Genomic DNA, 129,263 nt, shown 5'->3' on the forward strand with positions numbered 1-129,263 from the left:
ACAGCTGAAATAGCACTGTTCTGGATTAAGCAAAGTAATTCAATAAAAATGATTTAGTAATGCAGTATTGTGCTAAAATGGGAGACACCAATAGCCTGCAGTGACAATTGTTAATGCAGTTAAATCAACGCCACATTTATTATTTGAGCAGCATGGTGCTTTCTGGAACCAATACATAGTTCATGTATATATGTACATGCTTTCAAACTGTTAAGTGGGTAAAACCTGGGGCAAATAAAGGGAACTCACCCATTGTGCAACACTCAACTAGAACCCCAGCTGCCAACTTTCTAGCTGACAAGCTCAGTGTCCAACTGCAATCCACATATATTGTAGTTCAAATGTTGTTTCATTGGTTTTAACTCAATGTCAAACAAACTTCATTAATGTGACTTGCAAACTATGGTTATGACTACCACCATGGCTGAACAGTTTTCATTGATAGTTTTTAAGAAGTGCTGACACTGATTTTTTGTAACATTTGTTGAATCAGATAACAATGGTGCAATCTATCCACATTTATTTATATGCCAATTATGATTATCATGATCGCATCCAAGCACATTGGACTACAAGCATATTCCACAATTTTCAGAGTACAACTACCATCTCATCCGTCTACTTAAGGTTGATGTTTTTCAGATCTTCCTGAAAGGTTTGGCACCAGATTTTCTTTAGCTTTCCTCTTTTTCTCCAACCATCTGGTGGTATCCAATTGATTGCAGTCTTTGCTGGACATTGTTCACTCATGTGGAGCACATGTCCAGCAAAGCGTGTTCTGCTTTCTGTCACTATCTCAAGAGTGTCTTCAGGAATTGCTTCTTTGTAGAATTTCCTCATTTGTGACTTGGGCCTGATATGAGATAAGAAGAACTTTCTGAGACAACATTGTTGGAAGACATTGCTCTTATGAATTCTTCTGCTTCTGTTCCCACATCTGTGTCCATGATGCTACCAGGTAAATTGTTCCACAAATTTTAAGGACTGCAATTTGTCCAGACATTTGTTCGCTTCCTCATCACGGAAAAAAATGCAGTGAGATTTTGAGGGGGACCAGTCATGATACACTGTATGAATTTATTTGGGCTATGCTTGGAAATTGTGCTAAAGTCTGGATTAAGTATGGTATATTGAACTAATCCCAGCTGACTTGAGTTTTTGCAATGCACTGCAAAGCTGTACATCAATATTACTGGGGGTAGCCTGCTAGATGGAAAATTGTGGGAGTTGGAAGTCTCCACACTTTCAAGTTGTCAAGGCTGAGAAACTCTATTATAAATTATAGATTACTGCATGAACCATAATTGTTGGCTTCACACTGTACCCTAATTTCAAACTATTATAGGTTAGCAGTATTATCTGAAGCCTATATTTTTTATAATATTTCTTCCTAAGAATTGGATTTAGGATTGCAGCCTTAACCCATTGTTTACTTGACTATCTGGCCACCCCAAAAAAAAAAAAAAAAGACAAATCCCTTCACTGTTGGCTGTGATGATGAAAGTCGTCTCTCATCTGCTACCCTGCATCCCCTACCCCCAAAGAGGGAAGAGAAAGCGAGACACAACGTCGGGCAAAGAGAATGCAGCGAAGACTTCACTTTTCCTGCCGCGCACGCCCTGAACCGCCGCGCATGCTCTCTTGGAGGAGACGCGCGTGTCGGCTGGCTCTAGCCTTACAACTCCGCGCTGAGAGCGATGCGTCTTCTTGGGGGAGGGAGGCGGGGCGCTCAGATACAGAGAAGGCCGGGAGAGGGAGGGGGCGGTACGAACGGCGCCGCCCCTCCCTCCCTCCCTCCCCGCCAGAGGCTTGGAAGGCGGGGCCTGCGAGGGGAGGAGAGAGAACGCAGGCCCTTCCAGCGAGCGGCGGGAGCGTCCGGGCTAGGATGCTCTTGGTATCGCCCTGCGGGGGCAGCAGCTGCAGCAGTAGCAGAAGCCGTGCCAGGGACTAACCCGCCGCTTCGCTCCTGCCGCAGCCGCGCTAGCGCCCGACGTGCTGCCCGAGAACCAGCCATCCAGCAGGGCTGCCTGGTTTTACTGGCCCCTCCTTTCCCGCCGTCTCTTCCTTTCCCTCCCCTGCCCGTTGGCGGCTCCGGGGCACTGACCCTCGCCGTCCTCTTTCTCCTCTTCCTCCTGGGTTGCTCCTCGGCGGCTCCCATGGCGGCCCCGGGTAATATCGTGTCCGTTATGGCGAGTAAGACCAAGACCAAGAAGAAGCACTTCGTGGCCCAGAAAGTCAAGCTCTTCCGGGCCAGCGATCCGCTGCTCAGCGTCCTCATGTGGGGAGTGAACCATTCGGTAAGAGACGCCGCTGCCGCGCAGACGACTCCGGGGGGCGGGAAAGGCTCGCCTGGTTGCAGTTTCCCCTCCAGCCCAGCGCCCTCCTGGCGCAATGGGCTGCAGGCAGTCCATCAGCCCCTGCTAGGTGGCGGCTAAGCACGATGGGAACTATAGTACCGCGCCTGTGGAGATCGGCAGGTAGGGAGAAGGATTCCCTTCGATTTTGCAGGTGTGTTGTCGCCTGCCTCAGTTTCCCTTCTGGCATAAGAAAGGTGTGATAGGGGTTGATGTAGCTCTCATCTTCTAATCAATTGCTGCTGCCCTGTGACTGCAACTCCCTCCACCCCCCCAATCTTGCAGGGCCATCTTGCTCTTTCACACCTCGGATTTAGATTAAGCTGCAGGAATTCAGAAGTAGCGGTGCTCTATAACTGGATCGGTGTAGTTGGTTGAAAGAGGATACAAAATTTCATTCCGGGAAAGAGATGCTCTCCTGCAGGAAGGATAGATAACCTCTTGGATCCACTAATGCAGTGCCATGTTTCCTTTGGGATGTCAACAGCTGTGGGTGTGCAGCTTCCCATTGTTTTTCTGTTCTTATGTGTGGCTGCATCTTTGCAAAGCCTTCAGTGCCTATGATACTGTCAGTATTTTTGTAAGGTAAGTAATTCTGCTTCAAGCAAGGGCTAAATATCAGCTGCTAGAATATTTCCTTTAGTGTTTGCCTATAAGCACCCAAAGATGACTCTTCATAATGCTAGATAGACATTAGCTTGGTTGGACAAATAACTATTTTTATGCAATTTCCTGGTGTCATCTTCACCCAGAGAACACTGGGGTACAAACCAGAGCACATGTCACTGTATGCATATTTGCTGTGATAGCTGATAGACAGCAACATAATTGAATCTCTATTTGTTTAATGGTTTTAGTACCCTCCACATGTATTTTCCATAGTATTGTTTAAAAGGCCGTCAATAAAACAGTGCAGAGGAATTGGGAAACTTTTTTCATTCTAATCCCCAGTGCATTCAGTGGATCATGTAGTTGAAAGCAGAGCAGTAAGCAATGTCTGGGATAAAATATGGTAGGGTAGCTATGGTAGAGAAGGTGATGGCAATGTGCTGCCTTGGACTACTGCAGTGTCCTGTTTCTCAGCTGGGAATAACAGTTCATTTAACTATGCAGTATTATGCTAGTCAGACCAGGGTGGAAAAAAATGTAAAATGTAGTTTGACAGAAGAAAAATACTGTTGAAGATAGCATGATTTTGATAATGATGAAACACTTGTGATCTAAGATGTTAGAAACGAGACAATGCCTATGGGATAGAAAGTGTCTCATTGTAATTGTATGAGAATTATATTCACCTGGTTAGGGGAAGTAATACTGCAGCTGTGTGTGTGTGCGTGCGTGCGTGCGTGCATGTGCACATAGACCAAATATGCAGGGTTTTGTTCAGAGTGGTAGCGAAGATTGGTTCTAAAGATTATGGCGGGCTAGTTCTTATGAACTTTTGAAATTTGCTTCCTTTTTTATTCAGCACAAGAATTAACGTTTCATTAAAGGAAAAAAAAGCTGCTTAAAGCAATAGTTAATAGAGCACAAATCATGTGCTTTCCCCCCTTAGTAGTATTGTCTGACTTTAATATAATGAGAATTTGCTTTATTGCGTAATGCGTATGTCCACATATATTAGCTGCCACATGTTTCAGCAGAAGCTATATTTGGCATTTGCATGATGATTCTAAAATCTGGTTAATTCACAGTCTTCTTTTTCCTGGAAAGCTGGTTCCAGTGTCCTGCTGTAAATATGAGTACAGATAAATTCATTGAATGCTTTTATAGAAAATGCTTGGGCATGATTAACTTTCATACAAAAGTGCTGTTTGGAACATAAAACTTCCTTGAGGAAAATGGCAACTTTCACAACAAATATAGTTATGACTTCACAAACTCTAGACCACTGTTTCTCAACCTTGGTCTTTTCAAGAGATGTGGACCTCAACTCCCAGAATTCCTCATCCAACATGGCTGGCTGGAGAATTCTGGAACTTAAGTCCACACTTCATAAAAAGGCCAAGGTTAAGAAACACTGCTGTAGGCTAAACTGGTAGCCAACTAGTGGTTTTGCAACCAATCTGACAATGCTATACATAAAATACAATGGATGATCTTCCTTGAGCAGAGATGCATGTATATGTGCACATATTTGCTCATACCACACATGAATATGGAAGTTTGAGGAAGTTCGCTAATTCAGTCTCTGATTCTAAAGTAGACATTTTCTTATTTTCTTCTTGAAATACAAATAGAGGATTTAGAGAAATAAAAAGTAGGATAACATTAACCTTTCATTGCATAAGCAGAATTCTATTTTCCGTCAAAGTTACATGAATATTAATTTGCACTGTGCTTTGCTGAAATTTCTAACAGGACTTTTTTTTAATGAAAAGGGAAATCTGCATGAAAACTTTCCATTAAAGCTATATTTGTTATATTTTCAAGAGAAGAGAGCAGATCTGGAGGGTGGCTTCTGATAATTGTTTGTATAAACAGATGTCTGTAATAGTAATGTCATAAGTTGGTTATAATGTGGTAACAATATTCTACAAGAACAAAAAGTTGTTATAGTAGATTATCATGCTATAGGATATGGGTGAATTAAAATTTTATTGAGAGGTTTCCAGAAAGTTAATATAGTAGTGAGAAACCTGGTACATCTGGGAAAAATATATTTTATACAGCATCTTCAGTTTTGAATTTAAATAAGTGAAAAGAAACTCAACTCATAATTCAGAAAACAGTTTTAGAACATATTTAGCATATATTGAATTCTAAAAATATAACTATAAAGGTAAACCTTTTTGAAAGATACATTTTATTGGTTTCACTATCAATAATTACCTTTAATGAGAAAAAGAGGTGTGAGAGTTAAATTTTCATTTTACCTTCAGTTAAATTCAGCTGTTCAAAGTAGTTTATTCATTTGGCAAGTAATTATTTTCTCAACAATTCTACATTTTCAGACAACAGCTCCTGTACATATTGCCACCAACTAGAATTGATAGCAGCCAAAGCCTAAACATCTTGCGTATTTGATTACAGAGTTGCACAAAGTTTATGACAGTGTTATTCTCTTTTTTGTTCAGTGTATTACCCTTTTTTATATTGCTGCTTTGTACAGTCCTGAATTCTGTTTTTTGCTCTGCCACCAATAGTTCATTGGTGTAGAGATTTTTGGTATTGTAGATACCAATACCTAATGTGGTATTGTAGATTTTTCAACCCTATTCTTCACTTCATATTTTCTCATGCTGGAAAGCCCGTCATAATCACCAATTATTTTGTGTTATCCTAAATGTTTCATTTCTGTCAAATTATTTGCATCTCACTTCAAATAAACAAATGAAAAAGCGAATTTGAAGTATTTGGGATTTCCCCTCCATAGCAGTATGAGAACTGACCATCTATTCTTACTGTCTACTTACCTTTTAGATGACTTGTCCTTTTAGTATGGAATTACTAAATGTATCCGTGTATTTTTGATGAGAGATTTTTGACAGAGCTCTTAGGTATTTGTTGGCAAAAAGTGAATTTGCTGACAACTCTAAACATGACTTCTACAAAATCAAACCAACAATTGTTTGGTATTGCATACATTAACTTCTGGATAATTAGGTATATACACCTCCCTTCCCATGTTTTTTGTGTGAGGATTCACATCAAACAAGGACACATAATGTATTAAGGACAGTATTTAAATGTCAGTTATAGGCATATCATTCTATGCAATTTGAATTTGGTGTCTGAATTCTCCTAAAGTATTGAATACAGGGAAAATACTTTATTATGTCAGTGATTGAAAACTGAATATTGACTGTGGGTGTCGGCTAAAAAAAAAAGGCAAGTGAATTATTTACTTAAAAAATAACAGTACATTTTCTGCTGATTTCCTGCATCTTCAATATCTACTCATGACAATTTGAGATAAAGTAACATAATACAGTCCAGTATAAAATTAGTTACAAAATCTACAACAGCTGCTGGGCTAACATAAGTAAACACACAGTATCCTAAAGTAATTAATACTGACTCATTCAATGGCTATTTAAATGTTTTTGAGTTTTTAAAATACAGATTAGCTTTTGTGTGTACATATTTTACTAGATTGCTCTACTTGTCTAGGAAATTACTATCACATTTGGGCCAGGGGAAAAAAAAAATCCAATGAAGCATCATGTGACAGTTCTTAACTGCCATCTAGTGGCCATCTGGACTTTTGCATTCCAGATCCAATTGTTCAATAATAAATAAAAATACCTCCTCGAGCTAAATTCTAAAAGTTTATATGTGGGTTCATAAAAAAAAAAAATCAAAATCAATGGTAAAGATTCTTCTGAATATATCAGTAGTAGATCTTCAAAGGAAACCCAAAAGACAAGTCAATATTCTGCCACAAAATTTAAGAATATTTTTGTAGTTCTGTGGTCAGTTTTTAATAAAATAAGAATTCTTGACTTTAGAGACAAACTATTTCAGGATAAGCAGTCTGATTTTGTAATTGATAATATAGCTTGGATTAATAGCTTATACTAAATATTTCCGATAATTAATGCAATTACATGACATCAGATATATGGGCATCTGAATAGGTCATCTGAATATTCTAAATCATTTTTATAAATAATTTTATTGAAATTTTTAGTTATGGCGGTATATAATCCAGAATCACAAGAGGGAGGGGATGATTCCCAGGGAGCAAGACACAACATAGCTTGGAACCTTTGATAGGCAGGAAAAGGGCAAAGGTATTCCTCCCCTTAAGTAGTTTGCAGAGTATATGAAATAGTTTATACAGATAAATTATTTAGTCTGGGAAGATTTCTGCCTGTAGGCTGATATGAATAAAGAAACTAGTCTGAAGTAACTACTCATATACTTCTTGGTTTCTTTGGCCTGATATTAACAAACATAATAAAGATAAATTAGTTTATAAAAACAGAAGTTCAGAAGGTACAGAAAAAAGAAAAAGTAGAACAAGGAATAAAGATGATAAAATGGTTTTCAGCTTCATCACAATGACAATAAGCTAATATACCATTGGAAACTACCAGATGAGCCGGAAGGAGTGAGATCTAGCTTAGAGTCCTTGCACAGCCGCAAAGTACATAAGCTTGACTTCCCCCAAGATTCATGAAGCCATTATTTGATCATTCCCAGGGGAAGGCAAGCAGTCTAGGAAAATTCTTGTAACATAGAAGTCAATAAATTTTTACCTCAATTATTTACAAGCAACTCTGGTTGCTTGTGCCTGACATACACTTTCACTCTCATTTACTGTTACAAATGAAACATCCTTTTCTAGATTTGTTCATTGTATTCCTATTAGTATTAGTAATTTCAATTTTTGTCTTTCATGGTTTAAGAACTCTAATGTCCATATCAGATAAAAAAATTCTTAAAGTTGTTTTTATCTTCTAAACATTTATTCATTGAAATTTGTATCCCTTTTGAGATATTAATTATCTCAATTATTGTATCCCTTTTGAGATAATTAATTAATTATCAATATTTAAATCTATATTTCAAAAACTCTTCAAGATAACAAAAAGTTATAGCCATTTAGTCATTTATAGCCAAAAGTTTTAGCCATTTCTACCTGGTACTTTAGTTCCCTCTAGTGTCATTTTCCATTTTCGTCAAGCTTCAGCTTCTAAGTGAGTTGACTTCCATTTCAGTCATTTCCCATGAATATATTATTTAATTATATATTTTTTCCAAATCTTACAGCTCCATTTCTTATACCAAAATTTGTGTGTGTGTGTGTGCCTTCTCTCAATTATATAATTTTAAATTCTTAAATCTCTTTAAAATTTGTTAAATCCAAAGATTTAAGGTAAAACTCACCAGATGTACAATTAAACTCACTGTTTTGAAGGTCTCTAATAGCAATAAAATGGTTAAATTGAAGATTTCTGAATGTGATTGGAAAGTGATTTCGGCTGGTTTAATGCCTTTTAAAGACTCAACTATTACTGAAAACAAAGGTGTCTCTCTTGGCTCTTGGTGCTCAAACCCATGGAAGACTGCTGCCATTCACAGCATTTGTGGGCAATCTTCTGTTCTTTGCTTTTTCAGAAACCTTTGAAGGACCAGTCAAAGGACCACACTTTCATTATTTATAGTGGTTCTTGTCTATGCTTGTTCGTTGAGATGTCTTCCCTCAGTCGTGACTCATATCTGAATGGAATGTTTCTAAATCTTGATTCTATTGTACAAACCAGACCCATTCTTCTTAGTAAGATACTTCAAGAACTGTCAACCATTCTGTAATGTTATAACAATTAACCTTATTCCTGAAGCATAAATGTATTGATTTTTTGAGTATGAATTGTCCTACAAAAAAAAGAAAAGGACATCTAGAATGGATGGCAGCAAAATCATACAACACCTTCCTCTGTGTTGTATAGGATACAACACAGTGTTGTATCTTCTGTGTTGTATCTTCAAGTACTTCAGAAGAGTAACTTTTCTCCCTTTGTGTCTAATGCCAAGCTTATTTGAGAAAAACATCTATTTCATCCTAATAGTTTATAGGAATAGTTGTAATTCAGAATTCTCTGATACAATGCCTTTCAGATGTGAAAGCAGATGTAACTTTTACAACACCCATCAAAATAGATTATTAAGGTGATCATTCTTACAGATTAAATTGAAATATACTGAATTCTAATTACTTAATCATTGTTGCAAATGTTGCTTAAGTTTCATGTTGATGCATTTCCTTTGGAAACCCAAGGGTGCTTTTTCAAGAAGCAACTGGACTTTCTGGTTTTTCTTTGAGGACATTTCACTTTTCATCCAAGAAGCTTCTTCAGCTCTGACTGAAGCTGAAGCTTCAGTCTGAAGTTTCTTGGATGAGAAGTGAAATATCTTCAAAGAAAAACAAAAAAGTCCCAGTTGTCTCTTGAGAAAGCATCTTTGGGACAACCGTGACCTGGATGACTGAGACTCTCCATAGATATTTTCCTTTGGAAACCAATATAAGTAAATCACATACAATAATAGTGACAACAAATTTGTTTAGTGACTGTTCAAAGTTACAACAGCACTAAAAAAAGTAACGTATGATTGTTTTTCACACTTATGACCTTTGTGACATCCTGATGATCACATGATCAAAATTCAGATGCTTGGCAACTGACTCATATTTATGACATTTGCAGTGTTCTGAGGTCATGTAACCACCTTTTGCAGCCTTCTGACAAGCAAAATCAATGAGGAAGCCAGTTTCATTTAACAACCATGTTACTAACTTAACAACTGCAGTGGTTCACTTAACAAGTGTGGCAAGAAAGGTCATAAAATGGAGCAAAAGTCACTTAACAAATGTCTCTCAGCAAAAAAATTTGGCGTTCAATTGTGATTGTAAGTTGAGAACTATCTGTACTACAACTTAAAGTAGGGCAGAACTGAGCTACAAAACTGCAATTTTCAAATATTAAATCATTAAATATTAAAGAGAATTATGAAGGAAATATAAAAACTTTCTTTCTAGAATTGTGCATCTCCTGTATGTATAAAAAATTGCATTGCAGGAAAAATTAAGGTCTGGAAACTTAATAGACATGATGTATCACAGTGATATCCCAAAGCTTAAATTGTTCAAGATAATCATAGTCAGATTTATTTATTTGTTTGTTTGTTTGTTTGTTTGTTTGTTTGTTTGTTTTTTTAAGGATAAACAATAGCAGACTGGCCAAAAAGTAGAACTGAAAAATCCAGATAGGAACACCAGAAAAATAGTGACAATGAATTATGTCCTTCATCTATGCAGCAGTGTTGACTGACTCTACTTACCAAAGAAAATATATGGGCATTATGTTGCAAGTCAGACAATTGAAGAAGAAAAAAAGGCATTGAAAGAATATCTGAAGGATAATGAAGAAGATGCACTAAAGCTAGTATACTAGAAAAGCTTATTGAGTATTGGAGAGACCAAACTTGCCTTGCAAAAAAACCCAAATGAACAACAAAAAAGAGGCATGCAAGACAAAGCTGTACGTGGCCAATACATTTAAAAAATAGTGGGAGAAATAGATAATAACAAGATCTGGCAATGCCTAAGAGCAGGAAAGTTGAAAAAGAGACAGCTAATTCTGGCTGCATAAGAACAACCCTTAAGAACAAACACATACAAAGCCAGATTTGAGAAAACAGCAACAGACAGCAACTATTGCTTCTGCAAAGAAGCTGAAGGAACAGTGAACCACCTGGTTATCTGCTGGAAGAAGATTGCACAGACTGACTGTAAACCACAGCATGACAATGTAGCAACAATGGTGCATTGGAAGATCTGCAAGAAATATCATTTGCGTGCAATCAAGAACTGGTGGGACCATAAAATCGAAAAAGTAATAGAAAATTAAGAAGCTAAAGTGCTCTGGGACAGACAGGCACCTGCCACATAACACCACATAACACACAACATAACAAGGAGCCATGGTGGCACAGTAGTTAGAATGCAGTATTGCAGGCTAACTCACTGCTCACTACCAGGAATTTGATTCTGACCGGCTCAAGGTTGATTCAGCCTTTCATCCTTCGGAGGTTGATAAAATGAGGACCCAGATTGTTGGGAACAATATGCTGATTCTGTAAACTTAGAGCGGGCTGCAAAGCATTGTAAAGCAGTACATAAGTGCTATTGCTGCTACTGCTATTGCCAACACCCCAGACTTATCCATTGTTGCTAAGAAAAGCAAAAAAAAAAAAAAAAGTCTGGGTAGTGGACATGGTATCTGGAGACAGCAGAACAGAAGAGAAAGAACTAGAGAAGATAACAAGATACAAAGACCTGCAAACAGAAATAGGACAACTGTGGCAAAAGAAAGCAGTTAGTACCAATAGTCATAGATGCCTTGGGCGCATCCGGCAAACATTTGAACACCATCAGCATTGACAAATTCACTACCAGTCAATTGCAAAAGGCAGCTTTACTTGGAACAGCTTACACCCTGTGACGATCCCTATAACACCGTCAAATCCTCATCTTCCTATCCCAGGTCCTTGGGAAGGACTCAACAAGTGGATAAAAATGCAAAATCCAGTCTGAACATCTGGCTGACTGTGCAACAAACCATTTATCATTAAAAGATGGAAGGGAAGATCCTTTTTAAGGGTTTTTTGTCTCTTTTGAATGGTATATAAATTTAGTTTATCTTTATGAGTCTTATTGATGGCTGATTTGTCTGAATGCCAAGCCTCTAGGAATTCCTTAGCTTTTTTCTTTTCTTTTTAAATCTAGCTTGATATAGGAGGTTCACAGTTTCCCAGTTGAAACAATGGCTGAATCTTTGCTTGTGTGATGGGATTCATGTTTTTAATTGCTAGTTGATGTTCATGGCTGCACTATGCAAATCTTTTCCCTGTTTATCCTACTTAGTGTTTACTACAGTTCTTAGACTGCATGTTGTAGATGCCTCCTGTTTTTTCTTCTTAGGCTATCTGGGTCTTGTGATTTACTTAAGATGTTTTGAGGGCTTTGGTTGGTTTGTGTGCTATGATGATGCTGTGTGATTGCAATAGTCTATTGGTTATTTCTAAAATGTTTTTGATGTATGATGGTGTTATCTTTTTCATACATTGATTTTACTAAAGTGGATTGAATGGTCAGGCCCTTTTTGATAATGTTCCGTAGATATCCATTTTGTTCAAAGATGTTATATAAGTGGTCTTTTTCCTTTTTGGGGTTTTCTGGGTTGTTGCAGTGTATCTGAATAATGTTGTTTGAGGTTGGGTTGTTACTTTGGTTATGGAGCTCTTGGTTAATGTGCATTGTTTTTCTATAGATGTTTCTTATTTGCCATCATTTCCTCTGCTGATGAGGATACCTAAGAAGGATGTGTGGTTGTTTTCTTCTTCCTTTGTGAACTTTATCCCTCTGAAAATGTTGATTGTATCATGTGTCTTCTGTAGTTGTTCTACCAACCAGAGAGTATGGATCCACTATGCAGACCACACTTTTGTCATAATAAAAAATGAACAACTATAAAAGGACTATCTGTAATAGCTCATCTCCTGTGGTACTACCTAGGCAGATTAAATCATTACTGCATCTATTTTTTACTAGATGTGGGGACTTGATCTAATTCAAGAATATATAATTCTTGCCAGGAAATATTTCCACATAAACCACTACAGACATTTCTATGTTCTGCTCCATTATAATTGCCATCAGAAGTCAATCGGCTTAAACTTGTTCCAGCTGGATTAGCAGACCACTCTTTGGGGGACTAAAATAGTCATTATCTAATATCAGCCACTTTACTTATCACTTTTTTATTAGTTACTGTCTGGATTTATCATATAGTATATCTTATTTGATTCCCCATAGTTTAAATTTATTCTGCTGGTTATGTATGCATTCATCTCTTTTTTAATAAATTTGGTTTAATTTATTCTATTTTATTTTATTTACAGCCAGAAACCAAATTTATTTAAAAAGAGATGAATGCATACATGACCAACAAAATAAATTGTTTTTTTTTTTTAGGTGCCTTCAATCAGTGTAGATTCCTGGCAACTGCCTGGACAGGTCCCTGCAGTTTTCTTGGGAAAATTTCAGAAATGATTTGGCCTTACTACTACTTCCTAAGGCTGAGGGAGAAAGACTGGTCCAACATCACCTAGCTGGCTTTGTGCCTAAGACTGGACTACAATTTATAGTCTCCCAGTTTCTAACCTGGTGCCTTAATTAGCTTTCTTTTAAGAATCACACTATACTACTAAATAACATTGTGTTGGATTTTGTAGATTACAAAATATGTAGATAGTTTTAATAGAAATGTGCAGTTCCTGGGAACATGCTATTTAGACTGCCTTCATTTAACATATTATACCTAAATATGAGACTACGTTAATGGTTTAGTTAATCATGTTTTTAAGTAAGGTATAGTTTCCTGCGTTCATATAGAATGCTAAGCTATAAATGGAAGTTTGCAAGCTATAATTATTAGGTTGATGCAACATGCTAAACTAAGCATATAATATTTTATTCTTGTGTGCTATGCAGGTTAGGTCTTCATATTGGTTTCTTGGTCTTGGATAGCAATAGTAATAGCACTTAGACTTACATATCACTTTACAGTGCTTTACAGCCCTCTCTAAGCGGTTTACAGGGCCAGTATATTGCCCCCAACAATCTGGGTCCTCATTTTACCCACCTCAGAAGGATGGAAAGCTGAGTCAACCTTGAGCCTGGTGACATCTGAACTGCCAAATTGCAGGCAATCAGCAGAAGTAGCCTGCAGTACTGCACTCTAACCACTGCGCCACCACGGATGCATCCTATCTGCCCGATTTTCCAATACGAAAATCAATAGGGAAAAGCTGGATTATTACTTTGAAGGTAAATTTATTTAAATATAGAATTTCAACTTTCAAAAGTTATAGCTTTGAATCTTTTTCAAAGACTCAATAGTATTTGGATCTGTTCCATTAACTCCGAGTAGTTAGCTATAACAGCTGTTTGGTAAAAGCTTGTCTTGTCAGGGTACAGAGTAACCTAATACCCAAACACATCATGTTAAAGTTGAGCAAACATTGTTTCTTTTGCATAAATACATTGTACTTTCTCCATTATGATTGTTCCTTATGATTTGGCATGGAAGTCAAGCAACTGTTAACTCAGGAAATTCCTCTAGTTCCTTATCTTTTAAAGTTCTGTGTGTATCCTCAACTTCATATACTTTGTACTTTTATGTTTCTGGAAAGATACTGAAGCTGGTTTTTAACTGAAATGAATTTTGATGTAGTTTTTGTTTTCTTTTCTTTTTTTTTAAATGAGTGGATTGAGAGCTGCTCTCTCAGTTTCATTTCCAATAGGAATGATACTGAACATTCAATTTGCACTTTGGGATAACTTGAGAAGCTATAAAATAGTAAATGGGGTCTTTATTTGTCATCCACTGCCCATTCTTGAGCTTTTAGTGGCAGTTAAATTGTTTAGGCACAAGCTGTTTGTCAGGGGCAAGAGAATTCCAGTCCACCTCAAAACTTGATGGAAAAAATAAGCATTGAAGCGAAATATAGGAATTTGCCATTTTTAGTTAGGCACCCTAAAGAGTTTCCAACAATTAGATAAACAGCATTTGTGTCTTCATGCTTGCATGCTACTATGACAGCTCTCGGTGGAACACTTAATCTGTTCTCTGGGGTAATAATAAACATCAAAGCAAGAAATGTTTACTAGATGTTCCTGAAATGTTAAATATTTTGGTTTAAACACTTTTAGTGCCAAGGCCTTCATATTTTAATTTGGGTTGATATTTAATGAAGTGGGGAGTATGAAATATTAGATGCAGAGAAGTTTCTGAATAATATCTTCTCATGGGAAATTTTCGAGGATAGGGTAATGAACACAGTTTTGTTATAAACTGAATTTATTTTTAAGGATAAGAAACATCATTTAGTGATCTTTTATACTGACCTTCATCTGTTCTGAAACTGATTTATCACTAATAGATACGGAAAAATTCTCCCATTGTACAACTTCCCACATAGTTCTTTATATGCAGTGGCATTTCCAGTTCAAGGCAAACTGATTTGTGTCTGAAAGCAGCTTCTAATTAAGGAAGGCTATCCACTTTTTAAAAGCATGGAGTCATGGGCTTTCCTTATAATCATCACTTCCATTTTGTGACCCCCCTGCATGCCCCACCCCATGTGCATGTGCAGCAGAGACCTGACGACCAGCTGGCCGGCGGGAGGTGTGCATACCAGGGGTGAGTTCTACTTACGTTTACTGCTGGTTCACAATGGGGCTGCGCGCGCATGTGCAGAAGCTTATGCGCAGAAGCTTCCTGATGACATTGGGGTCAGTGGACGGAGCCTCCTGCCGGTTTTACTACCAGTTCTATAGAACCGGTCCGAACCGGGGGCAACCCAAAATTGGTGCACACATGTGCGGGGGAACTGAACTGGGGCGACGGCTCATGTGCCCACAGGGAGGGTGCTGCGTGCCACCTGTGGCATGCATGACATAGGTTCACCATCACAAGAATAGGCTATAAAATGCTTTTCAAGATTAAATATTGCAGTCTCAACAGATGGGGAACTGTCTTAGAATGTTTAATTCTCTTGTTCTACTGACATTGATTCATTTGGAAGATAAAAATATTTAGTTGCAATAAAAAAGGAATTTTCAGATGTCTGGGTTCTTTAGTGGAATGAGTTGAAAATGTTATGACTGATTATGGCAAAAGTAGTGTACAAATCTTGTAGCTCATAAAAGAAGGAAATGAGATGTAAAATTGCTCTGTTTATTTAATTTTGCATTCTAGTTTTATGATAATTAAAGAAACTTGCCTTTCTAAAGGGGGTTTTAACTACTTCATAAAAACTGAGAGGAAATAGAAAAAGTTCTTTTCTCACTTAGAAAAAGATGTTTTTTAATATGTACCAGAATATCTAAGAAGCTGAGCATTAGGAATGAATAGAATAGAAATAGAACAGAACAGAACAAAACAGAATAACAGAGTTGGAAGGGACCTTGGAGGTCTTCTAGTCCAACCCCCTGCTTTGGCAGGAAACCCTACACCACTTCAGACAAATGTTTATCCAGTTTCTTCTTAAAAACTTCCACTGTTGGAACATTCACAACTTCTGGAGGCAAGTTGTTCCACTGATTAATTGCTCTAATTGTCAGGAAATTTATCCTTAGTTCTAAGTTGCTTCTCTCCTTTATTAGTTTCCATCCATTGCTTCTTGTCCTGCCCCCAGGTGCTTTGGAGAATAGCTTGACTCCTTCTTGTTTGTGGCAGTCCCTGAGATATTGGAACATTGCTATCATGTCACCCCTAGTTCTTCTTTTAATTAAACTAGACATACGCAATTCCAGACACCGTTCTTCATATAAAAAATGTTGATCAGATTAACAGTAGTTTCAATATTATACCAGGACCCAACTTTTAAAATCTGGAAGAGTATGTCTTACCAAAAAAAAAAAACAAAAAAAAAAAACCCCGCAATGACTAGTTCAAATGACTGCACAGATTAAATGTTGTAGATGAAGAAACTCTGTGATGTAGTTAATCAGTTATCCAGACATAACATTTTGTAGTTATCATTTTTCTTAAGGATCATTTTGGATTCTTCCTTTTTTCCCATTCGTAATGTTTAGACTAAGATTTGGACTAGAAGATCTCCAAGGTCCCTTCCAACTCTGTTATTCTGTTAAGATTGGAATAATCTTACTTCTTTTTAAAATGATGTGTTGGTTCCTATATTAGTTTTTCATTTGGTAATTGAAACCACATAAACATTATTTTTTGTATAATAGTATGAAAAGATCTATTTGACATCTGAGATTTTTTCTATTTTTCTTGCCATATATAAAAATAATAATGATTATTTTTAATAAGCAGAAGGAAATATAGGATGAGTACTCATATGCAGCAAATTTTGGGTTGTTATAGAGTAGTGTTTTTCAAACTTGGTGACTCTTAAGATGTGTGGACTGAGGAAATCTGAAAGTTAAAGTCCAGGCATCTTAAAATTGTTGAGTTTGAAAAATACTTCTCTAGAGCTATGACAATTATTGCAAAATAATTCCTAGAACAAATTTTGAAATTCACAGGAATTTCTATTAATACTATTCTGTTTTATATCATTTGGCAGCATTGTAGATTTTTTCCTCATATCAGATTCAATTGTATTCTTGTCTTCCCCTCTCTCCCTTTTTAACTATTCTAATGTTAACCTTTTTAAAAGTTTAGCTGCAAAAGCGAGAACCAGTTTGGTATAGTGGTTAATGTACCAGATTAGAAATTGGAAGAGTATGAGTCCTAGTCCTGCCATAGCCACAAAGCCAATAAGGTGACATTGAGCTCTCAGTCCTAGGAAGAAAAAAATGGCAAACTGCATCTGAAAAACCTTGCCAAGTAAATTGCAGTGACTAGCCCAGGCAGTCATCAACATTGACTCAAAGGCACACATATACACACATACACACATCACAAACAATTCCAACTGATTAGTCAACATTGCTTCATATCAAAAAGATTCAGAGCGAAGTTTTCTTAACTGGTTCTAATTACCATAACACAGTAATGGTGAATCCATGACACCACGTGACATTTTGGGTAACACATTAGTGTTCACCAATACCTGATAACTATTGAAAGTAGGCCCTGATCTTACATGATTTTCAAAAGCTGTGGAGGCTGTGTGATAATGGGATGTGCTCTTGCACGGCCTCTAGAAGTTGCAAAGAGGGCTACGTTCTCATGCAGTTTTTGGAGGCTTTAGAGATCTCAGAAAAAGCATTCTCCAAAGCTACTTCAAGAACAAAAGCCTTATGTGACCCAGAGAAGCCTTAGGTAGGCTTTAAGAGCCTGTCAACACAAACAGAACACTGCCTGAAGGTAAGCAGTGTGTGATAGATCTTGGGGACTACCGGGCCAAGACCCATGCAGTGGCAGTGGTGAAATTGAAGTTGAGACCCAGGCCTCTACTTCTGGCTCAGCCTTGGAGCTGCCGCCAAGTGTTGCTGTTCTGAGTAGCCTAGATAAGGAGAGATGGAAAATTGTTTCTCTTGGTGGGAGGTGACAGGCCAGTAGAGTCAAGTTAGGCATTTTCTGAAAACAGTCCCCACAGTACTATTATAATACATGATGGGATTGAGGAGAACAGTTAATCAGTGATGATGTAGACAGGAAGAGAATCTGTATGTATATAAGCAGGAGTGGTAGCATCTCTTCTCTCAGGCAGGAAAAAAAATCTCAATTATATGTTGCAAGATTGATTCCCTACATCTTGGTTTTTGCCTGATGGACAAACTTTCCCAAAAGAAATTGTACAATGAAGTGTGCCAGTATGAATAGTGCTGGGTTATTTTGCCATACTAGCAATGTGTCCATTTTATGATAGCAGGGAAGTCAAACAATGAGATTGGAGTATTTCCGGAAATACATTTTACCGAGAAAGGCATAGCAAAATGATAATGACATATTGAAGCTGCCTCAGTGTGGTAGGTTCACTAAGGCAGAAAACAATAGGAATTAGATGTGTCTAGTACAGTGATGGCTAACCTTTTTGCCATCACGTGCCAGGAGAGGGGGGCGGGGGAGAGTCACGTGCGCATGTGCCCACGCGCATGCACACGCAACCTCCCCCCCCGCTCCTGGCACATGATGGCCTGGTAGGCCCGTTTTTCTTTCTTACCTGGTTCCAGATCCTCTCTATGCATCTGGGAAGGGCGAAAACAGCCTTTCCCACTCCCTTGGAGGCCCTACGGATGCTGAAAGGGCCCATATCCCAACTCTCGGTGGGACAGGAAGTGACATTTTTTGCTGTCCCCAGCCTCCAGAACCTCTCTAGGAGTCTCTAGGAGCCTCTCTAGGAGTCTCTGGAAGCTGGGGACAGGAAAAAACGTCACTTCCTGTCCCACCGGGAGTTGGGAAATGGGCCCTTTCAGCCTCCGTAAGGCCTCCAAGGGAGTGGGAAAGGCTGTTTTCGCCCTTCCCAGATGCATAGAGAGGATCTGGAGCCAGGTAAGAAAGAAAAACGGGCCTTCTTCACCCCCACCCCCCAGGCCCTCCAGAAGCAGGAAACAGCCTGTTTTCCTACTTCTGGTGGGCCCAGAAGGCCCAAAAATCAGCTGGCCGGCGCGCACATGCACCCCAGAGCTGAGCTGGCGTGCCCACTAATATGGCTCCGCATGCCACCTGTGGCACGCGTGCCACAGGTTCGTCATCACGGGTCTAGATGCTTTTTTAATGCTGTTAATTGACTTGGTGTAGATTTTTAGTTAATGGTTAATGTTAATTACCCTTAAACAGAGTTGGCCCTGTTTAGTACTTAAATAGTGAAAACCAGGAAAAATCAGACGTATATAATTGGTAAGCAGAAAAGGTAAAACTTCTGTACTACTACCATGAAAATTATCATAGCTGTAATCATGGAGTCAGCAGTAATTTGAGATTAAATTGAAGAAGACATTAAAATTTACAGGTTCATTTTGATATGAATACAGCTATCCAAAAATATCAATTCTCACTTTATGCTTTGTTGAAGTGGATTTTCAAAGTTTTATCAAGTAAGGTTACCATTATGTATAAAGAAAGGAAAGGATATTTCTTTGCCTTTGAGGATCCCAGAAGTTACCTGAATGACAGGTGAAGCCCCTATTGACAAGATTTTAATGGAGAATTTTCAGGCTTGATATTTTTATGTTAAATAGGACAATATCACCACTTTTAAACAATGTCAAATCTTTCCAAATAGGGAATTCAGGTATGGATTGATTGTAGATATGTGGAGATTCCAAATCTCATAATTCACAGCAAGCATGTGGTTATAAGCAAGGATGCCATCTTTTACATTGGATCAAGGTTGACTCAGCCTTCCATCCTTCTGAAGTCAGTAAAATGAGGACCCAGATTGTTGGGGGCAATATGCTGATTCTGTAAACCACTTGGAGAGGGCTGTAAAGCACTACGAAGCTATTGCTATTGCTATCTTCAGGTCTGCCCCATTCAGGACTGTGGGAAACTGGGAGGGGGGATTGTATAGAGTAGGGGAGATATCTAGTCATAATAACATTCCTTTCTCTGAGAGTCAAGGACATCCTGTCATGCACCTGGAGTGGTATGACTGGGAGGCATGGACTTACTTTTTCAAAATACAGAAGACATCATGGGGAAAGGATTTAAGGAGATTATGGAAAAAATGGAAAATACCATACGAGGGAATGATAAGTAAAGACCAAGATGCCCAGGAAAAGGAGGAGTCAAAGAAGGAATGAAGAAGAAGGAAGACAAAGAGGAGGCAACAATGAAAATAATAATGATTGATGAATTAAACCGGGGGAAAATATATTAAGAGAGTGGGGAAGATATGTTTGAAAGAAAGACAGGGGCCTGAGTAGAAATGTTAGAAATTAGGCAGTGGAAGTGGGTAGAGGTGGGAGGAATATGTAGATTAAACATCCAAGAAGCAGGTAAAGATTTAAGACAGGAATTTGGGAGGCAAGTAAAAAAAAAAACATAGCAATTAAAGTATTGAAGTGGGCAAGGGACTATGAATAGATTATTTTTTTTCTTTTTATATTGTTGTTTTGATTCACTCTTTTTTTCCCTATCTTTTAAAGCATAGCAATTAAGGTATTGAAGCAGGCAAGAGATTATAGATGGATGGTTTTTCCTTTCTGTTGTTGTTCTGAGTTGCTTTTCCTTTTCTCTCTCTCTTCTCCCTTTTCTTCTTTTCTTTTTTTAAGTAGGTGACATAATTAGAAGTTAGAAAGGAAGAAAAAGTCTCTTAACAAAGGGTGATATGATTAAAAGCTAGAATAAGTGATAGAAATAAGAAAAGGGGGAATATTAGTTTTACATTTTTATATCATAAAATGAAAGTAATAACGAGAAAATGTGGAATAAATGAACAATGATAGACTATAACTTTATATAAGTATGTATTATTAGAAGTATATAAGCGGATTGAATGTTAGGATTATGATTAACTTGATTAGTTTTATTTGTATTGGAATGTATGACCCAGGTGCCACACTGTTCACGCATTGATTTGACATTTTTATTTAAAAATAAAATTTTTAAAAAAGAAAACTTAAAGAGACTCTTTGCCGAGGAGCCGATCCTCCAACACCCGGAACCAGAGAGACAGTTCATCTGTCAGTTCAAGGAGGCGCTAGCAATGTAGCATGATGGTGGCCGTGGTCCTACAGAAGGACCCACAAGGATAGCTCCTGCCCTGCACCTATGTGTCCAAGAAGTTCACCGACACCGAGAGGAGTTGGGCTATTTGGGAGAAGGAAGCCTACGCAGGACCCTCCTCTCCTGGAGACATTTTCATGAAGGGGGTAAAGTGCCTTTCAAGGTCTGGACTGATCACAAAAACCTTGAAGCCCTAAAAAACCCCAGAAAACTATTTCGCAAACAAATCCATTGTGCACAATACTTTAGACGATTTAAGTTTGAACTGAAGTACATTCCAGCGGGGAAAAATATGCGAGCCAACGCCTTATAGAGAAAACCACAATTCGATAGCCGCAGGGAAGAAGTCATACATGCCATCATCCCCCCTCACAACAAGCTGCACAAGTCACCACCAGGGGACAAGCCAGACGACCACCTGATCCCGGACAGGACAAACTGAAAGCAGTTTGCAATTGACCTATGGCTCACAGATAATAAAGATATCTTGACCATGAGGGATGGGCTGGCTTGGAAAGGATCTAAACTATATGTCCCCGCCAGCTTGAGGCTGGAAGTACTACAGTGCAGCCACGACTCACAACTGGCTGGCCATTTTGGGTTCTTGAAACTCTGCACCTGGCCAGGAGACACTTTTGGTGGCCAAAGATGAAAGCTGATGTTGAAGATTATGTTAAAAGCTGTGCCACCTGTGCAGCTATGAAGATGAGACCAGGGAAACCTCCTGGGCTCCTCCAGCAAGTAGCTAGCCCCAGCCGACCTTGGGAGGAAATCGCAATGGACTTTATAGTCGAACTCTCAGAGAGTGGGGGGGAAATACGGTGATTTGGACAGTGATCGACTTATTTTCCAATCAAGCCCACTTAACTGCTTTCTCGGGATTGCCCTCAGCCAAGAAGCTGGCAAAGATGTTTATTAAACAGATTTACTGGCTGCCCGTCTTCCATCCGAGTATGAATGGAGCTGTGGAACAAGCAAACGCAATGGTGAAGCAATATATAATATATATAAGATGTTATGTAACAAGAGAACTGGGCGGACCTTTTGCCATTTGCAGAAGTGGCTTACAACAATGCCATGCATAGCAGCACTGGCTTAACTTCCTTCCAGGTGACCAGCGGCATGGACTTTGTCCCCATGCCCAAACTGCCCAGAGAACCACTTTCTTCCATGTCTCTGACCGAGTGTATGGATGTTCTGACCTAGACTTCCGTAGTCAGTAAAACACACGAGTAGTCCCAAAAACCTCTTTAATTTCAATGGCTGTGAATTCTGTTCATTCACAGATGAGTCCCAAATAGTTGTAAAGAGTCCTTCTGGATAAAGCTGATAATCACCCACCTTTATCTCCCTTGACAGGCTGCCAAAGACCTAATTGGAAAAGCCACACGGAGTCCAGAATCAAACAGAGCTTCAGACTTTAAACTGAACAGAATTAACAATGTTGCCTTTGTTGCCCACATGCCTTTATCCTCCTTTAAGTTTTATGGGAGGGGCCAATCATCTCCAAGCCCTACTCCCAAATCGTCGCTTTTGTTTTAACTGTTCTTGCCTTCTGGCAGCCCTGCACATGCGTGCACTGGGAACAGGCTCCCCCTGTTCCTCTGCCTCGCTGAGGTCTGACTCTGGAAGCTCCAGAGGCAGCACGTACCTTCCAGATAGCCCTTTCTCTGCCTCCAGCACTTCCAAGCCTTCCCCAGACTCCGAACTGGCCCATGTTCCTTCCCAACCTCCTCATGTCCGACTCTGCTGCCAGCTCTGCAGGCCCCTGGCGGACCACAACAATGGAATCTCTGAAGAAGGGATGGGAAAACACCAAAAAAGCACTGGCAGAAGTCGCTGAGGTGTATAAAAAACAAGCTGACAAACACCGATCTCTTCAACCCCTCTTCAGTGTGGGAGATCAAGTTTATCTATCAACCAAATACATAAAAGTGAAGTTACCCAGTAAAAAGCTGGAACCTAAGTTTTTAAGTCCTTTCCCAATAATGAAAGTAATTAAGCCAGTGACAGTTCAGTTTAGCCTCCTTCACATTCTAGGGCAGTGGTTCTCAACCTGTGGGTCGGGACCCCTTTGGGAGTCGAACGACCCTTTCACAGGGGTCGCCTAAGACCATCAGAAAACACATATTTTCAATGGTTTTAGGAATAATTTTATTGTTGGGGGTCACCACAACATGAGGAACTGTATTAAAGGGCTGCGGCATTAGGAAGGTTGAGAGCCACTGTTCTAGGGAATGTGCACCCTGTCTTTCATTGTAGTCTGCTAAAGCCAGCGATCGGGTCAAGATTGAGACCGCAGACCCGACCAGCTCCCAAACCTATAGTGGTGCAAGGGGAAACCCATTATAAAGTTAAAAGAATTTTAACTTTATATTTTAACTCTAGATTGTATAGAGGTCAATTGCAATATTTAGTTCATTGGAAAGGGTACCCTTTGTCTGAAGCAGCCTAGGTTAAAAGCTGGGATGTTAAAGCAGACAGACTAGTGAAGCAATTCCATGATAAATACCCCGATAAGCCAAAGGGTCCCCTGGGGGGAGGGAGGAGAGAGGTGGTTAGGGAATATTGGTTTAACCCCTATGTTCCTCTCGTTGCAGGACACGATCATCAATTGAGGGGGGACAGCCTGTCTTTTACATTGGATCTTCAGGCCTGCCACATTTAGTGTTGTGGGAAATTAGGAGGGGAGATTGTATGGAGTAGGGGAGAAATCTAGCCTTAACAACATTCCTTTCTCTGAGAATCAAGGACATCCTGCCCTGCACCTGGAGTGGTGTGACTGGGAGGCATCTCCAGTTGGGATGGTGCATTGGTTGGGCCATGTGATGGACGTGGGTGCTGGGACAAGGATTTAGACTTTCCTTTGGGTGGGGAAAACCTGGAAGCTTTCAGATTTGGGTTTTCCCAAATGTGCCAATATGACATCTCTAATAAAATGGAACTTTGAGGAACTTCTAGCCTTGGAGTCTTCTTTCGTTGGGGGTGTTACTTACTAACCCTCTGCCAGTGAAAATGGAGTTTGGGAGGACCCCCTCCCGAGCTCCGTTTTCGCTGGCAGAGGCACTGCAGACCAATCCTTTGCTGTTTCCAAGGCAGCACCAGGGGCCAGATCTAAGCACCCCGTAAGCTGGATCCGACCCCTAGGCCTTGACACCCCTGGCCTAGATGAAGGTGCGTCATGAAACAAACATACACCTGTTTGTATATGTATTACAATGGCAGACACATGTAAAAAAAGAATGGGGTTTGCATCATGATATCACAATGTGTATTTCATCATTTTATGGAATTTTGGCCCTTGGATATGAATCTTAAATTATTTTTAAATATGAATCTTAATTTATGTTTCAAATATAAAAAAATAGATATTCTATCTCTCTAATGCTGAAGTTATTATGTCTAATATGGAAATACGTTACGACATCTGAATATATATTCCAGAAGATAAGCCCACATGTCATAGCAGATTGTCTCCACCAAAAACTATTATAATTCTAAAAAGATACCATTTAATAATTTTGGGATTAAGCAAAGGAATCTTTAAAGAGTTTTTAAAGTAAAGAATAGAACAATAACAAGAGTTGGAAGGGGCCTTGAAGGTCTTCTAGTCCAACCCTCCTTAGGTGGGAAACGCTACATCACTTCAGACAAATGGTTATCCAATCTCTTCTTAAAAACTTCCAGTGTTGGAGCATTTACAACTTCTGGAGGCAAGTTGTTCCACTGATTAATTGTTCTATCACGAAATTTCTCCTTAGTTCTAAATTGCTTCTCTCCTTTATTAGTTTCCATCCATTGTTTCTTGTCCTGCCCGCAGGTGCTTTGGAGAATAGCTTGACTCCCTCTTTTTTGTGGCAGCTCCTGAGATATTGGAACACTGCTATCATGTCTCCCCTAGTTCTTCTTTTCATTAAACTAGACATACCCAGTTCCTGCAACCGTTCTTCGTGTGTTTTAGCCCCCAGTCCCCTAATCATCTTTGTTGCTCTTCTCTGCACCCTTTGTAGAGTTTCCACATCTTTTTTACATCGTGGCGACTAAAACTGAATGTAGTATTCCAAGTGTGGCCTTACCAAGGCATTATAAAGTGGTATTAACACTTCACGTGATCTTGATTCTATCCCTCTGTTTATGCAGCCCAGAATTGTGTTGGCTTTTTTGGCAGCTGCTGCACCCTACTGGCTCATATCTAAATGGTTGTCCACTAGGACTCCAAGATCCCTCTCATAGTTACTACTATTGAGCAAGCTACCACATATATGGTACCTGTGCATTTTGTTTTTCTTCCCTAGATGTAGAACCTTGCTTTTTTCACTGCTGAATTTCATTTTGTTAGATAGTGCCCAATGTTCAAGTCTGTCAAGATCCTTCTGTATCTTGAGCCTATCTTCTGGAGTGTTGGCTATTCCACCATCTGCATCTGCAAATTTGATGAGTTCCCCATCTGTCCCCTCTTCCAAATCATTGATGAAGATGTTGAAGAGTACTGGGCCTAAAACAGAGCCTTGGGGTACTCCACTGCATACTTCCCTCCATGTAGATGCAGTTCCATAGAGGACTACACATTGAGTGCGGTTGATCAGCCAGTTACAAATCTATCTAGTGGTGATGCTGTCTAACCCATATTTTTCTTCTTTATCTAGTAGTAGGTTATGGTCTACATTGTCAAATGCCTTACTGAAGTCCAAGTAAGCTTTCCTCTGGTCCACTAATTTTGTCACTTTGTCAAAGAATGCAATAAGCTTAGTCTGGCATGATCTGTTTTTGAGAAACCCATGTTGGCTTTTGGTTATTACTTTGTTTGCTTCTAGGTGTTCGCTGATTCATTGCTTGATTATCTTTTTCAAAGTCTTCCCTGGTATTGAGGTCAGGCTGACAGGTCTGTAGTTTCCTGGATCTATTTTTTTTTTCCTTTAATATTCCCCCATTATTATTGTGACATGCTTTCTACATATCTTAGTTAGCTGACTAGCAAAAGGTTCATCTATCACAAGACTTGTAATCATTCAGATACATCCAAGATATTACAGACTTTAGACAGCTTTAAATTGCTTCATATGGTGTGAGTCATTGGCAGCTATCTAAGGTTTTAGCAAAAGCCTTTCAGATGCTACCTGATGGTTTAATTTCACAGGAACTAACTGCATGATGTGAGCTCTAGATGTTGTGTTTTTTTAACTTGAACAATGGTTGTTCTTTATACTTTTATAAAACAACTTTCCACTAGAAAAAGCATGGATTTATTGTATAAGCCTTTTCCTTGCAAAAATGTGAGGGTCTTCTTTCTGATGAAATCATTCATTTTAATTTGTGTCACTGTTATTACACGTCAAGTATTGTTTTCATGCTATTTGATTCTGTGAGTAGCAGATGATGCTAAACCATTTTTTCCTTTTGGCGCAGAAAGCCTCAATAGTAGCTGATTCCTTGAAGCCAGTCACCAAAATCTGGAAACAATTGATTCTTTTTCTATTTTCTGTTTGATATTCTTAAATTAAAGAGGCATTGCTTTTGAACATTGCCTGAGAACAAAGACAAGTCAAGAGATTGCCTTGCTGTGCCTGTCTCCATTGTTTTAAATTCTATGTTGTCTCCCTGTAGTAAGTACTGCTATCTGTAATTTAATAATTGCTGAAAAAAAGCATTGTGTATGTGGAGGGAATTTTATTATTAGAAGAAAATACTAAACGGTATATAAAACAGCCATAGATGAACACAACAAATTCAAATTTAATTCAGACATGAAAAAATATGCTAATAAATATAATATTAATACTTCATACTTTCCTTGTGGTTTAAACTTCTGCAGTATTTTTTGGAAAATCTGATTTCTAACCTGTGATAAATCTATTTTACAGTTTATAGTTCTAGCACATCAACTATAGAATAATTTTCACATATTCTCTGTAATTGGTTTGTTTTAAGCTGAAGGATTTCATGAATTGTGTGTTCTGTAAAATATGACTAGTATTCATGATGGTTAGAAAGTCAACATCTGGAGGTCTTCATGTTTCCCAACTGAGGCAGGAAGAAATTAATTTCTTCTCATATTTCAATTCTTTTTTTTTAATTTCCTTTTTGTCTTCTTTGTAGATCAATGAACTGAGCCATGTTCAAATCCCTATTATGCTGATGCCAGATGACTTCAAAGCATATTCAAAGATAAAAGTGGACAACCACCTTTTCAATAAGTAAGTTAGGCCAACTTCTGTTTTGTTTTATATTTTTCAATTGAAATAACTACATTTTTACTTAATTTTGATTCTCTGAGCTAGGTTTTTAAAAATATGTTAAGAACATCAGCAGTTCTATTGTGGAGTTGGTTTTTCATTATATTTTTTTCTACTTGGATCCCAAAAGAAATTGAAAGGTGGAAGAGGATGAATTCCAAAGGGATGAAGGAAGCAATGTGCCTGCCCTCCTTTGTAGGCCTGATGTCCTAGAACCGTGATGGCGAACCTATGGCACATGTGCCACAAGTGGCATGCAACGCCCTCTCTGTGCATCACTGGTGCGTCGCCCCAGTTCAGCTCCACCGCGCATGTGTGCATGCCTCCCACTGGCCAGTTGGTCGTTGGGTCTCTGCCGTGTATGCGCAGGGGTGCAGTACATGTGGGGGCCTGTGCGCGCATGGACGGGGATGTGGCACATGTGGGGCCCATGCATGCATGCAGGAGGGTGGGGCACATGCATGGGGGATGCGCACATATTGCATTTTGGGGATTTGCACACACACACTCTCGGTCCAGAAAAGGTTAGCCATCACTGTCCTAGAAAGTTATCACTTCTCCAAAAGGTTGCTTCCAAGCTAAATTTCCACAGAATTTCAGTTCAGGTCTAAGAGAGTCTCCATTAGTATGCAACAACTAATAGTGCTTCTGAGTATAGTTCTACAGTTTGGACTTGATGTTTACATGAGTTTAAAAGGGTGCTATTAATTCATTTTAAAATATTCTAAGAGGTAGAGGTAAACTGCTGTTAATGTTTGATAATTCTGTAGTTTGGAAAGTTCTGGCTAATGTAAAAATTGATTGTTATACCTATTGAAAATTTGCTAAGTCAAATTACTTATCTATTACTTAACAAAAAAGCTATTGAGGATTTGTTAAATCAAATACAGGTTACTTCTGGAAGTATTTAGGAAATAGAAACACTGGGATGATGTATTCCATATGCACACAACTATTAGAATCGGAACTGCACAAGTGGAATATTCTATTGAGAACAATTCAATGTTGTATATATTAATATTGGATTAGTGTTACTGTAATAAAGGCTGAAAGACTGATTAGAGCTGAATTCTGCAAGTCATATCAGAGACTTATGTCTATGGAATGGAAGAAAATATTATTCTGAAGTTAGATGCAGATTCTGCCATTTATGGAGAATTGCTTGACTAGCAGAGCAGAAATGCATAATAGGACTATGCACACTTCAAGAATAATTCCAAATAAATGTTTTGGAACATACTACAGTGTGAGCACTGAACCTCTTTGAAACAGATACTCATGTAAACTTTAAAAAAGAGATGTTTGCTTTAATAACTTGATTGCGAATCATTCTGAGTATTCTGTAATCCAGTTCTTTGTGCTCTTAAAGTTTTGAAATTTTGTGCTAATTTATGCCACTGAATATCTAGAATTCATTTTGTCTGACTATATTGACTCTTGAAAAGAAGAGATCTCCACCTGCATAGCGATTTATTCCAATTCTTCCATTAATGTCTCCATATCATCTGACACTCCTTTGTACAGATCTCTGAGAATAATTTATTTTTGCCTGACTGAAAATTGTCATCAAATTGAGCAAAATGTGACATTTGGAATTGTAGTGCAAAGGTCTTTGGGATACAACAATTTTGCAAGCTTCTAAGTTATAATAATTACAATTGTATTTGGGTGTATCCTTGATCTGAAAGATATGAAAGAATATGGCTATATGTTAATCACTATTCATCTGTGATGCCGAACCTATGGCACGCGTGCTGGAAGTGGCATGCAGAGCCATCTCTCCGGGCACGTGCCTGTTGCTCTTCCGGGTTCTGGTGCGCTGGCCAGCTGGTCTTCATGCGTGCAGGAGCACCAGAAAGCAGAAGAGCAGCCGCCAGTGCGGATGCGTGCCCCGGGAAGATGATCTTCTTGTTTCTGGTGTGCATGCGCACACAAAAGACAAGCTGGCCAGTGTGCATGCACGCTCCGGAAACCGGAAGATCATCTTCCCGGCACACGCATGTACTCGGTGCCAAAAAGGTTCACCAACACTGCTATAGGTAATCTTCAATTTACAACCATAATTGGGACTGAGGGACACAGAGTTATCAGCCCAGTAACATGTTTTCTTATAGCCCCTTCCCGTTTAACTGTATTATTAGTTTTTAGCAATTTTTATAGGGACTTTCTCTTTAATTCAAGTTATACTGTTCATATGAGATGAATGTGAAGGCAAAGGCGCAGATAAAGGACTTATTGTGGACTTGAATGATATGGGAAAAAGAAATGATATGAGAGCCCAGCTCCCTCCCTTTACAGAAATCAGCCAAACAACCACAGATAAAAGAACATTTTGCAAGAAAAGGATCTTTTAAGTAAACAAATGTTCCTTTTATTTCAAACAAATCTGATATCTTAGAATGGGATCTTCAAACAGAAATAGAAAAACAACAGCTGTTAGACAACAGCATTCCTTATCTGTTAGGGAAGAACTAAATGGGAATCTGGACTCCCTCATGGACTCTTATTGTGACTAGTCTCAGGGGAAATAAAACGAGTTTAAAAATAAAAACCAAAATAAGGCTCCCTGAGAAAATTTGGTAGAGTTCATGGCAAACCCAATACCTATTCACAACTCAAATTGTGATCATAATATTCGAGCATCTCTGAGCTATAAAACATGGAGAGGAAATACTGAAATATAATGTCGAGGCTTATATTCAAAAGCATAAAACTGGACTTTTCATGCCTATTAAGGCTGATACAATTGGTCCATCTAATGTTGTTATCCAAGGCATGTGTGCCGTTAAAGAACAACTAATTAAATGTAAAATAATCTGAGAAAATGTTATAGTACCCAAATGTTTACTGTAATATCACTGTAAAACTTGACAAAATGGAAGAGGATGGGCTTCACACAAGTTGAAGCTCCCCAGCTGCAACAGAAGAATATTTCTAGTTCAAACTGTTTATAGCGGACATGATAAATCATTCTCAGCGTTTTTTTTAATAGCTAAAATAGCAGACCTGGAATTCTAGGGAGAGCAATAGTAATTTCTCTAGGCCAACTTCTTCATAGTCAAAACAGCCAGATAGATCTGTGTGCTGTTAAATAACTCCCAAGTGTCTTAAACCTTAAGTGGATTCTTCAACGTTTCAAACAATCTACCACACCACCCCATTATTTAAGATGAAAGCACATTCAAATATTATCCATGGAGTCCTTTGTAACGAAAAGATTAATCTCTATTCAATTCTATGTCAACTATATCAAACAATCATCTCAAGTCAGTTCCCTGATGCCTCCAAGGCAGCCACTGCACCACCCTCAAATTTGATAAAGCAAGACCATAGGAGTCAGATTTACTAAATAAACACTCTCCAGATATAACTAAAGCTGGGCTTATCAATAATTTTAGCTCCTTAACCTTTGGTAGGCCTTGTTTCTCTAATTATAGCTACTGTCTCCCCTGAGTGGAGAATGGAATGGCTGGATATTATCTCCCAATCCATAGCTCCACAGATCCTTATGAACCAGTAGGGATTCTTGGGCTTACCCAGGGGCTCCATTTTAGCTGAGGAGTTCTCAAACACACCAAGACATGCAATTGGGTCAATTAGTAACAAGCAAGAGGCTAGAGGCAGACCTCTTGCTGATTCAATTGTACAGAGCAGAATATAGCAAGAACTACCAAGCCTTCATGCAGTATTGCTGAAGACCCTACAACATAAAATCTATTGGACTGTACTAATTTCATTTTCTCAGAGCAAAATTCCCTGGAATAGTTACAGAATTTGCATGAGACAAGCCAATGTTTAGAGGAAGCCTGGTTGTTTCCCACTGGTTATTCAGTTCAACACAACAATCTCAGGTCATTGGCCTGCCAAAATAAAAATCAAGCCATTTGACTGTTCTTGAGTGATGATGCAATTTCCTTGTTAACTTGGAATATTCCTGGCTGGTTTGCACCATCAAAAGACCAACCCTTCTTTGATTATCTATCACAATTTTACATTTTTCTTTAAGAATCTTGGGCTATATTAGAGGTGGAACTGGATAGCTACCGGGTCAACTCTATTTTGCCACCTCTAGTAATGCAGGAGGGAGACCCAGGGGTGTATTATGACTTTAGTCAGCACAGCTTTGCAATTTAAGTGTGTCTTACTTGAAACCATGGTACTGGTCTCTGCTTTCTCCCAATAAAGTTGAAATTTTGTTTTTTAACATTTGCATTCTTCCTTTTATAACACATTCAGACCAATGCCACCTGGTATACATAGAGAATTTTATTCTCACTTGTTTAGATAAATGGCTAGCAGTATCAATAATAATTAATGGAGTTTTAAACTCAAGGATGAGGAGAATATCTTAGAGCAGCGTTGGTGAACCACTCAGCACCGAGTGGCAAAACGGGAGCATGCGCGTGTGCCAGAAACCAGAATAGCAGCCACCCAGTGCATATGCGTGTGCCGGGAAGATGATGATCTGGTTTCTGGGCACCTGGTCTTGCGGTTTCTGGCATGCATGTGTGAGCAAAGACCAGCTGGCCAGTGCACATGCGCACATCAGAAACCGGAAGAACAGCCGCCCAGTGCACATGCGTGCACCGGGAAGATGATCTTCTGGTTTCCGGTGCAGGCATGCATATTGGCCAGCTGGTCTTCACGTGTGCATGCACACCAGAAATCGGAAGTCCAGGAAGGAAACCGTAAGAGCATCTTCCCGGGACATGCATCTGCACCGGGCGGCTGCTTTTCAGGTTTCTGGTGTTCCCTTGTGTGTGAAGACCAGCTGGCCGGTGTGTCGGAACCCAGAAGAGCAATGGGCAATGGCTCACATGCCCGTAGAGATGGCTCTGTGTGCCACTTCCTGCACACATGCCACAGGTTCACCGTCACAGCCTTAAAGCAACAATCCCAAACATTTCCGGTTTGGTTGTGCAGGGGGAGAGAGGCCCAGTAGTGGCCTGTGGCCTGGGGGTTGGGGACTCTGCCTTACAGGAACCTTTGTACAAAAGAGAATATAAGGATTCAAAATTTAATTAGGCCAGTTTAGGGGTCAGACAGACGGCCATTGCTTGGAGCTGTATATTCTTAAAGGCTCTGTAGAAGGGGATCACTTGACAGAATACCAGGTTTTGGGGGGAGCAGAAAGGATTAGTTGATTATTGAATTATGTCCAGGGGTCGGCTTCAAAAATTTTAGCAAGGGGTTCTCTGCCCGGTTCCTGGGTGGGCATGGCCATGGTGGGCATGGTCTAGTCGGCCGCCTGCACTGCGATGGGGGGACGTTTTGCCCTTCCCAGGTTCTGGAGGTTTTCGTTAAGCCTCCGGAAGGGCGAAAATGTCCTCCCCAGGTTCCGGAGGCCCTCTGGAGGCCAAAAACATGCCCATTTCTGGCTTTCCCAAACTTCCGGTAGGCCCGTTTTTTTACCTCCCCGAGCCTCCAGGCATGCCCCGCACTTACCTGCATCCAAAACAAGCCAGTGGGGACTCCTGGGAGGGGAAGGGCAGGATGGGCGGAGCCAGCCAGGAGTGGGATTTGGGGGTTCTCCGAACTGCACATGATCTTAGGTAGAGGGCAGGGGTGAAATGCAAAATTTGTTAGTATTAGTTCTGTGGGCGTGGCTTGGAGGTGGTAGTGGGCAATGTGACTGGGTGGGTGTGGCCAATTTTTTTTTTTTAACTTTTCAAAGCATTTTTTCTAATGCTTTGAAAAGCCTCTCTGCCGATCAGGGAACTCAGCTGGGATTGTCAGAGACTTTTCAAAGCATTTTTTTTTACCACTTCTTCGGCCAAGAGGTTGCAGAAAAAAATGCTTTGAAAAGCCTCTGATGATCCCAGCTGAGCTGCACGATCATCAGAGGCTTTTTTTTTTTTTTTTTACTTTTAAAAGCTTTTTTTCATCGGAAGAGATTGTAGAAAAATTGCTTTTAAAAGTAAAAAAAAAAAAGCCTCTGATGATTGTGTGGCTCAGCTCAGATCGTGGGCATGGTGGGGGGGCAGGGATTTTTGCTACTGGTTCTCCGAACCACTCGCCTCCATCGCTACCGAATCCGGCGATCCGATCCGAACTGGGAGCATTTTACCCCTGCTAGAGGGTCTCCCAAACACTCAGCAGCTCACCCCTGATTGTGTCATGTGATCTTCTAAAAGAATGGTATGAAATATTGTTAACTTTAAATTAGTTTTCAACAAACGAATCAAGCCATGCTCTGGAGACTGGTGTATGAAAAATAAACATTGATTTGATTAGAGGTACACACAGATGAATAGGGCTTTCATCATTAAATAATGCAGTTGTCAACTGAGTCCTGCCTAATTTGCCAACTTTTTTGCTACAATCATTAAGCAAATGAGTTTCTCCCATTGAATTTGTTGGAAGCCAGCTGGAAAAGTTGGAATTGGTAACCATGTGTCCCTGAGATACTGCAACCATCCTATATACATGCCAATTGGCAGCATCAGGATTCTGATTATGTGACCCAGGAATGCTGTGACAGTCACAAGTGCGAGAACTGATTGTAAATAATTCTTTCAGCACCATCATATCTTCAAATGGCCAATAAACAAATAGCTGCAAGTTAAGGACTACCTCTATGTACAATTCCTTACTGAGTATCAAATCTCTTTTTCAGAGAAAACATGCCAAGCCATTTCAAATTCAAAGAATATTGTCCAATGGTTTTTCGTAATTTGCGAGAGAGGTTTGGAATTGATGATCAGGACTTTCAGGTAAGCTGGTTATCATGTTAAATAAGTCTTGATATTTGGGAGATGTCTGATTAGGTACTCTGCTGGGAAAAAGGTAGGTGGAATGAAAGGTAAATCTCTGCAAATTTCCAGGTGTAAACTCAGCTGGTAATTGTGAGACATATAAGATTATTTAATGGGTGTTTGTTTTCTAAATTTCCTTTCTGTATTTCACTAAGCCCTTATGGTTCTAATGAGAAGTGCATATAACAAGTCATAGGTAAGTAGTGCATATAACAAATCATGGGTAAGAAGCCAGCTCTGTTGTGCAATGTGTTGGCCTCAAGCATTTGAAGGCATTGTGTCCCTCTCAATTGTGGAAGTGGTATGGTTAAAACGTAGAATTTCGAAGTAAATTTCAGAGTATTCTCAAATACGTTAGAAGTGAACTTTTGGTATGAAACTAAAATGTGATGATTTATACTTTCCCTCCCTCCCTCCCTCCCTTTTTGCATTTTAGTTGCAGAGAAGACTCTTTCTCCTTTTGTTCTGCAATTCTTAAATTACCAGTGGGATTGCCCCTTCCTCTAGTTTCATTGTTAGCTAATATCATCTGATAATTACTATGATTTTGTCATATTGTGTTTATAATTGTCTTTACAAATAAATTGGGATTTGTGACCGTATAAAAAAATATGTAGTAATGGTATCTTTTTGGAGATGTTATCTAAAGATAAATGAAAATAACCCACCTAGTTTTGCATTTCCTTTTGCAGTCCTTTTGCTTAAACTTGATTCTTAAGTATCTTCTAAATCTGATTGAGTGTCTCTGTTTGCACATACTTCAGACTTTTAAAAAAGGTTGCACTCCCTTGTACATTTAATCTATGCAACAAACATTGGTTCCTTACCTCTGGACTTTTCTTTCATCCTCAAATCTCATGGTTGGAAAAACTTTCTGGAGGAGGTAGAATAGTGAGATTTCATTTGATATACACAGTGTCGTTTGTTGTAGACAAAGGAGATTTCATTTGTAATCTGAGAGAGAAGGTAATTCATGTGAACAGAATTTACAATGTTACTTTTATATTAAATCTTTTTTTAAAATGCTTTTAAAATAATAACAGAAAAAGAAAACAGAAAACATGAAGTATTTATGCTAGGCATACATCATCAAAGAAAAATGCATATCAAATACTTCTAAAATGTGACAAAAATGCAGCAGAAAAAAAGAAACTTAAGTATGAAATATTGTTATAATTGTAAACAATTTCATTTCTATGTAGCAAATGCAATTATTATGCGAAAATATATATATTTCTAATACATTTATGTAACTATCATGCTTTTTTAACCTTATTTTGTATAAATGAGTCACATAATTCGTTATGATAATCCATACAAAGTCTATGTCTATAGGTAACCTGTAAGTAGGTGGCCAGTATAATGAGATCTTCGATCCATTGAATGAACAGGGTCATGCATTTATCTTTCCAGTGTTGCAGTATCAGTCTTTATGCCATAGTAAGGGCATTGGGAATTCATTTACATTGTCCAATTGTTAAATTCCATGTACCATGGAATTAGAGAGAATATTATCCTCTGAAAATTTTATCTTTTGTCACATAGTCACATTTGTATACAGACAGTCCTTCACTTATCACCATTAATATAACTATGGTTCAATTACAATGGCACTGAAAAAAGTGACTTAAAAACTGTCTTTGAAATTATGACCATCTCATCACCCGTCTGATCACATGATTGTGATTTGGGGGCTTGACAATTAACTTATGTTTACAACCACTTGCAGTGCCATCCAGTTACATAATTGCAATTTGCAATCTCCCATCCAGCTTCCAACAAGCAAAATTAGTGGCGGCAGCCAGATTCATTTAACAATCATATGATTTGCTTAACCACTATGATAAAAATGGTTGATGATTTCTTTAACAACCACATTGCTCAACCACCAAAATTCCACTCTCAATTGTGGTCATACGTTATGGACTATCTATAGCCTGTTTTCTCCCAAAGTGTAGTACAGTAAGTATATAGGGCATTGTAAAAGCATATGTTTTAAAGAAGCATTGCTTGTTTGTTTATATGCTGCCCATCTCATTTTTTTTTAGTGACTCTGGGCAGCTTATAATAGTATAAAAGCATAAATACAAAAATGGTAAAAATTAACAATTAAAGATTAAAAGCAAGAGCATGGACAGAGGTGGACTTTTATCTGTCACTCAGTTAGTGACAGATAAATATCAATAATTATCTCTATGAAATCGCCAATAACATACTATCTTAGGTAACTCTTTTCTATACAAACATAGTGAATTGAATTTATGATGTTTTCTTTATATCTTTACTGCTGTTCAGTTTGACCCAATATTAGTCTTTCTGATCACCAGCTGCTCCTGCCCTTTTCAAACAGAGACATCAGAACTTTTTGCTTTTGAGCTAGGTGGGTTTCCCACTCAGGTTTTCTCTATACCTATTTTTTATGATTACTCTGATTTTAAATACTTGAGTAACTGTGGCTTGGGAATACCAAACCTAATTTAATTGTCAGCTATGCTTTTAGCATAGAACAGTGCAGGGCAAATATGAGCAAAATGGCAGATTTCCCAGGTTGCTTAATAATCCATGTCAATGTACGGTAATTAAAACAACTGCTTTCCCCAGATGTCTTTGGAATATCAATACATAATTCTTGATAAGTTGTTCCAGACATTATGGATTCCTAAATTGCAGTTCAATGATAATCTGTGGCCATTGCCCTCAACCGGAAATTCATTTTGTTGAAATACTTGAAACTTTATAGTGACAAAATGCAGAATAGTGCTGCTACTGATATTTTTAACTTATGCTTCCTTTTTAATAGTTTAAATTCTGCAAATTGTCACTTTTAATTTCTATAGAAGGATATCTATTGTAAGTAAGTCATGCCTAGTTTTATTCTGTTCATTTGTAATCACAAATACTTGAAATAGCATTCTTGAGTTTTCTATCCATATATTTTCTGAAGTGTTGCAAACTGTTAATTATTCAAATGTTTACATGAACTGAAAAGGCTACGTGATTTTGATTTGAGCTGATTAATGTATTTTCAGACTACTGTGGGACCTAATCAATAGCTGTCAGAGCACTGTCATAAAACTAGGACAGTCATTAGCACAAGACTTTGACCTTTCTCAAGCAAAAGCCTTCCTGGATGTAATCAGTGTGCTTACAAATAATGTATTATTTGGAAACAAGTTGCTTTGCCTGGTAATCTGCATGTTAGTCACAGTATTTAGAGTCATTCTTCAGCCTTTTTTCATAGTATTGATAATTCTACCTTCTGGTATTTTTATTATATTTTTTTAATCTCTCAAAGTCAAGAATGCAATTCCGTTTCAAGTCCTGAACAACAAATTTGTTCATGGGAGGAAAGGGTTAAAAAGGCCACATTCTCAGCATATTTTGCAAGTCAAGTGTGCTAAACTGCTTCTCGGCATCTTATTACATCTTTGTGAAAGCAGACAATTGACTGACGTCTTTTAGCATTTTTAAATCTTCCAAAAAACAACAACAACCCAGGATCAATTCCAGTTTTATTATATTATCACTTTCCTAGCCATGCACCCCTGAATCTGGCTTCCTGCAGTTTTTCAGGAGTGCAGTGCCACTTAGTTTCTTCAACTGCCATTCCTTAGGGATGATGACAGTGATGGGAATTATCAGGAAAGAAGCAAATTGAAAAGGTTAGTATGATATAGGTAGTCCTCATTCATTTAGTGACCATTCAAAGTTACAACGGCACTGAAAAAGTGACTTACAACTGGTTTTCACACTTAAAATTGACTCAGCCTTCCGTCCTTCCGAGGTTGGTAAAATGAGGACCCAGACTGTTGTGGGCAACATGCTGACTCTATAAACTGCTTAGAGAGGGCTGTAAAGCACTATGAAACAGTATATAAATCTAAATGCTATTGCTATTGCTATTATGACTATTGCAGCATTCCCATCGTCATATGCTCAAAATTTGGGCACTTGGTAACTGGTTACCGGTACTTGGTACCGGTACCAGTTGTACTCAATTCTACCCTACCCTACCCTACCCTACCCTACCCTACCCTACCCTACTCTACTCTACTCTGTTATTGTGCAGTTGTAGTGATACATCTCAGAATTCCTTGGTTGGTCAACAGCAGTGCTGTCTGGAATCTCCTAGAGTTGTAGTGGTACTTCAGCTTGGAATTGGAGAAACCTAGATTTTTTTAAAAAATATTCCACATTCTTTCAGGCTTAGTGCCTTCATTTTATCTTTGTAGAGGATTAATCAATTTACAACTCCAGGAGATCCTGTTTGCTTTTTGGATACGCCTCTCAAAGACCATAGAAATGATTTACATGACAAAAATTACGCACATGTCCCTTAAAATATCAGATTCATATTTTGGGTTTGGAAATGTGTAGTGAAGCTCTAGTAAGGCAAGTAAGTAGTACGGAGCATTGTAAAACTAGACCTCTAGCTAGTTTTTATATATACATATACATATACATATACATATACATATACATATACATATACATACACATACACATACACATACACACACACACACACACACACACACACACACACACACACACACACATTCTGCACTGCCTATGGAACTGCTATGCCATGGCAGTTTCATTTCAAATTACCCTCTTCCCCCTTCAGATATTATTTGGCTTAATAATTTCAGTTTAAAATTTTATTCATTCCTACTTTTATATGTTTGATCTCTGTTTTAAAAAAAAAAAACTTTAGTTTTGTTGAAAGCCCTTTTAATATCAACTGTTAGCATACAAGCCAGCATATAGGTTACATACTTGCATAAAAATATTTTCATTTTCTGAAAATTAAGAATTATAATTTAATGATATTAATATAATACCAGCGAGAAGTAGAAAATATTGGAGATTAGAAGAAGCTAATTAAATTGACCTTTAAATCCTTCCTGCTCTCTTGGAGTTTAATGCTAATCCCTAAACACCTATGGTGCACATAGATTTCAAAGGAGAAAAGTTGCCATTGCTTTCGTTTATCCAATCTTTTTACTGATAATGTATTAACATAGCAATATTCTCTATTACGTAGGAAGACATTTATCCTCTATCTGTCTGAAAAACCAGAATAAGCAGGAATTATGTAAATTAATGAGGAATATATGATGTTATTTTTAAAAATGATCTTGAATATTAGCTAACTTACTATATTGCTATTTGGAGTTATTTTCTCACATTCAAATTTGGTAGACTGGAGCCATCAGGATTATTTTTCTCATAATTTTATCTGCTTTTCAGTTATCTTTTATGCTGACACTTGGCCTATCTGTTTCTCAGTATTCTTTTTCTCCTAGTCTGCAATGGTTTCTATTTGATTCAGTGTTTGCTTAGTCCATGCGTAAATCACATGCCTTCCATGGACAGTCTCTGGAATTCCCCTTTGTCAAAAAGTAGTGGTGGGGTTTTCCAGGTTTTGAGCTGGGATCCTCCCCCTCCCTAAAAATGAAAGTACCGTATTTTTCAGCGTATAAGATGCATTTTCCCCCACCCCAAAAGAGGGTGAAAATTTGGGTGCATCTTATACACAGAATGTAGCCCCGCCCATCTATCGGCCCTCACCCTTCAGCCTCCGCGCGTCCTCTCAAACTGAGCTTTTGGAGGCTGAAAATGCAGCCTCCCAAACAGAGAGCCTCTTAAACAGCCTCTCAAATGGACAGCCTCCCAAGCAGCCTCCAAAAGCTCCGTTTGCAAAGGAGCTTCTCCTTGCAAAGGCAGCCTCTCAAATGGAGCTTTCGGAGGGTGAAAAAGCAAGGCGCAGAGGCCAAAATGGCAACCTGGAACAGCTACTGCCTTGCCAGACTGGTTCCATGCTTCCCCTGCTGTACTCACTGGAGCAGCCTGTGACGATCAGCTGCATTTTTTAAGCTGCGTATCTGCCCCAATGAGACACATGCGCACTCACAACCAGCAAACCTGTTGCTAAAGTTCACCTCTGGGAACAACTGATTGAGGGTATTCCAGAAGGCGATCCACCCACCAATCAGCTGCTCGTGCTGAATCAGGCTAATGTGCTGAAGCTGACCAGGCTGCTGTTTGCTGCAAGGGCGCTAGCCATATGAATATCGATGGATGCTGGTAGGCAGAGGCAGAACTTTTTTTTCTTATTTTCCTCCCCCAAAATAAGGTGCGTCTTATACTCCAGAATGTCTTATAGTCCAAAAAATATGGTAAATTCACAGTATTTTTTTAAAAAATACAGATTCTTCCTCAACAAATGTGTGTCAGCCTTGCCCACTTCACATAATTTTGCCACTTATTACTGGCACTCTAAAGTGTCAAATGCAGTCTTGGTTAAAGGTTGCTTAACCCTCCATTCTGGAAGACTTTCACTTTCTTCCTCTCTAAACAAGAAAAGGAAAGTATTACTAAAAAAATTTCCTTTTCTTGTTCAGGCCAATTGCTCCAGCTGTTGTCTCTGTTTTCATTTGTCTTTGTTTTCCCATAGAAGTAATAGGACTTGGGATACATTGGTCTTTGGGTCTTATTATGCATCTGTCAGCAAATAATGTTTTGGTTACTGTTATTGAATGATTATTTGTAAAGGTATGGATCATTTTGTTTGATCTTAATAAGAGTATGCACTGTTATAGATTATCAATTGAAAGTAAGTATTAACAGCTAAGTTAGCTGTTTGATTTTGATAATTGTAGTAATGGGCTAATTAATAAAAATATAACTATATAAAGTGCTTGATGAAATTAAACTTAAATATGTCTTATCTAAGAATTGACAGGTAATCTCATAGAACCATGATGGTGAACCTATGGCACATGTTCCACAGGTGGCATGCAGCGTCCTCTCTGTGAGCACGTGAGCCGTCTCCCCAGTTCAGCTCCGCCGTGCATGCACACACACACCTCCCGCCAGCCAGCTGTTTGTCTGGTCACTGCTGTGCATGTGCAGGGGGTGGGGTGTGTGCAAGAGGGCCGCATGTGCATGCACAGAGTGGCATGTGCATTGGGGGGACCGCACACCCATGTGCAGGGGACAGCACACATGCACGGGGGCAATGCATACATTGCATTTTGGGCTCTGGCCATGCACACTTGCTTTCGTGCGCATACGTGCATGCGTGCTTTGGCCACTTCGTCCAGAAAAGGTTAGCCATCACTGCCATAGAAGCTGCCCTAAATACTTTAGTGTTTTTTTTTCCTGTTTTTTTAAAAAAAAACTTTAGTAAACTGCAATAATTCTGATCTGAAACTGTTCTAGATAGGCATGAGCATGCTCATTGTGCTTGTTGTTTCTTCAAGAAGCTGCATCTTTTGTCAATCTCAAGCATTAGTCACACAAGCACAAGAAAATAAGTAGTTGAGTTCAGGAGTGTTGATGCCTTGGAAGTTTAGATATTCACATAACAAGCCACTCTATTGGTTATGTCCTATAAATTGCTGAAAACAGACTGATATCTGTGCTTATAACATGATGATGAGAGTGGCAAATATTACTTCTTTGCCCTTGTTGCATGATCCTGGTACCCTTCTTAAGGTTGATCCATCCCTCTTCCATATTATTGTAAGTGGAAGCAAAGTACTGAGAGTTCTGGACAATATTTCAACAGTAATAATGTTTAAATTCAGCCAAATTTTGATGTATGTATATCGCTGTTTATGAATTATACCCCAGCCTAAACTGAATTCTTCTGCAGGAGAATTTGGTTTGTAGTTGGATTACAGAGAGATTGTCAGCTTTTTGTTAGAAGAAGGTATGCTGTAGTACCAGCTGCCTTGAAAGAGGATGTATCATACACCCCCTTCCTGAAAAGGCCTCTCTTAGAATCCAGATAGTGTCCAGATTTCTCTTTGACAGAAGGTGGTAGAAAGAAATTGTAAGCTGCAAAGGACTATAGAAGAAGCAAGTTATTTGGATGCTTTTAAATCAGGATTCAGATGTGGCATGGGATGGAATCTGTGTTGATCATTAGTGGATGAACTGAGGAGGCACATAGGTGTGGAGAGTGTGCTACTGCTGGTCTTCTTATGATCTCTCAACAGCTTTCAGTGTCTAGGGATTATAAGAATTTGAATAGATAGGACACAGATTGAAAACGGATCTCATAAGACTCAGTTGTTATTTTCTCAGAAAATATTTGTGTGTCTCTCTCTCCACCCTTGTGATAATTGGAGCTCACTCCTCCTAAAGGAGCAAATCCGCAAGTTGGGGATGCTCCTAGACTCAATGCTGCTGATCAGTTAGGTGAAAGAAGTAACTAGAACAGCTATTTCTCCACTTTGGTTGGTATGTTAGTTGCTTGCCTTTTTGAAAAAGGAAGTTCTAGCAATAGTGCTTCACATCTTTTATTACTTCCTAGTTCAGGGGTCAGCAACCTGCAGCTCTGGAGCCACATGTGGCTCTTTCACCCCTCTGCTGCGGCTCCCTGTAACTCAAAATATGTGTCATAACTGCCAATGTGCGATACCTGCCGGCATGCGACTTATTGAGCTTTTCAACCCCCAGTAGGCCAACCATGGATAAATCCAAGCAAATAAAAGTTTCAAAAGAAAACAGAACGTTTAATTCAACTACATATGCTAGTTATTGTGGCTGTTCAAGAAATAGTCAGGCACGGGAAGGGTTTTGTGGCTCCCGGTATTTTCCTTTCTGTGGAAAATGGGTCCAAATGGCTCTTTGAGTGTTTAAGGTTGCAGACCCCTGTCCTAGTTGGATTAAAAGGTAAAGGTAAAGGTTTCCCCTTGCACATATGTGCTAGTCATTCCCGACTCTAAGGGGCGGTGCTCATCTCCATTTCAAAGCTGAAGAGCCAGCGCTGTCCGAAGACATCTCCGTGGTCATGTGGCTGGCATGACTAAATGCCAAAGGTGCACAGAATGCTGTTACCTTCCCACCATAGGTGATCACTATTTTTTCTACTTGCATTTTTTACATGCTTTCGAACTGCTAGATTGGCAGAAGCTGGGACAAGTAACGGGAGCTCACCCCATTACACAGCACTAGGGATTCGAACCACTGAACTGCTGACCTTTTGATCCACAAGCTCAGCGTCTTAGCCACTGAGCCACCACGTCCCTTTTTCTAGTTGGATTAAGTCCTATCTATTCAGTCAACACAGAGCCTGATTCATATACTATAAGCATAACAATAGTTTTACTTTCATAGATCACAGCATTTTATTTTATTTATTTTTTTTAAATACTTTATTGAATTTTCCAATTTTTAAAAAGACAATGTACAATCACAATCTTGATCCGAGGTGTAATGTTTACACATTTCATAGATCAAACATTAAATGAATTCCATCCATAGCTATACAATATGCAGTTCTATACAATTCTCTACATTTCTATACAATTAAGTCCATTTCGGGTGTCTAACAAATCGTAGCCTATTATCATATTTTTATCCTATTCTTTAACCAGTTATACCAAATTCCCCATACTTCGTAGTACTTAAAGTTCTCTTCATTTTTTAGCTCGCTCGTCAATTTGGCCATCTCTGCGCACTCTAGAATTTTATTTATTAATGTTTCTTCAGAGGGGGTAGAGTTGGATTTCCAGAGTTTCGCAAAGGCTAATCTAGCCGCAGTAATAATTTGAATTGCCAGTTGGGTTTTATTGTTGTCGAGACCATCTTCAATCATACCTAAGAGGAAGGATTCCGGGGCCAGGGCTATCTCTTGTCCCATTATTTCCGAGAGCCAGAGTCGGATCTTTAACCAAAACTTTTTGGTCTCAGGGCAAGTCCACCACAGATGGTAAAAGGTGCCGACCGTCTTTCCACATTTCCAACATAAAGCAGAGGAATTTGGAAATATTTTGGCCAGCCTGTCCGGGGCTAGGTACCACCTATGCAACATTTTGTAGTGATTTTCCCTGAATGTTACCGATTTCGTTATTTTGAGATTTCTGTTCCAAGCTATCTCCCAGTCATTGAAATTAAGGCCATATCCTAAATTTTTCTCCCAAATGCTTAGCTGATTTTTAGCTATCTTCTCGGCTCTATCCTCATCTAATATAAAGTTATAGATTTTCGATAGCATTTTCTTATCTGGTCCCCAAATAATTTTGTCAAAATATCCATATTTCATTTCAATACCACATTTATCTCTATCTTCTTGAAATCTAGACTTAATCTGAAGATATTTCCACCAATCCAGAATAAACCCCTGGTCCCTCAGTACTTCCAAGGGTTTGAGCTTCCCTTCTTCATCCAAGATATCCTTATATGTGCCCATTTTATAGTTCCCTCTTCTATTTGGGGCCACTAGAGCATCCATAATCAACAACCAGCTAGGAACCTTGGTATATATCTTCTGTCTAATTTCCAGCCACGTACGAATCAATGTCTCTCTAATTTTATGTTTATAGAAATGAGTTTTCTTCCTATCCTTTTTGTCCCAGAGGTAAGCGTGCCATCCTTCAAGGAGATCGTGTCCTTCTAGTGTCAAGATTCTACCTTCTTGTAATTTGATCCACTCCTTTATCCAAATTATTTTTGCCGCCTTTTGATATAATTCCCAGTCAGGGAGCCCGAACCCTCCCAAATTTCTTTTCCCTTGAAGTGTCTTGAGAGAAATCCTCGATTTCTTACCCTCCCACAAAAAATTCCTGATATGTTTATTCAGATCCGAAAATTTTTTTTTATCTAGTGATATCGGTATATTTTGAAATAGAAATAGAAATTTCGGGAAAATATTCATTTTGATCGCCGCAATTTTACCAGTCAGGGACAATTTAAGCCTCCTCCACCTATCAAGGTCTTGATTAGTTTTCTGCAATAAAGGGATATAGTTATCATCTTTTAATGAAGAGAGTCTCGCCGTAATCCATATTCCCAGATATTTTATCTTCTTAACTACCTGGAGGCCTAATAAATCTTCTAATTCTTTCGTTTGTAGGTTTGTCATATTTTTCACAATTATTTTGGTTTTGTTCTTATTAAGTTTAAGGCCCACGACTTCTCCATAATTCTGAACTTCCTGCATTAATTTTGAGCCGGTATCTAATGGGTCTTCTATTATGAAGGCAACGTCGTCCGCAAAAGCCTGTGTTTTAAATATTTCCTTCCTAATCTTCAAGCCTTTGATATTTTCATTAGTTCTAATCCTTCTAAGTAAGACCTCTAATGCTAGAATGTAAAGTAAGGGGGATAGGGGACATCCCTGCCTGACTCCTCTTTGGATCTGAAATGTCTGGGTTCTGCCTCCGTTAACTAATATATTTGCCCTCTGATTTTGGTAAATATTCTCTATCATCCTCCTAAAGTTAGTCCCGAATCTCATTAGATCTATTTGGTTTATCATGAAGGTCCAATTCAGATTGTCAAATGCCTTTTGGGCATCTACAAACATTAAAGCCATCTGTTTTCCAGGGTGTTGTTCATAATATTCAATGGTATTTAGGACTGTTCTCAAATTGTCTCTAATCTGTCTCCCTGGGAGAAAACCATTTTGATCCTTATGTATCCATCGGTTTAAAATTTTCTTGAATCTCTCCGCTATTATAGTCATAAATAATTTGTAATCTGCGTTAAGCAGTGAGATAGGTCTATAGTTGGAGATCTGCTTCGGGTCGGCACCTTCTTTCAGAATGATCGTCAGGTACGCTTCCCTCCAGGAGTCTGGGATTGTTATGCCAGCAATAACATCATTTAGAATTTCTAACAATTCCAGTTTCAGAGCATCATCAAATTTTTGATATAATTCTCCGGGGAGACCATCAGGGCCTGGGGTTTTGTTCTTCTTTATTTTGGATAAGGCGGTTCTTAACTCCCCTATGGTGATCTTTTCATTTAACATTTCCTTTTCTTCTTCCGGAATTTGAGGAAGGTTGGCTTCCAACAAATACTGTTCTACCTTGTTTAACTCAATTCCTTCATTTTTGTAAAGACATTCATAAAATTTTCTTATGCTTTCTAATTTGTCTTCTTCCTTCGTCAACAGGATGCCCTGTGGATCTTCTAAAGCTAGTATTTGGTTTTTTTCCTTCTCTTTTTTTAATTTATATGCCAGCCATCTCCCCGACTTGTTAGCGTTCTCGAAACAATAGTGCTTAGATCTTCTTATTTTTTGAGCTACCTCCTCCTGGTCCAATAGATTCAGTCTATGTCTCATCATCAACCACTGTTGTTTCGTCGCCTCATCTCCCGGTCGTTGCTGTAATTCAGCCTCAGTTTGTAATAATTTTTGAGTAAGTTCTTCTCTACTCTTTCTTTTTTCCTTATTTTTAAAGGCAGTATATGAGATGGCTACTCCTCTGACATAGGCCTTCATAGTGTCCCACACAATTTCTTTGGCTGTCCCTCGATTTCCATTTTCTAAGAAGAAGCGTTTGATTTCTTCATTCAATTTGAGTGTGAACTCTTTTTCATTTAGGAGATTGGTCCTTAAGCTCCATCTCTGTTGTATTTTCTTCGTATCATGGGACCAACTGATTTCAAGGAGCTTATGATCTGCCCAAGTATTGATGCCCATGTTAACTTTCTTAATTTCTAATGCCAATTTTCTAGTAACCCAAACCATATCGATTCTGGACCAGGAGTTCTGTGGGATGGAGTAAAATGTATATTGTCTGTCCTGGGGGTGTAAGGTACGCCACATGTCAATTAAATTTATCTCATCCACCAAATCAAAAAAAAAACTTTGGTAAGGGAGATCTTTTATTCTTTTTGGTTATATCGCACTTATAATCAAGCTTTGGATCTACAATTCCATTAAAATCCCCTAGCATACATATTTCAAGATGTGCCCAATTTGCCAACTGTTCCTGCAGTTTCCTATAGAATTTCCCTTGTTTTTTATTCGGTGCATAAACCCCTACTAATAGCAGTCTAGAGTTACCTCTCATTATTTCAACTATGAGTATTCTCCCTTTTTCATCTTTATATTTACATTCTGCCATTATTCCTTTCTTAACATAGATAGCAACCCCACTTTTCCTTTTCTCAGCTAGTGAGGAAAATACTTTACCAAATTTACAGTAATTTAAATATTCAGCTTCATCTTTTTTTATATGGACCTCTTGGATGCAGATAATATCGGGATTTTGTTTCACCAATTTCGACAATATTATCCTTCTTTTTTTGTAATCGTTTAATCCATTCACATTTACCGATATGATCTTGGTATCGTTCATTCCTGAAATTAGTTTCTAGTCTCTTGTTCTTATTTACCTTTTAAAGTTACTGCTCTCACTGGTCTTGATTTTTTCCCTCTTTCCTCAGTATCCTCCTTTTTCTTCTCCTCTTCTATGTCTTCCCTAGTAATTTGCTCTTGGGATATCTCTTCTTCCGTATTTACTATCTCGTTATCCTCCTTACTGGTTTGTTCCTCCTCTCCTCCCCTTAGTTGTTCTAAAAAGTCTTGAGCATCACTTAGACAATCAATTCTTATTTTCCTCCCTTGCCAGGAAATTTGCAGTCCTTCTGGCAAAAGCCACCTAAAAATTATATTTCTCCTGTTTAGATGATTTGTCAAAAACCTATAGTTTCTCCTCCTTTCCCTCACTCTTCTCGGAATTTGTTTCAGAATATTAATTTCTTTTTCCCCATAGGTAATTTTTTCCTCCCGAGCTATGTTATACAGGATATCCCTAACTTTTTTTCTAGCAAAGCGCACATGGACCTCTCTGGGGAGTCTGTTTCTTCTTACGTAATTTGTCTGGACCCTGTACACCTCATCAATCTCACGAATTATTTCCTGCTTGTCTTGCTGCAGAGTTTCTGCAATCAACTCCGCTATCTTATCACCTAAATCCTCATCTTTATCTTCCAGGATGTTCTGGAAACGCAAGAAAAACGAGGCCTTATCCATCTCAAGTTGGATCAGCGCGTCTTCCGTTTCTTTGTTTTGTGCCGACAAAGTTTGGTCTACTGTGTCCAGTTTTTTCTCGTTTTTTTCAATTCTTTGTTCTGCTTTTAAAATTCTATTTTCGTTACTAGCAATAGCAGTTTGAATCTCATTCATTTTAAAATCAAGAGCATGGATGTCTGATTTTAATTCGGAGTGACTATTCAAAAGTTTTTCTTGCATCGCAAGCATTGTTTCTTGGATTGACTGAAGGGATGTTTGTACCGTTTGCAGTGTAGGAGTTATAGGGGGTTTGTCTAGTTTCTGGAGACCTTCTACTGATTTCTGGGTGGCTGGGGAAGACATCGCTAAGGTAGGTATAGATGTCGCTTTTTTAGCAGTTTTTGCAATTGTGGAGGTCAGACTTGCCATTTCTTTCAGAACCAATTTTTGGTCTCTTATTATCTCCTCTATCTTTCTCCAAATTCTCATCCAGTGGCACTTGCCACGTTTTCTCTGAGGAGCTTTCTTAGACCTTTATTTCGCTCCTTTATTGGTCCTCTCTGCACTCTCAATAAGTTCCAATTAATACTAGGTTCTAAATTTCCAAAATACTGTAGTGGGCTACTATAAAGTTTCCAGCAATTAACAATCACTAATTATATAATTATATAGTTCTCCTCCAAATAGGTAGACAAAATATCGATACAAATCAATTAATCACTTAATAAAATCTAAATTCAATCTTAGAAAAGAGTAAGTAATATATATAAATTGTTAAAGGCTAGCAATACAAGTAATTATTTTAAGTTAATAAATTCTAATTTCAGTTCCTAATGGGTAGTATTGATATAGATAAATACAGATAGATATTCTAAATTGTATAAGTTGACCACAATAAGTTAATGAACTAATAAATTCTAAGTTCAGATCTTAATAAAGGTTGGATATAAATAGATATAATAGATATAAATAAGTATAAATAGGTATAAATAAATTACAATAAATATAAATAAATATAAAATCCTATATAATAATTTAATTAGTAAGATACAAATCCAACCCTTTTTTCCCTTAACTAGTAATAATTATAGAAATCTAAATTCTCATATATAATCAACCTTTTTTTTTTGTATATATCTATAAAATGGCTTAAGAGATCTAATTAATATTAATTATAAAATTATAAAGTTAGAGAGGAAAACAGAGTTCACTTATTAATATCACAGATACTCAAGAGAAGGATAGGAAAGATATAAACATATAAATATATGGGTATAAGTATATTGTTTTATAGTGTTTATAGTATTTACGGAATTTTAGAGTACAAATAGGAGATCTTCAATTTCCCACTTTGCTGGGCTCCAACCAAACTCGATGGTAATAGTCTCTGCCAGAGCATCTTCTTGTTCAACCGCTGCTGTTCCACTCTTCCGATTCAATGGAAGCACTTCCTGTTTGCTGAAAGCCTCAAACAGCTAATCACTGTATTTCTTCTGCTTTCTTCCACTCAATCCCAATATCAAAAGCCAGCCACACCAATAGTCTTTCCTTTTTCTTTTACTCTCTCACCACACCGCACTCTCCAAAGCTCCTTACAGACGCAATCCACTCTCCCCGTTTTCTCGTCTGCTCTTCGGCTTGTCGGATCGCCGGGAGTACAAGCTGCTCCACCCTCTCCGTCTCTGCCTCTCGCCGCTCCGAGCACTCCTCTCCCGACACCACCGATCCCCTCTCTGCCGCACGATCGTAGGTATAGGGGAATAGGCTTAAATCTGTCACCGCACCTCCGATCTTCTTCTTAGCTTCCCATCTTTGTTGGCTATTGCTGCTTCGCGCCCGCCATCAATGGCCGGCTCACCACGTTGGCTAGGCAGAGCCGCCTGGTCCAGCGAGAGGTGATCGCACCCACTTCCCGCTTGCCCGGCTTCCTCTTTTGCCCGCAGGGCTCTCCGGGTCCCGCGTCCCCCGAGGGGATCCCCAAAACGCGATGTTAAAAGGTGTTGAGGAACAGCGAGCTCTCACTCAACACCTTGTCGCTGCAAATCACCAACCGGAAGTCCGCCCGAGATCACAGCATTTTAAATCAACTGCAATTCGATTATATTTTACATTTTTAAATCTGAAAAATTGGACTTTCAGCTTTACCACACTATGTATTATAGTAAATCTAACAAGAAGTGCCCATATCCATTTGTTATGGGATTTCTGCTTGATTTGATTGAAACTTTAAGGTCAGTTAATATTTTATCAAATAATCTTCATGATTATCATCTGCACTAAGCGTAATCTTTTTATTGACCTGTGTAAATATATTGTGACATTTGCAACCAATGTTTGCTTAAAAGACATATTGGATAGTTAAATGATCAGAGACAGATACAGTATTTTTATGTTTAAAATTCTGGAAACCTTCAGAATTTTATTCCATGCCTATAAGTAGATTGGCTCCTAGGTTACAGCAGTACTGTCTTGTCTCTTAAGCTTATGTGTTGTTTTACAGTGGTCCAATTACCTAATCAGAAAAAGGCTTACGGATTTCATCAATTCCCCTACCCTATACCATTACATATTGGTAACTTCCTTTAACGTAGAAGATAACTTCTTTAAACTAAATTTGTTCATATCAGTAATAATTTTCCCTTTTGTATGGTCAAGATAACTTTGTTTTCTGTACATTAAAAATGTACAAAAAAGATATGTATAATTTTTAAAAAACTTAAGTTAATTTAAGTTAAGATGGTCCCTTATGATGTAGCCTTGGCCTCAGAAATGGTGTCTGGGATTGCTGGTTCTTTAGCTTTACTTTATCATAAAAAAGTTGGTACTTACTTAAATGAAGAAAAGGATACCATTTCACTGAAGTATGAAACAGTGATTGACATGTTTTCTACCTCTATTACTCTGAGACATGAAAGAACCAGTATTAAAATCAATATGTGAACTGACACTATCCTGTTCTTACCTCTTTATGTGTTAGATTTCTCATCTAGTTATACACAATTAGTTCAAGAGGACAGGACAGGATTTCTTCTCGAAGGTTTTTCCACAACAATCCTTTGAGTTTAGGTTCCAGGGTCACCCAAGAAGTTTGGCTTGACCCTGGATCTCCTCAGATTTAGCCCACCAGTTTAACCCTCACACCAAATTAATATGGTCCAGATTTCAACTTCTAGGTTGCTTTGCTTTTGCCATTATATTTATATTTTTTTAGAAAAGTTTTTTATTTTTTTTTCAACATAAACACACACAAACTAACAAATAATACATTTTTTCTGAACAGATGTTTGGCCAAGTCAAAATTTGTACAGCTTTTAGTTTTCTCCAACACAATTTATATATTTCATTTTTTGCCATAATATTCTTTCTCTCTAATTTTTTATTTTCCTTCTGTTTCTTCTGGTATATAACTAATATTACCATTCGCCCTAATCACTAATCTTGGTCAGTTTTTCTTTTGCCCCCATCCCATTACTTTTTCCAAATTAAAACCCTTTAATTTAAAGGATTTCATTTTTCTAAAACCTAATCCTAACTCTAAATCATCTTATTCAAACAATTTCCCATTGCTCCCTTTTCACAGGGAGCATAATATAGTTTCAAATATTTTCCCTAGATTCCATTATTCCAATTATAGATATTAATATTCATACAATTTCACATATATAACCCTTTCCTTCCCTCTTTTCCATTTCTTTCCTTTATCAGCTTATCCAAATGCAACAATCAAATATATTACTACAATTCATTTAAGTATATAACATTAAAGTCATTCATTTCTATTTCTCAATTCCAATTGTTTTTTTAAAAATAAACTCAATTTTCCATTGCTTTTTCAAATGTATGTACTATCTACACCTCTTCATAATAAACCAGAATCATAATCAGTAATATTTCTCCCTCTTAAAAGTTAATTTCAGTTACTGCTAACAGTGTCTCTCTTCATGTTAAACAGTAATCAAAATCAATTTTCATCTTTTTCCTTTCCCTTCTCCTCTTATTTAATAATCCATTAATCCCTTTTCACAATACAATTTCAAATGCTTTAGCTGAATTCCATTGTTACAATTAAAGACATTCCAAGTATTTCAATCACATATATTAAACTTACTACAATTCATTTATAATTATAGATCTTACTTCAATTCATTTATAGTTCTAAATATAAAACATATTTTCCCTTTTCCTTTCCATTAACTACTCCTTTCTCCCTTTCTCCCTTTCTCCCATTTTCTTATTTTCTTATTTCCTTCCTTTTTTCTCCTAATTTTAAAGTCCCTTATTCTCCTAATTTGCCCTGTATTTCCATCTGCTCTGCTCCTTTTTCCCCTTTTCTCCTTTCTTATTTTCCCACTGTTGATCCCAGTGTAATCATTTGAATTTTTTGTGTTTTGTCTCTTCCCCTCTTCTTTCTCTCCTTGTCTCTTTCCACCCTCTCTATTTTTGTCATTGTTAATCCCAATGTAATCTTTAAAGTTCACCTTTGTTCCTAATCTCTTCCCCTTTCCTTTTCTTCCCTTTGTTTCCTTTTTCCAATTAATTTTCTCCTAGCTCCTCTCTTTTTTTCATTGTTACTCCCCACATGATCATTTGATTTTTCATAATCAATGTCTTTATCTTCAGTGTTAATTTCTTGCTTCTCATTCATAGTTTCTTTATCCACTTGGGTATGTTCTAATTCATCAGGTTTAGGTTTTCCATGCATCATTATAATCATTTCATTTAATTCCAATTTAAATGATATACGCATCATTTCAATTAGTTCCTGTGCCATTTTGTTGTTTCTGAGTTGTCGTTGTTCGAATTTTAAGTTTTATTATAATCCCCTTCTTTGGTTGTTGAGATCAAACAGCTTAAAAGAAAACAAATCCTCCTCAAAAGCTCCCACCACTCTTATCATTTTAAAAAGTTTTTTTTTCCAAAATACAAGTTAACCATTGCAATGTTTTTTTCTGCTTGTGGATGTCTGTCTCCAATCCATAATTCCAAACAGCAAACTAAAAAAATATCCATTTTATTTATTAAATCCACATTGCCAATATTTGCCAATTTCCATCTTCTTCTTCTTAATTTTGTATTCCCCAAATCCAATTTAAAATCCAGTTCCAAATCCAATTAAAAGACTTCTGTTACAGGGCTTTAGTTTTAAGTTTTTCTTTGTTCTTCCTTCAATGGTCAAAATTTTTAAAGTTATTTCCAGTCCTCTTCACAGCTATTTCAGGTTGTTTCTTCTAATAATTATCTCCACTCACATTCTAATCAAGTTCCATTTCGGGTTTTAACACTTTAAAATCCGCTTTGTTCTTCTCTCTCCGTTAACATTCCCCCATGCCTATTAACTGCTGTTTCTTCACTGGGGCACTTTTTAACAATTTAGAAATATTTCTTTTTTACCTGTGATCTGGCAATCACTCACCCGGTACCAGTACTCCATCCAAATCATCGCTCCTGCTCAAAACTTAGTCTGGTTGCCCCGGCTTTATGGCCACTGCCCCCACCGCCATTTCAAAGAGTTTCCTCTGACCTCTGAGGAACTTGCTTGTTCCTCTTGGTCGTCCAAGGTGCCTCTCCTTCTTCTCCATCCCTACAGGACAGATCTGGTCTGAAGACCTCCCGACAGCGGTTTGTCAGCCTGGAATTTTGCAAGGCTCATTGGAGCCTGCTAATTCCCGACTGTCTCGCTGCAATGCTTCCAGTTGAATCGCCATTATATTGATGAAACTCTGTTATGTTTGTATATTATATTCCAAAAAGTCTAATTCCAGAGCAGAAATAAAGAACAATATAATCTCACAGAGAGGAAAGAAATGTAATGGAACTCTATAAATGCGATAAAAGTAGCCTGGAGCCAAACTCATTAAAAGACAAGCAGGATCTGCTTGCAGCATAAGACCCAGGTTTATTTCCAAGTTCACTGTTCAACATCATTAAAAATATATCAGTAATTTAAACTTCCTTCCCAATTATTTTTTAAATCAGAGTAAGCTTTTTATCATTAAGATTAGTAAACAGTTCCTTTGGGACATTTCTGTTTAATTTCAGGATACAGCCAAACCAATGTGCAATTGTGTGATGGCTTCCTAACTTGAGAAATTTTGCAAACAATAATTCTTGAACTCTTTCTATTCAAGAGTTAGGATCCCAGATTTTACGGTAATAACAGATTTTTACTTTGGCTCTTGGTAAACTTCCTGAAAAGGGAGGGGTGGGAAATATTTCCTTCTTGTTAATCCTATTTCCTAGCAAATATATTGTAGGTAATAATGGAAGGCATTTGCAGCTTTTCCTACAGAACTTACAGAAATGTTAATTGTAATAAGTCTCATCCCATTTTACATACTCTGAGGCTTACCAAACCTGCTGCCAAATTCTGATTTGTCCTGTTCTAGTGAAAATTCCATATGCCTTTGGCTACATGAGACAGCTCCTTAGCCAGCTGGTTTGGGATGTCTCAGGAAAGTAGCAAATTGTTAGTTAATTTTTTAATTGTATTTTTATACCGAGGGAATATTGCCTGTGGGGATTTCTGAAGTGCCAAAATAATTTATCAGTCTTGGATACCATGATAGAATGTTTCAGTTCTATTCATGCATTTCCTAATTGCATCTTTTATCTTTCAAACCTAAAATCTCAGCCCTCTTGAACTATATGCCAGTCATGTAACCAGCGGCACTCATATACCAAATATTGGAGGATTTTACCAGAAGAATAAAGGTAGTTTTATTTATCTGGAAAAACTGAGGTTTTAACTAGCAATGAACATCTATGTGTCTATTCTGGATTTTCAGACTGACAAGAAAACACTTGAGGAATCAGGCAAAGTTGGCAGCCTTTAGATTTTTGCCACAATGGGACATTTAAATCAATTATATCATTCAGATATCTAAGCCTCAAAGTACATAATATATTTAATAAGTCTTAGAAGTTAATAAAGATGATATTTGTTGACTCCAAATGTCAAACTCTGCAGCAGAAACAATTATATATTTTTAAAAAAAACTTTGCGTACATTTTGCGCTGTCTCCGAGCGATTGTGCACTCCGGCCCCCAATGCGTGACTCGTGTCCTGGGTTGTGTAGAGCCTCAGGCCCAGGGTCCGCGGCTGATGTTATGTAATGCCAGGTCGGTGGTTAATAAGGCCCCCCTCATCTGTGATCTTATTTTGGAGGGGGTGCAGACCTGGCAGGTATTACGGAGACCTGGTTGGGCCAAGAGGGGGGGGTCCCCCTCGTAGAGATGTGCCCGCCAAGTTTCCGTGCATTTCATCAGCCAAGGGCCCAGGGGAGGGGTGGGGGAGTGGCGGTGATCATTAGGGAGAGTCTTTGTCCGAGGGAGACCACTGTTCCTCAGATAGCCGGATGTGAGTCCCTTTGTGTGAAGTGGGGCCGTGCGGTGCAGATGGGTTTGCTGACTACATACCTGGCTCCCTGCCACGTGGCAGCGACCCTACCCGAGCTACTCGACGTCATTGCCGGGGTGGCGGTCGATACCCCCAGACTTATTGTCATGGGGGATTTCAACCTCCCATCCGCAGGTGAGGCGTCAGAGGTGGCTCGGGAATTCATGGCTTCCATGACGGCCTTGGACCTAACCCAGTTAGTTCAAGGCCCCACTCACATAGGGGGACACACTCTGGACCTGATTTTTATCTCTGGTCAGTGGTTGAATGATCTTGGTAGAGGGGACCTAGATATTAAACCCTTGTCATGGACAGATCATTCACTCCTTCAACTAGACTTTCCTACCACCTGCCCCCACCACAGGGAGACGGAACCGACCAGATGGTTCCGTCCCAGGCGCCTGATGGATCCCGAAAGGTTCCTGACGGAGCTTGGGCCGTTTCCTGAGATCTAACACACGACTCGACTGAAGAGCTGGTGGCCACCTGGGAAAGGGCGGCCGCTGGAGCTTTGGACCGCGTCGTGCCTTTGTGGCCTCTGACCCGATGCCGATCTCAATTAGCTCCTTGGTTCTCTGAGGAGCTGAGAGAGATGAAGCGTCGGAAAAGATGCCTAGAGAGCATTTGGAGGACTAGTCAATCCGATTCCGACCGGACACAGGTGAGGTCTTATGTCAAGACCTACCTAGTGGCGATAAAAGCGGCAAAATCTAACCATTTTTCCGCTCTTATCGCATCTGCAGAGAACCGCCCAGCTGCCCTGTTTAGGGTGACCCACTCCCTTCTTCGGGGGGGAGTGCAGAAAGATCCCTTGCAGGGTCGTGCTGAGGATTTTGTGCAATTCCTGCATGATAAAGTCGCTCGGATTCGGGATGGCTTGGACTCCGATTGGATGAGTCCACGGGAGGAGACTGGGGCAGGTCTTGAGAATGTTATCTGGGAGGAGTTTGATCCTGTGACTCCCGAGGATGTGGACAGGGTTCTGGGTAAGATTAGTGCCGCCACGTGTTTATTGGACCCGTGTCCCTCCTGGTTGGTACTGGCCTCCCGGGAGGTTACACGAGGCTGGCTCCAGGGGATTATAGGTGCTTCTCTGGGTGAGGGTGCCTTTCCTGATGCCTTGAAAGAGGCGGTAGTGAGGCCCCTCCTCACGAAGCCTTCCCTGGACCCGGCTGAATTAGCCAACTATCGTCCAGTCTCCAACCTTCGTTTTGTGGCGAAGGTTGTTGAGAGCGTGGTGGCACGACAACTTCCCCGGCACCTGGATGAAGCTATCTATCTAGACCCGTACCAGTCGGGCTTCAGGCAGGGGTACAGCACAGAAACGGCATTGGTCGCGTTGGTGGATGATCTCTGGAGGGCTCGGGACAGGGGTTGTTCCTCTGTCCTAGTGCTATTAGATCTCTCAGCGGCTTTTGATACCATCGACCATGGTATCATGCTGCAGCGGTTGAGGGGGTTAGGAATAGGGGGCACCATTTTGCGGTGGTTCTCCTCCTTCCTCTCCGACCGCTCGCAGTTCGTGTTGGCAGGGGGGCAGAGGTCGACCTCGAGGCGTCTCGCATGGGGAGTGCCGCAAGGGTCGGTCCTCTCGCCCCTCCTGTTCAACATTTATGTGAAGCCGCTGGGTGAGATCATCCGTGGTTTTGGGGTGAAGTGCCATCTGTACGCTGATGATACTCAGCTGTACATCTCCACCCCAGACCACCCCAACGATGCCCTTGATGTGATGTCCCGCTGCCTGGAGGCCGTGCGGGTCTGGATGGGGAGAAACAGGCTCAGACTCAACCCCTCCAAGACCAAGTGGCTGTGGCTTCCGGCGCCCCGATATAGTCAGCAGGTGCCATCGCTGACTATTGGGCATGAATCTCTGCCCCCCACAGAGAGGGCTCGCAATCTGGGTGTCCTCCTGGGCGCGCGGCTGTCTTTAGAAGAGCATATGACGGCCGTGGCCAGGGGGGCCTTTTATCAGGTTCGCCTGATTCGCCAGTTGCAGCCCTTTCTGGATCGGGACGCCTTGCGCACAGTCACTCATGCCCTTGTTACTTCCCGGTTGGACTATTGTAATGCTCTCTACATGGGGCTCCCCTTGAAGAGCACTCGGAGGCTCCAACTGGTCCAGAATGCGGCCGCGCGGGTGGTTATGGGCGCAACCCGTTATGCCCATGTGACACCCCTCCTGCGCGAGCTGCACTGGCTCCCGGTGGTCTTCCGGGTGCGATTCAAGGTGTTGGTTACCACCTTTAAAGCGCTCCATGGCATAAGACCCGGGTACCTCCGAGACCGTCTTCTGCCACCAATAGCCTCCCACCGACCAGTTCGTTCCCACAGAGAGGGTCTCCTCAGGGTGCCATCAGCCAAGTTATGTCGGCTGGCGACGCCCAGGGGGAGGGCCTTCTCTGTGGGAGCCCCAGCCCTGTGGAACGAACTGCCCCCGGAAATTCGTAAGATCTCCGACCTCCGGGTGTTTCGCTGCGCATTGAAGACCCTGTTGTTCCGCCAGGCCGGACTATCAACACAATAGTTTTAAATTGGGGTATTTAAATTTATTGGGGTTTTAAATTTGAGCCACTTATTTAATTATTTTAAATTTTATATCATTGTTTTGTCTGTGTTTTTAAATAGGCTGTACACCGCCCTGAGTCCTTCGGGAGAAGGGCGGTATAGAAATAAAATTATTATTATTATTATTATTATTATTATTATTATTATTATTATTATTATTATTATTATTTTATCTTTCAGTTTGAAATTGCTTAATACAGAATAAGTTTTTTCCCGTTTAATGTAATGTTCCCTCACAAGGTGAAGGGAACCTCTGAATGACTCCTTTTGACAGCTGGTGTAGCAAATGTTTATTGATAGATGGACTTTAAATCATGTGTGTCTATTTATGTGTTAACTAAAATAGTATTTCTCCAATGTGGAGATTGTCACATGGGTCTGACAGCAACTTCCAGCAACTCAGCCAATAATATGCAGGTGGAAGAAAGCAGATCTGAAAAACCATGATTGAGCAATAATTCCATACTGAATAAAATGGAGCATATTAATGTAAAAAGATACCAGCAATCCAGACAATAAATTTTTGAATAGATTAATTGGAGACAAAAGCATTTACTGCTTTAAAGATAGATTACAAAAGTTAAGATACTAGAAAAAAATAATAAACTTCTGATTAAAAATTGGTTAGAATTCTCAAGATAAAATACTGCTTAATTCAATTATTCGGCAGGGTAATCAGCTCAAATATTAAATATTGTTTTACTCAAAGTCATTTCTCTGTGCCACAGCTACCATTTAATTAGAGCAGGGGTCCCCAACCTCCAGGCTGCAGCCTGTTTGAAACTGGGTCACAGGAGAAATAGGCAAGCCACTACACGCGCAAAGCTCCACTTACACAAGTGGTACGTGCATGTGTGTGAAGCTTCACTTGTGCAAGCGGAGGCACTTGGGCTTGCATGTGAAACTTCACTCGCCAAGCAGAGGGAGTTTGTGCTCGTGCACAAACCTCCATTTGTTCGAGCGGAGAGAGCTTGCACTCATGTGCGAAGCTCCATTTGCATGAATGGAGCTACACGCGTGAGTGTTCTCCACACAAATAGAGCTTTGTGCATGAGCACAGGCACTCTCTGCTCAAGTGCCCTCTGCTCATGTGAGTTGAGCTTGCATGCAAGCACAAGTATCTGCCACTCACACGAGTGGAGCTTTGCAAGCATAAGTACCCTCCCACTTGTGTGTGAAGCTCCATTTGCACAAGTAAGGTGTGTGTGTGTGCACCACACGCAAAAATGGAGCTGTGTGCATGCCAGGCCATGCCTGGATGCCAAGCTAGGAACCGTTGCATTAAATTAATGGTTAATGTTGACATAATCACACTTTGATGAGTATGATTTAATGATATATGCTCTTGTTGATGTTGTTTAGTACTTCTGCTATTTTGGAGGCAGAAATACGGACTTTTAGACAAAAAAGTGGTTTCCTGTTTTTTGTTTTGAAGACCTAGAAAATGGTTATCAAGAATGCAATTTTGAATACAGCTGGATTTTGCTAATCTACAAAAAATCTTTCTTCCTGGAAGTCAATCCTCATCTCAGTTCTGTTTTCCATACTACCTAAATGAGGAAAGGGGTAGAAGAAAACTGCTTCCCTGTACAATAGCAAGAGGAAACAAGAAAGCAGCTGCTTCCTTCTATACAGTACATGGAAGAACTGCTGCCTCAAGGAGAGAAAATCTTCCCAAAACATCTTTCTGAGATATTCTGGCTTTCTGAGCCAGATCATGGAATTGGATAAGTGCCCCATCTCTGCTTTAAAAGAGTGGTGCCACAAATCTGTTCATCTTCTTCAGTTCCAGTATAGATCAACAAAGCTAAAGTGAGCTTTGGGAAGTTATTTTATATAAAAATGTTGTAGATACATGAAATGTAGAATAATTCCACATTTTAAAAGTCTAGATCAGTTTATATAAAAATTGGAGTACAATATTTTTTAAAAGCTGCATTCAATCCAAAAATTAAAACACAAAAACATCAGATCTTAGAGCCCAGAGGTTGTATAGGACATTGCTTAGTGCCTTTAGAACTTCAAGAAGGAATTAAATGGCTTTAACAAAAAACCCAAAGCCAAGATATTTGCTGTTGAAAGTGAATTGGAAACTGGAATATTATCTTAATGTTCAAAAAGGTTGATTGGCGATAGAAGCCAAGATATTTAGATCAGTAATATTTACCAAACAACATAATTCCCATAAAACGTGCTATAAATACTGTCTTGGCAACTATAGGACTTACCCTCCTACTAGATATCACTTTTTTTAAAGAAATGGATGGAGTGGACAAGCTGCAAAGCAAGTTTCGTCAATTTATTTACAAGACTACCTTTGGGTTGTATGTAAATCCATAAGCATTTTTAGACAATAAAATTAGTGAATGGCCAGGGTTCAGAATTGTTTGAAAGTATGGCCATATCCCTGGAATAAAAGATAGATTTACTTTGGAATAAAAGAGAACACTTTATAAGTTTTAGAGGGTGAAGAATAAACTCATTGGAATTTTATGAGAATTTTTGTGACATGTTCTTAAAATCCCAAATATGCTCTCCGCCTTAAAAGATTACCTAAATTTCTGTTCTGCTACAGAGTTTCTACTGAATGGTTCTATTTAAGATTCTGCTAATGTGGAGAAGATATTATACAATTCATTGTCTGTGACGGGTCACCAACCTTTCGGACCTCAGGAACACTTAAATTCATAATTTTAAATCCAGCGGACCATTAATATGAATTCAGCATGCCACTTGCTGAAGCGCCTGGACTCCCAGTGATAGGATGGGGGCCTTCAGGCATTCTCTCTCTCCCACTCTCTCTTTCTCCCTCTCTTTCTCTCATCTCTCTCCCCACTTTCTCTCCCTTTCTCCCCCCTCTCTTTCTCTCTCCCCCTCTCTTTCTTATCTTTCTCTGTCTCTCTCTTTCTCTCTCTCTCTCCCCCTCTCTTTCTCTCTCTCCCCCTCTTTCTGTCTCATCTCCCCCCTCTCTCTTTGTCTTTCTCTTTCTCACCTCTCTCCGCACTCTTTCATCTCTCTCATCTCTCTCCCCCTTTCTTTCTCTCTCTCCCCCACTCTTTCTGTCTCATCTCTCCCCTTCTCTCTCTCTCCCTCTCCCCCCTCTCATCTCTCTCTCCCCCCTTTCTCTTTGTTTTTCTCTCTCTCATCTCTCTCTACCCCCCCCCCGTCTGTCTGTCTGCCTCTCTCTCATCTTTCTTTCTCTCTCTCTCTCTCTCTCTCTCTCTCATTCTGATTCTCTGGCGCTCTCTGGGTCTCGCGGGTGCTTCTTCGGCCTTTGTTGGTGCTGGATGCACGACCTGCTCTCTCTCCCCCATTGTGAAGCACGCTAAATTTAACTGTGCTGCAAGAGCAACAGGCAGGCCATGGAGGCACCAACAGCAGCAGCGAAGAGAAACGGGCAGGCCAGGCCAGTGTCTCAGGGCTGAGAGGAAGTCATATGTCTCCCCAAGAGACTGAGCCACACAGAGCACCAACAAGGGCCAGAAGAAATGCCCGCAAGACCCACCAATAGATGAAGCTTCGCTCCTGGTCTGAAACATGGAAGCAAATCTCCATTCCCCGCCCTTCCCTTCTCAGGCCAGGCAAAGAATGACTGGGAGGGCAAGGGGCTGGGACAGCCAGTGGTGGGTTCAGCCGACAGGAAGCCACAGCAGGGGGAAGAAAAAGCCTCGGGTTGCTGACACCCGTTGCTTTGGCCCACCTATGCTGCCACATACACCCCTTGCACCATTACCTCATTCCAGCTGGTGAGTGCTGCGCTACTCCTTGCACGTTGCATCTCCTGCAAAGTTGCAAGTTGCACATAGCTCCCTCTACGGCAGAGATTTCCAGCCCCACCATGAGCTGCCTGGCCGGTCCCATATTCCAGAGCTCTAGTCACAGGACTGGCCATTGGTCATCCCGGAGCAGCTTGGGAGCGCTGCAGACCACCAAAATTTTCTCGTGGATCACCAGTGGTCCATGGACCACTGGTTGGTGACTTCTGGTCTATGATATATTTCTGTAGCTTTACTCAGCTATGCCATTTAGAATATTTACCCAAATATAAACTAACATAACCTTTAATGAAGATATCAGCTTTAATGAAATGACCTGCATTTTAAATTCTGCTCAGAAACCTGAACTGACATTCTTGGATCCATGTTGTAATTGCAAGAAAGCTTTTTATGCACCTTTATTCCTTCAAAATGGCATTGTATGTTGCAGATCGATGATGGATGGGTAGATGGATGGATGGATGGACGGATATCTTAATACAATTTGCTCTAATTTCATAGTAATTTTCAGAACACACTAAGATGAGAATTGAGATAAGCACCATTTCAGAGGCACTTTAATCAAGCAATTTAAGTGCCTAGAACTATGTTATATTTATATGGAAACTTTTGTCTTACAGAAAGCCTATGCATTTGCTCATCTATCAATTGCTTTTTCTGTTTACAGAAGAATAAATGTCAAATTTCAGCTTGTATTGTATGTATGACGAGGGATAGGCTTCTAATTATTGTTAGCAGCCTGCTGGATGGCAGGCTAGCATGTTTCTTGTGTATTCCTCTTTTTTCTCACATAGATATTAATTCTTTGTATTAAATTGTATAAGTGATGTGAAATTGAAAAACAATTCAGAAAATAAAGTTTGATTTTAGTTCCAATTACAAATACAAACTGCTCTTCTCCTAACTTTTAAGCATGAAGATCAAGACAAAGCATGCTCAATTTAAATTAAATTTGAACTAAAATGAATGGTATATTTTGAGCACATTATACTCACCAATATATTCACTCTTGAGCCATTTGTTTCAGTGTGCAATCCTTTATTACATGGTCAAAGTAGATTGGCTCCAAGATATTCCTCTTCAAAATGAACCTGAAGAAGTATCAAAATATGAGACAGATATTGGAAACTTTATGCTTTTGGAAACTTTCCTTCCCTCTCTAAACTCTTTTCTACTGAAAACATTCTTTCTCAGCAGCAGTATACCATCAAGTTACAGTTAATGAAATGTTTTCTTTCTGTTTCTTGTACTGTTTAATTACCCTGTTTTCTTTAGAAGCGTCATAAATCTATTTACAAATGTCACAACACTATTAATTGATTTTTTGACTCTGATCTTTTTGTAAGATGTTTCTGATATAATCCAAGTAATGTTTGAGTATCGCAAGTCCAGTTAGACATTTTATTGCTTAATTACATTAATTTCTAATTCTGATACCATCTTTAATTAATATGACAGAATTCTCTGACAAGAAGTTGTCCACTTGCTAATGATTCTTCAGCTCGGAGTGGTGCCCGATTCCACAGCTCTTATGACAAAAGATATGTCATCAAAACTATAACAAGTGAAGATGTAGCAGAAATGCACAATATACTGAAGAAATACCACCAGGTAATTCATTATTTGCTTTGAGAATGAGATAGTTGTAATTATACTTCATTGATAAAATTAAGAAATGGGCATTGCAACTTAGATTTATTTTTCTTGAATTTATCATTTGTTGTATATTGTAATACACATGGTTTTAAAAAAATCCTTCAAAATCATCTAGAAGTTTTGTTAAAATTTTAATCTTATTCTGTATTAAAATGAATCTATGCTGAATAATAGTTATGCATTTATTTACTTATGTTGGCTTCTTGTATAGTAGTTGAAAAGATACCCTGAATGTTTCTTAGCAAGCATTTGTCAAAATTACCTCATTAAAATTGAAATCTATACATTCTTCTGTTATTAGAACAATGATGAAAGGTTTGGAAGGAAGAAAAATTATCTTGACAATTATCTGATTAGGCCCAAGAATAAAATCTTCACATATTGACTTTGGGCAGGCTGGGTGAGGATGTGAGGTATATTCCAAAACTTGCAAATGGAATTAGGCTTATGAGTAGATACAGTGAACATCAGGTGACATTGTATTTCAGGGGTGTCAAACTCCAGCCCGCAGAATGCTTAGATCTTGCCCGCAAGGCCGCCCTGGAAACAGCAAAAGACTGGTCCATACTGCCTCTGCCAGCGAAAATGGAGTTCAGGAGGGCCACGTGTGGCTCTCCTAGGCTCTGTTTTTGGCCATAATGGCCCCCTGCAGTCCTCTGCCAGTAAAAATGGAGTTCTAGAGGGCCAGATGCAATCCTCATTAGCTCTGTTTTTGCTGGCAGAGGCACTGCAGGCTGGTCCTTTCACCTTTTCCAGGGCAACCCCATGGACCAAATCTAAGCACCCCATTTTTTTATTATTATTATTATTATTAAATTTCTATACCACCCTTCTCCCGAAGGACTCAGGGCGGTGAACAGCCAGAAGATAAAACACAGGAAATACAAAATCTAAAATAAATTAAAACAAATTAAATAATTTAGGCTGAATTTTAAAATACCCCATAATTAAACAAATTAAAAATTTATGTTTAAAATTTAAATTTAAAAGAGGAGATGATTTAGGCCAGGCCAGCTTGATGAAATAAAAACGTTTTAAGCGCGCGACGGCAGGATCCAGCCTGCAGACCTTGAATTTGATAACTCTCATCTACACCAGGAGTCCCCAACCCCGGGCCATGGCGTGGCCAGCTTGGTGTCACTCATGTCGGGGGCACCTGTGGTGGGGCTGGGGGGATGAGTGACATCGAGCTGGCCACATCCACCCCGACCGTGCCCACCTGGTCTTCCAAGGTCCAAAACAAACCCTGATGCGGCCCTTAATGAATTGAATTGAATTGAATTGAATTGAATTGAATTGAATTGAATGAAATCTAGTTTGACACCCATTCTGTATTTCATCCTTTATCAGGACTTTTCACATGCAGATAGTCAGCTGTGATTGTATTGGGTTCAAACCCTGTACTAGAAATAAAATTTACAGATATCTGCATTTTAGCTGACTATATTTAGTGCATTACAAATCGGCCAAAAAAAAATTGCAAATTGTGGTTAATGCTACAACCTGTCATAAATCCAAGTTGATTGCCAAGTGTCAAAATGTGCTTATATAATATGGGAGGGGGCTTTGAGAATGGTTTCAGGAAACTTTTTTTAAGTCTATGGCAAATTCAAATGGTTTTAAGCGACTAGTTGTAAGAAAGCAACTACCTATATGCATACATGGCGCTCCCATGTAACACCTCTCCTGCGCGAGCTGCATTGGCTTCCAGTGGTCTTCCGGGTGCGATTCAAGGTACTGGTTCTCATCTTCAAAGCGCTCCATGGCTTACGGCCCGGTTATTTACGAGACCACCTTCTGCCACCGATAACCTCCCACCGGCCAATCTGCTCCCACAGAGAGGGTCTCCTCAGGGTGCCATCGGTCAGGCAATGTCAACTGGTGACCCCCCCCCCCGGGGAAGAGCCTTCTCTGTGGGGGCACTCGCCCTCTGGAATGAGCTACCCCCAGGGATACGACTGATCCCGGACCTCCGAACCTTTCGCCGGGCTCTGAAAACATTTCTATTTCGGCAAGCCGGGCTGTCTTACAATTTTTATTGGTGAATTTTATGGGTAAGGGGTTTTAAATTGGGGAAAGCCATTAGGGATTTAATTTTGTTTTAAATGTATTTTAATATTTATATTGTATGTTTTTTAATTTTGGCTGTTCACCGCCCCGAGTCCTTCGGGAGAGGGGGCAGTATAAAAATTTAATAAATAAATAAATAAATAAATAAATATCCAAAAAGAAGTAATGCAGAAGAGCCATATTAGCCATGATTGTGAAGGATATGTTTCTAATTAAGGATGAAAAAAGAAATCAACAAATATTTCCTCTTTGTATCATGTAAGGCTTGGATTTTCCTAAAATTGCTTATGATTTTGCACATCATAAGTCTGATGCCATCTATGGACTCAGATGACAAAAGGCATGGCCACCACTGTCTAGATCAGCAGTCCCAACCTTTTCAGCTTGGCGGCCTGACCTGGTGCAGGGTGTGTGTGAATGGCAGGAGTACACATACATACATAGTTTTATTTGTGCGAGTGGCGGACATGTGCCTTCCAAATGCACAAATGGAGCTTTACACATGAGTGGAGGGTATTTGCGCTCATGCGCAAAACTCCATTTGCGCGAACAGGGCACTTGAGCAGAGGATGCTTGTGCTCGCTCGTGTAGCTCCATTAGCGGAAACGCCTTCCGCTTGTGCAATTGGAGCTTCATGCATGCACCCTTGCCCATTTCTCCTGCAGCCTGGTTTAAACACGCCACAGCCCTCTAGTTGGCCTGGGGGTTGGGCACCCTGGTCTAGATCAGGTGTGTCAAATTCAAGGCCCGTGTGCCGGATCCAACCCGCCCGTGGGGTGCTTAGGTCTGGCCCACAGGGGCTGCCCTGGAAACAGCGAAGGACTGGCTCGCAGTGCCTCTGCCAGAAAAAACGGAGCTCGGGAGGGCCATGCATCCCCCTCTCGAGCTCTGTTTTCGCTGGCATGCAGGAGGATCCCCCCCCATGAGTGATGTCGAGTTGGCCATGCCCACCTGGCCCCCCGAAGTCAAGCACAACCCTGATGAGTTTGACACCCCTGGTCTAGATAATGAAATTGCATGTTTATTTTAATTTATCCTATGACAGAACCAAAATGATTCAGATTTCTACAACTTCTGAATAATATACCTTTAAATATTTTCATAGTTGATAGTCTAAAAGTTTTGTGAAAAAGTTTTCTCAAAGTTAATTAGAAAATGGTCTAATTAAACTGTACCAATGATTAATACGAATGTGAAAGAACTGCTCCGGCCCTTGCTGTAGAATTCTTTTCTAAAACTGACAGAATCTGAACCAGTTCTATTTTTTAAGTGTTATTCTCACATGAAGCATTATAGCTCAGGATTTTATACTGTGGGAATAAAAATTCAATTTCATATAATTTGATTTTTATTCATTCTGTATGAACTTGCAAAATTCTAGAATATACTTTAAATTTCGAATCCAAATGAAAAATTCATTTCTTTTGACAAAACTATAAACTCTGTCCACAATTAAATTGGAATTTATTGAAGTGATCAAAATCCCAGAGAACAAAGTGAACAAAGTCAGTGGAGACAATTATTGTTATAAAGTAAAGATTTGATCAGCAATGACAGTGGCTGGCAAGATGATAAGTTATTGTACTGTATCAATAGTGATACAAATAATATAAAAACAATGATGTTACAAATTTATTTATTTATTTATTTATTTTTCATATTTGTATACCGCCCTACTCCCGAAGGACTCAGGGCGGTGAACAGCCATAATAAATACAAATACATATAGAAGTTAAAAACTATTAAGAAACAGATTAAGTAATTTAGGCTCAAAGATTAAAAACTTCCAAATTTATCTAAAGAGATTTAAAAACCCAATTTAAAAGCCAGTTTAAAAGCCAATTAAAAAGGGAGAGTTAGGCCAGACCAGCTTGTTGGAATAGAAATGTTTTCAGGGTACGGCGGAATATGCGTAAGTCTTGGATGTTTCGTAACTCCGGGGGAAGCCCGTTCCAGATGGTAGGTGCCCCCACAGAAAAGGCTCTCCCCCTGGGGGCCATCAGTCGACATTGTTTGGCCGACGGCACCCTGAGGAGTCCCTCTCTATGGGAGCGAACTGGTCGGTGAGAGGCTATTGGTGGCAGGAGGCGGTCTCGTAAGTACCCTGGTCCTGAGCCATGGAGCGCTCTAAAGATAGTAACCAAAACCTTGAAGCGCACCCGAAAGACCACTGGGAGCCAGTGCAGCTCGCGCAGGAGGGAGGTTACATGAGAGCGCCACATTGCTCCCATCACCACCCGCGCGGCCGCATTCTGGACCAGTTGGAGCCTTCGGGTGCTTCTCAACGGGAGCCCCATGTAGAGAGCATTACAATAATCCAGGAATTAAAATTTAAAATTAAAATTAAAATTAAAAGCTAATGCAGATAAAGGCTGGCTTTTTCATTACAAAGAAGTTTCAAGTGGCTTTTTGTACAATTTCAGATGATAGTGATAGATTTCACTACTATGATCTTGGGATATTGCCAACTTTTTGTGAAAACCGCCTTTTCGTCCAGCAGCAATAGCACTGTAGTGGTATTACCACACCTAATAACATTTACTCAGCTAATCATACTAGAATGCTTTATGTTTTTTACTCTGTCCACAGTGAACATAGGAGAGATACTTTAGCTATCAGTTGTCTTAGAGTCTTACTGCTGCATAAGAATACAAAATGGAAGCTTCATTTGGGTATAATAGAAAGGATTATTCTCTACTTAATCACTGCTACTAAATTCATTACAAGAAGGAAGAATTGATGTTTAAGTGGCCTTGCCTACTAGTCTTAGTCTCATGAGATAATCAGGAGAGCAAATTAATCTACTGAATTAAAATCTGCATATGTACTTTATTACTGATAGATAGATCTGTTTATAATGCACTTACAAATCACGGAAAATGTCATCAGGCCAAAGTTATTTAGCATCATTGTCATGCTTATGAAATTAATCAAAAGCCACAATTTATTAGCAGCACTGTAGTTTTATGTGAGCCCTAAGATACGTTGGAATCACAGGCTAAAGGAGAGAGGGCAGTAAAAAGTCATTCCAGCATGGAATTACTCTGTGGGAAGAAATAAGGAAGCCAGACTTGATGCCTTTACCTGCCATTTCCAAAGGAAATTGAGATTCTTGTAAATAGGTGATCAACATTAAAGAAACTGCTTTGGTCAATGCAAGTAATGGTTCTGGTATATTGCATCTGACAAACCTTACTTAATGTATTACATCAAACATTTTATTATGTTTCAATACTTCAATTTTTTCTATACCTCCTGAAGCATATTCTTCCCTGTGTTTCCATTCATATTTTGTGATTATCCTGAATTAAGAAGACAATGATTCAAAATTGGGATTGCCTTCAGATACATTGTATTTATTATGATAATTATTTTTAAAAATTAATTCATATAATGTCAAGGCATCCACATTTTATAATTAATGCAGAACTAGGTGTTTTTCTTCTGTACTTTAGTAATTTCATTTTAAGAATATGTTCTCCTGAAAATAAAATATTAGCTTTATTAAAATTTTGAATAACAGAAAACCAAATATCAGCTATTCATATATTTAGTACATTTCCATACACTAAAATTGCTCTATAGCTATAATTTTTTATTTTATATAAATGTGTATGAAAAGTTGAGATACCTACTGAGTATCCAATGTTAATAGGATAATCTTTGTAACTCAGGATGTTCCCATTCTCCAGCAATGCCATGAAGTATTGAGGAGTTGAAAAGCTGCTATGTTGTTGATGACACAACATAGGATGCTTTGCAGCTAGTCTCTCATTGGTTTTGATACTCTTTTTTGAGTGGGGGAGGAAGAGAAAAAGAGAGGATAGATAGATAGATAGATAGATAGATAGATAGATAGATAGATAGATAGATAGATAGAGATAGATAGATAGATAGATAGATAGATAGATAGATAGATAGACAGACAGACAAATAGACAGACAAATAGACAGACAGACAGATAGAAATGTGTGTGTGTGTGTGTGTGTGTGTGTGTGTGTGTGTGGTCTACCTCAACATGTGGGAAGGAGCATTCTTTCCCTTTCGCCTTTCAGCTCCAATCCAGGAGCCCTCAAGCAGTCGCATTCACGACAAACCATTTTATACCAAATTTATATTTTGCTGATAAAGAAATAAAGGGAGACTAGTATAGATCTATTTCAGCTAGCCATACCTTACTCGGATTCGAACTTGGGTTTCCTGCATATTAGGCAGTTGAATTAACCTATAAAATGGTTAGTCGTGAATGTGTGTTTCGGGAAACACGGTATATATGTATAGAGCTCTCATATATCTACAAATGGCAGGCTCCAAGGAGGACCTCTTTTTTTGTGAGGGAATGCTGAAATCTTAGAAATGAAAGTACATAGTTTTTACCTGCTTCAAGTGAATTGTTTAATCATGAGGTGCAGGTTCAGGGTGAGAATTAGTAGAGAAGAAAATTGATAGGTTATATAGATTCCAAACGTTTATGGAAATGGAAACACATTCAAATAAAATTAAGAATTTTGCATGTTCACCTGTCACAGCTTTATTGAATGTTTAATTCTGTGCAATCTTCATCATGCAAATGCCATCAGTAATTAAAGGATATAGATACTTCAAAAACTTTTATTTTAACTATTTCTTGATAATGTAATTTTTCATAGTAATTACTTGTCTGATTTGAGATCACTTTAGGTATCTATATAAGAAAAATATGTAATAACATCTAATATTCCTTTTTTTTAAAATGTCATTGTAGTTTATAGTGGAATGTCATGGGAACACACTACTTCCACAATTTTTGGGCATGTACCGGCTTACTGTTGATGGAATTGAAGTGTACATGATTGTTACAAGAAATGTATTCAGCCATCGTTTATCTGTTTATAGAAAATATGATTTAAAGGTAAGCAAGTTTTTTCCTGTGGCATTACAGTAATTCTGTTAATAGTCCTGCAAGGAAGGAAGGAAGGAAGGAAGGAAGGAAGGAAGGAAGGAAGGAAGGAAGGAAGGAAGGAAGGAAGGAAGGCGCAGGCAGGCAGGCAGGCAGGCAGGCAGGCAGGCAGGAAGGAAGGAAGGAAGGAAGGAAGGAAGGAAAGAAGGAAGGGACAGTTCTATTAGGTACTGTAAAGCTAGTAATTACAGTGCATTAAAACATTTCAACAAATGATATTTTTGAGATGTGTTTATTAAAATAACATTTGCAGCTTATCCAACAAAACCTTTTATGAAAATAACATAATGTGTGTTGTAAAGTGACTAGGCAGAGAAATGCTAGCTAAAGTAGCTAAGTGCTAATGCTTTCAATCAAAGCCATTTGAAAGGTTAAAAAAATAGCTGAAGAGGCTATTTCATCCTTAATGCATTTTATAGGCAGCTGTATTCTGCACACAGATTTTTTTCCCGTAATGAATAGCAGTACTGCAATAGATTAAAGCAGTACCCTGCATCATTTAATATTGAAACTATTTTAGCAAATGACTAAAAAGCCATACTAAGCCATTTCTATTTTTGTCACCTCTATTAAATATATTTTAAATGGCAGTCCTATATCCATTTACCAGGAAGTAAGCCTCATTGATCTTACTTCCTCTGAGTGGATAAAGAGGTGATTATGCAGTTGTTGTTTGAAGTCTGATTGGTTCAAATTGGTTTGCCATATCCTGCTTCATTTCCTTAGTTTTAGGATTAGGAAGTGAGATGGCTAAGAAAAAAAAACTTTACATATGAGCTTGATTGACTAGCCTTCAGAGTACTTTATTTTAAACAGTAATATGTGTTGTATTAGCAGAAGAAAATATTGTGTTTTCCCATATAATTTTTTAAAAAGATTCTCAGATTTGCTAAGAGAGACTGGTATAACTGCAGACTATAGAATGTGATAGCTCAGTTTCTAGAATGTAAATTATCAATATTTTATTATCAACATTCTTTTAAAAATGTAATAATTAACAATTTACCTGGGTGTTCAAAAAGTCGCTATCAAGTTTATTTCACATCCTTGGATGTGAAAGTGTGCCATTTTCTCACTTCAGTAAAATTTCTGTCCCTCCATCAACCATGAATGAATAACAGTCTTAAGAAACATAAATATTTTAGCTCCTGGACCTATAAATATTATTCAAGTGGAAATCAAAGCCATTTCATTCGATGTGGCCTAGAATTTACTAATGAAAGTTCCCAGAGGAAAACTAGGATACACAGGTAGTCCTTATCCTACAACAATTTATTCAACAACCATTCAAAGTTACAATGGCACTGAACAAATGTTGGTTACGATCAGTCTTCAAGAGTTCCAGCTGTCCCAGCACCCCTGTGGTCATGATTGCTATCTGGGTGATTGGCAACTGGTTTGCCTTTACACTTACAACCAATTGTAGTACCTGAGATCATATGGTCACCATTTGAATCTCTCCCTATTACTTACCTAGAATGTCAGTGGGGAAGCCAGCAGGGAAGGGGTAAGTGTCCCCCACCCACACACCCTTTTCCAGCCCTTCTCCACTAGTGCCATACCGGCCACTTTCACACCATTGCTCACTTTCCCCAACCACTTTCACACCATTGCTCACTTTCCCCAACCTCAGCGCCCACACACTCATCCTTCCTTATCTGCATCTTTTCTGCATACCCTCATGCTCTTGATTATTTAACCACAGTTGTTCCTTGATTAATGACTGTTCATTCAGAAACTCTTTGAAGTTATGGCTGCACTGAACAAATGATACTTAGGCCCATTCTCCAAAGTTACATCCATTGCAGAGACCCTGCAATCACATAATCAACATTCAGGTGCTTGTTAGTCAGTCTGCATTTATGACTAATAGAGCACTTCAGTTCATCCTACCTGCCAATCTCCCTTCCTTTTGGCTGTTCTGGCAGTAGTGGGACTGAAGTAGAGGCGCGGGCCTTTAGTGGTATGAGCTGACAGCTGCCAACCCTGGGCTTCCACTTCAGCCCTGGCACTGCCGGCACTGCCACCATCACTGAGGAATATTTTCTCTCAATCCCCATGGGATTAAACCATGGCTAGCCATCGTACAAAGCCCCTGTGGTACCCACATGCTTTCACCATCTTCCTCCCTCTGCTGACAAGGCACGATCAATCTGCCCCTAGCCTGGGCACACTAGGCTCTCTTCCCAACGCAGCGTATGCCATTCTCCAAATCACATGGGCCTCGAGGTGCTTTGGAAGGGCTTGACATCGTGCTTTATGACTGCATTGGTTAGTAGTGGAAGTTCTCGTCCCAATTGCTATTGTTAACTAAGGACTACCTGTACTCCAAAAATGCTAGCAGGAAAATGGCAGTTTACCTTTTGAACTGTATTATGATGCTACTTGTGACAATATTAAATGAGAGCTAGGTGCCCTCCCCTCATCTGCTTTTGGTAGCTGGTATAAGAGTAAAATATAATGGTATAACGTTTGGTAGATGTGTTACTATTTTAATTTTCATACCTATAATTCTTTATTTTGAATTAATATAAAATATTAAATTGCACTATCTTCTATTATCAATATATTAAAATTTTTGACACATTTGACTGGTTAATTGATCTCTAACATTTTGGATTCATTTTATAAAATGTATGATTTTTTTTTTTTTAATAACACACTATACTCTGTATCATTTTGCAAGTGAATTACAATCTAGGAAGTGGGATAGTTGTGGGGTAGATACATGCTTACACAATGGACACATCTGTGCAGATTGTAAAACAAGGTGACAATCGTTTTATTAATACCAGTACTTCAAATTCCTTCCAGAGGTATAAGGAAAACCACTAAAACTCTCATGTTTGAACAGGCTGAAGTTTAAGATATATCTATAGAAACAGGTTAATACATGTAATAGTTTGTAATAATTATGTGTGACTTTTACCAGAGCATTGCTAACCAGGCGACACTTCCTCTGTTGAAAAATTGGTTATGGCTGACATGCTAGTAGCTAATGGACTCCAGATGCTTAGTAGAAGAAAATAGTAATAGGACCAGGAAAATCCAAATCTCCACGAAAAGAAATTTCTTTTCTTATTATATTTTAATGCAGTATGTTTGAATTTTATATTTGTTCATAATACAATACAGTAAGTTTGAGGGACTAGAATGAGTTGATGGTGAAAACATTTCTATAAGTGTGTTATTCAGTATTGTTCTAGTGACAAAATGTGCTGTGTTTTTCTTTCAGGGCTCAACAGTAGCAAGAGAAGCTAGTGACAAAGAAAAGGTGTGGCAAAGTTATATTTATATACTTAGTCATCTGCCTTCAACTTGTAAAAAAGGGCAAATTTATGTTAGTTGTGGAGTATTATTCTTGGCAACTTTCTTAGATGCAATTCTACACCTTAACCTTAATCAGTATAAGACTGATCTCAATTTAAAAGCAAACCCATGTGAGGCTTTTTCTTGGTGGCAGACTGCATCCAGTATGATTTTACTTTAATCAAATCTTATGTATTTCATGAGACTATAACTTTAATTTTTTTTTCTAAGCTGTACTAGTAACCTCCTGAAAAATGAAGTATAAATAAATTATTCCAACTTTTGTCAATGAAAGCAGTCATGATAATGTTGAGAATGGGAAAAATTATTTAAAACTGTTTATAGATCTGAAACGCGTCAGTTGTTTAGGCAAAAGTACTAGAATTCAGAAGCTGTAGATTTAAAAAAACACATTTCAATTTAATATGGGGAGGTCCCGTTTTTACAGTAATGCTTGTCAAGAGTCTAAATCTTCTGAATTCTTCATTTATATTGACCTAGAATAGCCTTTTTCCAATCTGATTGCTTCCAGATCACAATTTTTTGAATTCTCATCTAATGTAATTAGATGAGAATTCAAAATTGGATTGTGGTTCCAACACTATACCACATTGGAGAAGGCTGAGTTGAGTATTTATTTTCTTTATTTCTTTTATTTTTATTTATTTTATTGAATTTGTATACCGCCCTACTCCCAAAGGACTCAGGGCAGTGTATTGTGGAAGAATCAGTTAAGCTAAATCCAAAAGTGATCACCTGCTTGTTAAAATAGAAACCCCAAATCAGTTTCCTATCATGAGGCTGTCCAGACTGTTGTGCAAATGATTGTGGGAAATCATTACCAACTGAGTTACTTCTGAACATAATGGCGGTTTTCTTTTCATTGTGACAGTTTGACAGTGATAATATTAACTTTATCAAAACATATATTTGGACATAACATAACTTCTTGGTTTAGAGAAGAGTGATAGGCTTCCACAATCATCAGCTTCTGACAGCCAATGCTTTGATTTTGCTTAGGTAATTTCTACAGTGGTGTATATAGATTATGCATGAGTAATCTGGAGCATTTTGTGGTTCTCTTTCTCTCCTAGGAGTTCTATAGTGTGACATAGATGATTGTAGTTACAGTATACAGTTATTTATGGTTGTTGATTGAATTTCTTGCTAGTGAGGGACTTGTGCTCTAATATATACAACTGTGTCTTGGGTCCTTTATCTTTTCTGTTGTACCAAATATTAGCTCTTACTTCAGAGGTCTTCAAAGTTGGCAGTTTTAAGACTTGTGGATTCCAACTCCCAGAATTCTCCAGCCAGCTATGCTGGCAGGAGAATTCTGGGAGTTGAAGTCCACAAGTCTTAAAGCTGCCAAGTTTGAAGACCTCTGCCTTACTTAGAGGATATATTTCCACAACTTTTTCCCTGTACTTTGCTTCTTGTATTGCATGAAATGTACACTAGTATATATTAAAATATGTTTAATGCAATCATAGAATTAGAACAAGCAGTTAGGCCATCAAGTGCAGGTCTTTTCTTAGGGTAAAAATTCAGATTAAAGTTTTGATGACAATAGCTTTTTGCTAGTCACAGATTCTTCATAATCAGTAGCTTGGTCAGGTTGGATTTAGCATTATGACCATCTTTTGATAAGTTGTCATAAGTAATTCAAAAACAAAAATTTTTATGGTCATTTATCATTCACAATATTCCTCTGATGTTTTTATTCATAATTACATCACCCTTATTTTTAATTTTCTTTGCCTACAGTGCAGTTTTTCCCCACAAAACTATGTACAAGAAAATAATACAATTATTTTATGAATAATTATAAAATAAATAATATTGTCCTGCTTAGGAGTCATTATTTTATGATCCCTAAGCAAGGCATAAAATCAGTTTAACAACTCCTCACTTTCAATCTTTCATTAATCTTTGTTGCATCTTCTTATCATGGTAAATTGGGGACAACTTAAGCTTCAGATCTGAACTTCTGGGATAGCACACATTTTAGCAGAGCATCTGAACAGGATTGCCTGGTTTGTTACTTGCAGAATATGTTATCAATGATATATTTGGAACATTTTTTTGCTAGTTCCTGCCATGCAAAACAGGATTTGATGTTTAAACTGTCAGCTATGTTTTAATTAATGAATAGAGAAATGTATCAAACATTGATTTTATAGATCAGAATGTTTTGTAGCTTAGTAATGTAAGCAAATAAAAACACACAGGGGGTGTTAATGAAAGAAGAAAATAATATGCTAATGTATTTGTTTTTATCTTATGTTTGAAAAAGGTACACTATATTCTGGTGCTGTAGCTCTATAATGCCCCCTGGTGGCTGTTATTTTGCATTTTAATGTCTGTGCATGATTAGTTATGCTCTGTTCAGACAATTGACATTTCATTGTTCTGTTCCTTCATTGTTTTGAAATGACTTTTGTTTATTTGTCTGTCTTAGGCCAAAGAACTGCCAACATTTAAAGACAATGACTTCATTAATGATGGTCAAAAAATTTACATTAATGAAGCCAACAAAAAGATGTTCCTTGAAAAGCTTAAAAAGGATGTTGAGGTAAGAATTCTAGACAAAGGCACTATCCTTGCCAGAAACACTTATACAGTTGTACCACCTAACTGATATGGCTGTTAACTGAAATATTTCAATATGTTCCTGTAAAGATATATTCAATATATGTGTATTCCTTGAAAAATTGATTTGGACTTGCTTTGTGGACAGCATCTCTCTCTGGTGTTCATTAAAAGCAGCCACAATATTGTGGGTTAATGAAAACAAGAAAAAGGCAGCCTGCTTTCATGAATATTAAAACTATGCAACGAATCAGGAAAGACAGAATTGATACCAAAAAGTTGGCACATCGCTCATGACCGTGAGTGATAGGAATGAAGCTGAAGGACCTTTGCTGTCTGCACTGTCTAGGATTCATCATATTGATTTAAAACAAGCTGGTAATAAACAGTAAAGCCCTGCCTTTGGTCAAAAGCTTCAGATCTCAACCAAGATTGATCATTTTGGTTTAAATCCTGCTCTGTTCCCTGAAATATAAAATGATTCCTCTCTTATGAAAAGATGCAAAGTTCTAAGATGTTATCACTATGAAATAATAATTCTGCCTCTTCTATTCTTAAATACCTGAATATTCCTGGCATTTTACTTTGGATTGTTAATCTGCACTATGAATATTTGATGATGTGCTTGTGAAATATGGATCAAATTGTCTTTCCATTGTTTAAATCTAGTGGGTTCTTAAATGATCAGCCATATAATTAATCTTTTGGTGATTAGTGCAGCATTCAAGCATACAAAAGCTGTGGTGGCGCAGTGGTTAGAATGCAGTACTGCAGGCTAACTCACTATTCACTTCAGGAGTTCGATTCTGAGCAGCTCAAGGTTGATTCAGTCTTCCATCCTTCCGAGGTCGGTAAAATGAGGACCCAGATTGTTGGAGGCAATGTGCTAACTCTGTAAACCACTTAGACAGGGCTGTAAAGCACTGTGAAGCTGTATATATGTCTAAGTGCTGTTGCTATTCCTTAAAATCCCTATAGAAATATTATATTTGTGTGTAAGCAATTACTGTAAGTTTAGATTCTCAAGTTGATAAAGGTTAGAAATGCATCATATAATTTATTTTATATTCACCATATTTTTTTAAAAAAAATGTTTTCCGAGAATTAGATAGATCCTGCAAAAGATTGTGCTTTCCCATCAATTACATTTCAGTTTAAATGCATTTTATTTTTCACACTGACTATATATTTTATTTTTTAGAGATTTTCCTCAGTCTGGTATGGTCCTGATGTGTTAGACTTCAGTTCCTATAATGCCTTGTCAATTTGTGATGAAAACTGGGAATTATGGGAAGTCTGAGTTGAGCAATAAATCTCAAAATCATAGTGTTGTTTCTTTTTATGGGAGGAGATGCATTTTCTGGAGCTGTCTGATTATTCATTTAGTTTTCTGTTTGCATTCTGATGTGCTCTAACTAATCAATATGCTTTCATTTCCTTAATATATAGATAGCTTGTATATCAACATTTCTCTTAGAAAGCTGGGGAGGAAGTAAATATGATACTGTTCCAGTCTTTCTTTCAGGGCCCAAGTAAGCCTGATATTTTTTCCTGTGACCTTCTGTGGCTGGTACTTTAAACAGGTAGCTGATATGTAAGGGAAGGAATCAAAGTCGGATTAGGGCTGCAGCAAAGAATTGTGTCTGTCACATATCCAATTTATTTCACTTGCACCTGCTACCAAAATGAATTGAAATATGGGGCCTTGGTATACTGGCAGTTCTTCAGATACGACAGGTCATTAATGAATGTTCAGTTACAACACACATCCCCAAATTACATAATCTCTATTTCAAAGTTACAAAGGTTGCAATGCTCCTGCACCATTCATTCACCATTAAAACTGACCACAGGGATGCTGCAGTGCCCTCTGCCTCTGTCCCCCATCCCACCCTGCAAAAATGCCACAGTGCTTGGGCCTGTTCCTCACATGTCCATCACCCATCACACTTATTTTTTGGATCTCTCCGGACCTCATGTTGGGGAAAGAGGGCTGGCCACATGTCCCTGGGCTGCACAGAGGTGACCCAAAGACAGCTGCCATTTTGTCCTACCCACTTGTGGGCAGCGACAAAATGGTATCCCTCAGACAAACTGCTTCATTTTGTTGCATTTTCTTAATGAGATCTATACAGAAGCTTCTGAATGCTACAGAAAGCTTCTGCAGCACTGTGCAGATCTCATTAAGAGAACAAAATGAAGCAGTTTATTTCCAGACTGCATGGCAATGATCCAAACATGGTTGCCATTTTGTATCTAGGACAAAATGGTGACCACTTCCAGAACTGTACCACATGGTCAGACAAAGAAGCAATCCATTCCAATATTCTGGAAGGCCTCAGAGCTCTTCAAAGAATAAGTGAGGAGGAGGAGGATGTTTGTCCTGATCAGGTGGGAATTAGACCTAAGGCCCACCTGACCTGAAGGAAGTGTGAAAAGGCCTGTGGAGACCCAAGGGTTGGGAGTAGAGCACAGGGCAGGGGGTGAAGGAGGCCTTGAGAGGGCCAGGGCATGTGGACCTATGTCTGTACTAGGCTTCCAAGGGCCTCTTGCACCCCTGAGGCACCCGATTCTTTACTTAATGGCCCAGGCATTCGTTTAATGGTTCATTGGGGAAAACAAAGATGGGGGGGTGGTCATTAGATGAGATATTTCACCTAACAATCATTGAGACATGCGACCGTAATGGGCAGATCCATTATGGACATAATCTTGAGGACTACCTGTGGTGGAGACTTAAACATTGCCAAATATGGATTGTGGGAACAGAAATCTTACAGGTTTGGGCAGACATCATATTCAACTGCTTTAACTTTACCTGTACATTCTTGAAATACTTTTTGCATTTTTCATTAAACCCCACTTTTTTATTTTCACTTGAACAACTCTATTCTAGTACAAACTAACATTTAATGTAGTAAAGGTATCATTTTCTGATTGATAATGGATTCCTTTTTTTCCTGTTATTGCTGTGTAGTTCCTTGCTCAATTAAAACTCATGGATTACAGCTTGCTAGTTGGAATTCATGATGTTGAACGAGCCGAGCAAGAGGAAGTAGAATGTGAAGAGAATGAGGAAGAGGAAGGAGAAAGTGATGGGACTCACCCAGTTGGAACACCTCCAGATAGCCCAGGAAATACACTGAACAGTTTGCAGCCTTTAGCCCCAGGAGAATTTGATCCAACCATTGATGTTTATGGTATAAAATGCCATGAAAGTAAGTGGCTTTGCTATAAAGTCTTAGACATGAAGGGCATTAGGGTTCCTGTGGAAATATGCTTTATAGAGTTTCTCCTTAGCTCTAGTAGTTAAACACTAAGTTAAGTAAGTTGAAACTAAGTTAACAGTATACAAAATTATAGAAAGTCTGTGGCACAGAGTACAGCAATTTAGCTTTGTATTTATATATTTCAATTACATATCACACAGTGTGTCTCCAAGTGTTTAGCATTTCAAATACTGAAACCATTATATATGCATTAACTTAGGAACCAGTTTGGAGTAGTAGATAAGGCACCAGATTAGAAACAAGCAGATTGTGAGTTTTAGTCCTACTTTAGGCATATAGCCAGGGTAACGCAGTGCCAACTAGTCTTTCTCAGCCCTAGGGCAAGTCATTTCCAAAATCTTGCCAAGAAAACATCAGGGGATTGTTTCTTGGAGAAGAACATTGGCTCAAATCAACACATAAATTCATATTTCTCTTTATGTCAGCTCTGTAAGATACAATATATATGTGATACTAGTAATTCATTCCAATTACATTATTCAAAATGCATGCTAGATCTACAAAATTGGAGGCAGGGAGGATTATTGAAGTCATTTAGAATAATGTCCATCCAATGTATGGATCCACTATTGCAGCATCTGTAAAGATGGCCATCCAGCTTCCGTTTAAGAATCTCCAGCCAAGAAGAGTTCCCTACATCCTGAATAGTCTTCTCCATATTGAACATCTTTTCGCGTTAGGAAATTTCTCCAGATGTCCAGCTAACATTCAAATCCACTGTTTCTTTTCCTGTCTTCTGGAACAGCTCTAAACAATTCTTCCATCTTGTACATGACAGCCCTTCAGATAGATGAAGACAGCTGTCCTATATCCTTGCAGTCTTTTCTTCAGACTAAACATACCTAACCCCTCCAAATGTTTCTCAGTTTTTTCCTTCTGGTACCTTATCATCTTGGTATACTTTTCAGTCAGGACTATCTTCTCTTATTTTAAACTTTTAGGAACTCATATCTTAGCTGTCTTCTATCAAACCAATGCAATCTAAACATTTATTGGTGGAATGTGCACAGATTTTCTTGCAATTTAAGGTTAAGGTTAAGGTTATCTTATATGCCACCTAGAGTCACATATGTGAGATGTGTGGCTATATAAATCAAATAAATAGAATACAATAAAAAGTGCTGAATTCTACCTGCCTTTTATAGCCAAGAACAGCTGATTTTAAGAGGTTTAATAAAATGTATTATATTTGAACTCCTCTCCCAACCCAGTAACACATCATCACAATACTCTCTATTGTCAGACTTGAGGAACTTTTGTTCAGACTGATTATGTGGGTTCAAATTCAAAGTGTGAATTTGTTGAAGCAATTATCCCAATTTATATTTGTTTATTTAACAATCTCCCTAGGTACAGTTTAATTTTATTTCCCCATCTCTTCCCCACTCCCTTCCCCACAGATGCAGCTAGAAAAGAGGTATACTTCATGGCTATTATTGACATTCTTACTCATTACGACGCCAAAAAGAAAGCTGCCCATGCTGCAAAAACTGTGAAACATGGGGTGAGTAGGCCTCCATTCTGACAGTGTCCTGTCAAGGATTTTCAGGGGTTGGACCATTAAAGGGCTTTCAATAAAGATGCTTACATTCCCCTGTCTCTCTATATCTGAAGGCCTGTCTACAATGAGGAGAGATCAGATGTGAGAGATATTATCACTTTGTCTCACAAAGCAGTCATGCAAATACGGCTCAGTTAATTTTGAAAATGTGTTATTGAGTGAGAATGAACCATTTTCAAATAACATTTTCTTCTGAAGGGATTTTCTCTTTTACTTATGAGACTCCTATAACTAGGCTATTATGAACCCTAAATAATTTCTGGAAATAGTTTGAAGATCTGTAAAGTAGAATCTTCCTTGCAGAATAGAGAATGCAGTTTTCATTGGTTCAAGAATCACCCCAACTTTTGAAAACATGTTGAAGATTTCTCTCAAAACTTTTCTCAAAGGGTGGGCTATGATCCATATGGAGAGTGTAGAGGTTTGGGTTTTATTAAAAGTTAAATTAAGTAATTTAAGTCCCCACAAAATTTATTGATACTATTTTCATCGTGCCTTCTTCAGGGCACCAGAATATACTTTTTGTAATCCAGTACCAAATCAAACTTGGTATATAGTAAATGGGTATGACTTCTTATATGACAGTCAAAACCTTATTCACATAAAAATGCAATTACAATAGAATAAGATCAAAGATTGGAATAGATAGATCTTGAATGAATGTTTGCTTCCTTCAATTTCTCTGGTATTTTATCTAATAAGAGTTTCTGAGGAGGTTCTACCTCAGCGTCCTCCCTTCATCTTTCCTCTCTTCTCCCATCCCTTCCCTTCCTTCCTCCCCTCCCAACCTTCCTTTCCTCTCCCCTGGATAAACACTCTTCCTAACAAATCAACTATTTCTATTCCTTATTATTTTTATTTTCAATGAATGTCTTAAAGTTAATGGCATTCAAAGCATTCTTTGAAATAAAGAGTATGTTTGAGATGCATGCTAGTTTTTCATTAAAAAAAATAGACTCTGAAAAATAAAATTGGGTAGATTGTGCAGCCTTCGGGCACAAAGGAAAGTATATTTAGACAATCTTCTCCTATCCTAACCCGGGAATTGGAATAGCTGAGCATAAATGAACAACACCAGATTGGGAAATACAGATGTAAGATGCCCTAAACTTTTAAATTTAATTTGTGTCTCATCATCATCATCTTCTGGTTTTACAGGCTGGTGCAGAGATTTCAACAGTTAATCCTGAACAGTATTCAAAACGGTTCTTGGACTTTATTGCCAACATCTTAACGTAACCTAATGCTCTTTTGGACAGTATGAGGTCTGGAAGAAGCAGCAAATTGTTACAAGTGTGTAAGGGGTCTTTATGAAAGCTTCTTTTAAAAAGAACTCATTCTATCTTGCAGAAGGCAGCCCCCACCCCACCCCACCCATTTACATCTGCTGGCAAAGATGACTTACTGGGGTGAAATATTTGCTTTTACAGCTGCCTGATTATGCCCAGCATAGTTTTAGCTATTTCTGACATGTATGTGTGTGTGAGATTGTATGTGTGTATGAGTGTGCAAAAATGGATATAAATTAACTAATAATAACTAAAATAGATCAGCTCCTATTCAATGTGCATTGCAACAACACCTCTCTGTGGATATTAGCTGAAATAGATGAATGGAAAAAAGATATTGTGGAAAGGGAAGAAAAATCTATGTGCATGTTGGGACCTACAATATTGGAATCAAAGCTGTAAACTGTGGATCAGTTTAAAATTTGAACTGAAAGATGCAAGATAATATTGGTGGTAATTATGACTCTGATCTTATTGTGAATGTTACACTTAACAACCCTGCATGTTTGCACTCCTTAAGAATAATCCCCATTTGCTGGAAGCTTTTCCTCTTGGCAGTTTTTTAAAACCTATATTACTAAGTAAGCCCATTGCAACAGGAAAGAGTCTTCCAGCAACGCAGAAGTTTGGCTCTTGTTTTATTAAATTCTGATGCCATAATCATTCTGTGTATTTGCCAAGGGCAAAACTCATTTTGAGGATCAGGGTGGGAAAAATATAGACTGTTTAATTGTCTTGTAATATGGAGATTTTGCATTGTATGTTTATCATATAGAAACTGAGTATAGTATAAAGAAAATCAAATACGCTTTTTAGAAAAATCAATTGTTAGGGGCAAAAATGGCATTTTTCCCACATGAACAAAAATGTAGAAAGGTTTGCTCATCTGTGAGAGATCAAAGGAAGACATTAAATGCTTACATGTGCTGTTTTTAAAATATTTTATTAAAATATTCTTTTCTAAGCCCTATATTTTATTGTTTACATTGAAAGGAAAACAGGGATGCTCTTGAGTTTGTTAGAGAATCTGAAGTTTACATGTAAAGTTACTTTGCAGTACAGATAAAGTAATTTCTTCGATTGTAACATGCAGTAATGTATCAGAGCATATATTTTATTCACCCTTGTGATAGAATCTTTTTTTACAACAGTGACAGACTGTTTTGAAGTATTTTAAATGCTATTTTAATTATATTAATTTAGCTTTGTGTCTTTCTAAATTATATTGTTTAAATGATTGCCTAAAATTCTGCTGTTCCCTACAATCTGCTGGTTTTTATTTTTGGAGGTTTTGAAAAGGACAGAATTAGAGATGCTTAATTATATTCTGTATGTATGACCTGTGCAAAAACAATGTGCCTTTTAAAATTCTTTGTTTAAATAGACATTCATAGGCAATTTTTAAGAAGAAATAACACCCTGCAATTTATAATTTTATTCCTGGAGTGCCAGATTGCCTTCTCTATTAATATAATGACAGTACAGCTACAATTTCAGTACATGTAATGTTAACTAGAAAATTCTAGTAAAATAACAACTGGTCTTGCAATCCTTTGTGGTCAGGAGCAATATCATCTCTGTTAATAACTGGGTTATTTTTTTAAAAGGTCTTATTACCTTTTTAAAATATTTCTCAGTAGGTTTTCTTTCCCCCCCATAATAACGCTTCAAAAATTGATAGGTTTTTTTAAAAATAACTAATCCTATTCTTCCTCCTGACGCCTCGTATTTGGTCTAGAAAAGAGTTGAGGACATTTTAAAGCTAGATGTGTGTTTGTGTGTCGATGCAAAAGCAAATTACACAGGCCTTCCAAACCATCCAATGGAAATTTATTAAATAAGGAGCTAATTAGAATTGGGGGGAACCTAGTATTAATGTACATAATATATATGCTAAAAGTGTTGGATTATCTTGCTAGAATCTGTAAAGATACCTGGAAGAGATTCTTGGCTGATCCTCTGGAGATCACTGGGATCTGCCAGTGTAGATAACATTCAACTGCTCCAGGATTCATGGTATATTTGGGCATAAAGCTTTTTTTTTTTTTCTTCTTTAAAATACCAACGAAAATCCTGCTGTCTCATCTCACTGCTCGGGTTACTTCCCAAAAAGCCATATAAACTATCAGTAACTGCATTTGCTTCACACCAGCTATGTTGTTCTTTTCCTTTGATATAAATGTCTACAATTGATTGATTTTTGTGCATAATGCTGCTGCTTTCAATATTTTAATATATGTCAGCTGTGGCACATCTGAATAATATATGCATTTCCTTAACAATTCTAGTTTTATTTGGTGTTTCAAAATATAAAGTGCTGTTTTAGGTTTCAATAATCCATTCATGCACATGATACTCAAAATCGCATCCTTCAGTTTTAGATAACATGGCAAAAATTTTGAGTTAGGGTAAAATGAACAGTGGTTAATAATTGATTTGAAGGGATAGAGTGTACACATGTATTATTCCTAAATATCACATCTATTTTAGAAACTCCTTTGAACATATTGCTTGGGCTCCAATTTGTTTTTATAACATTCATGCCTTTAAAGGTTTTATTCTTTATAAATGAACTCCAAATTTCCACAGGGAAGATATTGTTGCTGTTTTATAGACCAGCTATGTCCCAATTGATACATGGCCACTAAATGAAGCGGTATCTCTCTTATTAGCTGAATTTCTACTGGTTCAATTGGATATGTAATGTAATTGGGTGAACAGTCACCATAAATGCTACTACCATGAGTGACTTTTCAGGATTATTAATAAATTTAACTAATTTTTATTGCATTACAGATTGTATTTTCTCATTTATATTATTCTATATTATCCTAGGCTTTTCAAATAAGGCTCCCTGACATTATGAGCTTTATGCTGCTTTGTGCTTCAGTGTAGACTTAAATGATAGATGTAGTTCTCTAGAATGACAAATGTTCCTACTACTAGTTCCTTTTCATATTCCCTCTTAAATTAATATACAAAAATAAGATCTGCACATTTTCTTAAGGTCAATGTGCAAAAAATGGAGCCAAAAATATTGGATCCTTTTATTTAATTGCATTTTTTTATCCAATTTTGCAGTTTCAAGGGCAGTCTGCAAGGTTTAAGGTATCCATTTCATCCTTTAAAAATTCTGAATGCCCAACTGGATCTCAATTCACAGTCTAGCTCCTAATATGCCGCATAAAGTGTGATGCAGCTCTTGGAGAATATGGTTCTCCAAGAACCATAGTTCATATTTCCAAATATTACCTTCATTTTGTTTCTTATCTCTCTCCATGACAAACACGGCATGTCTTTCAGTTTTCCCTCTTTGATTATTTTTCTCCTATATTTTTAAAAAGGCAGGATAGGTTTTGTGAAAGCATCATTCCCCTAAAAAAAGAATGTTCGTTCTGTTTCATTTGTTATACAGTCAGCGCTTCTCCAGGCCAATTTGTACCTGACTGTTTAATTATTATACTTATCCCCAGTTCTGTAGTCGAGTGTCTCCTTTTATCAATAAGATAAAACAATGTCCTCCATAACTAGCAAAACTATATTAAAGGTTTAAATATGTATATAACCTATAAATATGGTTATTGTTCTTTTTTAAATGCATGGCATTCTTAATAGTTCCTATATGCTGATAGCCACAGGTCATATTGTTTCTTGGGAGCTTATATTTTAGCTTTTGCCACAATCTCTCTTTTTTAAACATTTGGGTATATTTATCTATTATATTGCTTTGTCATTATATAACCAGGGCACTTAACCCTTCTTGTTCTAATTTCTTCCACGTTTCAGTGTGTTTTTCACTCAGAATACCATCTATAATGGAATTCTTATCTTCTGCCCTATTGTTGTTACAAATAACAGCCTTTTTTCCTTTTGCGCTGCTCAGTTTGGTTAACCTATTCCAGGAATCCTATTGTTCTTGATTGAGCTCTATTTTCCTAATGATTTCTTGCAGATGTTCAGATATGATTGAACCAATTAATGGTTTAACACAATGGGTCGTCCGTCAGGTGAATTCCACAATGGTTAATCCTTTGTTTTTCTAATTGAATACTGTTTCATTTAATTTTCCAGCCAGTTTTTGTTTAATGAAGTCTCCATCCTCAAAACATCATATGGAATGTCAGAGGACCTAGTTTGAAAAAGTTTCAGATTAGATCCTCTTGAATACCTCGTGGCTGCAAATTGCAATAGCACTGCTTTGGAGATACTATTAACTAGACACTTCCAAAATAACTCAATGTGTTAGTGCCTATTACTATTGATAGTTTTTCTATTCTTACCTGTATTCTTCTGTCCCAGTTTCTTTGTTTTAAATTTCATCAGTCATAATTGCAGGTCATCATTTAATACTTCAATTATTTTTGCTAAAATTCCCAGTGTTTATTTCTTTTTGAATAAGTCTTGATGTTCTTTAAACAAAATTATTCTGTAGATAGAATGGACAATATGTCCTATGTAATTTGGAAATCCTGAGCAAAAGTACTTTGGAGAATGAAAATAGCATCATTCCGTATCTGCCATTTGATCCCAGGAAAATGCATGGCTGTTTTAAAGAGCTGCACACAGAGAGTATGTTTGTGCTACAGCATGGTTACAATAATTTCTTTGGATCTAAGCAGACTCCTGGTAGATAGCTTTAATATTCCCTTTGTCTGATTGCAAAAAAAACATGGTTTATGCGTTATGCTAAGACAAAATGTAATTGTTTGACTTTATGGACCCACTTTAATGTTTGTAAAGCATATTTTATGGCTTAATATTTGGGTGGATTCAACCACTAAATTACCCCATCCCATACTGGCCACTGTAGTTTAAGCACTAATCTTGGAACTGACACTGGCAATATCCATCCAAATTTAAATGCAACCTTCAATTATGTTAGAGATGTCTAATGAGTCAATAAATTGCAGTCTACTTTACTATTCTGAATACAATATGGAAAAATATGTGTGTGTTTAAATTCAAGCTTCTGCATTCTGATTTACTGAGAACCATGTCTATCCGTGATAGAGCAACCAGTTCCATTTTTAGTGTTGTCTGCTATTTATTTCCCTTTCTCTTATGGGCTGATTTATTGTGAATTAGGTTGGTTTCTTTCATATGTTACTATTTACAAATTGTCACATGGTGACTTTTTACAAAGATGAGCTTTTGGTCATAGTTTGTTCAATTAAAGAGAATAATTTTCGCTGTAGTAACATACCTTATATAGAAATCTAAGCTAGCAGATGTTAATGTACTATTACTATCAAACAGCTCATTGCAAATCTCACCACTCTTTAAAATTTAGATTCAAGTTACAAAGGTTACTGGATTTGAAGTTCATAATTTCTTGGGACTCTTAAGACAGTTCTTTTAAAACATTTTGTTAATTAATATTCAACCATGGCGGGAATCCATATATTGATATGTGTATTATTAATTACATAATTGACAACATTTTTAGTTCATTAGATGGGTCATTTACAGGAGGAGATATCATTCTGACTTGATTCCATGTATTTTTAAGTTTAACAAACAATTCTGAAAAGAAATCTGAAATTTAAAACTTGAGTGATAGGTTCTACAGTAGATCTAATTGAATGGTAGACCCTAGGATACCTTCTTTTAGCAACCGTGAAAATATGTGAGCCAGGTTTATTATTACTTTTAACATTTATTCAATGTAGCACAATTATTAGAAGACAGGAATGAGATATATTTGGATAATAGAATATGCTAGGAATACCACTGTACAGGCATACCTAGATATTTCTTATGATCCCAGTATGCCTGTCTCTAGATGTCCATTTAGTCTCCTTCTAGAATCCAGATTGGTTCTAAATTGTACCACCGTTTGATCCTCCTGGTGATGTTAATAGTACTGTAATGTGTGTGTACATCTCTGTATTTTTCTGTATTAAGTTGATAACTGGCTTCAATTTTTTATTCCTTCTCTCATACATGGAAAACTCCTGATCTCCAATATCATATGAATGTTATATTTCTTACAATACATAGTGGCTTCTAAGTTTAATGAGACTGCAAGAATATTTCTGGGCGACCATGTTACATTAAAGAGTGACAATTCCATTACGGCCAATTACCATGTGTGTTTTAATCAAATAAGTTCGCACCCTTTTCTATCTGTAATTGTCTTTGCCATTCATTATCTGTTAAATTGTTTGGAGAGGTAAGGAAGTTTCACATTGTATCACCTATCTCTAAAAAATACACTCTAGATATGAGTAAGGCTTTATAAAATAAAGCACTTTTGATTTGCTAGGAAACTCTGTCTCCTTGTATTTGTATCCTTTGGACATTTATGTAGCAAATCCATAATAGCTCAAATTCTCATTGATTTACAGTTGATGGAATATCTTCCCTAAGCTTTGATATTAAATGTATTTTATGGTACACCATAATATTTATGCTAACTTGAAACTGAGGACTATTCGAAGTTCATGATGGCAAATTGAGAGAAGATCTTTAAGGCCCTCCACTTTGTTGGCGAATGGAACTTGAAGGTAACTTACTATGAAGAAGGGGAATTAGTTTTCTGTAGAAATGGAATTATGTGTCATTATGAAAATGTGCATATAAAGGTTTAGCTGCACAATGCAATTCTGTTAAAATAGCTTGGTTGATCCAAATGAGCTTATAAAGCATAATAAATATGTACAGCTACATTGAAAAAGTTTGTTTAAAAAAATACTAGGAAAATATTCATTAAAATCCCCCAAGTTGAAACATACACACCAGAAAGGGGTATTGATAAGATATCTAAAGCAGTCTCCATTCTAAATACATATGAAATCAAAGTCTGCCCCAAAGCAGAAGATGAAATTCTGATCAAGGCTCTAAACAGTAAGTCTGTATATAAAACCCACATGTAACTTATTCCATTTTTCTTTTGAATCAGAGTCATTTATGAAATGCCATACATTTACATAAAATGTTAGTCCCACTTGGATGCTTGGTTTTTTGCTCCTATTTTTATTCATTTTTCCTTGTCTCATATTTCCTCTTTCATTTAAAGCTTACTTCACAGATCAAGAAAAATGGGGATGGAACAGAATAATTCCAGTAGTATTGGGGTTTTTTCTGCAATGACTAATCAATAAGTTGTCCCTATATTTGTAGTCTTTGCATTTTCCTAATAATTGCTGCTGACTCCATAGGAGAAACTGTTGTGCTTTTCCTATATTCCCCATGGATATCATCAAAACGAGAAGTGATAGAAGTTAACATGTTCTTCATTTGAGCCAGGTGACATGGGTAACTCCAGGAAACACTTGCCAATAATTCTGCTATATAGTCATCTAAAAAAAAAAAAAAAAAAAAACTGGTGTATTACATTCGAAATATAGATCCCCTCTTGTGTGTGTGGTTTTCTGTAATAGACCTGCAGTTCAGAGCACTGAGACTTTGTCACTCTGACTATGACAGTGGTATCAGCCACATGTTTCTATCTCTGACTTTTCAAATTAGGCCACGTGTTATGAAGAGAATGAATTTGCCACTTAAAAGTCAGAAATTCATTATAATTACCACATACCTCTTAATTTAATTATGTTTAAGCCACATGTTTAAAAAATGAAGTTCCTCTGCATTCATGATTTTCTTTGATTTTAAAACACCAATTTCTCCATTTGGTTAAGAAAAATATATTACCTGAGAAATATTCAAGAAAGATCAATAATATCTTAAAAGAAAATACTATTTCCTACAATGCATACAGTACTAGATAAATCTGGTATTTAGCAGTAGCGTACATGGCTTTCAAAACGGGTAAAATAGTTCTAAATGGGAATCTAAGGATTGGATGGAAATTTGAGGGTTGGTAGCAATATAACTCTGGACGCCAGTGTTAGCTACCTGCAACAGAACAGCTATCAAGAATGAGGCCCAACAGATGTTTATTAACTATATAACATTCATGCTTTTGGCCATGGTGACTGATGGTGCTGGAAGATTCAGCCGTTCTTGTGCTACAATTTCCTGTTTTTTCTCTAGAAAACAACTGCAAACTGGAAAACTCCATAGACTCTTTTTTTGTTTGTTTGTTTGTTCTTTTATTTAGAAAGAGGTTTTGGCAGACTAGTCCAAGGCAAAGAGAAATCTAAAAGTTAGCTTGGTTTCTTTATAGATGCCAAGAAAGTTTCAGTATGTGTTTAGTTATTGAATTTCTATAATATCCAAATCCAAGCTCTGTTATTTCTTTTTATGCATTTATCGGGAAATTATTTCCAAGGTGTTCATGCTTAAATCAACCAATAACAAAATAAACTAGACTAAAAGCAAACATTCATACATGAAGTAAAGTAAAATGGCCATTAAAAGCAGGCTTAAAATAGTATAATCCTAAATCTTTAAATCCTAGAGGAATAAAATATTTAAAATCTCTTCTTGGGGAAATACATGTACTGAAGCTGATAAAATGCAGAGTTGATTTGGTAACACATTTGTTTCTGCCACACAAGTGAGATGCTCCAGCAGACTGATATGACATAAAACAGATCCTGTCAGAGGATCACAACAAATTGCCCACAGATTGCTGTGCTTTTCAGCTTATGAATTGCTAAAAGACAAGTCTTCATTCTAGGAGGCAGTACTTTCTCATAAATCACAGGATATGGGAGAAAAATACTGTCCTTTAAATAGAATTTATCATAATGCAGAATCTAATTGCCCCATTGAGTAGATCAAGGCTACTTAGAGGTCCAATGCTCATTGGAAGAACTGACAGCTCCTGATAGCTCAAGACTCAAGGGTCTCATCTGACCATATCTTTGACAAATATTTTGAAGTAGTTGATTTAGCAATCACCAACTGTAGCTGATCAAATTGATAAGGAAAGTAGCTGTCAGCTCCATCCCACCGGGCTGCCATTCGGGTGGCGGGGGGGAGAGAGAACCAGCCACAGGAAAAGCCACCCAGAGCCCGACACCAATGTAGTTGCTGCATTCCAGCCACAGATGAGACCGGAATCATCCCTGAAACCCCAATACCATCTCGCTAGGCTGTGAAATGCCACAGACCCATGACGAAACAGAACACAGCCATTTCTTCTGCCGATTCATTGTTGGGAGGAGACCAGCTGACATTCAGTGCAATATGCAAATGTCATTGGTGACAAGGCCACAGGAAATTGGAAATGGCAAACCACCATTGCTGGCTGACATGAGGAGGCTGCAAGCAGGGGGTGGCCTGGGGGGGGCCATGGGGTGGAGCTGAGAAGGGAAGCAGGAACCTTTAAAAAGTGGTGGGGAGCACAGAGCAAACAGAGTTGACAAATGTTTTCATCTTCATGGGTGTTTGTCGAAGCGTGCCGGAGTGCTATATAAAGATTCATCACAGCAAGCCTGTTTGAATTGTTTTCTTTACTGGAGAGAGCCAGAACCTGACAGTAGCTTCATAAGAACATATACCCTACAATATAAATTAACACAATGATTATAGAAGGGCTGTGGCTCGGTAATGTGCACAAACAGACATACATACTACTAAATTTCTCTCTCTTAACATTTAATTGGGCAAAACAGGACATCAATGGACAACAGTTTTTGAATCAAAATAGCTCAGATGGGCTAACTTACAGAATGTACAATATCTGGAAGACATGACTATTATGGAATTGAAATTTCACAACTTTTATAAAACATTTCGTGACATAAGTATCCTAAAATACAATAAAAATGCAAAACACTTCCTGTACTGCTTTTTGCTGTACAGTTCAACCTGGGCTATTTTCAAGGCATCTCTGAATATATTCCAGCTTTTCCAGCAAAGGAAGTACTTTAAAAAGTTCTGTCACTGTTGAGGCATTGAGGAATCTGGTAAGAAAATGTCTCTGAAACTATAACCAAAGGGATCACAGGTTGTCTAGTATACTTATTATAAGGTTATTTAGGCTTCTGGCTTGATGTCTAAAGCCGTTATAGTTTCTTTAACAAAACACAAGCAAACCATGACTGACTGAATGCGAGCATTAACTATTTGCAAGTAAAATAATTTGGATTCAATCTGTACCCAGATGGTACAATCCATCCTTGGTCTGTAAATATTCCTAGTTCATCCACGGTTGCTTACAAATGATTCAGAGGGATCCTACCTATTTCTTGATCTGATATTCTGAATAGAAGAGCCCTATCCAGCCTAGGCACCATGCTGCTGTACAGTACAACCTTAAATTATTAGAATTTCAGGATTCTGGGAACTGAAGTCCACACATCTGGAGAGTATCCAGGATGGGCAAAGAATATGTGGAAAATACTGAGTAAGATAAGCCAATTCGTTGTATAAGACAAAATGAGCATGCATTACCTGAGATGTGGCCCTGATCTCGCCATCTTTTATCTATCTGAAAAAAACTGTGTTTTTACATCTTCATGTGTTAACTTTTTAAATAATGTATTTACTGACATTTTTAATAGATTTACTAAAAACAAATACAAGCTTATTTAAAAGATAAAAGTAATAAACTTAAAAATGTGCAAGAGAAAGAAAAATTCTCCAACATAAGCTATCATAATAAGATGTTACGTGTAAGTTGGCTGCAAAACACCCAAATTGTGACAAGGGATTTTGCAACAGTTATTTCTTCAAGGCCTGACTACAAATTCCTCTGTTCAGCACTGCCATAACTTTGAATGGTCACTGAACAAATGGATGTGAGTTGAGGACTACCAGTATGGATTTTATTTCATTTCAGTTGTTTCCTGTGGGGGTATTATTTAATTACTGGTATGCAGTTGCTTTTCAAATCTTACAACAAAAGTGCAGCTTCATCTAGTCTCCTATCCCATTTTTATTAAATCAAAAACTTTTTGTTGTTTGCTTTTTGTCAATTATATTTTATTTTTACACTCTTAAATATCTATTTAAAATTCAAAGAAATATCAAAGAAAGAACATGAAACTCACTATGTTAAACTCAGCATTTGAAGGTCGCAAATATTTGTGAAATAGTTAAATAGATCATTCTCAGAAATGTTCAGAAAATGAATGGAGCTGGTTTAGTGTCCTTGTTAAAGTCTCTACCAGAGCTGAGAAGGAGATTCCATCTTCCGTTGTTCAGTTCCACAGAGACCATTATTTTAAGCTCCTCCCCCTCATGAAGAGCTGTCATGTATAGAGTACTTGTGGGGAATATCTTATCTTTTTCAGGAGAAGTTCTGAAAGACCAGTCTACCTGCTGGTCCTTTAATTTTCACCACATTTGCAGAAATGTCTTCAGTCAGCCATGACTTACCAAGAAGCCATATCTTCCTGTATTACGATGATTTAGTTGATCCTAGTAATGGTAGAAATTATCTTATGGTGACTGTTGAAGGAAAAAGCCATTACAGGTGAAGGTGAAGCCTTCCATCTATAGTGTACTTAAAAGTTTGTGAACCCTTTTAAACTACCAGTATTTCTACATAAATAGAACCTAAATTGTAATCTGTTCTCCACGCAAGTTTTAAAACTAGATTAAGAAAACCCAGTTTTAAACAAATGAGTCAAAACTATTATATTTGTCTACTGATTTGATTTTAAAGCTGCTTGACTTCCCACCTATTATTTATGCAGGAACTGTAAGGCATAAAACTATGAAAAACCCAGAAAAATAGTAAGAATAAAAATGTATAGAAGGTCTCAGATTCAATGTCTGCCCTCTCAAATTAAACAATAATGGAAATTAACATCTGTGCTTGTATCCTGGACTGTGGCTATCCACATCAATAACTTGGTATAAAAAAGCTTCTTATATTGCTATTTGAACTTTATAATAAATATATGATACTACTTTCCCAGCAAAACATTTATTCTACTAATCATAAACATCCCTTTTAGCTTTGCTGTATTGTTGTGTGTAATATGAGAAGTCCTACTGTATTCTTTTTACCTGAAATATGGCCTCTGCTGCCAAGGCTCAAGTGATAAATCCTTTTTTTTAAAAAATCATTCTAGTTACTTGGACTTCTATTTGTAACAAAGTAAGACTTTGATTCAGGGGTGAAATCCATTTACCTTCGCTACCAGTTTGCAAATGTGAGCACATGCGCCTTCTCCATGCATGCGCAGAGCCTTCTGTGCATGCGCAGAGGATTAAAAATGGATGTGATGATGTCCGGGCAGGTGGGCGGAGCCTCCCACTGCCGGCGCTACCGGCTCACCCAAACCGGATAGAACCGGCTGCATTTCACCACTGCTTTGATCCTTTATTGACTTGAATCATGTATTTCAACAAGGATGATACTGGGGCACACAAGTCATTTTGCTTACTTGCAGAATGGCAGTTTTACAGCAAAGGAGTGGCTTTTTAAAAAAGTAATCAGTCAGATAAAAGGATTCAGTTGAATTCAGCAGTAGGTCTTCAGTAGAAAATAAGAAAATATTATTTCTAGTAAATTATCATGCAAACATTGAACCAATGAAGCAGGGCGTGGAATACTTTATAATATGTATAATGTTGTTCAAAATTCTGTGCTGGAGATAAACAAAAGTTGGGTTAAAAACACAGCTGTTAACATGATCACCTTTTCTCCTGGCAAGAAAGCATTTTAAAGTATTGATGTGCAAATGGTTCCAAATTCACTTCAGTGGAATAGCTCTTGAAAATGCAAATACAATTTTTTGTCATAGTTAAAGGAAAATCAGGTAACTGTCAGAAATCCTACATTCTTATTTGATATCAAGAGCAAAATAAAACATTTAAGGAGACATTCATGAAATTTCAAAATATATATCTTGGACTGACTGGCTCAAAACCTTAATACTGTCTTTTTAAAGTATCAAAAAAAGCTAACCAAAAGATTGTGGAATTTTTTAAGCTACCTTTTCCTTTTAGAAAAATGTCAGAGCACTGTTGAGTTTGAGAAAATAGATCATAGTTGTACAAAGTTAGACTGCATGTATGTTCATTTTAAAACTTCTTTTAGTACTGTACAGAGAAGGGACAAACAGCACAGCTGAAGCATGCTTGACAAAGTTGTTTATTAGTCCCTTGCTGGCATTTCTCTCCTATGAGAAACTTTTTAAACGCTTCAGGGAGTAAGAAATTAATAAAGTAATTTGGAGAAAATGGAGGTAGAGAGAAGGGGAGAATATTAGTGTCTTGCTTTTTTCCCCTCCAAATTCTCATTGTTCCACCCTAAAATTAGATATCTACATATTAATCAGGTTCCTCTTGTTCAAAATGAGCTGAAATGTTATAACAATTTGGAAGAGCAAAGAAGAATAAGAAGCAATGATGTTACTCAGATCAAGCTGGTAATTTTTGTTTTGAAATGCTAAGCCTCTTGTTTCAGATGCTTCATCTGAAGTTCTAAATGTATAACAATTTAGCAGAGCATTGTGGGTGTCGGTGTTTTTACATATATGCACGCACAAACACAAAACAGTCATGAAACACAATCTCCAAATTAAAAAAAAATGATCAATTAAAATCCAGGCAGGTTAATTTGATGAAAATATTCCAACAGTTTGCTGCTCCCTTTGAAATAAATATCCTAATTTTAAAGAAAAAAATGAAAAATGGGAATAATCTAATTATTGTATAAGGAAAGTGTCATTCTCTGAATGGTGAGATGCTCTCAGTCTCACCGTTAAGATTGACTTTGGGTCGAGATTGCCACTAGCTATTATGGATCAGTCAGCCTAGCCTCGTGTTAGATTGTCAACATGTTTGTGAACATGTGGACAACTTTCTGCTCCTTGGATTTTGTTCATGCTTCAAGATAATAATTTCAATCTTGTGTGTTGCTCAGAGCCCACCACTGGATTTCGTTTGCCTGGAGGACAGCATGGCATACTGTGGCTTCTCAGCCATGTTGGAAGAGACCTAGTAATATGTGTTGCCACATTTAGAAATCCAATGTGCAGTGTACTGTGATGCAGCATTCATTCATTAAACAGCAGAAATGTTCAACAACACAAACAGTTATTTTAAATGAGTGCAAACACCTGCTTCCATCAGCAATGTGAATCTCTGCTTTTCAGCCCCATGAATCAATGCTGAGACTACAGGTTAATGAGTAAATGCCTTTTCCCATCACTTCTGAGAGTTTTAGAATACGGGTACAGACTGAGGTCTACCTTCCTCATTTTTTGGTTATCAAAAGCTAAAAATGATAGTTTTATAATGTAAAACCAAAAATAAGGTTTGCTCTACACTCCTCCCCCCGCTTTTTTTTTGGCCATGCAAAAAAAGGGAGGGAAATCTGGCCATGTCTGATATATGATATATTATCTATTTTGCATCATAGCCTCACCTCAGCCTTCAAAGTGTATATACCAGGGAGTAAATTCCAATAGCAAGATAAACTTTAGTGGACCAATTTAAGGCATAAAAGAGTACCTTACCCAGGATGGAAACCATTTTTATTTTAACAGCTGGATTTTATATTTCTATTCTCCTACCATGTTTTATTTCTTTCTGCCCCACTTTCTGCTAAACTATTCAAACCAATAAACCTTTTTAGTAGATGAAAATAACAGGGATGCTTCTAATGAAGGACTCTTAGCATTATTAGTCACCAATAGGTAATTTCTCATGCCTCCTTAATGGTATATGGTTTCTTACCATATTTTGTGATAGTATAGAAAGAAATAGTGAGAAAGCACAGGAGGATTATAAATAGAAGGTATTACTGTCTAGATTACAAAATCCACTTTTCTAAGATGGCTGTTACATAATAAATGCTACTATTAATAAATAAGAATGTCTAATTCTGAGAGGGCTTTGTGGCTTCACAGCAGTGACATCATTGAAGAAATAACTGAAAATGTGGGTTTGTTAAAAGAGAAATCTGGAAGGAGAGCAACTCAGAATGCATGTGAATTTGGGTGGTGTGCTTTTGTCAAAACCCCCTTCTGCTCTGGAAATATTCCAGATAGAGAAAGAAAAAGAAAGAAAGATTTTAATTAAAACACACTCTGGGAGAAAAAAAAATTGAAAGAGATTTACATCCAGAATGACATATTGATTTTTATTTTGGAGAAAAAGCTGTAAAGTCAGTATGTGGAACATGCTTGTGATCAAAATTATGACCACAGGCCAGGTTCTTATCAAACATTGTACACCCACCTTTACACTGACAATAAATGACTTCTGAAGAGATCAAATCACTTCTGGGAAAGGAGTAGGAAATAATTTTTGACAGAACATTGGCAAGGAACCATAACCTGAATCACCGCATGTTCTGGAGCAAAGCCCGATTATTATTTCCTTGTCAACATAAAGACATTAATTTAAAGCATACTTTAGAAAAGTATTTGTGTTACTTGTAGCTTGATCCTGTGATCAGTCACGGAGAATCTCTGGTGTCAAGAACACAGGAGGTTATATTGATAGATATGTCATCTATCTCTGTCATCAAATCTTTTAATCACAACCAAAATCAATGCAATTATACCCATTAAAAATAGAAGAAATCATATTTGTCTTACATTAGTGTGTTGATTATGATATAGAATTATCCTTCCAAGCTTGAAAAGGCACCGTGTTGCCTAAGTAAGACTTAGTAATGTATTTTAATCTCTCTATACATTACAGTTTCAGGCAAGATATATATCACTTAATGATGATTTGTATAACTTTGATTCTTCTCTACTCTGGCCTGATCAGGCTTTACTTGCAATAAGGTTCCTGTGTCCATTCTGGTTATCTCAGTTGAAAAGGCATGTCATAGACCTGAACAAGTTCAAAGAAGGGCTACCAAGATAGTGAAGAGTCTTGGGGAAAAAATTAATGAGAGTATGTTTCTTTAGCTTACATAAAAGATGCTAAGGGTTGATGGGTCTTCTAATACAGGGGTCCTCAATCCTCTTCCACAGACTTGTTCAAAACCGGTCTGTGGAAGAGATGGGCAAATGCACATGTGCGAAGCTTCACTCACACAAATGGAAGGCATAAAATAGCTTGGAACTTCTTGCATGCAAACACATAGGCCAAGCTGCCAAGCTAGAAAGGTTGGGAACCGCTATTCTAATATACATAGACCTGAATGATGCATGTATTGTAAATTCATGTCAGTTGCCAAGCACCAGAATTTTAATCACATGACCATGGGTATAAATGTAATAAATAAATAAAAACTGTACAAAACCCTTTGGACAGGAACTAGATGTCTGTCCATCAGCAGGATAATGCTCTCAAAACTGAACAGGACATTTACTGTGAAGAAGAAATAGGACAAGACAAGGCAAGAGAAAAGAAAAGAAAATGACCAGACCTAGCTAAGGACTACAGAGGAAAAAAATTGGCAAGTCAAGCAGCAAATCAGAATACTGCTGACTTTTCTATTCTTAAATCCACCCATCTTCCAAAGTAGTGCCTCAGAAAAGAACTACTGGAGAAGCATTGTGCTGCAAGCTTACCCTATTTGGTTTAAAGCCATATTTTTTAAACTTGGCAACTTTAAGTTGTGTGGACTTCAACTGCTAGAATTCTCCAGCCAGCATGTTGAAATCCACACATCTTAAAAGTTGCCAAGTTTGAAAAGCACTTAGAGTTTATAGCTCATAGTTTACACACAATCTTTGATTTTAAAATGCAAGGTGAAAAAAAATGAAACCTTTCTAGCTTTGTACATTTTTTCCTACACCAAACTTAATACAATACGCATTAATTTAGCATGTAATCAGCATGATGTAATCAGTTAAACATGCTTTAGAAAAATCATACATCAAGGATTAGGTATCTGGGCACAGCTGGCAATGTGTGGGGACTAACTCATTTTCCTGATGGCAGAACTGTACTTCCTTGCCAATTGAATTACATCTCATTGTAATTGCATTGGTTTCAATGCACCAGAAACAAAATAAGTTCCCCAAAACAACTAACATTGTCCAATCAAACATCTGGCACTAATTCTGAACTGGTGCAAAGTCTTCATATTGAAGTTCTCTATTGTAATTCATTCCATTGCTTCCAGATGGATCTAGTCATTACTAAGTAAACTAAAAGCTGAACCTAGGCCCAAAAATAGAACACACTTTTCCTGCACATCTGGTTATTTTCTACTTTATATTCATCATCCCTGAATATTATCAGCTGAGCTTTAAGGGAAACCACTTGTAATCTCTAAATCTAAGTATTACAGCTGCCAAGTAAAGAACATTGCTTGCAGATGAACAAATCCCCAGGGAGGTAGGAGTTATTTTCTAACAAGTTGTGTTAACAACAGGGCATACAGGTGCTTCAATGGGAGCTTTATAGCTGAGAAGAAACGGGTGCATCAGCCTGGCCCAACATCTGGGTGTGGAAAAATAATAATAATAAAGAATTGGATTGAAATTCTTCAGATTGAACACTATTTTGAAGTAACTTTCTTCCTAAATACAACTTTAATTAAGATGATAATATATGTAGAGCAAAATGGTGCTCTTTGATGCAACTACTATAGTTAGTAACTGTTTTAATAACTGGAGGTAGTTCAGCAAATGTGGAAACACACATATTGCAGACTTAAAGGGACTGATCTGAATCTTAACAGCACATCAAAATGAAGATGGTGTGTTGCCCTCTGTAAGCTACAATAAGCACCTAACAAAAGATACATACACAGTGCATTATTCCAGTCAGATAAAAGTTCTGTGACTGGGAATCCTGGGAGTTGTAGAAAGATATAATTATTAAATATAAGCTTTGGATCTAAGAGATTATCTAATTAAATTCCCCATCAGAGCAGATGTCTACTATCACACCATCCAGAAGAGATGGCCTTCCAACATCTGTTTAAACCCTTCCAGTGAAGGAAACCCCAGTATCTCCCCATGAGTCCGATCCACTTTTCCAGAGCTCTTACTACTAGGATATTTTTTCCAACTTCAATTTCCTTGAAATTTAAACTATTGATTCTTGTCCTCTCTTGTGGAATAATTCTGAGCAATTCTATAAGCTTCAGATACTTGGTCATTTATCAAGTCTTTTTTGTAGTCTTCTAGACTAAACATATCTCATACCTCTTGATGTTCCTCCATAATTTTTCTCTTATCATTTTGCTTATTCTACTCTACATATTCTAATTCGCCAAGATCCTTCCTAAAATGTGCTTCTGAGGCTTCTGAATTATGCTGTACATAAGCATACAGGTTATATTTTGGCGCAAGACAAGAGTGAGGGATTCTTCCCCTCTGTCCATTTTTACCTGTTGGTTATCAGTTTTTAGTATTGCCCATTACTTGTTTTGCATCTTGGTAATAGAGAGCATGGATCATCATAGTTTAAATTAAAATTTAAAGTTATGCCATTAGCAGCTGCTCATTGATTTTGGCTAACTTCTGTGAAAGTTTGGCCTATCAAATCTGGATAACAGTCAGAGGACATCCCACAGCCATATAATTAAGCAACTTTTTAAAAAAATAGTTGAAAGAAAGCAATTTTTAGTTGTGTTAGTGATTTGGTTAATGTTGCTCAACCAGTGTGTATTTTAATTGCTGTAATGTTTATACTTGTTTTTATTTTATTTTAATTGTTTGCCACTCAAGTCACTTGTTGAGATGGACAGCCATATCGATTGGATAGATAGATGGTGATAGCTGATTAGAGGAAGGGAGGGAGAGAGAGAGAGAGGGAATAACATTTCTTCACTACTGTAATATTGCTCAGAAAACTACAAAGATGTCCCTGTATCTTTATCAGCCAATTCAGCACAGCTTAAGGTGGCTTTATTTTTACCACAAGTACATAGAAATCTTTCAGTATGTTAAACTTTTTTTGAGCTCTCAGTTCAGCTTGAGTGTTTATGGTTTTACCACAAATGGAAAATAATATCAGCCAGAGGGTAATTAATCTCTAACCCTATTGGAAAGGGCTATTTTATATCGCCGCTGATCGACTATCCTCCCTCCCCCTTTGACGTTTCTGGACTTTCAAACCTGTAGCCTGCCTAGCCGCGCCCTTCCCTTCGCTCCTGTTCCGCACGAGGGCGACAGAGGGATGGCCTACCAGGCAGCACATTATCCTCGCCCCCAAAGCGACTGCTGTAAATTTTGGGCGGGCTGCTGCCGACCGCTGGGACCAAAGGAGCAACCTCTCCGGGAGTTCCCACCACGTGTTCCAATGGCACGTGGAAGGAAGGGAGAAAGAACTGTGGGTGTGTTTGTGTGTGGGTGTGTGTATATGACTCTTTTGTGGGAGCGTAAGGAAGGGGACTGCTGAAACTGGTAGGGCTGCCTCTAGGGGACCCCGAATCCGCGCTTTACTTGGTGCGCGCTCTCACCCTCTCCTGCTCCTGTTATGGATTTGCTGCGATTGCGAAAAAACGTTCAGAGCAGTTATGAATGAATTTATGTATGATGAAGGTATCAAGAACTGGAGATCAGCTCAGATCCCTTGAAATCAATAGCTTATGCCCTCGTCCTTAGGGTGAACCAACCTTAACTGACCTAACCTGATTTCCCAATATCAATATTAACTACAATTTAACATGGTCAGTATCACAAGCATAATAAGATTATCTGACTTTTTCATCCAGAACTAAGAATAACATTAGAGGGAGAAACGCTGCAGCAAATTACATCGAAATATTTTTGTACATTAAAGATTTCAGTCTTGAGCTGAATAGTAAGATATCCATTATATTTTTGTTTACACACACATACACTGATGTGTGTGTGTGTTAATAAGAAAGTAGATAAGCAAAGCAGATTTAACTAGCTTAAAATACCAAAAAAAGAAAAAAAACTTGTGTTTGTAAATTTCCTCTTTTTAAATCTAATTTACCTCATTTGTAGACATTTTGGCCCTCTTAAAAGCAAGACAATGGGTAACATGAACAGCTGATTTGCAGAATGTCAGACTAGGAGGTTAGCTCTTGTTCCTGTTTTGCCCACTGCTTTTATTCAAAAGTTTTTGCTCTCTGTGCACTATCAACTGATATCATTATTGTGATGACTGTGAGCCAGTTAGTGGTTAAGGTATCAGGCTAGAAAGAGGGACATTATGAGTTCAAGTCCCGCCTTAGCCATGAAAGCCAGTTTGGTCCAGTCATTCTCCCAATTCTCCTCACAGGGTGATTGCTGTGGGGAAAATAGGTGTGTTGGTGGATATGTTCTCACTGCCTTGAACATAATAAAGGTGGGATATAAACAAAATAAATACTGTTTCTCTGCTCTGGAATATAGAACTGAAAACAATCCTAGCAAATTAAGGAAAAATAATAAAATAGTATGTGAATTTTTCAGGAGACTAATATTGCTGGCTTTATTTTTCAAAGTTCTCTTCATCAGAATTTTGATAAATATGTGCATCTTGTCCATGGACAAATTTTTATTCACTTCAGAAAACTAGCTCCTTACATTTAAATATCTAGATGCTCATATAATTGTGATCAATAATCAATATTTATTATAAGCATTGCCGCTTACTGTTTAAAATTACTCTGAGTCTTTAGAAAATTCTTTCTTAAATTTCTCCATAATTTCAATCATTAAATTTATTAAGATATTTTATCTTTCTATGTACTTACAGATGGAAGGCATAACATACTGTAAAACAAGAAGTATAATAGAGAGGGATATAGAGAAACTTTTAATACTAATAATATTAACATGATTCTTACTTATCAGCTTTATTTTACATTTATTAGTGTGATGGGGTGTGAATCATATGGATAAAAATTACATATGTGTTATAGGAAATGCTTATGTCCATCATCCTTGCTTTGTTCTGGTTAATATTGCAACCAGCTTTGACCAACGTATCTCCTGGCTTTTCAGAGTGTTTTTAATGATTTTGGGCCAATCTTAATTTCCATTAGAGGAATCAATATAGCACTTGTATTGATTTCAGAGGAAGTTAGACTGACCTTTGATACCCCCTTGTCTTGTAATTCAGTATTTTTTCCTATTCAAGATTGTAACAAATTGACTGGTTTTGTATTTTCCTTTTTATCCTTGCCCTATATACCTTGTATCCAAATAAGTATTTAAAGCCATTCCAAATAAAGAAGCAAATATTGATAATGATCTTACTCCTTTAAGACCCCAGATACAAAATTTCCAATGTGAAAGAAGTGCATAAAATACAATGATCCAAAGTGAAATTATTTCTAAGTTTGCCAAGTAGCTAGTATTAATACCAAATGGATCTGCCATATTTGAAAGCACTATATCTTTATTGACCTAACACTAAAGAAGAGAATCTGGTAATCTTAAAATATATTTAATTCATTATAAATTTTCAGAAGCATTAGGCTGGTGCTGAAAAGAAAAGGGAAAAGGAATTCATGCTTGCATTATGACAAAAATGCCACAAATCTCATGTTTTTAATGTTCCAAGCAAAGTTGTAATTAGAATTATTTTCCAGAGACCCAGTATGTCTCATATTAGAAGATAGATGCATATGAGATTTTGGCAGCAGAGTGATAAATAAAGTAAATAAAATATATTTGTGCATATCCACTCAGCCATGAATTTATTTATTAAGTGGTCCTTGGCCAGATTCAGTGCCAGATTTTGAAAACAGCTCAGTTATAATTTTCATATTTATAACTTATTAGAATGGCTAGATTTATAAATGATAAACCATGGTTTTTAACCATAGATTGTTGGATAAACCATTGAACCTCTACTCCCACACTATGTTGAATTACAAATTATATCTTACAAATCACAAAGGTTGAATTTACATATGATATTAAGTTAAAAACCTATCAGATTATGATTTTGAGTGTGGTGCAAATTCAGTTAGAAACTATTTCTTCACTTTCTGGTCTACATTAAAACATTTCTATGATATATTAGCAGCTTAGAAGTGCTTCTAATATTTGAAAATATGCTCCCTTTTACTAATATTTGAAAGTCTGCTTTATTTTATTTATACTTTAAAAAATTGTTCATCAGTAACATATTGCAAATTATAATATTCTTTCTCAACTGTGGATGGAATTTATAACACTATATAAAGGCAACTTGTATACAAAGGTGTCTGAGGAAAGGGTCCGGAGCAGGGGTGAAATTCACTTATCTTCCCCATCAGTTTGCAAATGTGCGCACGTCATGGCAATGACCATGCATGTGCAAAGCCTTCCGCACATGCGCAGAGGCTTAAAATAATCACAAAAAAGCGACATCATGACATCTGCGCGGGTGGGCAGAACCTCCCGCAGCCACTGCTACCAGTTCGCCCGAGCCAGATAGAACCAGCTGAATTTCACCCCTGCTCCAGAGACTTATGATGGCTACAGTGACTGTAAAATGTGTTTTCAAAAGGGCAAGTTTCAGTTGTGCAATCATGGCTGCAATCCCCCTGGATTTTTCTGCTTGTATATCATGCAAGAAGACAAATCAGTGTGCTTAATTCATTGAATAAAATCTATCACTTAAAAAGATCTTTAACAAATATACCAATTAATGTAGTGACTTATTGGCCTGGAAAGTAAAAGAGATGGAAGTTAAACTACCAATTTATTACTGACTATGAATGTCTGCAAGATACTTTGAGTCAATAAAATAAAAATAACATGTTTTCCTTTTTTCTTCTAGCGCAAACAATCACTGAGTAGCTAGAATACCAAGTAATATAGATCTGTGAGATTATTTTCATGCAAGCAATGTGCAGTGTTTCTCCAACACCCTCCCTTCCCCCCACCCAGCATAAATGCAACTCAGAAATCCCCCCAAAATTTGCACATACCCTCATTTCTCTCTGAACAGCAGATTTCTCCATACTGAAACAGGATGCTTCTTTGAAACCTATCCCATTTAAAAAACAATTTGTCATGATGTAGTACAGTGCGTTATATTGTCTGGTTTATGTCAACTTTAGGACTTCAGACTTAATTAGGAAGAAAAATAAGCTATGCAATTCTGTACTTGTCAAGTAAATCCTACAAAGTTCAGTGTTAATTTATTCATAGATACAGTGAGACAGAATTTCTTCTTAAATCCTAAAGCATTTAAAAGGAAATCTTCCTTGAAGCCCAAGAAAGAATCAATGTGACTTCATAGAAATCCTCCTGTTCCTGGACTGGGATGAACTTCAGCCATTCACATACAGATAACTGTAAAGCCCTGTATCTGGAGCTTCTCCTGAAAAACAATTTGGAAGTTGTCTGGATCTTCCCCTGAAGTCCACTTGCATGTTAAGACAGATTCAGAATGTTGCAATGTTGGCATGATGAACTTGTCATAGTATGCTGTGGGAAGCCCACCCCATCCCCGAAGAACGAACTATTTTGGGAAATATTAAAAAAGGCAGAATATTACATTTCCCTAAAAGAGAAATGGAGAAACATATTTTTAGAGGCAGAAAGCAGCCCCCAGTCTTTCTTAATAGCCCACAGCAGATATCAGCACTTAGGAGATAAAGAGCTTATTGAAAGAGGAAGATAACTATCTAGATGGCTCTATTCATAAGCAAAGCAAATACTGCCAGCAGAAGCCCATTCAAGACAGGATATTTCTTTGCAGCAATGTTTGACAGAATGGCAGAATGGTAGGATTAGCAGCCCCTTACCCAAGATCCAACACAGGGCAAAAGCTATTAGCTACAATAGGAATTGCCCAACATCCTTTCAGTACACAAGCCCCTTCATTGCACTACCCTCAGAACAGTTCAAACTTCAAAGTCACAGAAACCTATAAAGATCCATCCACTCATTCAACCATTTATTCAGCTGACTCAGAACCACAAATCCTGGTGGTTCTGTTCATCAATAAATGGACCTTCTTTCCAATCAGCCTCCAGCCTCCATTTTATTTCTAGCATCTTTCTCCCAGCTTGGAGCTGAAGCAGATGGATTTTCCTTCCAACAATGCCAAGACAATTCAAGGTCCTGGTCACCATCTATGACATTTTTATGGCATATGGAATATATTGAAGAGTTGCTACTCTTTTTTTCTAGATTTTTTTTTACTTCTAAATGCAGCCTATAGAGTCCCAACTTATGAGTTTGGTGATAAACAATTATTTAAATAAAAATAATTTTATTAAAGTATTTTTTTTTATTTTAAATTTCCTAGTGGTCTTTTAGTAGGTTCAAACCTGCTTAACTTTTTGAAATCATGGTTCAAAAGTGCTGCCAACAAAAGAGACCTACCATACTTAACAGTGAATCAATCAATATTTAGCTCAGAGGCCCAAACATAGACGTAAACAAACTAAAACTTTAGGCTGCCATAAACTGGTCAAAATCAAAGTCCTAGAGTTGTGGAAATGATAAGAGGTAGCTGCAGGCATTTTGGCATCCACAGGATTCAATATTATTCTTCAAATATATTAAAACATTCATTTGTCATTCCCAATCATTTTGATCTGATGGACACATTTGAGAATTCATGTGCATTCCTAGGCACAGAATGACTGTTTTGAAAGGGGTCTGTAGATATAGTGACACCAACAGGATTTCTGACATATAAAATAGCCATAGATTAAGGACACACATGGACACACATTATTTGTAGAGTAGTTCCAGTGGTGCCTTCATAGTTCATAGCCTTAAGAACAAATGATTTTATGTCTGTTCCATTCTCTAACCTGGTGCTTTCCAAATGCATATACGTTTACAAACTATTACATTTGTAACAAAATATATGACAGCAAATGATGGTCCCAGCTATTGGTCTTTGTGGTAGCCAGCCTAAAGTTATTTTGCTATATAATTGAACTTTATGGATTTTGCCTCCTTTGGTCCACCAGAGTTATTAAGGCTTTTAACTTATCATACGTAATATTCAGGAATAGATGCTCCCTAAATGCTACACTATAGCACAAAGTGCAATATTACCTCTACACATTTATTGCAAGGTTCCTCCCACAACTTTGACAGAATTGGCTTAAGTATGTTTCTTCCTTTGTAGCTCTTTTAATATATTTTTTCCCCCAACATGGGTTTGGCTATATCAGTTTTCTGAATCAAAAAGCTGATTTTGCTGTCTTTTCTTGTTTTGCTTTGGAACAAAGAAACATTACCTATTTAATGTAATTGAATTCTTTCTCATTTCTGATAGAAAAGAAGTCTTAATTTATCTTCCAGTTCTATTAAGAATGTAATGCATTTCTTGTGTTAACTTTAAATGAAGCCATTTTTTTCCTTTCTCTATAATTTATATATGATATAAACTTTCTCTATAATTTATATATGATAGTTACCATATGAAAAAGATTTTGCACGTAATATTTTGATGGTAACTCTTACTTTTTTGTTTCTTCATTAGCATGTCTTAAAATTGAAAAATATCCCCAAGCAAATTAAGTAGATAAAAACTTTTTTGGGAAATTTGGCATATTTAGCTATTAATTTTATTTATCGAAACCACAAATGTAGTTGGCAGCAGATCTCATTGAACCCTTAGGTGTTGGAAATATGAGCAAATTTAGATAGATTTTGGCTGAATTTGGATGATAAATTGCTCTACAAAAATTTTTCTAAGCAGCATTCTGCCGATAAAGTAACACAATTGAAACATGTAATAACATCAAATGCTATTAAATGACAATAATAATATAACTTCAAAATCAAGACAATTGTTTTAAAATTGAGACTAGAACCAGAGAATAAAACACTACAGCTAAATATGAGTACCATACACAAAATATCTATTCAGAACCTCTTACATATTTGAGTGCAACTCTCCAACACAAATACCAAAGAATGGAGCATGTATTCATGCATCTCAGCATTTTGGAGTCATTATTTTGGAATGGGTATCTATCAAGTTAAAACAATATTAATCATAGTACAATATATTTCAAAAGCCTTTCTGAATGAAACAACTAATGGCTAATGTTGGGCAAAAATTGTTTGTTTGTTTGTTTACCCAACTCCCAATGACTCTGGATGGCTGACAAGTAAAGAGTTTTTAAAAAAATAAGAATAAAGAATAAAAGATAGCAAAGATGATCAAAACTATCTGTTTTGTCCTCCATTCTTTCAGATCTCTGAAATTGCTTTGTTTAATTATAAGGTCAGAAGGTGAAGCCTCACATGTTGGCATTAGAAGGTAACTCACTCAGGAATGCAGAAGGAAGGAGCAAAAAAATGCAACCCTATCTTTGGCATTACATGCCTCCATGTTGTCTTTAGATAACAATCAATCTGGATATAGAACAGAACAGAACAGAATAGAATAGAATTTTATTGGCCAAGTGTGACTGGACACACAAGGAATTTGTCTTGGTGCATACACTCTCAGTGTACATAAAAGAAAGGATACATTCGTCAAGAATCATAAGGTACAACACTTAATGATAGTCATAGAGAACAAATAAGCAATCTAATCATATTAGGAAACAGTCAATATCGTAAGGATACAAGCAACAAAGTTACAGTCATACAGTCATTAGTGGAAGAAGATAGGTGATAGGAACGATGAGAAGATTAATAGTTATTTTATTATTAATATTAATATTGTCTGGATCCAAACCATTTCATGAGTGCTCTTTTGAGAGAAGGTACTGGAGTTTGGATCTGAACCAGACATATTTTGCCTGTATCACATTTCCCTTCTTCTCACAGTAAAGCTTTGAAACCCACAAACTGGTTGCAAGAAAGAGATAAAAATAAAGATTATTTTCAGCCTAGTAGTTTCTCCAAAGAGGGAGCTTATTTTATGGGTGCAGCCCCCTTTTTTAAGGAACTGTATCTGTCTTAGTATCTGACTATGCCTTTTATATTCTACTTTTTTAGAAAACATAAATGTTCAAATTCTCATATACACACACTCATACACACAGAGCCCAATCTTTCCAATAGTGCAAAAACTAATTCACGGGGAATACTGAAAACAAAGACTGTTTTGTACAAAGAAGCTGTTGAAGCTTACACAAGCAGTTAAATAGTATAATATTTGAAGAAATGGAGTAACAGACCAATATTGTTCCAATTTAGAAAATTTTCAAAGCCACAGCAACTCCCTTCTGGAATTGGCCCACTTTCAATATTCAGCAATTAAGTATCTAGAATTCATTTTTTTAAAAAAACTAAATGCAAAACAGAAATAAGGGGAGGAAAATATGATATCCCATTCACTAACATCAGGAGCATGTGTATGAAAATACTAGATTTATTTTTTCATGGCAATGCACTCTTTTTTTCTGTTTTTTCAACATTTCTTTTTTTTTTCCTAATTATTGTGCACAGCTCCCTCTATTGGTTTCAGCTAAAGTTACTGTCAGTGAACATGTTTTATACGTATTCTGTATGTTTTATAGGAGATTAGTAGAATTACCTATCTAAACACATGATGATACTAGCAGGAGAATTATGGGAATGATAGGCCAACACAACCTGGAAGTACAAATTTCGGGGAAAGCTGCCCTAGCATACCATTATAGAAATAAAAAGACCACATTACTACTTTTTATGTTTAATTAGTTCTATTCTTCCAATAGTTTAATATAGAACAAGGAGTTTACACAGATAAATCATAACTTGCCAAGCACTCTTAATTTCTTGATAAGGCCCTAAATCTAACTCTTACCTAATCTGAAGCAATACATTCAAGATATACCACAAGTCAATACTGCCTTTAAATTGTTCTTGGTGATGCTTCATATAAAGTTAATCTCACACTAAACCAAAGTCAAACAGGCCATATTATGGCTAAGTGTAACACTGGCTAACCATGGCTTATGACTTAACTATGTTGTATAAGTGAGCCAGTCATGAGCCAGTCATAAAGTCTGTTTCAGGATGTCATATCCTGGCTTCATATGAAAACCAGGCCACAATATGGGGATAATATTTCCAATAGTGAAAACATGCACAAACACCTAAAGAAAATTGCCTGATTCACAGTTTAAGTCACTGTATCCAAGAACCTTGTTACAGGCCAACAGATCCTCTATATATGGAATGTTGTGCTCTGCATACTGGAAGATAACCATCACTATATGATTAGAAATTTACTAGATTTACCACAAACCAATTCTAAAAATGTTTGTTTTGCCGACAACATGGTAATAGCTAGCCAAACCAAAGATTTTGAGGAAGCAGAATACATTCTTACTAAGGATCTGAGGTCATCAAGTCAATATTATGAGAAGTGGAGGCTATGCCCTAACCCAAATACAACCAAATTATGGAAAAGGCTGGGAAGCACAAACCTAAATATTGCATATAATGGCCCAATCATCAGTATACTCTGCCATCAACTCTACTGATTTTTTCCAATACATAAAATAGACTCTTTACCTCTCACCAGGCTTAAGTCTAGGAAACCAATTTAGAATAACATACCACAGTATTATAATCTAGGAGTTAAAAAATGGTGTTTAAGATGGGTGACTTTTAATAACCATGATCAAACAGATCACATAGATCCAACAAAACCACTTCCAGTAATACAATGGCCCCAAATAATATGGAGCCACGTGAATAGAATCAGGACAGGCCATGCCAGAACTAGCAACTCTCTTTTAAAGTGGGGAATGGCTGAGAGCTGCAATGCCACTGTAGTGCACTGGAACAATTATAACACATATATCATGTTTCCCCAAAAATAAGACCGGTTCTTATATTAATTTTTGCTCCAAAAGACGCATTAGGGCTTATTTTCTGGTTAGGTCTTATTTTTGGGGAAATACAGTACTAAATGCATCCATCTGGCTGACAACTGGGGCTTATTTTGGGGGTAGGGCTTATATTACAAGTATCCTAAAAAATCATGTTGGATTTATTTTCCAGTTGGGTTTTATTTTGGGGGAAACAGGGTAGTTCAAGAATGTCCCCTCATGAGATTTCAAGACACCTGGGATGACATCACTGCAGTCACACCAAAAGCAGTGAGATAGTTAGCTTCCTTATCGAATTATAATATCTATCCCATTACAATTCTTATATTAGGGTGATTTTATTATGGTTTTATCCTAATTTAATATATTATCTCCTATATTGTATTTTATTTTTATTTATTTATTTTATTAGATTTCTATACCGCCCTACTCCCGAAGGACTCAGGGCGGTGCACAGCCAAACAATAAAAACACATACATACAAAATTTATAAATAGAATAAAATCAAATTAAATAATTTTGGCCCTGACAAATTTAAAACCCCAAACTTTTAAAACCAATTTAAAATTGAATATATAAAATACTAAAAGATATTTAAAATTTTAAAAATCTTTTATAAAAGAGGGGGAAAATTAGGCCAGGCCGGCCTGGTGAAATAGTAAGGTCTTTAAGGTGCGGCGGAAGGTGCGCAGATCCGGGATCCTCCGTATCTCTGGGGGGAGCTCGTTCCAGATAGTAGGTGCCCCCACAGAGAAGGCTCTCCCCCTGGGGGCCGCCAGTCGGCATTGTTTGGCTGACGGTATTGTCAACATATCTTACGTGTGTGTGTGAGAGAGTGTGTGTGTATATATACAAACATGTAAGATATGTGGACAATACAATGTATGAGATATTGTAGAAAGAACCTCAGAAAAGTGTTCTTCTGATAATGTTGTGGCTCTGTAAAACAAACTTGAGACATGGGGGAACATGGAACTCCATTGTATTTTAAGATCCTTTCGCTTTCCAGTGTTAAGTCAATTGAAATGTTAAGTACTAGTTTGCCAAACCAGAAGTAGGATCAGGCTGTCAGAAAGTTTACACAAAACATCGGTGGCACGGGTTGTGTATGTGAAGTTATCAAGACTGATGTTCTTTTACCCTGAACTCAGTTGGCAAAAACATGCTTCTCTACTTCAGCTACTACTGTTAATAACTCCTGCCCATATAAACAGAGCTGACCTTTTTCTGGCAGTAGCTAATAACACTGGGAAAACATCAACAGTGTTATAATTACTCTAAAAAAATATGGCCATGTATATGTGACCTTGCATTAAGGCCGGGAAAGATTTAAAGCAGTGACCGAAAAAAGCCCAGTTGTGCAGCTTTTAACTAAGCCTGTATAGATACATCTCTCCTGTCAGCATGCTATAATGCAAACAAACTCCTGAAGATTTCAAGGTTTTCTTAGCAAATTTACCAGGGTGCTCTCAGCCTGTAGCACAAGTTGTGAATCTACATTACATTTCTAAAATATCATAAGGAATCTTCTGCTTTTACCGCCTTCCCTTCCTCCCCCTTCCTTCCCTTCCTTCCTCCTATCCATCCATTCATCTGTCCGTCCGTCCGTCCGTCCATCTATCCATCCATTTGTCCATTCTTCTCTTTTCCTGTTGGGACTTTAAAAACAAAAAAGTACTGTCCACCAACCTGTTCTCAATTATGTGTTTTTGTTTATTTCTGGGAACTCTGTCTCTGCCCAAATAATTTGTCAGTGACAAACAGCACATATGTGTGAAAGACACTTCTCTTTCAGAGGGAATGACCATTAATTGCTTGTGCCACCTGTGAGGAACACTTCTATTGTCCTTGCAGCTTTAGCTTTGATCTGCCCCTCACATGAGTGCTGTTTGTTTTAATTGGCTTTGGCTGACATTCCTTCAGGGATCTCACAAACGCATAGAGCAAGAGAGGCCTGTGGGAGAGAATTTGATATCCATTTGGTCAGTGCTTATATGCAAGCTGGACCAAGTGACTTTGCTTATTCCTTATAGTATCTCATAATCTTTCCATCTCAAATGCATTTCTGGTATGATTGTGAATATATAAACAGGAAGGGGGAGCAGATAAATAGATATGAGGCAGATGGATAAGACAGACTTGTGTGGACACCCACAAATACATGCAAATATATAAGTAGGTACGGTCACATTCACACATATGCATAAGCACCCATGCTGTGCTAATACAGATCAAGAGGACAGAGAATATCTGGGGGGGGGGAAACATTCCATTCTGCTTCCAATGTTGGCATTATTGCAAAAGCTGACAATTTTAATGACACACTACTGTCATGGCATAATGCATTTTTAAGAACTAATAAACCTCTCCCGAACACTAGGGTGAAGGATATTACGACTGAATTCCTGAATTCATTATCAAAATCAAACGGCATGCAGTAGGAATATATATTCAGAAATCTCTTCAAGGAAACCTGATTCTCTCCTGTCAGAATAATGGGGCAACTGCACAGACTCTCTTCTTTTTCTAGCCTTTCAGCCATTTCATAGCCCTCTCTGCCTTTTGTGTTCCTAAACTAGGAGATTTGCATGTCATTTTAGATTTGCATATTTTAATTTTCAGTCTTGCTTGCATTTCACAGTTCACAAGGCTGTGCTGCTTTTTCATATTAATCCTGGTCAGATGCAGAAATTAATGAAGATAGGGCAGTGGCAAGACAGAAAAGCAAACATAGCTCACTTCAGCAGTGACTCCGTTTTGTAATTAACAGGAACTAGTTCTACAAAACTGATTCCTTGGGTAGGATGGTAGCATGAATCGTGGACTGGTCCCCAGAGCTAGCAGGCACATGTCTTTCATCCACTACAATAAATTCTAATTTGCCTAGGGAGGCACAGGCAGCATGAAAATGTTGACATGCAACATATACTGGTGAATTCCACTGTAACATTCCACAACTGAGACTAGTTGCTTGGGCATCAATGAAGATTTGTATTTCCCAAAGTCAGAGTTCTATAGAACATTCATGGAACTTATAAAGACCTATGTATTCATGCAAACCAATTCAGAAATCATTATTATAATTTTAGTTAATTTAAATAAAAATACAATGAAGTTATTTGGTATTTAGGATTCTAAAGTACAGTATTTATATATTAATTATTGTTGGGTAATTATAGTCTCCGTTCCTTGTCATTTTTACTCTTTAAACTGAATGTTTTAAGAGAGAATGGCATTTTGTGTAAGGAAGGACAGCAGATTAGTCTACCAAAACACATGATGGACAGCCATCCAGGCCAGTGTTATTCTTGCATTATCCCTTGAACAAAATGTTTTTTTTTTATTTATTTCATTTATATGGCCGCAAATCTAAATATTGCAATTCTGGGCAGTATAAAATAGATTCCCAAAATAAAATAAGATAAAGAATTTCAACTGAAATCTGATACATTAATGACCAGTGTTTTAAAAAATAACAAAATATCGATGAGTTTTCCTTCCTTCATCTTGCTTCTCTAGTGCTGGCCTGAGCTGACCTCAATCTGAAATCAAACACTCAACATACTGAAAAAAATAGTTTGGTTCATTGAACTGCAGGCAGCCACTCTTACTGATAACAGCTTGGGACACCCTCCTTGCCTGTTGTATAACAGAATGTCACAGCATTTAGAAAGATGGAGGGCTATTTTTATTTATTTTATTTTATTTTTGGTTGGTTGATTGCTACTTTTTGAGTTTATTTGTGAAAAAGTCTTCAAGACTGTGAGGGAGTAGGAATTATATTACCAAAAGGAGTAGAGCTGAATTTTTTGACCTGGAATTGTAGGAGGCCTCAGCAGATAGTTTTTCAAAACTAAGTAAAGTTAATCCTGGTTAGTACTTAGATGGGAGATTATATGGGATTCCCTAGGCTGATTGGGAAATCAAATAGTATCCTACAAGCAGGCAATGACAATCCTCCAAAACGCTCCAAGAAAATTCCTAGATGGAGCCAGCAAAAGTTGAACTCAACTCAAGATTGTTCTTTTTTACAAGATCTATATTAATAATCTGTAAACTCTTTACAGAATTGTAATCCCCTGGCTCCTCTTCCTCCTTTTTCAACTTCCTCTTTTACCACTTTTGGTGTCGAGGGAAATACAAAGTTCTGGTTCTTGTACTTCTGGAGGCCTCAACAATTGTCATTTGATGCTGTTGTAATGTGTCTTCGATGTTGCCTTTCCATCTACTTCTAGATATACTTTCTTTGGCCATGTTCTCTTTTTGTTACCTTGTATGGTGTAGAATCCCAAGACATTCTCTCCAGGTTAGCAAACTACTTAAATTGCTGCTTTTGTATATAGTGTAAGATTGGTTCTATCAAGTGGTGGGATTCAAGTAATTTAACAACCGGTTCTCTGCCCTAATGATTTCTTCCAACAACAATTGCCAAACTGTTCAGAAAGTTAACAACCGGAACTGTTGTTCAGCCAGTTCTTCCAAAGTGGTGCGAACTGGCTGAATCCCATCACTGGTTCTATCCCAATTCTTTCTCTTATGGTTTCATTTTTTATTTTATCCTTTCTGGTCACTCTAGCAGCTTACCTCAAACATCTCACTTCCATAGTGACTAACTTTTTCCTATGTTTTATTGCAAGTGTCCATATTTGGACTGGTAACGTAAGGTGGAGATGAATATACTTTGCATGAGATGCTTCTTTGTGCTGATTGGTACTGTCTTGTGTAATAGAACTGGAGTTAGTTGTCCCAATACTTGGTTAGCCATACTGCATCATATGTTAATCTGTTTGTCTATTTTCCCATCTTCAGTGAATGTCATTCCTAAATAGTTGACTCTAATACTTACTTTGTACTTGTTCTCTCTATTACTATATTTGGTGTATTTTTTTTTACCAATTGCCCATACTTCTATTTTCTCTTTTTTGATACTACATTATTTATCTTGCATTCTTGGTTCATGGAGAGAAGATATACTGTGTTTCCCTGAAAATAAGACCCTATTTTATATTTATTTTGAACCCTGAAATAAGTGCTTGGCCTTATTGCCATGCGCTCAAAAGCTCAATTGGGCTTATTATCAGGGGATGTCTTATTTTGGGGAAACAGGGTATGTTGCAGTTTCTTAGCTTTATGTGATATCAGTGTCTGATCATCAGCAAAGAATAGTTCATTGATATTAGTTCTATTCCTGGGCTTCAGTGCTTATGGTGTCAATGTAGGTGATAAATAATGGTGGTAATAATACATCTCCCTGTTTTGCTCATTGTATGGTACAATGAAGAGTTCTGATGTTCTAAACACTTCTGCAATCATTGTATAAGGTTTTATATAATCCAATAAGATGTTTACTTGGGCCATTGTTTGCCATGGCATTTTCCTGTCTGTCAAATGCTTTCTTCTTGGCCTATAAAAACTACAAGGAGATTCTTATTCTACCCCATATTCTTTTCTGTTAGTTGCTTAAGCATAAAAATTTCTAAAACTCATCTGTTCTTCTGTTAATTGTGGTTCTATAACTAGTCTTAACCTTGTTTCTATTATCTTGGCATAAATTTTCCCTACATGGCTCAAGAGTGGGATGCCTCAATATTGTGTGCATTCTTGTCCACTCCCTTTGTTTTTCTATAGTGGATTATTGCCTATTGCCAATCAGTGGGTGCTGTTAGCTGTGTCCATGCTGCATTAAAGATTCTGTGTAACCATCTGACGCTGCTTTCCCCTACTGCTTGAATTATTTTTGTTGTAGCCCATCTATTCCTGGTGCTTTGTGCTCAGGTGCCTTTTATCAACTCTTGCTACTTCTTCAATAATTATTTCTGGTTTTAACGCTGTTGTTATGTAGTCTTGCCCAGTTGCCCTGTGACACTCTCCTAGAGGGTTGAAGAGTTTTTAAAAATGTTTCCACCTTTCTATTATTTCTGATGGAGCTATAAGTGGTCTTCTGTTGTTGGCATTGATTATTTTTGTAGGGTTATAATTCTCTTCTCTTTTCCCTATACTTTTGACTACTTTGAAAAATGTTCTGCAGGCTGTTCTCTCATTATCCGCTAATGATTTTCCAGAATAACCCCAGGATTCTTGTTTTGCTTTTTTGATTAACCTTTTGGTATCTCTGCATTGCAACCTGTATATACTTATATAGTCTTCTTTCCCTGATTTAATCCAACATTTGTATAATTATTTTTTCAACTTTATCTGTTCTTTAACCTTTTCACACCTCCATGCAGTGTGTTTGGTCCCATTCTGATTCCCCCCCCCATTCTTCTTTTCTCTGCATAATTCTTCTGCAAAGTTAAGCAGAGTACTTCTATATTTTTTCCATTTGTCTTCCACATTTCCCACCTCTGCTGATAGTTGTTTGAATGCTGTCTCCATCTTTTGTTGCAACTGTTTTGTTACTTCTTCTGCTTGTTGCTATCTTGATTCCTGGTTTTTATTTTGTCTTTTCTGTTAATGTTAGATTTGTCATGCCTTGCTGTTATCTCTACAATCTTATGGTCAGTGAAGCCTAGTCCATTTGGGATTGCTTTTGCTGAATCTTCTTTTTATTCTTATTAGTATGAAACAAATCTAACTTTGAATGGTGATATCATTTCATTTATATTATGTATAGCATTGTATGTTCAAAAATGTGTTAGTGATAAAAAGATAGTGTTGGTTATTTAAATCCAGTATCTTCTGCCGTTCTTGTTCCTTTCACCATTCTTAGTGGCATGTGGACCAATAAATTACCCTCTTCTGTTACTACCCACTCTACTGTTGCAATCTCCCATTATGTACAGCGTACTATTAACTTCCACTTAGCAATAGCAATAGCACTTATATACTGCTTCATAGTGCTTTTACATCCTCCTCTAAGCAGTTTTACAGAGCCAGCATATTTCCCCCAACAGTCTGGGTCCTCATTTTACCCACCTCGGAAGGATGGAAGGCTGAGTCAGTCTTGAGTCTGGTGAGATTTGAACTGCCGAACTGCAGCTACCAGTCTGCTGAAGTAGCCTGCAATACTGCACTCTACTGCCATACCTTGGCTCTTCTCTATCTGTTCTATGGTTTGTCGAAGAACTCATCTTTTTTGCTCTTCTGTGTAGTTATGATTGCATTGGCATATGTTTCATACATATGTACGTATGTTTCCATTTGTCTCCTCTCTTTAATCTCAATGTTATCATTTTGTCAGAATAGTTGTTGATACCTAATGTACTTTCTGCTATGTCTGGATCAATGGTGGGTTTCTACTGGTTCGCCCTGGTTTGGGTGAACCGGAGTGGCGGCAGTGGGAGGATCCACCCACCTGCCCGGACGTCATCATGGATGCTCTACGCATGTGCGGAAGGCACTCACGCGCACTCCCAATTCTGAATCGGTAGCAAAGGTAAGTAGAATCCACTACTGGTCTGGATATATGAAGAAATCAAATCCATTCTTTGTTGTGTTCCCTCCTAAGTAAATAAACAACTATCCTTTGTGAACTTTCTTAATACCCTTTACCTCTTAAATTAGCTAGTCCCATTATCTTGATCTCTCATCTTTCCATTATTATTAAAATTTCTTCTGGTTTATTTCCCAAGCTGATTACATTCAAGGTTCCTATTTTGTACTTTGCTACTCTGTCTCTTTGTCCTTTAGCATTGCCATGGGTCCTTTCCCTTTGGCTCAATCCATTTGTATCTCTTTGTAATTTCTATAGCAATATATTATTCATTGCAAGCTTGCAACTTCATCCACATCCCTTTAGCCAGGCTGTTTCAGGGTCGCCCAGGATGGCCTTCATGGCTGCCGTAACAGTCCTGTGGCACAAGGCCATGCCATAGTTCACCCACTCCTAGAAATCTCTCATTTTCTCCTGTTACCACCTTTCATGAATGGACATCTTATTGGACTTTGAGAGCCTCTTTGGGCAGAGAAAATCTGTTGGAAATTTTTATTCTTAGAATTGTTAACAGCTGTTTCTTCAACTGGTTCAAGGGTGGGTTCTACTTTCCTTTACTACCAGTTCGCAACAGGAGTGTGCATGTGTGCTTGTTTTGCTTGCTCGCTCACACATGCTTCTGCACATGTGCAGATCATACCTTATGACGCCTGGGCAGGTGGGCGGAGCCTCCTGCCACTTTTACTGCTGGTTCGGAAAAACCAGGAGTAACCCACCTGTGAAGTGGTTACATGTGGAAGAAAGGCGAAGAAAAAGAAGGATAGTTCACTAAATTAAGAAAGTTTTAGCTTTCCAGCTTTATTTGAAAGAAAGTCAACTAGGAGGCTTTCTATGCTACACTATTCTTAGCAGAATCTAATTCTTGGAGGAGAAAAGAGCTACTGGACAATTTATTGTCATAATGTGTCCCTTGTTTACTTGTTTTATGACCAGATGTTTTCAGAATATAAAATATACTGTAAAGCACGGCCTGTGCATGAGGGAGACGGGATATAGAATTCAGGTTTCTCTTCTTCAGCAAGTTTTGGCCATGAAAATAATCTAGCACATTTTATACACTATGTGATTGATGCTACAGTTATTGGTATTTTCCTAGTTCCTACCAGCATTTTAAAGCTGCTTCAAGCATGACCTTAATGGTGTGTCCATGGCTATTTTGGCTTGGATGCAGACTTGGCTTCCCCATTGGCATCTCTGGCACAGAATATATAGGTCTAGACTTTCCTTTTTAAAGAATACTACACCTGTGTTTTAAAAAACAGAACTATCATCAGTCTTGTACTGCATAGAAGGGCCACAATCTCAACCACAGTGTGGAAACGATGACTATAAAGAGACAACTAGTGACATTTCTTACTATCCAAAATCTTTGTATTTTCTCTGATTTCTCCACTCCATCTGCTATAAAAATGGAACAAAATCTGGAGTTGGGGAAAGGGAATGTGGCTTGTAAAGAGAAAGCCTCATGGGTACTCACTCTGTGGTGACAAGTTACTTGTAAGCCTTCATTCATTCATTCATTTCTTTATTTTTTGCAGTGCAATTTGGGAGTGAGGCAACAATGGAGCAACATCCTAACTTGAGGGGAGAGACAGAGAGAGAGATGGAGGGAGAGAGGGGGGGAGAGAGAGATTTGAAATTTGATGAAAAATTAAAGTTGTTTTTCTTCAGTCTTCCATCCTTAATAAACCCCAGCAGATATTTGTGTCCATTATTCAATAAATTATCCCTTAAGATAAACTATAAGGGAAGGGGGTGAACACAGTGGGTGGAGGAGGTGTGATTATAAAGGAGAGAACAGCTGATGAGATACAATGGAGAAAGAAAGACTGTGATGGATTTCATTGGAACTACTTCATTGATTGTTGAGGAATTGCAAGTGACTGACCTCAAGGCTAGAAATCCACATTTCAGGTGAACTCCACCCATGATTCTAGAAGTATATAATTGCATTTTGTCTCTCCATTCCCTTCCAGCCAAGCTGTTTGCCTCCAGTAGAGCTGAGACAATAAATAACTCTTTTCTACTGGGTATCCTCTATATTAGGCAATCAAACCAGTCAGTCCTAGAGGAGATCAAGCCTGACTGCTCTTTAGAAGGACAGATCCTGCAGATGAAACTCAAATATTTTGGTCACCTAATGAGAAGGAAGGACTCACTGGAGAAGAGCCTAATGCTGGGAAAGACTGAGGGCAAAAGAAGAAGGGGACAACAGAGAATGAGGTGGCTGGATAGAGTCACTGAAGCAGTCGGCGAGAGCTTAAATGGATTCCAGAGGATGGTAGAGACAGGAAGGCCTGGAGGAATGTTGTCCATGGGGTCATGATGGGTCAGACATGACTTTGCAACTAACAACAACAACAATCCTCCATATTATATTTCCCATTATTATTGTGGGCAATGGGATAGTGGGTCCAGCAGATCTCAAGGACATAAGATTGATGAAGTATTGAGCTGAACCTTTTTAATATGCCTAGAAGAGTGACTGGATCGAGCAGAGATCCAAACTTGAAAAATAAAATAGTTCTGAGTCATTATTGTCATTTATGAAACATTAGAAACTGTGGTGGAGTTGTGAATAAAGCTGTAAATGGTTAGTCAACCAATACCCACACCCACATATTGTGTGTTGTTTGCGGGTCCTTTCACAATTCCTTCTCCTCTTTCTGCAGGCGTAAATAACCAAAGGAAAGAGTCTTATATTTCCCTGATTTTTTAAAGAAGGGTTCTTCAGTTTGAAATGCAATCTGTCTGCAGGCTTGCCTGCTTTGAAAAGTGAGAGCAGGGAGGGTGGGACAGTGGAGATATTTATAATTTCCCCAGTGTATCCTAAATGGACATATAAATCAGAAGCACATGTTCAATTCTTTGTTTATAGAAAACATCAAGTGATCTGGTAGCTCAAAAGAAATTGTAAGAAAAATTCCACATGTTAATATTTCCAGCACCAAGACACTCTATTATCAGAAGCATGGAGGGTTTTTTTTACACCTTTACAGGAAAATTGTTTAGTTTTGTTGTTTTTGTCCCACAATAATTATCTTGGAAGGCAGCTTCCAAGAAGTAGATTCCTTCTATTGGGCCCACTTTATAAAGTAGATGTGGTGATAGGGTTAAAATATACTCTAAGCCAGGAGTGTCAAACTCTCAGCCCACAGGCCGGATACATCACGCACTGGCCATGCCACCCCCGTTTTAGCAAAGGGGAAAAAGTTGTGATACATCACATGACGACAACATGACGATGCTAGTTTGACACCTCTCTAAACCCCGCCAGCAAGAGACAGATGGAAAATGTCACATAGAGTGACACAAGTCTAACTAACTCACAAGAAAAATACCTACTCATTGTGGTTTAGGGTGTGGTGAGAACCAACTAAATTATGGAACAAATGGTAAGGGAGAAGGCCACATTGTTATTTAGGAAATGGTGAAAAATAGACTTATTCACCCTGCACTGTTAGTGTTTTAGATCAGAGTTCTCCATCTTTCTGGCTTTGCGGACTGGCTGGCAGTGGGGGAGAAGAGATGGTTCCTCAGGAGTGGCTGGCAAGAGCACAAGCTCCATTTGTGCGAATGGAGTGCACACGTGCCTGCCACATATGCAAATGAAGCACATGTGCATGCACACACATACACACACCAGTGGTGGGTTTCAAAATTTTTTACTACTGGTTCTGTGGGTGTGGCTTGGTGGGCGTGGCATGGCTTGGTGGGCTTGGCTTGGTGGGCATGATGGGAAGGATACTGTAAAATCTCCATTCCCATCCCAATCCAGGGGAAGGTTACTGCGAAATCCCCATTTCCTCCTGATCAGCTGGGACTTGGGAGGCAGAGAATAGATGGGGGGGGCGGTGGCCAGTCAGAATTTTTACTACCGGTTCTCTGAACTACTGGTTCTCCAGAACTGGTCAGAACCTGCTGAAACCCACCTCTGACACATACACACATTACTGTGGCACTGTTGCAAATAGCTTACAGCCAACTGAGGTTGGGGTCCCCTATTTTAGATTTCATGGTTATATTCTTAATAAATCTATGCTTTAATTAGATTTTATTATTCATTTTATAACCACCCAGACAGATTAAGGGAAGGAGCAAGATACACTTTTTATATATTAAATAAATACGTGGAATAATTATTTTAGGTAATTTCATTTAAATATGCAATTCTTGTTTTCTTCAAGCTCCTTTTGCTGCAGGATGTGTTGCTAGAGGAATTGTAAATTCAGTAATAATTACAGCCGAGCTAAATGGGACTGACTTTCAGGTATGAATATAGAGGATGTGTCTGCTCCCTCTCGAAAATGGAGCCAGTCAATTATTTTGCTCCTTTATGGCATTGAAAGCCCTTTTTTTTTTTTTTTGGGTCAGGCCTTAGAGAGGCCATCTCAATTTATCAAAACTGCATATTCATGTTTGTTAACTGAAATACAAAAGTGGATTTATGTTGTTTGTTCAACTTTTCAGTCTTCTGTCCTGAGTTTTCATGGAGGTCTACTAGCCAGGTTCAAACTTGCTTCAATTTTTCAAGCTGAGCCAAGATCTATTAAGTCATCTGCTAAAATTCCTACTGAAATATTGTCTGCCACTTGGAAGAAGTTTATACAGTCAGCTGTGACTTTTCTGAATTATGAATAATTGTGGGGATGAACAGGCTTGGTGGATGGTTTGGTATATTAAAGAAATACCAAATGATTCTAAATGGTTTCATTTGATCTAGATTATTAATCACACCCAGCTGTCCATCCTGCAGAATTCCCCCCCTCCCAAATTGGAATGGTACACTGCATTGCTATTTTATTACCTTAGGGCAGCCTTCTTCAGCCTGAAGACCTCCAGTTATGTTAGACTACAAATCTGATCATTTCTACAGCCTGAGGGCAGCAGTTCCCAGTGCACCGCCTAACTTATTTGATACATACAACTCTCTGAATTCAGAAGTGTTTGTTTTTCAGACTGCAGCAATTTTTCATCTTGCAAAACATATTGAGATTTAACAAACTGCTTTGATCAGCAGAAATCCTAAGCTTATCTTTTAATTACAAATGCAAATTTAGTTGCAAACACAGCTGCAGCCATTTCATTATTAGCCTGATAGACATTTTGGAATTTATTATTCCAAAAAAATAAAAAGTAGTAGTCAGTCTGAGCTTGATTCTACTCCAACTTTAGCTCTAGCTTTCTGAATACAAAATTAGTGTTTCTCAAACTTGGCAATTGTAAGATGGATGGATTTCAAGTTCCAAAATTCCCTATCCAGCTGCTTGGGCATTCTGGGAGTCTTCATCTTAAAGTTGCCAATTTTGATAAATACTGTTGTATCTTTTATGATAATAAACTTAATAGAGCTCCAAAAAGGCAAAATGGTAGCAATGACTGCATGATGAACACCCCACCCCTGATTCAAACAAGATATGTGAACAGGGGACAGGTCACAATTGAGACTTTAGAGCCAACATCTTGCCTTTCCCCCCACTTGTTTACACACACACACACACACACACACACAATTACGATTGTCTCCGTTGCAGTGGCACCTGGGGAGACATTGCCATTATTTCTCCTGGAGGTGGGGGAGGGTGGTAGTGACAGGGAGAAAATGCCTCCCACCCATGTAATAATTAGCTCTTCAAAGAAGTCCCAGGAGCTCCATCTTCAGGTCCGATCTCTGAAGCAACAGCTCTTGCCTAGCAGAATGGAAAGCTCTTTTGTGCCTGTCTTTTCAGCTAGCTGAAAAGTAAACAAATGGGAAATATCAAAGAGGGAGCCATCCGGAAAGGGATGCATGCCAAGAGATTGGCATTTGGAAAAGAATACGTTGAGGAAATGCCAGCTATTAAATACACAAGTAAATGTGCTTTCCAAACCTCTTACACATCTTTGTGAAGCTCCAAGCCAGATAGGAAGAAATTGAAATCCGAAAATGTAAGATACTTATAATGTAGGGACACAGTTCTCTTTTTTCTGAGGATGTCTGTTGTTTTCTTCGTCCCTTTGCGGAAAAAAAGCAAACTGATTCATTGGTAAAGGGACTGCTCATTTCTTATGCTCTATCACTGTTCTAACCAAATCTTTCTGCCTATCAATTCTGCATGATGCTCTCCCTTCTACCAACCAGTCCTACCCTTATTTACCACTTGCACCTGTTTCCAGGAACTAAGGAATCAACAGAGATTTATAGTACCTGGCTGCTTCCTATTGGCCTTCAGATAGTTCCTACTGTTTCCATTGTTCTCATTCATTTTAGCATCTCCCACTGCATCACCACATTATTCTTCCAAATGCTTTTCTGGAATTCTTGTAGGCTTGCAGCAATTATGGAGCATGGATATCTACTAGGGAGGGGCAAATGATGCTATGTGCATCACATCCTTATTGTAAATTACAGTTTACCATATGTCATTTGCACAATGATGTCATGATACACGTCAGGGTGGTTCATGCTAAGCATTTAGAGTGGGGAGCTAAGTACTCATTTTCAGGAAATGAAAGGAAGGCATAAAGAGCAAAAAGAAAGAAAGACTGACATACCATAGAAGCAAATAGAATCTGAGATAATGTGAAGGAGTCTCTTAAAAACTTCTTTGTTGGGATTTATTTTGGCCAATGTTATCAAGAAGCAGCAATGTTATCAAGTCCCAGGATCAGGAACTGGATCCCATATAGAATCTTATTTCTATCAGCCCCTCTCCCATCCGTCTCTCGGAGCTTAAAGTACCCCATCCATTTCACTGTGTCTTATTGGCTTCTTCTGGGCAATGGTATGGTTTGGATTCATAGGCAGAGGGAAGACAAAGAAAGTAGTAATGTGACAGCGGCAGAGAGGGATATTGGAGAGCAGGCAGGAACAAAATGGTTCTTGCTCAAGAATGGAGTGCCCACTGCAGCTTCTCTGAATGGGATTCCCAAAAGACAAAACAGCCATGTTGCCTTTTCTTTTAAAATTATATCCTATTTCAACTTGAGAAACTTGTATTTTTTAGTATTAGTGTGCCCAAATGATATGGAGCAGCCAATGGGTTTTCCACGGCCTTTCCTGAAAATCCAGTCAACTAACATATAAATTGCTGCTGTCAAGAAAGCAGTGCTTTACTGAATAAACACGGGGGTGGGGGTGGGGGATGTTTCAGCACTCAAGCAGTTTAACCATTGCAGAACTGAGTCCTTTTCTCAACAGTTGTGTGCTTGCAGTTACATTGGAAGAAAGTCTTTTTCTCTACTGAACAATATCAGTTGTACTTAATTTTGTTGACTAATCGATAATTTGCAAGATAAGAGTATATTTTTTATTCTTTTGGGACTATATCATTTGTGCTATTGCATTTGTGCAATCAGAAATAAATTTTGTAAAGAATGAATGCTGTTATTATTTTGAAGGAAAGTATTAAAAAATGCTTAATAAATCACCTATCCTGTTTACTTAAGATTTTTTTCCTACAAATAATCTGTGAATTGGATGAGCATAATGGGATGGGGGGAGGCAGTGAAAAGACAACATTGATGAGTATAATATAGAAAATGAATGGAAATCTCATCACCTAAAAATGAAAAGCTTTGGTGATTAGCTACTTTTGGAGGGATTTCTGCCTGTTAAAGCAGCTACCCCTTCCATTCCTCTTATTTTCTTTTGACACTTTGTTTGAAAGAGAAGAGGTGCACTAATGTATTTTACAATAATGTAAGGAGTTCATATTAGTAGAAAAAAAGCTACTAAAGTTCACCTTGTCATCAAGGTTGGTGACTGACTGCTTTCAAGTGTCACTCAATTTCATTTCTCAGCAACACTGCCAAGGTGTCCAATAGTGAAAGATTCGGGGCACCAAAATTCAATAGCTGGATGATTGGAAGTACCCCATTGTTAACATGCGACTTAAACTGCTTATGATCCAGAAACAATGGTAGATATTTAAAAAACAAACCTAAAACAGGTTATGAGAATCCTCACATTGTTAAATAGTTTTACATGCATTTTTGATCCTTAATTTTATGCAACCAAATATTATTTATATACACAGGTGTGTGTGTGTGTGTGTGTGTGTTTCAAAGCCAAATTCACTGGCCAGGCAACATAACAGTGTTTTGTATGTGTGTATATGTAAATATAGTGATAGAGAGATAGAAATATGTAAGAGTTTTTAAGTCAATCTTGGCAACTGCCTGGACAGGTGCCTGCAATTTTCTTGGCAAGATTTCAGAAGTCTTTCCTTTCCTAGGGTTTGAGATATGTAATAGATCCAAAATCACCCAGTTGCCTTTATGCCTATGAATTAACTAGAATTCAGTCTCCCAGTTTCTAGGCAGAGTCCTTCATCCCATACACCAAACTGGCTCTCTGATATTTATATACTGTATATGTGCATTATGTAATGCAGTATGGCCAATAAATTTGATTTTGAAAAACCAGAAAGCTAATTGGAAGCATGCAATGTTGCTTTTATTGTAAGTCAAAGCCCCCTCAATATTATTTAGGGGTCTAATTCACATGGTAGTTCTTTCTCTCCAGAAGACTTTGACTTCATCCACTGGAGGCCATCCAATTTATATATTTAATCTCCCACATTCTTCATTATTTCATAACTAGTCTAAAATCATTTATGTACTTTAGTATGGTAGGCTGTTCTCTTACATATTCCTGGATCCTTTTTAAAAAAAAAAATTATAAGCAGATATGTGTGTGTTTGTGTGCATATGCACAGGGTCCTTTGGCAAAATAAGCAATAATCTTAAATCAGCAGTGTAAGCACCTGTAAGGTGTCACCATAGAAAGCTCTATACCAAAAAACTTGAAGTATTTTCAAGTTTAAAAACTTTAGCAGCCTCTAGGTGTATTGGGATGTGTTGTTGTATAAAAATTTAACAGATTATTTGGTTGGTTTTCACATAAGAGAGCAGGCTGATATCTTATTCATTTCTGAAAGCAGCAAAAGCCATAGGTTGCTTCTGTTCTTGTGTGCATGTGGCTAAGTAAGAGCAATCAAAATTGACAATAAGCATCTCTGACTCAATTACATTTGCTATGCTCATTTCTATTTTGAAAATGAATGCCTTCTGTTTGTTGCATATCGTGGTTTTGAGAAGTCATTCTTAGCAATTATTCAAGTTCTTAACAAGTAGGGATGCTCTGAAGTTGATTCCCTAATTTGAAGACAGTCACAGTGATGAAAAAAAAGAGAGGTGTGTAATCTCTGTGTACAGAAATCTTTACTTCAGTGAACCAAAACATTGAAAATCAGCATATGAACTCATGGTACAAATGCAATTTCAATGCAAAATCAGTGCATGATTACTCAATAGGTTTTAAAAATTAACTGTGCTCAATAGAGCCAGCATGTGCTTTAAATATATTAACTGTAATACAGTTGGCACATACTGTATTAAGAATTGTAGCATATTTGTCTGAAAGGGACCAATGAGTTATAGCACAATTTAAAAAGATCACTAAATTACAAGTTTCAACGAACTGAGAATGTTATCTCCATTAGTGACTTTTTCACAAACAGGAACTGAGCCTCTTCCCATAAAAATACTACTGTAGATCAATCACCTTATGAGAGGAACAAACTTAACTTCTTCCCACAGGCTGCTGGTTAGTCATTCTGTTACACAGAATCTTAAACTACTATAGAAAAGTCTATTTGATTTGATGCAGCTGAACTCTTTGATGCAGAAGAAAAATGTCAATCTCTTTTTCAAACAGACTGTTTTATGACTAACATTGTGTTACTAAATGCTGTTCTAGGAGCTAAGAAAAGGTAAAAATGTTTAAATAAGCTCTTCACTATAGTTTTACTATATTCTGCATTTCGTTATTTAACCTCATTTTGTAAATCAATAGTTGGAAACCAGAAATATTTACATTATAGTATCATTATGCTACATACATTTTTAGACTAGCGTATTGACCAAAGTAATTTAGCTAGCAAAAGATGCCAGATCAGACTATGTTTAAGCCAGGATATCACTAGTTAAGGGAAGTAATCACAGAAAATTGGGTGCATCCTTTTCTCTCAAGGATATGTTTTGCTCCTTTCATGAATCCCCTAATTTGTTTCTTTCCTAAGCATACACAAATGTTACCCAACACTAATAGCCTAATTGGCATTCACAGTAACCCAAATTATAGGGCTGACTGCAGCATGTGCTTCATTTTGCCAAGACCAATATTATTTCTGTATTATTTAAAAGAAATATATGAAACCATTTTTATATACAATACAGTGAATTTTGGCAATATGGCTAAGATTCATGGTTAAGCTTCCTTGCTTTATAAAAATAAAACAGAGAATGCAAGCTTATAAAAAATTGCATAAGAAATTACTAACATTTAATCCAGTAAAATAAAATAAAAATAAATCCTATATAAATCCTATAGTAATCCTATAGTAATATGGTGATGCTGCTGGATTGCACCAGCCTAATATTTTGGGTTCGTGGTTTTTTTCAGGATCTGATGACTTTCAAGATTTAAGGGGAAGGTGATATAAAACAAGTACATTTAACACTTACTTTGTCAAAAACAATGACAAAAATATACTGCGAGAAAGGAAGTGAAATTTGTCTGGAGGTTGAGGCTATACCTACCTCATAGCCTGCAGTTGCCCTTCTAAGAGACCATAGCACAATTCTTAGAGGTTTTGATGACATTTCTGTAAGGAGAGGTGCACACAGTCTGTGCTCTGATTATGTTATTCTTTTTCAGGTATGTTGAAGAACTATTGGGAAAATACATTGATATCAAATAGCCACACACCTCAAAAGCAATTAAGCCACAGTACAACCTAATCAAATCTTGGAGCAATTTCAAGATGCTTATAAATAGTCACTACTCATAAGTAGTCATTCATCAAGGTAGCTTTTTGCAAGCCAAAGTATAAGGTGCTGTCCCATGGAGGGAGATAAGGAGTCAACTGATAGTAAGGCCAGAAAATTTATTTTTAGATGTTTCTGATGGAGGTTTTGTTTTTTGCATAATACTGAATATTTCCTTCTTCTTCCTCCTCCTTTTCCCTTGCAATCTTCCCAACTATCAGGCACTTATTAACATACCAAGTTTTTATAAGATGGAATGTAATTGTCAGAAGGAAACAGAAGAGCTGAGATTATGATTGAGAGTGGAAAATTAAACTCCCCCTCCACACAGGATACTTAAAATATGAGGTCAGTGATAAAGCCCTTAAACAGACATTCTTTTTGGGC

At 37.8% G+C, this 129,263-nt stretch overlaps 1 protein-coding gene across 3 annotated transcripts; it reads left to right on the plus strand.

The window, feature by feature from the left end:
* The first annotated feature begins 1,087 nt into the window (after positions 1-1,087).
* Positions 1,088-83,170, plus strand: PIP4K2A (phosphatidylinositol-5-phosphate 4-kinase type 2 alpha). Of its 3 annotated transcripts, none has more exons than XM_034402132.3 (10): positions 1,088-2,297; positions 27,110-27,207; positions 33,863-33,959; positions 62,959-63,111; positions 69,971-70,117; positions 73,401-73,439; positions 75,936-76,049; positions 79,044-79,284; positions 80,757-80,860; positions 82,076-83,170. In XM_034402132.3, exons 1-10 carry the CDS (start codon positions 1,698-1,700, stop codon positions 82,154-82,156), a joined length of 1,674 nt encoding a protein of 557 aa, XP_034258023.2. In that variant the 5' UTR covers positions 1,088-1,697; the 3' UTR covers positions 82,157-83,170. The 3 variants fall into 3 exon arrangements, with proteins under 3 accessions (XP_034258023.2, XP_087748938.1, XP_060541002.1); XM_060685019.2 differs by having other exon boundaries at positions 2,293-2,477; XM_087892812.1 differs by lacking the exon at positions 79,044-79,284.
* Positions 83,171-129,263: the final 46,093 nt, after the last annotated feature.

The sequence above is a fragment of the Pantherophis guttatus genome, chromosome 4 (genome assembly GCF_059756535.1).
Source record: "Pantherophis guttatus breed Tessera chromosome 4, ASM5975653v1, whole genome shotgun sequence".
Lineage (NCBI taxonomy): Eukaryota > Metazoa > Chordata > Lepidosauria > Squamata > Colubridae > Pantherophis > Pantherophis guttatus.

Excerpts from the sequence above, each read along its gene's own strand:
- PIP4K2A (XM_034402132.3), top strand. The coding sequence starts at position 1,698 with ATGCGTCTTCTTGGGGGAGGGAGGCGGGGCGCTCAGATACAGAGAAGG. Across the intron at positions 63,112-69,970 it reads TACTGAAGAAATACCACCAG|TTTATAGTGGAATGTCATGG; the intron begins GTAATTCATTAT and ends ATGTCATTGTAG. Across the intron at positions 73,440-75,935 it reads AAGCTAGTGACAAAGAAAAG|GCCAAAGAACTGCCAACATT; the intron begins GTGTGGCAAAGT and ends TGTCTGTCTTAG.